This window comes from Schistocerca cancellata, chromosome 3 (assembly GCF_023864275.1).
Source record: "Schistocerca cancellata isolate TAMUIC-IGC-003103 chromosome 3, iqSchCanc2.1, whole genome shotgun sequence".
Lineage (NCBI taxonomy): Eukaryota > Metazoa > Arthropoda > Insecta > Orthoptera > Acrididae > Schistocerca > Schistocerca cancellata.
In genome coordinates, this window is record NC_064628.1 from 868,220,552 (window position 1) to 868,356,024 (window position 135,473).

Below are 135,473 nucleotides of genomic sequence, written 5' to 3' on the forward strand. Positions count from 1 at the left end.
CTTTTAATTTCTTATTTTGCTATATGGCTATCTGTCAGACTTTTGATGCTGTTAGGTAAGTGACCAAAGACTTTTGTGGCAGCATAATTTAGCCTCTTCTGAGCGAAAGTTAGATTTAACCATGAGTAGTGAAGATCATCCTCTCTCCTAGTGTTGTGGCCATGTACACTGATATTACTTTTGAATTCATTCGGATTGTTAATAACAAATTTCATAAGTGAATATATATATTGTGAGGCTACAGTGAAGATTCCTAGCTTCTTAAGTAAGTGTCTGCAGGATGATCTTGGATCAGCTCCAGCAATTATTCTTATTACACACTTTTGCGTAATGAACACTCTTTTACTCAATGAAGAGTTACCCTAGAATATGATGCCCTACGAAAGCAGAGAATGAAAATAGGCGTGGTAAGCTACTTTACTGAGATGTATATCGCCAAAATTTTCAATGACCCGAACCCAAACGATTAAGCAGATCTTCAGTGTGTTTTTTCCCATTCAACCCCTCATCAATGCATTTACCTAGAAATTTTGAATATTCTACCTTAGCTACCCATTTCTGATCCAAGTCTATATTTATTAATGGTGTCATCCCATTTACTGTGTGGAACTGTATATACTTTGTTTTGTCAAAGTTTAATGAGAACCCATTTGCCGAGAACCAGTTAATGATTTTCTGAAAAACATCGTTTACAATTTCACGAGTTAGTTCTTGTCTGTTGGGTGTGATAGCTATACTTGTATCATCGGCAAAAAGTACCAGCTTTGCATTTTCGTGAATACAGAATGGTAATTCATTAATATACATTAAGAACAGCAGAAGACCCAAGACCGAACCTTGCAGCACCCCATTCTTGATTATTCCCCAGTTTGAGAAATCACCAGTTTTTTGCATATTATGTGAACTGCTTATTTCAACTTTCTGCACTCTTCCAGTTACGTGTGATTTAAACCATTTGAGCATTGTCCCCTTCATACCACAGTACTTGAGCTTATTTAGAAGTATTCCATGCTTTATACAATCAAAAGCCTTTGAGAGATCACAAAAAATCCCAACGAGTGACTTCCGGTTACTCAGAGCATTTAATGTTTCATTAGTGAAAATATATATAGCATATATATATATATATATATATATATATATATATATATATATATAGCAGTATGTAGCAGTATATATAACAGTTTGTTTGCATCAAATTGCAGGTAGAGTGTTGCTCTACGCTATGTCCAGAAAGGTTACTCATATAACCTCTGGAACATGATTCGCTGGCTGTTGATTATCATGAAAGTCGTAGACATTAAGAACTACTGTTCCCTTTCTGCCGAGTAGAGAGTGTCAGTATTACTTGTTCACAAAGGGCGGAAACAAAAATATCACCCTAAGCTATTGTAATTGAAGATGAGTGTTCAGAAAAACCCAGAATCTGCCAATCAATCCTTAGTACTGTGTTTCGACTTTATGCACGACCTTTCTCTGCCGAATTCAAGATGTATTTTACCTACGACAGGCGTCAGTGTCCCCTTCTTTATACGCAACATACAGACCGGCTATGTGACACTGTATGTTTACCATGAAATAATTGTCACTGGAACTCCTGATGAAGACTGTAGCTTTTTGTTGGACTACATTCAACAAAATAATAAATTCCAAGATGTTCAGCACCTAAAATTGTTCAGTGACACATGTCCTGGAGAAAATAAAAATCACGCGCTGGTTCGGTTTCTGCTTAATATGGTTGATAACCATATATTGAAAACTGTAGCATGCTATTTCCCTATACGAGGACATTCCATACTGCCCACCGGCAGGGCCTCTGGTGTTATTAAACTGCTAATCGGGAGTAGTGACGGAACACAAAAGTGGAAGAATACTTGAGCTTTTGAGTGTGTCTGGAAGTTTCTCCATGGAAGTGGTGAATTCAGTTGATATTCTAACTATCACGAATTGGTGTCTCAGGCACTATAAATAGATGTGTTTGTCAGATGAGCACATTGAGGAGTCTGGTTCACCCTGCTTCTGTTTGCCACAAACGAGAACACTTCTGTGTTTCTTACTGGGCGAAGCGGACAGGGTGGAAAGGCCAAATAAGCACTGTGCTTACGGGGCTGCGGATAGAAATGCTCACACTGCTAGAGTTGCCAGACGTACCGGTTTCGGATTTAAAAAAAATGAGGATCCAGAAAATTGCTTTTGGGACGCCAGTTTAGTCGCGGTTTTGTAATGCCAAAGAAGTACTCTCATACCGTCTACTTCTTACCAAATGCTGGCGTGGATTTGTGTTTTAACTGTCATTGTTAGGCAAAATAATGATTTTTGTTTCACTGTTGCACCTGCCAGCGTCTATGAAGGACCTTTATTGCACTTAACGCTTCTTTCTATTATTAACTCTTGTCTTTGGATTCAGTTCAGCTAAGACGTTGCAGCTAAATGGATCTCTGTCCGAGGCTTATTGTGCTTAGTTCATATTTGCTTGTGTGTGAAGTGAGCTCCAAATGCCAAAGCGAAAGAGTTCCTTTCAAGACAAATATACAGAAGAATGCTCTCATCAAACGGGGAAGACATGACTATGAAGCGGAATGTGGAATATATAAATGATATGTTTCCACTTCACATGAAGGAAGGCAGATATTACATACCATTTAGGCAGCCAAAAGCATAAATCAAACAAGCGCCCTGCTAGCACTTCAAAAAAAGTAGACAGATTTTTTATCTCAAACTCATCAAAACACCTGACACTGTCAAATAAATATGCAAATATGCGACGACCTTTCACTGGCCCGCTGTTATTCAATAGCTACAGGTGCGAGTAATCACAAGGCTGAAAAAATTTTTCTACTCGTATTACTTGTTCAATATTTTACACCTCAGAATGGCATTCAAATGAAATTGCTTAAACTAGTTTCGCTGCCAAATGAAACCGCCTCTACAGTAAGTACGTACTGCATTACTGCATCAGAGGAAAATGAAATTGATAAGAGTAAGTGAATTGCATTTTGCGCTGGCAGTGCTAACGCTAATTTTGGAGGAGTCCCACGAGCAGGTACAAACAATGTACACTCCTGGAAATAGAAATAAGAACACCGTGAATTCATTGTCCCAGGAAGGGGAAACTTTATTGACACATTCCTGGGGTCAGATACATCACATGATCACACTGACAGAACCACAGGCACATAGACACAGGCAACAGAGCATGCACAATGTCGGCACTAGTACAGTGTATATCCACCTTTCGCAGCAATGCAGGCTGCTATTCTCCCATGGAGACGATCGTAGAGATGCTGCATGTAGTCCTGTGGAACGGCTTGCCATGCCATTTCCACCTGGCGCCTCAGTTGGACCAGCGTTCGTGTGGGCGTGCAGACCGCGTGAGACGACGCTTCATCCAGTCCCAAACATGCTCAATGGGGGACAGATCCGGAGATCTTGCTGGCCAGGGTAGTTGACTTACACCTTCTAGAGCACGTTGGGTGGCACGGGATACATGCGGACGTGCATTGTCCTGTTGGAACAGCAAGTTCCCTTGCCGGTCTAGGAATGGTAGAACGATGGGTTCGATGACGGTTTGGATGTACCGTGCACAATTCAGTGTCCCCTCGACGATCACCAGTGGTGTACGGCCAGTGTAGTAGATTGCTCCCCACACCATGATGCCGGGTGTTGGCCCTGTGTGCCTCGGTCGTATGCAGTCCTGATTGTGGCGCTCACCTGCACGGCGCCAAACACGCATACGACCATCATTGGCACCAAGGCAGAAGCGACTCTCATCGCTGAAGACGACACGTCTCCATTCGTCCCTCCATTCACGCCTGTCGCGACACCACTGGAGGCGGGCTGCACGATGTTGGGGCGTGAGCGGAAGACGGCCTAACGGTGTGCGGGACCGTAGCCCAGCTTCATGGAGACGGTTGCGAATGGTCCTCGCCTTTACCCCAGGAGCAACAGTGTCCCTAATTTGCTGGGAAGTGGCGGTGCAGTCCCCTACGGCACTGCGTAGGATCCTACGGTCTTGGCGTGCATCCGTGCGTCGCTGCGGTCCGGTCCCAGGTCGACGGGCACGTGCACCTTCCGCCGACCACTGGCGACAACATCGATGTACTGTGGAGACCTCACGCCCCACGTGTTGAGCAATTCGGCGGTACGTCCACCCGGCCTCCCACATGCCCACTATACGCCCTCGCTCAAAGTCCGTCAACTGCACATACGGTTCACGTCCACGCTGTCGCGGCATGCTACCAGTGTTAAAGACTGCGATGGAGCTCCGTATGCCACGGCAAACTGGCTGACACTGACGGCGGCGGTGCACAAATGCTGCGCATCTAGCGCCATTCGACGGCCAACACCGCGGTTCCTGGTGTGTCCGCTGTGCCGTGCGTGTGATCATTGCTTGTACAGCCCTCTCGCAGTGTCCGGAGCAAGTATGGTGGGTCTGACACACTGGTGTCAATGTGTTCTTTTTTCCATTTCCAGGAGTGTATTCTCTAGACTGAAAAGTGAAGTAAACGAAACTGTTTTAGGAGTTGGCTGCCCTGCTCACATGCTGCCAAGACAGCTGCTGACGTGGCGAGTGTTGAGTAGAAACCTTTATAAATCAAACTTTTCAATTACTTCTCCATATACACAGTGCGAACGGAGCGTCTAAAGGAGTTTTGTGAATTTGTGCACATAGAGTGTCATGCATTGTTGTCACATAAAAATACAAGGTGGTTATCTTTGCTGCTGTAGGGAGAGTAATGAAGTTGTATGATGCTCTTAAGCATTCTTACTTGTAGAAGAAAAGGCACCTACATTTCTGACAAGCCTCTTACAGAATCCGTTAACAGAAACATATCTGTGGTTCCAGCATAGTTAGTTGGGCATGTTTCAGAGACAAATACTTAAACTTGAGAAAACAGACAGCAGTGCTATAGAAGAAGCTGCGATTTTGGAAAATACTAGTAGAATCATAGAACGTCGTAAAGAAGAAAGTTTTATTCCACTCAAAGTGACATCTCTCTTGCAAAATAGCGAGAGGTTGCATTAACTAGTGAAATTCAAAAATTTCATGTTGTTGTAGAACAGTTTTATGAAATGTGTGCACCTCATTTAGAAAAATCTTCAACAAATTTCAAAGACTTTACCATTTTTAAATGGAGGTTGCTGGATGCAGAACCTGAGTGGAGCAATGTCACAAGGACAATAACATTTGTCCAAGATAGAGGATTGTCAGTAGATCATAGTTAAATGTTTGATCAGTTTTCTTTACTCAAGCAGTTCACTGAACCAGAAATCAAGAAAAGTAGCGATAACTGGGATAGTAAATCATGTCAGGAGAAACTGACCTATTTCTTTCGACAGATTGTATCCAGAGAACAGTGTTCTCAGTTGCTGAATCTGTGTGAATTCGTCCTCAGTATTCCAGGGCACAATGCAAAGTGGGAGGAGTTATTTTCTCTCATGAATGTGCAGTGGTCTGAGGAACGAAACAGACTACGAGTACCAAAGTCAAAGCAATAAGTAAATGTGTTTTTAATTATCAAATGAGTTGCTCTAAGTTTTGTGAATACATCACACAGCGCCAAAATCTTCTGTCCATAGCTCAGAATTCAGATAAATGTGAGGTGTGGGATAAAAAAATTATGTGAACTTTGCACTGCAACATACAGTGCTTCAGTAGACTGTTTTGTATCTCGTATTAATGTTTCAAAATAAAAAATTGTTGTGTTACCAGCACTTATGTTGTAAAATAATGTTACCATTTGATTGCTGCCCCCGCCCCTTGGGTTTTATTAAATTAATTACAGTATAAAGTGTTCATTTATTTATTTATTTTACTAAATCAATTGAATACAATAGTAATTTGCACAAGTATTTCACTTTTTTAACGTTAACCCTTTCAGACCCTTTGGCTACAATTGTGTACATTAACTTTCACTGTGTCTTAGCTGTAGCAGTAGTATCTTTTCCCAATGGAAACTTGAGATACACGTTTGTGCATGTTCAACCTTTTCATCATGCTCAAGAGCTGCCAACTGTTGGGCATCACTATGAAAATACCAGCAAGTGAATGTAGCTCATGCAGCAGCTCATGACCACCAGAATACATGGAGGTGGTTGGGTCGCTGTATTCTACTGTGTAACTGAATATTGTTGTTGTTATTTTGTATGGCAATTATTGAACGGTCTTTTTATTATTTAATACAATAGAGAATATTTCGTAATTAGCTATTTTAGTAAATAAAATGAAGCAAATTGTATAAAGTATGTTTTGGAAGCAGGCACCTACTTTTGTATAAATCTTTCACCTAAAATCATTACAAAATCGCCTAATACCATTACCACATAATGAAAAAAATTTCTTTCTCCAGAAAAAAGTTGGGCCTGAAAGGGTTAAGAAAAGTGTCTCGAAATGTTCCGGTTTATGATTCACAAATTATGGGCTTTTTAGTTAATTTTAGAGAAACGCCCCGGTTTGCTAACAACAAATTCTGGCATGCCTACACGCTGCTCAATGTTTGTACGTTCGGCGGTTTCAAAATCGTCGAATGCCAGATCCATGCACATTACTGCCATCCACAGGTAGCTACGAGAGGCAGCTTCACGTGAGGTTGCGTTTTCCACTGGCACGTTCTCGTAATGGTAGATGTGCGTTTAAGGCCTACTTCGAAACCCAATGTATTCATTTTGCGTAGCAGGTGTGAGAGGATGAAGGACGCGGTCGACAACCCACAGCGGATACACCAGGGCTTGAAGAGGAGGGGTTAGCACAGCTGGAATACACACCCTCAAGAAGCTCTCACCGTGTTGCATGTGAAATGGATGTAAACCATTCCACAATTTGGTTCGTGTGGCATGAAGATGATTTGGCTTCCTACCGCCTTCAGAAGCTTCACGCCCTTAACAGAGACGTTTTTCCAAATAGAATTCTCCCAGTGGTTTTTGTAAAAGTATGACATTCGACCTGACTTTGTGGAATGTGTACTTTTTATGGATAAGGCATTCTTTACTGAAGAGGGTATGTACAACAACTACAATCAACACGTGTGGGAAAATCCGCACGCCGCCTTGGTTCGTTGTCACCAAAATCGCTTCTCTGTAAGTATTTGGGCCGTCTTGGTAGGCGTTAGCTTGATTGGTCCAAACATGTTTCCCCAGCAATTGAATACCAACAGATATTTAATATTTTTGCGAGAAACCCTTCCAGTGTTGTTGGAACATGTTCCACTCAATGTGCGACAGCAGATGCGGTACCAATCCGATAGTGTATCTGCAAACTTCGCACATGCAGTGCGAATGTACACACAGCAAAAAACGTTTTGCATCGCCTCATTTCCGAGAGTTCCGTACGTTTTACAGAAAACTGGACCAGAGATAAACATAAACATCATTTCCGCCTTTTTATTGCTCTTGAAAACCACACATTGCATAATCTACCACCATATAGCGAGACCTTCAGAGGTGGTGGTCCAGGTTGCTGTACACATTGGTACCTCTAATACCCAGTAGCACATCGTCTTGCTTTGATGCATGCCTGCATTCGTCGTGGCATTCTGTCCACAAATTGATCAAGGCACTGTTGGTCCAGATTCTCCCTCTCCTCAACGGCGATTCGGCGTAGATCCCTCAGAGCGGTTGCTGGGTCCCGTCGTCCATAAAGAGCCCCTGTTAATCTATTCCAGGCGTGTTCGATAAGGTTCATATCTGGAGAACATGCTGGCCGCTCTAGTCTAGTGATGTCGTTATCCTGAATGAAGTCATTCGCAAGACGTGCAGGATAGCGGCGCGAATGTCGTCAATGAAGACGAATTCCCCGCCAGTATGCGGCCCATATGGTTGCACTATCGGTCGTTCACGTATGGTACAGCCATTACGGCACCTTCCATGACCACCAGTGGCTGGTGGCGAGGGCAGATACGACAATTCATTCTCGTGCTGCAAGCACGATGCAACCTGTGGGAACAGCGGCTCTTTCGCCTTGGAACACAGAATCACCACTGGGGAACAAGAATTCTGCCAAATGCTGAACCTGATAGGCCAAAATTCTCAAATACTTGGCATTAATGCGATCTTTCAGAGTACCAGTGGGGTCAAGGGAACTGCTCTACATGGCTACCCAAATCGATTCCCCACCATGTCTCACTCTTGAGACGTAAGCTCGGCCAGAAGTGGGAAACATTTGAAAAGAGACTCATCCGACCAAATTAATTTCTTCCACTGCTCCATAGACTAGGTTTTAGGGTTTAGAAACCCGGTTTTCCTGATACAAGCATTTGCATGACTGGTGAGTGGATTTGGAATTCGAATCACCATGCAGTACCCTGATCTTGGAGCTCTGTTGGCTGTCACTTGTGTCGTAAGTCTGTACGCGAGATTTCCACACTCCTAAACCACCCTAGGTCCACTGTTTCCCATGTGATAGTGATGTGGAAACGTGAAGGAACACGTACAGCACAAAAGCGTACAGGCCGACCTCGTCTGTTGACTGACAGAGACCGCCGACAGTTGAAGAGGGTCGTAATGTGTGATATGGAGACATCTATCCAGACCATCTCACAGGAATTCCAAAGTGAATTACGATCCACTGCAAGTACTATGACAGTTAGGCGGGAGGTAAGAAAACTTGGATTTCCTGATCGAGCGGCTGTTCATTAGCCACACATCACGCTGTTCAAAGAGATTTCGGGATTGCAGCCGGTCGTTGTAAACTTCATTCCACGATATTTCGGCTGGACAACTGCCAACCATCTTCAGGTGAGCCGAACGAGGATTGACGTTCTCCGCTTCGTCTTATATAGCGCGCTGATGGCACTGCCGCGCATGCGTTGAAGTCGCGGAGACAGAGGGACCACACCGCCCAGAGGCGGCGCCTTCCCTGGCGGAACTGCGAGACTCAGCTGCGGTGGGTGTTGTCCTTGCCCGCAGCTGTCCAAGCCTTCTGGCGTCTTCTTCTCGAACAAATTTCGGAGATGACGGGATTCCACGCGTTATTCAGCTGGTAACCACTATCACATTAATAGATTTTCCGCAATGAATATTTCAACGGATTCTTTATTAATGGAGTCCCAAATGGTTGTTGCTGTGGCCAAAATCGACATTTTGTCATACTACACTCCTGGAAATTGAAATAAGAACAGCGTGAATTCATTGTCCCAGGAAGGGGAAACTTTATTGACACATTCCTGGGGTCAGATACATCACATGATCACACTGACAGAACCACAGGCACATAGACACAGGCAACAGAGCATGCACAATGTCGGCACTAGTACAGTGTATATCCACCTTTCGCAGCAATGCAGGCTGCTATTCTCCCATGGAGACGATCGTAGAGATGCTGGATGTAGTCCTGTGGAACGGCTTGCCATGCCATTTCCACCTGGCGCCTCAGTTGGACCAGCGTTCGTGCTGGACGTGCAGACCGCGTGAGACGACGCTTCATCCAGTCCCAAACATGCTCAATGGGGGACAGATCCGGAGATCTTGCTGGCCAGGGTAGTTGCCTTACACCTTCTAGAGCACGTTGGGTGGCACGGGATACATGCGGACGTGCATTGTCCTGTTGGAACAGCAAGTTCCCTTGCCGGTCTAGGAATGGTAGAACGATGGGTTCGATGACGGTTTGGATGTACCGTGCACTATTCAGTGTCCCCTCGACGATCACCAGTGGTGTACAGCCAGTGTAGGAGATCGCTCCCCACAACATGATGCCGGGTGTTGGCCCTGTGTGCCTCGGTCGTATGCAGTCCTGATTGTGGCGCTCACCTGCACGGCGCCAAACACGCATACGACCATCATTGTCACCAAGGCAGAAGCGACTCTCATCGCTGAAGACGACACGTCTCCATTCGTCCCTCCATTCACGCCTGTCGCGACACCACTGGAGGCGGGCTGCACGATGTTGGGGCGTGAGCGGAAGACGGCCTAACGGTGTGCGGGACCGTAGCCCAGCTTCATGGAGACGGTTGCGAATGGTCCTCGCCGATACCCCAGGAGCAACAGTGTCCCTAATTTGCTGGGAAGTGGCGGTGCGGTCCCCTACGGCACTGCGTAGGATCCTACGGTCTTGGCGTGCATCCGTGCGTCGCTGCGGTCCGGTCCCAGGTCGACGGGCACGTGCACCTTCCGCCGACGACTGGCGACAACATCGATGTACTGTGGAGACCTCACGCCCCACGTGTTGAGCAATTCGGCGGTACGTCCACCCGGCCTCCCGCATGCCCACTATACGCCCTCGCTCAAAGTCCGTCAACTGCACATACGGTTCACGTCCACGCTGTCGCGGCATGCTACCAGTGTTAAAGACTGCGATGGAGCTCCGTATGCCACGGCAAACTGGCTGACACTGACGGCGGCGGTGCACAAATGCTGCGCAGCTAGCGCCATTCGACGGCCAACACCGCGGTTCCTGGTGTGTCCGCTGTGCCGTGCGTGTGATCATCGCTTGTACAGCCCTCTCGCAGTGTCCGGAGCAAGTATGGTGGGTCTGACACACCGGTGTCAATGTGTTCTTTTTTCCATTTCCAGGAGTGTATATGTCATATGAGAAAACTATAACGCTGGTATCGTCTGCAGAAAGTACCAATTCTGCCTGAAGAATATAAAGTTTAAGGTGATTCACATATGTAAGAAATAGGAGCGTGTTCAAAACTGAACACTGTGAGTGATCCCTTAATAATTTCTCCCCATGCATCAACATTTTCTTATCTTCCAACATTATCTGAACAACTGTTTGAATAATTTATTGCACATATTAGTCATTGTTTAGTATTATGATGCCCACTTGAAATACTGGCCAAAACCCCGAAATATCATTTTGCAACATGTCGTGGGCTACAGCCAACAATTTTATGGAAACTGACTTCAGCCTCAAAAGACTGTGCATTTGAAAGAATAACCTTTGTGACTGAGTTTAACCTCAAACACCGTTTCGCATTGTAGGAAACGATTCCCACAAAGGGAATTGTCTAGTGAGTGGCAACCATTTAGAGTAATTCTTATTACTGTATAAGTCATCACTCGAATCAGGTATACTTTATTCATGATAATGTGATGTGTACAAAATGGCATGTAGAACAGTCCTTATTGGACGAGCCGCTCGTAAACGATCTCCTTGATCTTGCTGTTGTCGGCCATCCAGACAGACCCTGACTTGCCCTCCCGGATGGCAGTCATCAAGCCTTCAGCGATGAAGTCAGGCCTGTAAAGACAACACACACACATCATTTACATTGTTGCAAAAGAACATAGCGCAATAAGCAACAAAATCTGTAATTACAACCTCCACATGAAGTTAAGTGCTAGCTGGGAATTACCTGTGGAATTATTTTATTGCTGTAGAGTGTATGCTTCAGAAGTGAGAGTGCAGTAATCAGCAATAGACGAAGGTTAACAATGTGCTACCGCCAAGTGCAGTATAATTACATATAATGGACAAAGACGACCAACAATCACAGCACAGCACCTGGCTTACTACTGCTTATAACAATTTATTTCGTATCTTATGTATATAATGTCTAGCGTGAGTTTCTGGTTAGCGTCCATCAGGCTACATTTAGAGATGGGAAACTCACTATCTTCCTGTGCACCACAAATTAACAGGACATGATGTTACTACACACGTATCTCGATGTCGCTTAGTTTTAAAAAACCTAACTGGGGTGGACTAATGAAGTAAACTGGATAAAATACAAATACCAAAAAAAGTTTTGCATCACCTCGGTTCCGAGAGTTCCGGAACCGGTTCACAAAATTGGAATAGAGATCAACATAAACATCATTTCCTCCATTTTATTGCTCATGAAAACCACACATTGCGTTTTGTACCACCAAACAGCGAGTCCAGATTGTTGTACACACCGGTACCTTCTGCATTGATGTATGCCTGTATTCGTCGTTGCATGCTTCCCATAAGTTCATCAAGGCACTGTTGGTCCAGATTGTCCCACTCCACAATGGCGATTCGGCGTAGATTCCTCAGAGTGGTTGGTAGGTCAAGTCGTCCATAAACAGCCCTTTTCAATCTACCTCAGGCATGTTCGATGGGATTCATGTCCGGAGAACATGCTGGCCACTCTAGTCGAGCGATGTCGTTATCCTGAAGGAAGTCATTCACAAGATGTGCACTATGGAGGCGCGAATTGTCGTCCATAAAGACGAATTCCTCGCCAGTATGCTGCCGATACGGTTGCACTATCGGTCGAAGGATGGCATTCACATATCGTACATCCGTTTCGGCGCCTTCCATGACCATCAGCGGCGTACGTCGGTCCCATACTATGCCACCCCAAAACAGCAGGGAATCTCCACCTTGCAGCACTCGCTGGACAGTGTGCCTAAGGTGTTCAGCCTGCCCACGTTGCCTCCAAACGCGTCTCCGACGATTGTCTGGTTGAAGGCATGTGCGACACTCATCGGTGAAGAGAACGTGACGCCAATCCTGAGCGGTCCATTCAGCATGTTGGTGGGCCCATCTGTATCGCGCTGCACGGTGTCGTGGTGGCAAAGATGCACCTCGCCATGGACGTCGGGAGTGAAGCTGCGTATCATCACGAGCCGTGTATCTCCGTCGTGGTGGAATGACTGGAACTGATCGGCTGTCGGTCCGTCTAATAGGCGCTGCTCATGCATGGTTGTTTACATCTTTGGGCAGTTTTAGTGACGTCTCTGAACGTCAAAGGGACTGTCACTGTGATACAATATCCAAAGTCAACGTCTGTCTTCATGAGTTCTTGAGAGTGGGGGTGATACAAAACTTTTTTAGATGTGTGTATGTTAGTTCGTGTTTTAGTGCAAATCACAAAAGGTAATAGTCCATGTAATGAAACCAATCCTCCAAGGAAGTTAATCATTATTTACTTTTACTATTTTACTTCCAAGGTAGCAATAATCCTAAATGTGTGTGCACTGTGGTCCCCAGTTATGATGTTAGATTTATCGCCATTAATGTCCCTGTTACTCCTCATTGTTTTAGTCTTTCTTTAGTTTGCTCTCAATCCATATTCTGTGCTCAGTAGACTTTTCATCCCAATCAACAGGTCCTAAGTCTTCCACACTTCCAGCGAATCTTATTGGTGGTCTCCCATGAAATGGTCCTGACTTTCCTTTCCATCATTGCTTCATCAACACAGAGGTTGAAGAGTAAGGGAGAGAAGGCAAACCATTTCTTAGTTGGTCTTCTTATTGTCCCCCTTCACTCTTGTACATGTTATACAGGGTGTTCGTAAAGTCTCATAGTTGTTGTTGTTGTTGTCTTCAGTCCAAAGACTGGTTTGATGCAGCTCTCCATGATACTCTATCCTGAGGAAGCCATTTCATCTTTGAGTAACTATCGCAACCTACATCCGCCTGAATCTGCTTACTGTATTCATCCCATGGTCTCCCTCTGCGATTTTTACCCACCACCCCCTCCTCCACTTCCCTCCAGTACGTAATTGGTGATCTCTTGATGCCTCAGAATGTGTACTACAAACCGATCGCTTCTTTTAGTCAGGTTCTCTCACAAATTTCTCTTCTCCCCAATCGTATTCAGTACCTCCTCATTTGTTATATTATGGATACATCTAATCGTCAGTATTCTTCTGTAGCACCATATTACAGAAGCTTCTGATCTCTTTTTGTCTAAACTGTTTATCGTCCATGTTTCTCTTCCATACGTGTCTACACTCCATACAAATATTTTCAGAAAGGACCTTCTGGCACTTAAATCTATTCTTCATGTTAACTAATTTTTCTTCTTCATAAACGCTTTTCATGGCATTGCCAGTTTACATTTTATATCCTCCCTACTTCACCCATCATCCGCTATTTTGCTTCCCAAACAGCAAAACTCATCTATTACTTTAAGTGTCTCATTTCCTAATCTAGTTCCCACAGCATCACCTGATTTAATTCAACCACATTCTATTATCCTCGTTTTGCTTTTGTTGGTGTTCATCTCATATCCTCTTTTCAACACACTGTCCATTCCATTCAACTGCTATTCCAAGTCCTTTGCTGTCTCCGACAGAATTATAACGTCATCGGCAAACCTCAAAATTTTCATTTCCTCTCCCTGGACTTTAATTCCCGCTCAAAATTTTTCCTTTGTTTCCTTTACTGCTTGCTCAATATACAGATTGAATAACATCGGGGATAGGCTAGACTCTTGTCTCACTTCCTGCTCAACCACTGCTTCCCTTTTGTGCCCATTGACTCTTATAACTGCCATCTGGACCGAGCGAGGTGGCGCAGTGGCTAGCACACTGGACTCGCATTCGGGAGGACGACGGTTCAATCCCACGTCCGGCCAACCTGATTTACGTTTTCCGTGATTTCCCTAAATCGCTCCAGGCAAATACCGGGATGGTTCCTTGGAAAGGGCACGGCCGACCTCCTTCTGGATCCTTCGCTAATCCGATGAGACCGATGACCTCGCTGTCTGGTCTCCTTCCCCAAACACCCCAACCCCCCCCCCCCCCAAACCTGAACTGCCATCTGGTTTCTGTACAAACTGTAACTAATCTTCTGCTCCCATTATTTTACCGCAGCAAGCCTTAGAATTTGAAAGAGAGTGTTCTAGTCGACATTGTCAAAGGCTTTCTCTAAGTACACAAATGCTGTAAACGTGGGTTTGCCTTTCCATAACCTATCTTCTACGAGAAGAAACTTGTTCCTAAATTTGTCCGTATTCCAAGCCGATCTTCCCCAAGTTCGGCTTCCACCAGATTTTCCATTCTTCTGTAAGGAATTCGTGTTAGTGTTTTGCTCAAAAATGGCTCTGAGCACTATGGGACTAAACATCTGCGGTCATCAGTCCCCTAGAACTACTTAAACCTAACTAACCTAAGGACATCACACAACACCCAGTCATCACGAGGCAGAGAAAATCCCTGACCCCGCCGGAAATCGAACCCGTGAACCCGGGCGTGGGAAGCGAGAACTTTACCGCACGACAACGAGCTGCGGACTACTGTTTTGCAGCCGAAGCTTATTAAACTGATAGTTTGGTAATCTTCACACCTGTCAGCAAACTGCTTTCTTTGGAATTGGGATCATTATATGCTTTAAGAGGTCTGAGGGTATGTCGACTGCCTCATATATCTTGCTCACGGATGTAAGAGTTTTGTCATGGCTGGCTCTCCCTAGGCTATCAATAATTGTAATGGAATGCTGTCTACTACTGGGGCCTTGTTTCGACTTAAGTCGTTCAGTGCTTTGTCAAATTCTTCACGCAGTATCATATCTCTCTTCTCATCTTCCTCTACGTTCTCTTCCATTTCCAAAATATTGCCCTCAAGTACACCTCCCTTGTATAGACCCTCTATATACTCATTCCACCTTTCTGTTTCCCCTTCTTTGCTTAGGACTGGTTTCCTATCTGAGCTCTTAATGTTTCTCTTTTCTCCAAAGGCTCCTTAATTTTCATGTAGGCAGTATACATGCTTCGTCATCCTTACATTTGGCCTCTAGCCACTCCTACTTAGCCATTTTGTACTTCTGGTCGATTTCATTTTTGAGATGTTTGTATTCCCTTTCGCTCACTTCATTTATTACATTTTTATATTTTCTCCTTTCATCGATTAAATTCAATATCTCTTCCGTTACCCAAGGATTTCAACTAGCTCTTGTCTTTTTACCTACTTGATCCTCTGCTGCCTTCACTATTTCATTTCTCAAAGCTACGTACCCATTCTTCTTCTAGTCTATTCCTTTCCTTTGTTCTTGTCAGTCATACATTCAAAACCATCTAAAACCTTTTTTCTTTCAGTTTATCCATGTCCTATCTCGTTAAATTTCTGCGTCTTTGCAGTTTCTTCAGTTTTACTGGTGAGAATCCACATCTGCCCGAGACGTCTTACAATTTAAAATCTGGTTCCTAAATCTCTGACTAACCATTGTATAATCAATCTGAAATCTTCCGCTGTCTCTAGGTCTCTTCCATGTATACAACCTTCCCTCATGATTCTTAACGAAAGGGTTACCTATGATTAAATTAGCTCTGTGCAAAATTCTACCAGGCGGCTTCCTCTTTCATTCCTTTCCCTCAGTCCATATTCACCTAATACTTTTCCTTCTCTCCCTTTTCCTACTGTCGAATTCCAGTACCCAATGACTATTAAATTTTTAGCTCCCTTAACAACCTGAATAATTTCTTTTATTTCATCATACATTTTCCTCAATCTCCTCCTCATCTGCGGAGCTAGTTGGCATATAAACTTGTACTACTGTGGTTGGTATGGTCTTCCTGTCTACAATAATGCCTGCACTATGCTGTTCATAACAGATTATCCGTGTTCCTGGGTTACCCCTATTTGATTTTGTATTTATAACCCTGTTTTCATCTGACCAGAAATACTATTCCTCCTGCCACTGAACTTCACTAATTCCCACTATATCTAACCTATCCATTTCCCTTCTTGAGTTTTGTAATCTATCTGCCAGATTAAGTGACCTGACATTCCACGCTCCGATCTGTGGAGCGGCAGTTTTGTTTCTCCTGATAACGACGTTCTCCTGAGTAATCTCCACTCGTAGATCCGAATGGGGTACTACTTTACCGAAGAATATGTCATCATCATATAACCATACTGTAGAGCTGCATGCCGTTGGGAAAAATTAGAGCTGTGGTTTCCCTTTCCTTTCAGCCATTCGCAGTACTAGCACAGCAAGGCCGGTTTGGTTGATGTTACAAGGCCAAATCAGTCAGTCATACAGACTGTCGCCCCTGCTATTACTGAAAAGGCTGCTTCTGCTCTTCGGGAACCACACGTTTGTCTGGCCTCTCAACAGGTACCCCTCTATTGTGGTTGCACCTACGGTGCAGTTATCTGTATCGCTGAGGCATGTAAGCCTCCCCACCAACGGCAGGATCCATGGCTCCTGGGGGGTGGGGGTGGGGGTGGAACTCCCATTGCCATTTAAAAAAAAATCATAACTTGGAAACTATTAGAGACAGAGAAACGTGATTTGCTTTAAAACGCTTAGGAGCTATCAAAAGTGTTCTCCTGTGCAATTTCTTGCGGATGTGAATTGGACTGCATCAAATAGGCGACAGACTAGGATAAGGTCATCTGGTGCGCCGAATCCATGTCTGTGAGTACGATACTACATAATTATCAACACCAGCATGGGAAGACACCATGGGCAGAAACAAGCATAATGAGATGGTTCGAGAACTTAAGACAGGTGTTGAACGCGATTTGTGGAAAGGACGATCAGTTGTAGGTAAAGTATTACAAAAGTAGTTACTTACAAAATCCAAATGCTCCAAGTGTAGGAGGCAAACGCTCGTTCTCTGCGGTACGCTATAGCGTGTTCCAGGCTGGTCCCTACAGAGGCAGACAATGAGTACCTGGAAAAGTGCCTGTTCCCAAATGAAGCAATGTGTCACATTTCTAAACATTTGAATCGTCACAGCGTTAAGATTTGGGGCTCTGGAAACGCAAGTAACTCACGTGAACAGATTGGTTAGTGTTTGGTGTGTCCTAATTCATCATAGGTTAGGCCATTTTTTTCACAGGTATCGGCATTCTCCAATGGTTCTCTCTGCCAAAGGTCGATGAGCTGCGGCCATGTATCGTCTTCCCGAATGATGGCGCAACCCCGCATTGGAGATCCAAGGTGGGGGTATGCTGAGTGACGCGTTTCCTGACAGCCACCTGGTCGTGATGGTCCCATCGCATATCCTCTGCGCCCTCCAGATGTGACAGTACAGACTTCTTTTCGTGGGATTACGTCAAGCCTCGCGTGTACACAACACTTGTCAGTGACACGGCTACTCTTCCTGCACGAATCAATGAAGCAATCACAACTGTTGACGCCGCAGTACTGACTTGTACATTGCAGGGCTCTCATGTCACCTTAATGCTCTGTGAGTGACACACAGTGAGTGACACACAGTGAAATTCTAGCATAACAAAAACTTTAACAACTGTTAAGCGTTTTGCAATAACCCAGGACGCAATACCTATAATACACTACTGGCCATTAAAATTCCTACATCAATAAGAAATGCAGATGATAAACGGGTACTCACTGAACAAATATATTATACTAGAACTGACATATGATTACATTTTCATGCAATTTGAGTGCGTAGATCCTGAGAAATCAGTACCCAGAACAACCACCTCTCGCCGTAATAACGGCCTTGATACGCCTGGGCATTTAGTCAGAGCGTGGATGGCGTGTACAGGTACACAGGTGCAGCTTCAACACGATACCACAGTTTATCAAGAGTAGTGACTGGCGTATTGCGACGAGCCAGTTGCTCGGCCACCATTGACCAGACGTTTTCAATTGGTGAGCGATCTGGAGAATGTGCTGGCCAGGGCAGCCGTCGAACATTTTCTGAATCCACAAAGGCCCGTACAGGACCTGCAACATGCGGTCGTGCATTATCCTGCTGAAATGTAGGGTTTCGCAGGGATCGAATGAAGGGTAGAACCACAGGTCGTAACACATCTGAAATTTAACATCCACCGTTCAAAGTGCCGTCAATGCGAACCAGAGGTGACCGAGACGTGTAACCAATGACACCCCATATCATCACGCCGGGTGATACGCCAGTATGGCGATGACGAATACACGCTTCCAATGTGCGTTCACCGCGATGTCGCCAAACACGGATGTGACCATCATGATTCTGTAAACAGAAGCTACATTCATCCGAAAAAATTACGTTTTGCCATTCGTGCACCCAGGTTCGTCGTTGAGCACACCATCGCAGGCGCTCCTGTCTGTGATGCAGCGTCAAGGGTATCAACAGTTACGGTCTCCGAGCTGATAGTCCATCCGCTGCAAACGTCGTTAGCTGTTCGTGCAGATGGTTGTCGTCTTGCAAACGTCCCCATCTTTTGACTCAGGGATCGTGACCTGTCTGCACGGTCCGTTACAGCCATGCGGATAAGATGCCTGTCATTTCGACTGCTAGTGATAACTGAACCCATCGATTCCATATTCTGCTAACAGTCATTGGATCTCGACCAGCACGAGCAGCAATGTCGCGATACCATAAACCGCAATCGTGATAGGCTACAATTCCATCTTTATCAAAGTCGGAAACGTGATGGTACGCATTTCTCCTCCTTACACGAGGCATCACAACAACGTTTCTCACCAGGCAACGCCAGTCATCTGCTGTTTGTGTGTGAGAAATCGGTTGGAAACTTTCCTCATGTCAGCACGTTGAAGGTGTCGCCACCGGCGCCAACCTTGTGTGAAAGGGCTGGAAAGCTAATCATTTGTATATCACAGCAACTTCTTCCTGTCGGTTAAATTTCGCGTCTGTAGCACGTCATCTTGGTGGTGTAGCAATCTTAATGGCTAGTAGTGTAATTTCCAAGTTATGCTGCTTTCAGTGAGACGTTTGTTTCTTGACTTCTAGTCTATTTACCGTTATCAATCGTTACGTCAGAACTTCCACTCTGGTGGATGTATCTTCCTTAAGGACGCAGCTATGTAACAAATCCTCAGCTTTTTCCTATCCGTCTGTGTATTATTCGAGTCAGCAACTTGGATCCATGAGATGTTATGCTGATTGTGCGATAGTTGTCGCATTATCCGGTCTCGCTAGCAGTCAGTTTTTGTTGATATTCTTCCAACAGTAAACTGGATGCAAACGAGTATTGCAGTTTGTGCGCAGAATTTATGAGACTGCAACCAAACGAATATTCAAGTTGGTATGTAGAATCTATTAGTCTGGAGACAAGGAAAACTTAAAAAGAGAAATTTCTTAAAATTTAACATAAATTGAAGTGTTTGGAAAACTTTCCCTGGAAGTTTTCGTTTAAAAAGCAGTTTTATAAGCAAGCGGAACGTGGACGATAAACAGTACTGACAAGACGAGAACAGAAGGCTGAGAAATGCAGTGTTCCAGAGGAATGCTTAAAGTTAGAAAGGCACAGCGCATATCCAGTGCAGAAGTACTGAATTGAATCGGTGAGTAAATGAAATGTGTGGTACGACTGGACGGAACGGAAGAGACGATGATGGTGATGGTGTGGTAGTGTGGTCACACGATGGCAAGGTATTTAGCGCCCATGCTATAATTTAAAGAGAGAACTTTCGATATAGGTCGAAAAATAATGAAACCAGAAATTGTAGATAAGACCATAAATAACGTCCTAAAAATTTGCACACACACACACACATTCACACAAAGCGCACACCCTCACACACACCCACTTACACACAAAACAACAAAAATCACGGTATCAGATACAATAAAAAGAGAAAAATGTAGTGGAAAGAATAGGGAAGAGCCAGCCACTCTGCAACAGGTTAAAATTTCGAGCCAGAAAGGTTATCAACCAAAACATCTTTCTCATTACCACAAAATAAAATATACTCAGTTAAATGTGCCGTACAGTGAATAATATTGGGGGCTCTCTTGCTAGTGTAAAAAGCCATGCATTAGAGGACGTTCCGAATTGCCCAGTTCAGAGGTGGGCAGTGACCGACGTGAGGAACGCAATGGCTAGACCGTTGGCTTCAAGAACCGCGGCTTATTGTTCGCCTCTGACAGGCACTACTGCTCCCACAACTGCATGGATCTCCGATCACCACCAAACGGACAGCTTGCTGGGGAATGGGGCACTGTGTAATATCACATTCGCTGCAGGCGTCCTTAGCGGTTTTTTCTGCGTATTCATTTCCCTGAATTTCCATGTACCCCGGTGCTCAGCACTATTACATCTTACCCTGCCGCTGTACGACGTACTGTTGGTCATGTATGAGATGGGGCATTTTCTCTGCTGGGTACACGTGTTACAGCTATTGTAGAACACTAAGGGAATAGGAGTAGATGAGAAATTGGTTGCCCTGAAAAAGCTTCATCAGCTATAGCGCCTTCACCGCCACGTGAACCTCTGTGGAAAGTACAGTATAGTTACGGGGAAGGCGTTTCTTGAAGACTCGAATGGGAAATATGACCAAACAGCCAAGGGAGTTCCTTTGTTGGGAACCTACTGTGTACACAACTTTAAAACCGTGATGTCTATCTAAAAAAAGGAAAAGATATTAAAACTTAAAATCTGGAGTGTAACCTTTGGCTCTGAGCACTATGGGACTTAACATCTGAGGTTATCAGTCCCCTAGAACTTAGAACTACGTAAACCTAACCAACCTAAGTACATTGCACACATCCATGCTCGAGGCAGGATTCGAAGCTGCTACCGTAGCGGTCGCGCGGTTCCGGACTGAAGCGCCTAGAACCGCTCGGCCACACTGGCCGGCTGTAGTCCTTCTTAAAATGCGTCAAGTCTTAAATAATTCTGGGCCTGTGTAGGAGCCAAGGTGCAGACCTGCTCCAGTCTTGGAGTAAAACGTTAAAATCAGCAACACACATCTCCAAAAGGCAGTCATCCACGTGAATCCCATAGGGCCTCATTGCTCGGTGTCCAGCACGAAGGAGCCTTTTCATCAGTAACCGAGCAACGGTGTGGTATTCAGGTTTGTATGCCGTGGACAGTGTTTTATAGCCTGTCGCACCATGAGGGGTCATCGCCTGATGTGAAATGGAGGAATGGGTGGAGGTGAACAACTGTTAGAGGGAGACCGAAGCTTGAGTACAATTAACAGAAACACGTGGATATTGGTTGCAGTTGTTACTCACAGATGAAAAATCTTACTCGGTGTAAAGTAGCTTGGTGAGCTGCATCAAACCCGCAGGACTGGAGACCATATCAACAAGTACTTTGTACACGCTAATGTATGTTTAAGGGCAAAATCAGACTTTCTACCAATGTAACATGGCGCTACCTTCGGGTAAGTACTACAAACGCCGACAAAATTGAATAACGAAGTGGTACGTACGTGCAGAGGGTACCCAAGGAGGCCATGGCGTCGAGCAGCGGCTGCTTGGCGTAGTCGTGCAGGCAGTAGAGGTGGACGTTTCTCGCCAGCGGTGTGTCTGTGGGTCCCGGGCACAGCGCCACCATCCTCACGCCCGTCTGATTCACGTGCAGCTCGTCCTGGAACACAACACTATATGTCACATGCACACTGTCAGTGGTGATACAACTTCCAGAATTGTGGATCAAGTTGCACACGAAACATGCAATCTCACGAGTTGACGTACAGGGGGGTGGGCAAAAGTAGGGGAACTCCAAAGACACGACATATTACCACACCCATTACAGTGCATAAAAACTGTTGGCATTCAAAATAGCAACCAGTCGTCCCGGAATAGATAAGCACAGGTCGTGTGCAGCTTTCAAGGGAATCTTATACCAGACGTGGATAGTCATCACGCATGCTTCTGTCCGAAGGAGATCACAAAGGCTGAACAATATTGAGATCTGGTGGCCAGGAAGGATGCCACAATTCATACTCATGCTCACAAAACCAGTCCTAAACAATGCGAGCTGTTTGAACAGTGGCTTTGCCGTCTTCGAATACGCTACCACCACTATTCACGGTACAAACGCCAAGACTGCCCGTCCAGGCAAGCACAATGTTGTGCTTGTGGCAAGAAAGGTCACGTACAGTCCGTATGTTTGCAACAGAAGAAACATAAGAATTCTGCCCGGTCACGAAAATCTAGTCACAAGGTCCATCTCATCAATGTAGTGTATTCAAAGCCTGCTGCAGGCACTAGCAAAACTAGCAAGCAAACAGTTCCTTCAGTGCTACGCCAGTCCAACAAACATCTCGTTCATTTGCATCTTAAGAGAGAAAAACCTAGAAATTTCAGTTGAACATGGGTTCCTCTGTTGCAGTGCTGAATCGTCACACATATGAACTGCTAGGCTTCTCATGCCTGCCTAGAAGAACCACGCAACTGACAGCTTATAATGGACAAGACTTTCCCATTCTCGGAAAATGTGCTTTGCCTGCCACGTATCGCTCGCATACGCGACAGTGACTTTCACTGTGGTACAATCACGCGATTGTGAGAACATATTTGGCCTCTATTCGTTTGATTTGCTTGGCTTTAACATTCAGGACAATGTGTTGTCAGTGTCTGCATTCAGTGCAAAAGACAGTGTAGCTAGCTTGCTGAAAGACATCCTGGAACTCTTTTCTGAAGATTTAGGCAAATCTAACGATTTTGTTGCAAATATTACGCTGACAGAAAATGCTCAGCCGAAATTTTGCCGAGCAACAACTGTTCCCATTGCATTACGGGACAAAGTGGCTGCTGAATTTAAAGAATTGCAAGATAGCGCAGTTATTGCGCCCATATCAGCTAGTCAGTGGGCAAGGCCACTGGTTTTGCTCCTCAAATATTCAGGTCGCACTCGGCCCTGTGTTGACTTTAAGTCTACAGTCAACTCATAAACTGTAATTGATACTTATCCATTGCCACACACAGAGGCTCTTATGGACAAATTAGGCGCCGGACGCTACTTTTCAAAGACTGATTTGCGCGAGGCGTATCTTCAAATACCGCCCGATGAAGAATCTCAAAAAGTGTGTGGCTTGTTCAAATATTTGCGTTGGCCTTTTGGCAGTGCTTCCGCACCCACCATTTTCCAACCGTATTTGGAACAACTAACTGCACAACTGCCAAACTATTCCTACTATTTAGACGATATTGTCATAGCAGGTTGTACACGTGAAGAACACATTGCAAATCTGAGTGTTAGTTTCGTGTGTTATCTAATGCGGGACTAAACTGTAGACTGGCCAAGTGTGATGTTTTCAAAACTGAGTTGCAGTATTTTGGTCATGTCATAAACAGTCAAGGTGTACATCCTCTTGAGTCACATTTGTTAGCCATACGAGACCAGAGGTTCCTCTCAATGTCATAGAATTGCAGTCAGTTATAGGGAGAATGAACTATTATATTCGACTCATACCGAATGCTGCACAAATCGCGGCTCCATTGCATCGCTTGCGTCTAAAGAACTTCCCCTTTGTTTGGGCGGATGAGTGACAAAAAGCTTTTCAAAAAACTTAAAGATGCATTGCTCAGTGATCGTTGCTTCGTTCACTTTGATCCTGACAAATCAGTTGCGTTGCAAGTTGAAGTTTCTTCTTACCGAATCGGTGTAGTGCTTTCGCACAGATTTGGTGATAAAGACAGGCCTATTCTTCCGCATCGAAGGTGTTGTCCAAAGCTCAGTGTAACTATTCACAAACAGAGAAAGAGGCATTGGCTATTGTGTATGGTGCCATCAAATTCCACCACTATTTGTATGGCAGAAATTCTGCTTAGTAACGGATCAAAAGCCGTTGCAGTCCTAGTTTCATCCGATGAAGGCGGTTCCTGTACGAACTGCCCAAAAATTGCAAAGATGCATTTGTTGTTGTCTCAATACCAGTACGAGATTATGTATCGCCCGACAGCTGAACGTGGTTAAGCGGACGGACTTTCACGTCTTCCGATTGGCCCTGATAACCGACTTTGACGCTTCTGCTGTATCTTGTTGTCATATCGATGCTCACGATTCTGAATTGCTTCAATCTTTTCCTCTACTATAGTAAAATTGCACAGGCCACGGAATCTGATACAGATTTGAACATTTTTTAAAATACATCCGCACATCTTATCGTCGCTCATTGTATAGCACAAAAGACTCTGCAGTGCCCCGATACTTTGCAAGTCAGCATAGTCTCGCTATACGGCAAGTAGTGATTCTTGTTCAAAATGACACTGGACAGTCACCTGTGTTGATCCCCAAAGCTTTGAAAAATAAGTGTTGCAGTTACTTTGTAATATATTGATTATTCCTTGCTACTGCAGTGTTATCTTGAAGTTGTGAAAAAGGAGCACAGGCGCTCCAAGGCGCGGAAGCAGAGACGATGCTGAGGGCAGACGAAACTAGGAGAGATATTGTTACATGAAGTAAACCGTAAGGGGAGAGCCTTGCGAAAATGCAGACGCCCCCAGACGCTGTCCCAGGGCGCTAGTTGCTCTTCAAGGAATTAAAATGTAACTTCATATGTCGTCTAGACGCTGTGATAGGTTGCCACCGTAACGAACAGGCACGTACTAGCGTATAAAGCCACCTTGATACCAGCCCTGAGCAACGTCAGCAGGTTCACAAGGGTTAGAAAGAGAGCGAAAACGCCAAAAAACGGGGAGCCCGAGGGGAGGGGCGGGGCTAAATGACGTATAATAATAATGTTGCAAGCGTTATTTGGCAGAGCAGATACGTTTAGCTTTCAGCTGAACAATGTTGATACCAAATAAGGACTTAGTTAGTGCAACTGCATTAACATCCCCGCCTTAGGAGCAATAGAGGGGACGTAACTAAACCGTGATTGGCAGGCTCCAGCAAGAGACCTGCGGGATTGGCTGGGTGGCTTTAAGTGGGAAAAGCAGTGCCCCCACGTGACTCTTTAAAGCTACTAGATTCCGCAGTTCTCAGTCAGACAATCTGGGCGCCGAATCCGCGTCCGTCGACTCCAGCCTCGGTCCAGCTCCGCGTAAGTCTGCTCTCTCATTTGGAGTGCCTCAGTGAACACTGTCACATTCAGTATGTTTTATTTTGCAACCAAGTTGTTGCCTTAAGATGCTGCTAGTTTTTGCTTCTACATCTACATCTACATCTATACTCCGCAAGCCACCCAACGGTGTGTGGCGGAGGGCACTTTACGTGCCACTGTCATTACCTCCCTTTCCTGTTCCAGTCGCGTATGGTTCGCGGGAAGAACGACTGTCTGAAAGCCTCTGTGCGCGCTCTAATCTCTCTAATTTTACATTCGTGATCTCCTCGGGAGGTATAAGTAGGGGGAAGCAATATATTCGATACCTCATCCAGAAACGCACCCTCTCGAAACCTGGCGAGCAAGCTACACCGCGAAGCAGAGCGCCTCTCTTGCAGAGTCCGCCACTTGAGTTTGTTAAACATCTGCGTAACGCTATCACGGTTACCAAATAACCCTGTGACGAAACGCGCCGCTCTTCTTTGAATCTTCTCTATCTCCTCCGTCAACCCGATCTGGTACGGATCCCACACTGATGAGCAATACTCAAGTATAGGTCGAACGAGTGTTTTGTAAGCCACCTCCTTTGTTGATGGACTACATTTTCTAAGGACTCTCCCAATGAATCTCAACCTGGTACCCGCCTTACCAACAATTAATTTTATATGATCATTCCACTTCAAATCGTTCCGCACGCATACTCCCAGATATTTTACAGAAGTAACTGCTACCAGTGTTTGTTCCGCTATCATATAATCATACAATAAAGGATCCTTCTTTCTATGTATTCGCAATACATTACATTTGTCTATGTTAAGGGTCAGTTGCCACTCCCTGCACCAAGTGCCTATCCGCTGCAGATCTTCCTGCATTTCGCTACAATTTTCTAATGCTGCAACTTCTCTGTATACTACAGCATCATCCGCGAAAAGCCGCATGGAACTTCCGACACTATCTACTAGGTCATTTATATATATTGTGAAAAGCAATGGTCCCATAACACTCCCCTGTGGCACACCAGAGGTTACTTTAACGTCTGTAGACGTCTCTCCGTTGATAACAACATGCTGCGTTCTGTTTGCTAAAAACTCTTCAATCCAGCCACACAGCTGGTCTGATATTCCGTAGGCTCTTACTTTGTTTAACAGGCGACAGTGCGGAACTGTATCGAACGCCTTCCGGAAGTCAAGAAAAATAGCATCTACCTGGGAGCCTGTATCTAATATTTTCTGGGTCTCATGAACAAATAAAGCGAGTTGGGTCTCACACGATCGCTGTTTCCGGAATCCATGTTGATTCCTACATAGTAGATTCTGAGTTTCCAAAAACGACATGATATTCGAGCAAAAAACATGTTCTAAAATTCTACAACAGATCGACGTCAGAGATATAGGTCTATAGTTTTGCGCATCTGCTCGACGACCCTTCTTGAAGACTGGGACTACCTGTGCTCTTTTCCAATCATTTGGAACCTTCCGTTCCTCTAGAGACTTGCGGTACACGGCTGTTAGAAGGGGGGCAAGTTCTTTCGCGTACTCTGTGTAGAATCGAATTGGTATCCCGTCAGGTCCAGTGGACTTTCCTCTGTTGAGTGATTCCAGTTGCTTTTCTATTCCTTGGACATTTATTTCGATGTCAGCCATTTTTTCGTTTGTGCGAGGATTTAGAGAAGGAACTGCAGTGCGGTCTTCCTCTGTGAAACAGCTTTGGAAAAAGGTGTTTAGTATTTCAGCTTTACGCTTGTCATCCTCTGTTTCAATGCCATCATCATCCCGGAGTGTCTGGATATGCTGTTTCGAGCCACTTACTCATTTAACGTAAGACCAGAACTTCCTAGGATTTTCTGTCAAGTCGGTACATAGAATTTTACTTTCGAATTCACCGAACGCTTCACGCATAGCCCTCCTTACGCTAACTTTGACATCGTTTAGCTTCTGTTTGTCTGAGAGGTTTTGGCTGCGTTTAAACTTGCAGTGAAGCTCTCTTTGCTTTCGCAGTAGTTTCCTAACTTTGTTGTTGTACCACGGTGGGTTTTTCCCGTCCCTCACAGTTTTACTCGGCACGTACCTGTCTAAAACGCATTTTACGATTGCCTTGAACTTTTTCCATAAACACTCAACATTGTCAGTGTCGGAACAGAAATTTTCGTTTTGATCTGTTAGGTAGTCTGAAATCTGCCTTCTATTACTCTTGCTAAACAGATAAACCTTCCGCCCTTTTTTTATATTCCTATTAACTTCCAAATTCAGGGATGCTGCAACGGCCTTATGATCACTAATTCCCTGTTCTGCACTTACAGAGTCGAAAAGTTCGGGTCTGTTTGTTACCAGTAGGTCCAAGATGTTATCTCCACGAGTCGGTTCTCTGTTTAATTGCTCGAGGTAATTTTCGGATAGTGCACTCAGTATAATGTCACTCGATGCTCTGTCCCTACCACCCGTCCTAAACATCTGAGTGTCCCAGTCTATATCTGGTAAATTGAAATCTCCACCTAAGACTATAACATGCTGAGAAAATTTATGTGAAATGTATTCCAAATTTTCTCTCAGTTGTTCTGCCACTAATGCTGCTGAGTCGGGGGGTCGGTAAAAGGAGCCAATTATTAACCTAGCTCGGTTGTTGAGTGTAACCTCCACCCATAATAATTCACAGGAACTATCCACTTCTACTTCACTACAGGATAAACTACTACTAACAGCGACGAACACTCCACCACCGGTTGCATGCAATCTATCCTTTCTAAACACCGTCTGTACCTTTGTAAAAATTTCGGCAGAATTTATCTCTGGCTTCAGCCAGCTTTCTGTACCTATAACGATTTCAGCTTCAGTGCTTTCTATCAGCGCTTGAAGTTCCGGTACTTTACCAACGCAGCTTCGACAGTTTACAACTACAATACCGATTGCTGCTTGGTCCCCGCATGTTCTGACTTTGCCCCGCACCCGTTGAGGCTGTTGCCCTTTCTGTACTTGCCCGAGGCCATCTAACCTAAAAAACCGCCCAGCCCACGCCACACAACCCCTGCTACCCGTGTAGCCGCTTGTTGCGTGTAGTGGACTCCTGACCTATCCAGCGGAACCCGAAACCCCACCACCCTATGGCGCAAGTCGAGGAATCTGCAGCCCACAAGGTCGCAGAACCGTCTCAGCCTCTGATTCAGACCCTCCACTCGGCTCTGTACCAAAGGTCCGCAGTCAGTCCTGTCGACGATGCTGCAGATGGTGAGCTCTGCTTTCATCCCGTTAGCGAGACTGGCAGTCTTCACCAAATCAGATAGCCGCCGGAAGCCAGAGAGGATTTCCTCCGATCCATAGCGACACACATCATTGGTGCCGACATGAGCGACCACCTGCAGATGGGTGCACCCTGTACCCTTCATGGCATCCGGAAGGACCCTTTCCACATCTGGAATGACTCCCCCCGGTATGCACACGGAGTGCACTTTGGTCTTCTTCCCCTCCCTTGCTGCCATATCCCTAAGGGGCCCCATTACGCGCCTGACGTTGGAGCTCCCAACTACCAGTAAGCCCACCCTCTGCGACCGCCCGGATCTTGCAGACTGAGGGGCAACATCTGGAACAGGACAGGCAGCCATGTCAGGCCGAAGATCAGTATCAGCCTGAGTATCAGCCAGAGACAGAGCCTGAAACCGGTTCGTCAGACAAACTGGAGAGGCCTTCCGTTCAGCCCTCCGGAATGTCTTTCGCCCCCTGCCACACCTTGAGACGACCTCCCACTCTACCACAGGTGAGGGATCAGCCTCAATGCGGGCAGTATCCCGGGCAACCACAGTCGTAGCCCGATCGGGGGATGCGTGGGACGAGCTGGCCGTCCCCGACAAACTCCCATCCGGACCCCCACAGTGATGCCCATTGGCAACAGCCTCAAGCTGTGTGACCGAAGCCAACACTGCCTGAAGCTGGGAGCGAAGGGATGCCAACTCAGCCTGCATCCGAACACAGCAGTTGCAGTCCCTATCCATGCTAAAAACTTGTGCAAAGAACGTCTGAACTAATCTACACAGAGCGCAAACAAATCGACACAAAATTTAAACGGTTATTAAAATACGAGATTGCCTAGTAAATGCAGTAACTTGTGCACTGCTGACACACTGCTCGGCGGCGGAAGGAGACTACGCGAATTTACACTATTCAGGTACTAAAACGCGATGCTACAACTCTCAAATACTATAATACGCCCGAAATTTATGAATTTAACAATGCAAGTACCAAAAACACGCAAATAAATTAAGAATTAAACTATGTAACAAATGAGTGAGCTAGGAGTATACGAGTTGCTGCTGCAGCTGCTTATCCAACGGCGGCAGGGAGCACACTGACTGTGACCAACCGACACTGGCCGTTCAAAACAAAAACATAAGACAGACGACTACGCGAATTTACACTATTCAGGTACTAAAACGCGATGCTACAACTCTCAAATACTATAATACGCACGAGATTTATGAATTTAACAATGCAAGTACCAAAAACACGCAAATAAATTAAGAATTAAACTATGTAACAAATGAGTGAGCTAGGAGTAAACGAGTTGCTGCTGCAGCTGCTTATCCAACGGCGGCAGGGAGCACACTTCTGTGGGCAGCATTCACTCCTGGTACTTCTGCACTGGATTCTGTTGTAACAGTGTTATTCGTGCTTTTTCTAACCTTAGAACTAGCCTCCAGTGTATTAGTTAGTCCTGTCTGGAGTAAACAATTATTTCAAAACCCTGTTTGTCCAGGAGCCTCCACAACGAGTTACCTAACAAGTATCACCACCTGCATTTCTAGTAAATGCCTGTACCAGTGTTGGCTCAGATAGAAGAAAACAATCAAACGCCTTCACTGTAAATTGTCCTTCTGACTTCTACTCTGTACCGCTCGGGAGCTCAGACTGACCAGTAACCCCTTTTCTCCCTCTCCCACCTATGTCAGGACACGACAACTTCAGCAACTGTGTCCACTGGAGGATTGTTCGTACGAAACTGTTAGCGCGTCGACACTGTACCTGGGAGGGTATGGATACCCTCAGATGACGCAAAGTGCCACGCATGTGCGGAAAATCAGTCCGCTCCGACGCAAAAATTCTCTGCTCGGCCTAAGGCGCAATCACCATGGCGATGTGTGCACATAGACTTTGTGGGTCCTTCTTGGAACATTCGTTGGTTGATTGTGGTACACGCTCATAGCAGGTTTCCTTTTGGTGCGCCAATGAACCCGACAACGTCACGTAGCACAGTTCAGGCGTTGTCAATGTTTTGCCTCGAAGGTTTGCCTGAAGACATAATGTCGGACAACGGCTCTCAGGTCACGTCAAATTAATTTGAAACATTCTGTGAATGCAATGGCATACAGAATCTAAGAAGTGCACCGTTCCATCCATAGTTGAGCCGTGGTAAAATTTGCTGTTTTGAAGAGCTCGCCGTAGCGTTTAGTGTAAAACAGTCGCCCTCCGTTTCTGGCGGTGGCGCCGATGTGGCAATCGCAGCTTTAGTGTGTGTGAAAGGTGTGAAAGGGGAAAGGTTGCCTGTTCAGGTGCATTTAAGGGGCGCTATGAGCTCAGCAAGGGCGCCAGCAGCGTGGGACTTTGACCCCAGTTCTCGTCCCACCGGTCTTCGTCCGTCTTCGTCCATCTTCGTCTGTCCCCTGTTTTCCTCTGTCGTCCTGTCCTGTCTTTGTTCCTCATTGTCATCATATCAAACCCCACCACCGCTACCGCTACCACTACCACCAGCACCGCAATAGTCTATACTTCTCCCTCCACCGCCACCATCACCATTACATGGTGTGCCCAGTCACCCCCCCCTCACTCCATCCCTCTTCTTCTCACTCTCCCTTCGCCCTCGCTCTTCGTCGCCCCCTCCCCAGCTTCTTCCTCCTGCACCTCCACTTCTGATCCTTTCCCTCCACTCCCTCAGCTCCGAGTAGGGTGGTGGCCCTGAGGGCCACTGCCCATGGCCAGCTCTCACCCTCTCCTTCACCATCGCCGTCATCTATGTCATCGCCGTCGCCATCGCCATCGCCATCCCCATCTCCGGCGCCGGCTCCAGCGTCCACGCCAGGACCTGCCACTTCCCGCAACCTCCCTGTTGCTCCTGTCCCGCATGTCTCCTCTCACCCTTCCGTCGCCCTCAAACGCCCTAGTGGCACCACTGCCTCCTCTGCTTCCAAAAAGGCCCCGCCCCATCCTCCTCCCCCCCCCCCAGGATGCCATGGATGTCTCCCCGCATTGCCCTGCTCTCTCCGCCTCCTCCTCCTCCTCCTCCTCCCCCTCCTCCTACAGATACCTCCTCTCTCGTCCCTCCTCGAGGCCCAGTACCTCTCCCGCCAACACTTTCATGGAGCCCCATCTCCCTCCTCAATCCACAAAGAGACTGTTCTCATCTCCTTCCCTAGCCCCACCCTTCATACTGACATCCTTTCCCGCATCCCCATCACCCGGTTTGGCCCCAATGCCTCTCTCACCCCTGCTCCTTCCCTGTCCCCTACCCGCCAACGCCAACCCCGTGTCGCCCGCCGGCCCTCACCACCGTGATCACTCGGCTTAGTCCGACGATCACGGAGAAGGTGTTGGCGGAGCTCAAGGCGCATCCCTCGCTGGAGGTCCGAGCGGTCCGCCGTATTTTCAACTCCGATGGTCCCACCCGACTTATGCGGGTTTTTTTTGGAAGACGCCCCCTCCATTGACCACCTCCTGAAGTCGACCCCTCTCGTTCCCCTCCTCAGTCCCTCCACTGCCAGAGGTGTCTGCATTACAACGCACACACAACATCTGAGTGCCGCGAGGCCCCCACCTGCCTGCACTCTAAGAAAGCGCATTTCCTCCGGCAGTGCCCCAACTTCCAGTCTCCTCCCTCCTGTAACACCTGTAATCTCCCCCATCCCACGTACTCCCAAAAATGTAAAGCCTGACTCCCTCCCACCAGTCCTGAACTCACCGTCCCTGTCCGCCCCCTGGATGCGTCCACCCCACCTGCCAATTCCCTTCGCCCCCCCATCCCCCACCACCACTTAGGACATCATCAGGTTCCTCACCATAGCTCTCCAAAATGTCCACTCTTTCCAGGGCCCTCACACCCTCCAGCAGATATCCCTTGCCGCCCGTTCTTCCACCTTAAAATGTATGCCACCTACTCCCACAACCAGGCCCATTTTACCTTCTCCCGTCTCGACACCCTCGCCTAAATCCCTGTCATGGGGCGACAGCACCGTATCCTGTTCAACAACATCTATTCCCTTCCCGCCAATGAGAACCTCTTCATGCCCACTCTCGCCACCCACCATGTGGATGCCTTCCTCCTCAATGAAACCTTTCTTCAGCCCCACCACACACTACACACCTCGCCCTACCTCCTTCACCGCTCCGATAACCCCTACCCGATAGCACGCGGCAGAGTTGCCATTGGTCACCACCGCCAGATTCCAGTTCGGCTCCAGCCTCTTCTTCCTAACCCCACCGAACACCTCATCCTTAGTCTCTTCTTCCCTGGCCTTACCATCACCTGCACCACCATCTATGTCCGCTCTAACACCCCTATTCCTTTTGATTTCCTCTCCCACATTGACCATACCTTCTCCTCCTACGTGATTGCCGCCGACCTCAACATCTATAGTCGTTCCGCCACCCAGTTACAGCAGTGGCATTGGTTCCTCTCCTCCCTCCAAGGCGACCTCGTCCCCATTCCCCAGCACTCCCGCCCGAATCCAACTCCACTCCTGATGTCATCCGCTCCTCCCCTAACCTCCTTGGTCGCATGACGGTGGATGTCCTGGACCCCATTGGTAGTGACCATCTCCCTGTCCTCCTCACCGTTTCAGACGGTCGTCGCCCATGCCCCAAACCCTGTCATGAACCTCCCACAAAGTACGTCCATGATTATTCCAGTGCCAACTGGATACCCTATCTGCCCATGTCGATGGCCACCCCTTCACCTACCACCACCCTGATGGTACTACCCATGCCGCCTCCTTTCTTCAGCAGACCTTGTCTGAGGCTGTGGAGGCCCACGTCCCTTCTGTCGTCATCCAACCCCAGCGTCCTACCTTACCCCCACAGGCCGTCCTCTTCCTCTGTGAATCCCGCCGTCTCTACCGTGCCTTCCTCCGCACGCGTGACCCAGACACACTACGACACCACCAGCAACTCCAGAGACACATCCGTAACTTGCTCGCGGCTAAGAAACGCTGGGACTGGCGACAGACATGCACCCGTTTAAACGCTACACTTCCTATAAACTCGTCCAAGTTCTGGTCAGCCTTCCGCCGCCTTACCGGATCTAAACCCTCCCCCCCCCCCTACTATCCTCTCCTTCATGATAACCAACCCTTCTCAGACAACCTCAGTAACTCAGTAAGGCCAATCACTTTGCCTCCTACCTCTCCGATGTGTTTACCATCCCCGACGATCCCCAGTTCGATTACTCCCTCTTCCCATACGTCCGCGATTGAACTGACACCTCTGTCCCTCCCCTTGCACCTGGTTTCCAGTACTTGGACAACATTGCACACACCGAACTCAATACCCCTATCACTACACAGGATCTCATCGCTACACTCCGCACAAAGCACAACACCGCTCCTGGTCACGATCATGTCACCTATCGCCTCCTTCGTGAAGCTCCTGCCTCTTTCCTCTCCACCCTGGCCAGACTCTACAATGTAGTCCTGTCCACCGGCTACTACCCCGACCTGTGGAAAACCTCCCATGTCCTGATGTTCCTTAAACCTGGTAAACCGCCGTCCGCTGTCTCCTCCTACCGTCCCATCAGCGTTACCTCGGTCTTCAGCAAGGTTCTGGAATCCATCCTCACCCGACGCTTTCACCAGCATCTCTGCCAGCACCGCCTCCTTCCCGTTACCCAGTGTGGCTTTCGGCCGTCCTTCTCTTGCGATGCCCTTCTCCTTCATCTCACCCATCTCCTCTCCAAACAGCTTAATTCCCGTCCCTCTGCTATCTTCCTCTCCCTTGACCTTGAACGAGCAAGCCTATGACCGCGTGTGGCATTCCGTTCTCCTCTTCAAGCTCCAAACCTTCGCCTTTCCTATTAACTACATCCGTCTGATCGGCTCCTTTCTTTCCCACCGTCCTTCCTACATCACCATCCACAACACGGATTCCTACACCTTTTTCCCCTCCGCCGGTGTGCCCCAAGGTTCCGTCCTCTCTTCTGTACCTTTTGTATACGGTGAACATGCCGCCGCCTTCACCCCCCCATCCACCTTCTCCAGTACGCCGATGACACCGCCTTCCTTGCCCTTGCGCCCACCCTGCAGCGCACCCATCACCTTCTCCAATCCCATTTTGACCGATTGGCCCCTTGGTGCAACCAGTGGCTGCTTAAGGTCAATCCTTCCAAAACCCAGGCGATTATTGTAGGCAAAATGACCTCTTCCTTCCGCCTCCTCGATTTCTACATCACCATCTATGGCCGTCCTATCGTCCTCACCCCAACCCTTAAGTACCTTGGTGTCACCCTCGACGTCGCCTCTCCTGGACCTCCCAACTTCGACTCTGTCTCCTCAAGCTCCTTTCCGGCCGTACATGGGGTCTGGACCCCTCCACCATCCTCCATACCTATAAATGCCTCATTCGCCCTATTCTTTGCTACGCTCACCGTGCCTGGATCTCTGCTCACTCTACCTTTTACAAATCCCTTCAGATCCTAGAATACCATGCTCTTCGCCTCGCCTATCGCAACCGTCTCCCCTCCCCCACGCGGATCCTGTATGACCTTATTCCGTTCCCCCACCTCCTCCTTTTCCTCGAACGCATATGGATCCTCTACACCTCCCATAAACTCGATCCTCCTCACCAGCTGGTCTCTCCCATCCTCTCCCGCCCCCGTCTGCTTCCGTGCCTATATTTTCACGTCCTGCCTGCTCTCCATCTCTCCTCTCTCCATACCCTCTCCCAAGGTGGCTTCCGCCAGCTGCCCCTCCCTGATGATGCCCTCCTCCCATCTACCCCTCCTACCAACTTTGATCCTCCCTCCCTGTGCTTGTTCCTATGGGCACCCTCTCTCCCTTCTCTCCTCCTTCCCTCCCGCCTCCCTTTCTTCCCACTCCTCCCCTGGGCTTCCCCTACGCCCATACCTCCTTTCCTCCTACCATCTGCTCTGCCATTGGCATCCTTGCTCTACCCTCTCCATCCCCCTCCGCCTTCTTCCCCTCTTGGCAGGTCCCCAGATTCACACGTTACATGGACATTCGCGCGCCAGACATCATCGCCATGAGTTTCTCGTGTGTGTGCCATGGTGTTTGTGTTTAGTGTTCGCCGTCACGCTCCTACGTTCACCTGTGCCATCGAATTCGTCAATGTTTGTGCGCCGTGCCGACAGTTTTTAGTGTGTTTCTCATCGAGTGTGAACGGCTTCGTGTTTTTTGTATTCTATGTCTACTGTTTTTTGCCCACCACTTTGTTCAGTCTTTATGTGTCTTCTTTATATTTTTCTCATTGTAAAGCGTAGGATTCTGCTGCCATCCCACCTGATGTACTGGTGTTCAAATCACAATAAAGGGAAAAAAACTCGGCAAGGGGTCAGTCTGAGTCGGCGAGTCTGCTCAGTTGGTCAGCCGGGTCAGTGTCTGTCGTCCAGAATGCTAGTATGTGTTAGGCCGCCAGTCTGCTCGAGTTGCTCAGACAACGGTCATTGGCGGTAGGATCGATCGGTTGGTCGGTCGCGCCCTGAGACACAAGATGACTTGTCTGACTTGAGCGTCGGCGCATGTGAGGTAGCCGTATAGCGAGGGGTAGTGGCTTCGCGGCTGACACGAGAGCAACAGGAGTCAACCCTCGACACCGGTCTGGCCGGTGCGAGGTGCGACGCCGTGAGACGGGAGATCGGCGCGTCTTCCTGCGTCCGTTGAAGCGGCTGGCAGCGGACGGTTCGGGAGAGCGTTTTGGAGGTGCTGCGCCAGGTCTTCGCGACATCGCAGTTTATTAGAAGTGATTCGTGATATGTTGTTTCATTTCGTTGTTAAACTCTACTTTTTTTCTTGGTCAGTCTCTCGTCCCCAGCTTGCTCGTCTGTCTCTCGTCTGCATTTGTTAGGCAGTTAGTGTCTGTCTGTCGGTCTACCGTACGTTAATAGCTGCCTCTGTCATGTTTGTCGGATTCGATGTTAACGAATTTATTGCTTGAAGGGTAACGGCCGAATTCCTGAAATATGTTTTTATCTTGCCTATCATATTGCGAGGAGGTATATGTGTAATGTAGAGCATGTTGGTACATTTTATGTTCATGGACTTTATTTAAATGGTCATTTTAGTATATAAAGTTGCCACCCTTCCACCATAAGAGTTCTTTTAAAAACAAGTTGCACTTTCGGTGGCACCTCTTACGGGGTGCATAGTTTATGTGTTTGTGTGAGTTGCACAAATTTTTAGTTTAAAGTAATCTGGTGTGTTGCAGATTTGTACCAGTGTAGTATTGAGAGGTTGTTGTGAGCGGTTGTGAATACGACCGTGTTAAAAGGCAGCGGCAAGCTTCTCAGCCCGAAAGCTCATACTATAAAAAAAAATTGATGTTTCTGCCTCTGAATAAATTGTAACTTGATATTTACAGGGTGCTTGTTGATTAGAATTTTAAATCTGTTTAAAAAAAAGGACTTTTTGGAATAAAGTTTCCATTTATTAAAAAAAAAATTTTAATTTGTTCATCAGTTACCCATTGGCAACTACTTCTACGCTCACATAGTGTGATTAAATGTGTTAATGTTCTTGATGAATCGCTAGCAAATAAAGTAAATTCTTAGAAAAGGTTTTGAAAAGGAAATTCACGGTTCAATAGTCAAAGGGCGAAGAGATACGTTTTATGAGAACCTTCAAACAGCAGGTGGCCAACCTTCGCTCCACGCACACAAGGGATCAAGTATTGCAACTGTTACTCGTCTCTTATCGTTCGCATCCACGAGATGGACCATCGACGGCGGAATTGTTTCAGGACCGCCTCCATTGGACACTACTGCACCTGCTTCACCCTCCTCAGCAACGGGCGCCGAAGGAAGGCCGGAAGTATCGCTTCGAGCCGAATGATATTGTGTGTTTCAGGGTTTTTAGCGGCAGCAGACAGTGGGCGCGAGGCGAGATCGTCCGTCGACTTGGCGCTTGCGTGTATCTCATTTCAGGCCCAGGCGGATTGCAGCGCCGACATCACACTCAAACTCGCCACTGTCATGTGGACGGTGATCCTTCTGTATCTCTTACCCCAGATTCACGGATCCAGAGGACAGCGCTGCTACAGCAGCCGCCAGAGGGAGTCATCACGACACCGCGAGAAGACCGCATGGAGACGGAGCATTCGCCTCCTCTCGTGCTACCGTTGGAGCTGGACCCGCCCACGTCGCAGCAGCCGACGCCTTCTACATCTGGTTATGGGCCTCAGGAGGAGGACGCGTACCCATTTTGTGGTTTTTCCAGTGGTTTTCCACCAGAGCGAAGGCGGGATGGCGGGGTACGACCGGAAGTCTGACGTCCCCTGCAGTCACTGCTTCCGGTCCATCAGAGCATCCACGACTCTGCCTCTCCCGCCTTCCCCTCCCCTCCCCCCCCACCCCCCGTTATTGTGTTCCATAAAAGGTGACGGTCCGCCGCTTGGGGGGGGGGGGGGGCAATGTTACAGTGTAAAGTCAGCGCCGGCATCCCAGTCGAGAACGACAGAGGAAAGATGGCTGTGAGAAGAGGTCAGCCATTCGCATGCTGACCGACCTCCCTCCAGGACGACAACGCAGCAGCAGGGGCGCCTAGATGAAAAGGACATAAGCGCCGTTACCAACTGGTTGCAACCCACATCGATAGCAGCTTCAACGTTAGCCACTTCGTTAGCCGAAGCATCGTAGCCTGTTCATTAGAATCTCTACGTAGCTCAGTTAGAGATCAGCAGTCGTTACAGTTCAGTTGACTAGACTTTTGTTAGTAGCAGTCGCTGGGACCAGAAGTATTACTTGTGTTTGTCTATTCTGAAGAAGACTGATTCAATAAGTTTGAATGTGGCATGCTGGGTACACTCAGCAGTACTGTGAAGTTTCATAGCGGTGCCTTCGAGGTAGTTAAATTCTTGCAAAGTAAATGCCAAAAGTATTCACACTCGCAACTTGCACATATGTTGGGCATTAGAAGTGCTGCACGTACTCACCCCGTAGGAGCGCGTCATGGCACACACGGCGTGCTTAGTGCCGCAGTAGATGGCCATATTGGGGACGGGGTCGAGGCCTGACACGGACGACACGTTGACCACCAGACCACCGGCGCCGCCGTTCTGCTTGCCCATGTACTTGTACGCCAGCAGGATGCCGTGCACCACGCCCTTCTGTAGGCACACACAAAACACCACACGTGTTCAACCACACAGGGTCACTCAGGCAGTATCGGAACAACTCTACCCTAGAATCTTAGACAGGGCACCTATAAAATCATCATCGGCCATACCTGCTAATTCCCACAAAACTAATCCAAGGGCAGTCACAAATATTTGCCACTATCTGTTACTCCCAGGTATACTCGTATATCAACTGTTTTGCTCTCTTGTATGATGCTGGGTAAGTAGACTATTGCACTTGCAATAGCCTCGGCGGCTCTCCGTGTCTACCAGTTGGGGTAAACATAGCACGATGCACCTGCCCCCTCTCGCCCCACCCCCTACAACCACCAGAACACACGACGGAGTGCATTCAGACGGACGTGTGCAAAATGGCTCTGAGCACTATGGGACTTAACATCTAAAGTCATCAGTCCCCTAGAACTTAGAACTACTTAAACCTAACTAACCTAAGGACATCACACACATCCATGCCCAAGGCAGGATTCGAACCTGCGACCGTAGCGGTCGCGCAGCTCCAGACTGAAGCGCCTAGAACCGCTCGGCCACTACGGCCGGCTGGACGTGTGCAGGCGCGTTCATCCAGGCATTGTGATATTGAACTAGCTAGACATTATACAGTGTTTACAGTAGGCAACAAATTTAATAATATTTTAACATGGTGCAAAGTCGTTCACTGATGTAAAAAACGTTATTCATCCCCTAAATCACCCTTTTAAGCGTCGAATTTTCATTTTCTTTTACTTTTTAAAGTAGCATATGTTCTTCCTCGGGGATCAAGATTTCTCCATAACAAATTTCATAAAAATCGGTTCAGCATTTTAGAACTGAAAACGTGACAGATTGACTGCCGCATATACACTGACGAATAAAATTCGCAACGCCAAGGAGGAGTTCTGCGACATAAACGAAAGTCTGTCCATTCAAATTTCTGCCCAGTGGCATAACAGTGGCGCCATAGCACCACTACGAGGGCGCAAATCAGGTTCTCTTTAAATACGCTCTGTAACAGTTGTGAACGATAGTTACCTTTGGGATTGGACACGGGAGTTCATAGTAGTCACAGTCAGCCATTGCCGCCACTGTCAGCACCTCACTGAGTTTGAAGAAGTTGTGTAATAAAGCTACGAGAAGCTGACTGCTCCTTCTGCGATACTACCGAAAGACTTGGCAGGAATGTGACTATTTCACAGGTTGCTGCAGCGGTTGTCACGAGAATGTACGGTCACATAAAGACCGGGCTTCATATGGCCACGTGGCACTAACGAGAGGTAAGACCATCGTGTTCACCATATGGCTCAGACGCATCGTACTGCTTCTGCACCAGCAATTTCAAGAGCAGGTGGCACCAGAGTGACACAACGAACCGTTACAAATCGCTTACTTCTGGGACAGCGGCCTGCCAGAAGTCCTGTAGCGTACATTCCACAGATTCCACACCACCGCCATTTGCGTGGTATCTCGCGAGAGCTCATTGGAGGTCAGGGTGGAGGTCTGGTGTGTTTTCTGATGGAAGCTGGTTCTGCTTCGGTCCCAGTGATGGTCGTGTGTTGATCAGAGGCCAGTTGAGGGCCTGCAACTAATCTGCCTGCACGCTAGACACACTGGACCTACACCTGGTGTTTCTGTCTGGGCTGCGATTTCGTCTGACAGCTGGAGCACTCTTGTGGTCATCTCACACACCCTACCTGCAGATTTGTACGCCAGTCTGCTGATTCTGCCTGTTGTGTTACCATCATCAACAGCATTCGAGGGGATGCTTTCCAACAGGACAATGCTCACCCACATACCGCCGTTGTAATCCAAAATGCTCTACGGAGTGTCGACCTGTTGCCTTTGCCGATTCGATCACCAGATTTACTCCAGTGGAGCACATATCAGACATCAGTGGACGACAACCCCAGCATCGTCCACAAACAACATTTACTGTCCCTGTGTTCAACGACCAAGCGTAACAGCCATGTAACGCCATCCCACAAACTTACACCCCGCACATTTGCATGCTGGCATTCAACATTGTGGTGGTTACACCATTATTAATGTACTAGCATTTCACATTTACCGTGTCTTATGCTTCCATTAACCTGTGATCTTGCAATGTTAACCACTTAAATGTGTTACCTGGAGAAATTTATTCCCGAAATTTCACAGCTCTAAATTAACTATCTTAGACGATGTGATTTTTTTCCGTTAGTTTCTTACGTTATGTTGTCGATGTATGCATTAAACACACTGAGGGTTGTATAAGCATTATATTCATAATGTTGAATCGTATTATCTACAACATGTCGATCGATAAAAGCAGTTGACAAATATGATAAAGTTCAAGGATAACTAGTTTCTTCGAAGAGTAAAAATACCGGATCATCAAAAAGTCAGTATATATTTGAAAACTTAATAAACCACGGAATAATGTAGATAGAGAGGTAAAAATTGACACATGCTTGGAATGACATGGGGTTTTATTAGAACCACCCCCTATTGCTAGACACGTGAAAGATCTCTTGCACGCGTCGTTTGGTGATGATCGTGTGTTCAGCCGCCACTTTTGTCACGTTTGGCCTCCCAGGTCCCCAGACCTCAGTCCGTGCGATTATTGGCTTTGGGGTTACCTGAAATCGCAAGTGTATCGTGATCGACCGACATCTCTAGGGATGCTGAAAGACAACATCCGACGCCAATGCCTCACCATAACTCCGGACATGTTTTACAGTGCTGTTCACAACATTATTCCTCGACTACAGCTATTGTTGAGGAATGATGGTGGACATATTGAACATTTCCTGTAAAGAACATCATCTTTGCTTTGTCTTACTTTGTTATGCTAATTATTGCTATTCTGATCAGATGAAGCGCCATCTGTCGGACATTTTTTGAACTTTTGTATTTTTTTGGTTCTAATAAAACCCCACGTCATTCCAAGCATGTGTGTCAATTTGTACCTCTATCTACTTTATTCCGTGATTTATTCAGTTTTCAAATTTATACTGACTTTTTGATCACCCTGTATTTCCCTAATTCGTGTAAAATTCTAGAAAACATTAAACGTCTTCTGCTACACGCTTTCTAAGGTATCCTACGGTTTTAGGAGGCGTTCAAGCTATCTCCATGGCAAATTTCATAGAAATCAGTTTAGCGGCTTTGTCTTGCATTTACAAAACTTTAAAATGAGACATGTTCTTCTGTGATCCAATTTTGATTAAGCCTACAGGTTGCCTCAACCTACGCTGGCGCTACCTGTGAAAACCTCATGAAAATCGTTTCTATTGCTGCTACGTGTGCGGTGAACACACACTGTCCGAAAAACGTCTGCGGATTCCAGTTACTACAATGGTTCCTGTGATATGTGCATATGTGACTGGAATACCCTGGACGTTCTGTTGTGACGTGGCAATACAGCCAAGCCACTATGATTGGTAGCCGAAAGGCACGCGTTTAAGCTCACGCAAGCTGGCGTGAGGTCTGGAACAGTTAAGGGAATTTATAGTAGCAAATAAAGTACGTAGCTGATGGAATACTTAACTTTAATCCATAATTGGTGAACATCGGTCTGACGGTACATGCATCACAAGATAAATAGCAAATGATAATGGCGCCTTGCTAGGTCGTAGCAAATAACGTAGCTGAAGGCTATGCTAACTATCGTCTCGGCAAATGAGAGCGTAATTTGTCAGTGAACCATCTCTAGCAAAGTCGGCTGTACAACTGGCGCGAGTGCTAGGAAGTCTCTCTAGACCTGCCGTGTGGCGGCGCTCGGTCTGCAATCACTGATAGTGGCGACACGCGGGTCCGGCGTATACTAACGGACCGCGGCCGATTTAAAGGCTACCACCTGGCAAGTGTGGTGTCTGGCGGCGACACCACACGTTCCATGTACTGGGGCTTGAGGAAGAAGCAACAATTTTCAAAAATAACGACTGATGGTATACATTTCTACAGCCCCATGAAAATTCTTCCAGTAGTTTTGGAAATACGAGCGGTTTTACAATTTCATTATTAGTACAGATAACGATACAAAGTAAAGTAAAAGATACAACTAAAAGATATGCAGAAGTTTGGATATCAGGAGTGATCACTATCTTGTCATATGTCAATTAATTCAAGAGATAGAAAGGATTCAAACAAGAACTTTACGATTTGGCACGGGGTTGTTTGGTTACCGCGTAAGTGTTGTAGGACTGGACAACGCATTCTAGTGTTGTAATGCAGTAGTTCCAACGCGTGACGCAAGCGAATAGAGGGGGGGGGGGGGGTTGTAGGGTGGGGCACAGACAGCTCAGTTGACAGCAGAAACGTGCTGCCAAGTCCTTTGAAGCACGGTGTAGTTTCGTATTACTCTACATTTGATAACCCTCTTTTACTAAAGTGTGGACTGCAGATTATTGTCAGAGTTTATCGAAAGAAGGAAAAATTAAAGAAATAAATAAAGCAATAAAATAAACAAGCAGAGGCAGGCAAGAGATATTCTGGACTCTGAAACGAATGTATACTTTTGTGACATCCGTTTAGAAGCAGATGATGATACAGTTATTTCAGCTGGACCTTTCGATACCACTGTTTTTCTACCGATGTTTCTTTGAAGTTTGTATACCTTACGTTCCAAAAGGAAGTTTTCGGAACTATTCTGATACATGGCGACTATCAATCGAAATCTCATTTATCAAGTTATAATTTTCCCATTATATCTTAATAATCCATACCTTTGTATTTTCAGTTTATCTCCGAAAACATTAAATATTCTATGAAATCAGATTTCTTACTTTTGACAGTTGTCGGAAATTACTTTTGGCTACAGACAGGTCATTAAAAAACCATTGAAGAGATTACACTATCGGAAAATATTCGCGACACTGAGGAGTTTCGCGACATAAACGAAAGTTGGTAGGCGTGTTTCCACATCTGAAAGATGTCGTCCATTCAGATTTCTCGCCAGTCCCGTAAAAGAGGCTCTGGTAGCGCCACTATGAGGATGCAAATCAGGTTTGCTTCAAATACACGCGTCGTGAGCGTTTGTTACATTTAAGGCTGGGCGTGGTGAGTTCACCTTAGTCAACAATGCCTTTTAGGCGATAAAGACGCCACTACCGACATCTGACAGATTTTGAACGAGGTCGTGTAACGGGGCTACGACAAGCTGGCTTTTCCTTCTGTGATACTGCAGGAAGACTTGGCAGGAATATTGCCACTATACTTTACTCGCATCGGTGGTCACCAGAATGTATGGACGCAAAAAGACCGGGCTGTGTATGGCCATGTGGCACTACCAACAGGGAAGACCGCCGTGGCTCGCGAATGGTTCTGGCACTTACTACTGCATCTGCAGCTGCAATCTGAGCAGCGCTTGGCACCACAGTGTCACAACAGACTGTTACACATCGGTTACTTCAAGGACTGCTCCAAGCCAGGCGCACTGAAGCGTGTCTTCCACTGTCTCCGCCATTTGTGTCTTCAATGGTGTCAAGCGTGAGCTCTTTGGAGGGCAGGGTAGAGGTCTGTTGTCTTTTCTGATGAAAGCTGGTTCTGTCTACATCTACATCTAAATCTATACTCCGCGAGCCACCTTACGGTGTGTGGCGGAGGGTACTTATTGTACCACTATCTGATCCCCCCTTCCCTGTTCCATTCACGAATTGTGCGTGGGAAGAACGACTGCTTGTAAGTCTCCGTATTTGCTCTAATTTCTCGGATCTTTTCGTTGTGATCATTACGCGAGATATATGTGGGCGGTAGTAATATGTTGCCCATCTCTTCCCGGAATGTGCTCTCTCGTAATTTCGATAATAAACCTCTCCGTATTGCGTAACGCCTTTCTTGAAGTGTCCGCCACTGGAGCTTGTTCAGCATCTCCGTAACGCTCTCGCGCTGACTAAATGTCCCCATGACGAATCGCGCTGCTTTTCGCTGGATCATGTCTATCTCTTCTATTAATCCAACCTGGTAAGGGTCCCATACTGATGAGCAATACTCAAGAATCGGACGAACAAGCGTTTTGTAAGCTACTTCTTTCGTCGATGATTCACATTTTCTTAGAATTCTTCCTATGAATCTCAACCTGGCGCCTGCTTTTCCCACTATTTGTTTTATGTGATCATTCCACGTCAGATCGCTCCGGATAGTAACTCCTATTTTACGGTCGTTACCGCTTCCATTGATTTACCACCTATGGCATAATCGTACTGGAATGGATTTCTGCCCCTATGTATGCGCATTATATTACATTTATATACGTTTAGGGAAAGCTGCCAGCTGTCGCACCATGCATTAATCCTCTGCAGGTCTTCCTGGAGTACGTACGAGTCTTCTGATGTTGCTACTTTCTTGTAGACAACCGTGTCATCTGCAAATAGCCTCACGGAGCTACCGATGTTGTCAACTAAGTCATTTATGTATATTGTAAACAATAAAGGTCCTATCACGCTTCCTTGCGGTACTCCCGAAATTACCTCTACATCTGCAGATTTTGAACCGTTAAGAATGACATGTTGTGTTCTTTCTTCTAGGAAATCCTTAATCCAATCACACGGTGCCGGTGATGGCCGTGTGTTGGTAACAAGGAGGCTAGTCGAGCGCCTGCAACCAACGTGTCTGCATGCTAGACACACTGCACCTACACGTGAAGTTATGGTCTGGGATGCTATACTGTATCGCAGCAGGAGCACCCTTGTCCCATACATTCCGACTGGAAATTTGTACCTCAGTCTCCCGATTCAACCTGTTGTGCTGCCATTCATGAACAGAATTCCAAGGGGGGCTTCCAACACGCTAAGGCTCACCGACATACCACTGTTATACCCGAAAATACTCCACAGAGTGTCGATATGTTGTTCTGGCCTGCTCGATCACCAGATTTCTCTCCAGTCGAGCAGATACAGGACATCATCAGCCGACAACTCTAGCATCATCCACAAACAGCATTAATCGACCCTGTATTGACAGACCAAGTGCAATGGGCAAGGAACTCCATCCCGCAAACTGACACCCAGCACCTGTGCAACGCAGTGCGTGCTTGCATTCCAACTTCTGGCTGTTACAGTGGATATTAATGTACGAGTACTCCCACTTCACATTTGCAATGGCTTATCTCCGAATGTTGCAATGTTAATTATTTAAATACTTTACCTAGACTAATGTGTGCCAAATGTACAGCAGAAGCTGGTCACATGTTGGATATGTGGATCAGGAGAATATTTTGTATTTCATTTGTGATGTCTGTACAACAATGAGCTAAACAATGATACACTGAGCATAAATAATAACAATAACAATATTGTTTTAGTATCATTGCAGTGTATAATTAACAAATGATATTATCACAGAAAAGACAATGGCCGATACTACAAGACACCTTCTATTCTCCTTCTGATTGTAGCTCTTTTACTTTCGATGTAATTAAGAACTATAAATAAAAATAAAGAGCATTACACTGTGCTATTCATATAACATGTCTTGTGGTAAGACAAAAGTGTATTGAAATTACGGTTAACCACAACAGATGTCCACTAAAGTTAAAAAACTTAGCCTGACCGATACTGCACGATTTTCCCCTAACACGAAAAAGAAAAATTATTCACGAATATTATGGTTCTGTCTTCATGCGTTAGGAGCGCAGCTTTAGCGTCACGTGACTAGGCAGCCCTAGAGCATAAGTATGTGAATCAGCCTCGTGGATCACGAAAGGTTGACCATGGTTGGTATAGTGTATCTTTATCTAAGAGAAACAGAGATACTATGCGACAATACACTCCTAGCTAAATATCATGACCACCGTCTAGTAGCGTTGCAGGCATGTGAAAATGGTTCAAGTGGCTCTGAGCACTATGCGACTTAACTTCTGAGGTCATCAGTCGCCTAGAACTTAGAACTAATTAAACCTAACTAACCTAAGGACATCACACACATCCATTCCCGAGGCAGGATTCGAACCTGCAACAGTAGCGGTCACGCGGTTCCAGACTGAAGCGCCTAGAACCGCACGGCCACACCGGCCGGCTGCAGGCATCTGAAGCGGCCACAAAATTCCCCTTAACTGAACCCGATGGAACATATCTGGGACATTATCAGTCACCTACTCCGCGCTCATAAAACACCAGCCTGCAGTTTATGGGATTTGTGTGACCTGTGAATAGACATCACATGCGACTTACGTCTGGAGACTTGCTGAGGGCATGTAGAAAGTGTGCCATGCCAAATAGCTACTGTATTGCGATCCAAAGGTGGACCAGCATACTGTTAAACAGGTAGTGATAATGCTTTGACTTGTTTGTTCAAATACAATAAAATGTGGCTGTAAAGAAATGAAACAGTCAAAAACGTTTTTCACATGTTCCTTAATGACTGCGTTCCTTACGTGTGGTCACATAGTGTAGAAATCACACTCTGTACTGTCCACCACTTCTGCGTAGTGGTCCTTCTCCAGTGTCTCCCACTTACCACGTTGATGTCGATTTCCTTCTCCCAAACCGAATCTCTCATGATGCCTGCATTGTTGACCACAATGTCCAGACGGCTGAATGTGGATTTGGCTGCCTTGAAGGCCTCTGCAACAACAATAAACGGACACCATTAATAAAAGTCTCGACATGTTGGCATACAACGAAACAGATGTTGGCTTACTGCAAGAGGAAGTTAAGTGCAGATTCAATCAATTTTGGGTTGTTGATCCATTCCATATCAGAAAATGAGTATGTTTCTTTCTGAAAAAACTAGTGAAGTACAATTTTCACTCTAAGAAGTTAAACAGACGTGACAGAAATCTGTTAAGTGCATAGTTGAACACACTAAACAGAAAAAAATATTTAGGTTCACTTAAACGATTTTCCCCGCACGTTGCCGATAGGCTTTATAAAATTATTTGAACAACAACAATCCATATCGTGAACTTAATGGATACCAGCAGAAAAAGATACACTCTACAACGGAAATAAATTTTATAAGCAACCTGCAGTAAACTAGTGTTCCTTAGCCTCAGCTACCAGAAAAATTATCTAAAATTGATGTGCAATAATATTATAATAGGTAAACAGATGGATATTAATATTATTGCTCGTAATTTGAAAGATATCTAGGATAAAGATTATTAGCAGGCATTCGTAAATCTGTGTTTCGTATTCTTAACAGTCAGCAACAATGCAGGTGATCCAAAGTTGCCACGTAATAATGTCTGTTACTTGAACAATATTACATCAGTATCATTGTCGATTACTATAGTTTACGTGCACGAATGGCAGAACGCCCACTGGGCCAGAAGCTGCTGTGAGTGCAGCGAGTGCAGTAGCATCAAGCCAGTAGCTCACACTGTGTTTAACGGCGAAAAATGTTTTCAAGAGGCGCCCTGCATGCGTCATTGGCCAAGAGAATGATACCCACAAAGGTCAAAATTGGTGGTAATCAACAAAATGTCACTCTAAACATGAACTGAATTCTCACGATACTTTGATATTTTAAATATGCGTAAAATACTTTTATTTCATATTTTCGTTTCAAGAAAGTGGTTGCGAATATTCAGATGTATCAATGAAAAGCAAAGCATATTACACAAGCAGAGTATACGATTAAGTCCCCCTACAACAGCAGAAAACAAATCAAAGCAGAAATTGTATCTACTGAGTATGGGGGGGGGGGGGGCGGGGGGAGAGGGGGGGCAGGGATGGGATGCTTTTAGTCGAATGATAGGCATAGTGCAGAAGAATATCATTTTGATTCTGACTTCTCCGTCAAGGATCCTGACTATGAACCAAGTTGCAATGATACAGATCTCATGAGTAAACAAATTAATGCCGTAAAAGAGAGTAACAGCGCTAAACGTTTGAAAAAAGTTATCCCAAAAGATGGAAGAAAATATAATTAAAACTCAACTTTAAAAACCAGTGCCAATTAACTGCATGAAAGACGTAGATACAAAGGCAACAAAAGTTTTTCAGACGAAATGTGGTTCTCCCTTTGTAGAAGCTTCTGCGACTGAGATTATACATGGCAGACGATTTTATCCTTGGTGATACAATGAGTGTTCCTCTGGCAAGAAGTGAAATAGTAGTCAGCCACTGAAACAACGTAAGGATTCTATTGTATAGTACTTAAATAAAAATAATAAGAAAGTCAGAGTCTGCAAGAAGTCTTTTTTTTTAAACTTTATGTATGTCAGCTGATGTGATTGGTACTGCACCTAAAGGGAAAGGTGAGAGAGGACTTTTGATAGGAAGTGATAAGAAAGGCAAAACCAGGTGTTGCACAGACAGCTAAAGAACACATAGAAACAGTTTCTGCAATGGAATCTCACTAGTCAAGGAAATCCACAAATAATTGGACTTAGACCCCAAACTAAGTATGTCTAAAACGCATAGTATGTTCAAGGAACAATACAAATATTTCAAGCCATTCAATGAAATAACTTACAGAAGAATATTCTGTCTGAACTATATTCTCAGATTCTACTAACGTAAAAAGTATTGCTGTCACAAGTGGGTGAGTGAGGAGTAATGAAGAAAAGCAGGCAATGGAGACATAGCATAATGATCATATTGCAGGAAAAAATGAATGTGTCGCGTACAAGTTGCTGTTAAACGAAAATGTAAAGTAGGCAATACATATATTTCACAATTTATTTACAATCTATCTTTCAAATCAAATGAAGTCAGTTCGATGCACTACAGTATGAAAATTTGTACATACAGTCTCACAATGTATGAATTTCGTGAGCCAGACGATGCATTCTGCTATGCTTGGATTGAGGTAAACGATCTATAATTTCTATAAACCTTCTGCTTCCACCGTTAAAACAGAAATAATAGCAGTCAGAGAAAAAAATTAACTGACAAAAGTGAAATGTTTTTGATACCAAAAATACAAACCAGGAGTGTTCGAGTACAATGAGAATCATTCATTAGATCATAAATTATTAGATTAGAACTCATTAGATCACAAGTTATATATAATTATTGACTAACAAGGTCTTCATCGTAAGATTATGCCAGCAAGTGGCACGAAAAAGAAGTGACTAACACACTTATGCAAAAGGGAGTCACTCCTGAGGAATATCAGTCTTCATAAAAGTCTCTTCCTACTGCATCAGCACACATTGACAGAGTTCCTGGACGTAGTATAGAAGACATGACCCAGATTTCTAAAGTTTTCTGTTAATTACTTAGCAATAATAATCCATTAACTAGCCAGTTATGCATTAAGCTTTTCTAGACATCATCATTAATTAATTACTGCAGTGTAACAGTTAATTAGAGGAAACATTTATTTGTGAATTAATAAAGAAATTAAAAATTCATTACTTTACTCATCTTGAGTTTTAAGGGATGATCTGTAATAATTACTTGAAAGAAGGTGAACTTCTTACCGAAGACAGCTTGTAAACAACCTTTGTTGTTCATTACCGGTTTCGGTAATCATGGTTACCATCTTCAGATCTCGATAAAAGGTTATTTCGTGTCTCCTGTACCAGCTGTACAAATACTGTTTCTAAACCATCGCCAGGTATGTGAGGGACGAGCTGCAAGATGCAGCGGCAAGTCAAGTTCACAATATACAGAGTAATTCGCAGAAAGCTCGTGTCTCATACCACATACTTCACTACAGCCCTTCTGGCGAGTCTAGCGGTGCCCAGCCTGCGATGAAATCCACAATAGCATGTGGTATGGGACACGAGCATTTGGCGAGTAACTTTGTTTATTGTGGTTTTAACCTAGATTAGCCGATGCATCCTTCATCTCGTGCCTCACACACCTAACAATGTTTTAGAAGGAGTACTTGTGTAGCATGTTGACTGGAATATTCTCTTTGATATTCTAGAGGGTTAAAATATATTGAGCGAAAGGCTATTTACAAATTGTACATGAACCAGACGGCAGTTATAGAGGGGCATGAAAGGGTAGCAGTGGTTGTGAAGGCACTGAGACAGCATTGTAGCCTATCCCCTATGTTAACAAGCAGTAAAGAAAACCAAAGTAAAATCTGGAGAAGGAATTAAAGTCCAGGGAGAAGAAATAAAAACATTGTAATTCTGTCAGAGACAGCAAAGGACTTGGAAGGGAATGGATAGTGTCTTGAAAGGAAAATATAAGATGAAGATCAAGAAAGGTAAAAAAGGGTAACAGAATGTAGTCTAAGTGAATCAGGTGATGCTGAGAAATTAGATTAAGAAACGAGACACTTAAAGTAGTAGATGAGTTTGGCTATTTTGGCAGAAAAATAACTATTCATGTCCGAAGTAGATAGGATATGAAATGTAGACTGGCAATGGAAAGAAAAGCCTTTCTGAAGAAGAGAAATTTGTTAACATGGAATATAGATTTAGGTATCAGGAAGTCTTTTCTGAAAATATTTGTATGGAATGTATCCATCTATGGAAGTGAGACATGTACGATAAACCGTTTAGAAAAAGAGAGAATAGAAGCTTTTGAAATGTGCTAAAGAAGAATGCTGATGATTAGATAGGCAGACCACATTAACTAATGAGGAGTCACTGAACAGAATTAGGGAGAAAAGAAATTTGTGGCACAATCTGACTAGGAGAAGGGACAGGTTGACAGGACACATACTGAGACATCAAAGGATCACCAACTTAGTTGTGGAGGGAAGTGTGGGGGATAAAAATCGTAGAGAGAGACCAAGAGATGAATAGAATAAGCAGACTGAGAAGGATTAGTTCGCAGTAGCTATTTGGAGATGAAAAGAATTTCACAGGATAGAGTAGCTTGGAGAGGTGCATCAAACCAGTCATAGGACCGAAAATCACAAAAACAACAACTTGTACAACTGGTATAGGAGACATGTAATCACCTGCTATCTAGATTTCAAGATTGTAACCATGCTCATCGAAACATATAATCAACAATGAAGGTTATTTACAAGCGTTCTTGGCTAAGAAATTCATCTTCTCTCAAGTAAATAAAAATTCTTTTTTCTCAAAACTTGCTAAATAGTGATTAACGGGTTCTTTCAGAAAGCCCATGCACACTTTATTTTATTTTTTCTGTGGCCCACTTTAAATGATGTCTTCAGACGGCAGTACAACATCGCAATACTCAAAATTAGCGCTTCCGCTCCCGGGGCATCAGTACAGGATTCGGCGACACGTCTCCTTCCCCCATCAGGACTTAATTGTTTTACTGACATGTGAGTATTTCATATTGGTTGTTATAGAGAGTAGATCATTAGAACAGGTACTTTTTTAATCATAATGTCGATTGTATACTGTTGTTGTTGTTGTTGTTGTGGTCTTCAGTCCTGAGACTGGTTTGATGCAGCTCTCCATGCTAATCTAGCCTGTGCAAGCTCCTTCATCTCCCAGTACCTACTGCATCCTACATCCTTCTGAATCTGCTTAGTGTATTCATCTCTTGGTCTCCCTATACGATTTTTACCCTCCACGCTGTCCTCCAATGCTAAATTTGTGATCCCTTGATGCCTCAGGACATGTCCTACCAGCCGATCCCTTCTTCTAGTCAAGTTGTGCCACAAACTTCTCTTCTCCCCAATCCTATTCAATACCTCCTCATTAGTTACGTGATCTACCCACCTAATCTTCAACATTCTTCTGTAGCACCACATTTCGAAAGCTTCTATTCTCTTCTTGTCCAAACTATTTATTGTCCATGTTTCACTTCCATACATGGCTACACTCCATACAAATACTTTCAGAAACGACTTCCTGACACTTAAATCTATACTCGATGTTAACAAATTTCTCTTCTTCAGAAACGCCTTTCTTGCCATTGCCAGTCTACATTTTATATCCTCTCTACTTCGACCATCATCAGTTATTTTGCTACCCAAATAGCAAAACTCCTTTACTACTTTAAGTGTCTCATTTCCTAATCTAATTCCCTCAGCATCACGCGACTTAATTCGACTACATACCATTATCCTTGTTTTGTTTTTGTTGATGTTCATCTTATATCCTCCTTTCAAGACACTGTCGATTCCATTCAACTGCTCTTCCAAGTCCTTTGCTGTCTCTGACAGAATTACAATGTCATCGGCGAACCTCAAAGTTTTTATTTCTTCTCCATGGATTTTAATATCTACTTCGAAATTTTCTTTTGTTTCCTTTACTGCTTGCTCAATATACAGATTGAATAACATCGGGGAGAGGCTACAACCCTGTCTCACTCCCTTCCCAACCACTGCTTCCCTTTCATGCCCTCGACTCTTATAACTGCCATCTGGTTTCTGTACAGATTGTAAATAGCCTTTCGCTCCCTATATTTTACCCCTGTCACCTTTAGAATTTGAAGGAGAGTATTTCAGTCAACATCGTCAAAAGCTCTCTCTAAGTCTAAAAATGCTAGAAACGTAGGTTTGCCTTTCCTTAATCTTTCTTCTAAGATAAGTCGTAAGGTCAGCATTGCCTCACGTGTTCCAACATTTCTACGGAATCCAAACTGATCTTCCCCGAGGTCGGCTTCTATCAGTTTTTCCATTCGTCTGTAAATAATTCGTGTTACTATTTTGCAGCTGTGACTTATTAAACTGATAGTTCGGTAATTTTCACATCTGTCAACACCTGCTTTCTTTGGGATTGGAATTATTATATTCTTCTTGAAGTCTGAGGGTATTTCGCCTGTCTCGTACATCTTGCTCACCAGATGGTAGAGTTTTGTCAGGACTGGCTCTCCCAAGGTCGTCAGTAGTTCTAATGGAAAGTTGTCTACTCCCGGGGCCTTGTTTCGACTCAGGTCTTTCAGTGCTCTGTCAAACTCTTCACGCAATATCGTATCCCCCATTTCATCTTCATCTACATCCTCTTCCATTTCCAAAATATTGTCCTCAAGTACATCGCCCTTGCACAGACCCTATATATACTCCTTCCACCTTTCTGCTTTTCCCTCTTTGCTTAGGACTGGGTTTCCATCTGAGTTCTTGATATTCATACAAGTGGCTCTCTTTTCTCCAAATGTCTCTTTAATTTTCCTGTAGGCTGTATCTATCTTACCCTATGTATACTATGTGACGAAAAGTATCCGGACACCTGGCTGCAAATGACTTACAAGTTCGTGGCACTCTCCAGCGGTAAAGCTAGAATTCTATACTATGTTGGTCCACCCTTAGCCTTAATGACAGCTTCCACTCTCGCAGGCTTACGTTCAATCAGGTGCTGAAAGGTTTCTTGGGGAATGGCAGCCCATTCTTCACGGATTCTGCACTGAGGTGTCGATGTCGGTCGGTGAGGCCTGGCACGAAGTCGGCGTTCCAAAACATCCCAAAGGTGTTGTATAAGATGCACGTCAGGGCTCTGTGCAGGCCAGTACATTACAGGTACGTTACTGTCGTGTAACCACTCCGCCACAGGCCATGCATTATGAACAGGTGCTCGATCATGTTGAAAGATGCAGTGGCCATCTCCAAACTGCTCTTCAACAGTGGGAAGCAAGAAGGTGCTTAAAACATCAATGTAGGCCTGTGTTGTGATCCATGCAAAACAACAACGTCCATGCAAAACAACAACACCACCACCTCCGAATTTTACGGTTGGCACTACACACGCTGGCAGATGACGTTCACTGGGCATTTGCCCTGTCCATACCCTACCATCGGATCGCCATATTGTGTAACCCGATTCGTCACTCCACACAGCGTTTTTCCACCGTTCAATCGTCCAATGTTTACGCTCCTTACACCAAGCGAGGCGTCGTTTGGCATTTACCGGCGTGATGTGTGGCTTATGAGCAGCCGCTCGACCATGAAATCCAAGTTTTCTCACCTCCCGCCTAACTGTCAGAGTACTTGCAGTGGATCCTGATGCAGTTTGGAATGCGCGTGTGATGGTCTGGATAGATGTATGCCTATTACACATTACGACCCTCTTCAACTGTCGGCGGTCTCTGTCTGTCAACAGACGACGTCGGCCTGCACGCTTTTGCACTGTGCGTGTCGCTTCACGTTTCCCCTTCACTATCACATTTGAAACAGTGTACCTAGGGATGTTGAGGAGCGTGGAAATTTCGCGTACAGACGTGTGACACAAGTGACACCTAAGCACCTGACGACATTCGAAGTCCGTGAGTTCCGCTGAGCGCCCCATTCTGCCCTCTCGCGATGTCTGACGACTACTGAGGTGTCTGACGTGAAGTGGCCGGCAGTAGGTGGCAGCACAATGCACCTAATATGAAACACATATGGTTTTGGGGGTGTCAGGATACTGTTGATCACATAGTATGCGTTTCCTGTCTTGTAGAAGTCCGACTGAAGATCTGATTTGAAATCACGAAACCACTCGTTTGCCTGTAAAAGTTCATATGCGGCCGAAAGCATTTTATTTTGGTAACATGTAATTTTATGTATGTGACGACAGATGCGGCGGCGTATTGTGGTTTTAGAGGGGGTAGTAATGGTAGCAACGGTAGTAGCAGTGGGGGAGACTGCTGCGTTCACCTTGCACAGGCCTACTCGTGTAGTGTCTTCAGGGCTGCATTGGATGCTGAATTCATTTTCATGGATGAGAATGTGAGACCGCATCGTACTGCCCGTATGGAGGAGATCTCGGAAGGAGAGGCTAATGGGCGAATGGCTTGTCCTGCCCGTTCCCTCGGCCTAATCACACGGAACAGGTGTGGGATGCGCATTGGAGACCCACTGCAGGACCTCCACATCCACCAGCGAGCAGTCAGCAGTTGCCAGCCGCGCTGGTGGAACAAGAATCCAACGCCCTACCACAAGAACTCCTGACGAACCTCGTCACTCGCACAGGAGGACGTTGCATTGTCGTCCGTACAGATCACACATTCTGCTAAGTCTTGAAAAGAGGGTATAAGATGAACATCAACAAAAGCAAAACGAGGATAATGGAATGTAGTCGAATTAAGTCGGGTGATACTGAGGGAATTAGATTAGGAAATGAGGCACTTAAAGTAGTAAAGGAGTTTTGCTGTTTGGGGAGCAAAGTAACTGACGATGGTCGAAGTAGAGAGGATATAAAATGTAGACTGGTAATGGCAGGGAAAGCGTTTCTGAAAAAGAAAAATTTGTTAACATCGAGTATAGATTTAAATGTCAGGAAGTCATTTCTGAAAGTATTTGTATGGAGTGTAGCCATGTATGGAAGTGAAACGTGGACGGTAGTTTAGACAAGAAGAGAATAGAAGGTTTCGAAATGTGGTGCTACAGAAGAATGCTGAAGATTAGATGGGTAGATCACATAACTAATGAGGAGGTATTGAATAGAATTGGGGAGAAGAGGAGTTTGTGGCACAACTTGACTAGAAGAAGGGATCGGTTGGTAGGACATGTTCTGAGACATCGAGGGATCACCAATTTAGTATTGGAGGGCAGCGTAGAGGGTAAAAATCGTAGAGGGAGACCAAGAGATGAATACACTAAGCAGATTCAGAAGGATGTATGTTGCAGTAAGTACTGTGAGATGAAGAAGCTTGCACAGGATAGGGTAGCATGGAGAGCTGCATCAAACCAGTCTCAGGACTGAAGACAACAACAACAACAACAGGGACCATCTTGAATCATAGTGACTTCAATGAAATTATTGTCTTTGAACAAAAGTGTCAGTGTCCCCCGTCGCATTTCTTACTTCCTTCAGTTACCTTCTCTGTTGTACTGTAGCAATTCTTTCTATCTATGAGTGGTCGAAATTCATCAAGCTACGTTATTCGGCAGTGACACATCAAGCGGAAGTTACTTTCGTCATTAAGATCTGCACACCAGTGTGTGCCATGCGCCGTAAGGTAGACAACGTCACCTGCACCCGGGTCGGAAAATAGTTTTGGCAACCTACATCATTCGCGCTTTTTGAGTTGGGTTGCCTATCTTAAGGTTCCAAAAATATTTTCCAGGCCAGTTTTATTTTGGCCGCCCTGTACAAAGCAGAGGGCAGCGGAGTGTGTCTGAAGTGGCTCGACGCAGTATCCTCTTGTATTGGCACGCTGGAGGTAAGCGACTGTCAGTCCTCATCCTCTATGGTCCCATTTTTCAGTGGCAGAGTAAGTATCTTTTTCGTGCCGTAAACCGTAAGGTAGCTGCCAATTTAATGAACTGTTTGATATTAAGGAGGACTTTGGGTGTCGCTGATAGACTGTTTTACTACCGTAATTATTGTATCAACAGTATCCCGACTTTGTATCAGACTTCCCGCTTGTCCTTATTCATCACACTGTTGAAAAACAAGCATTTATAAAACATGAAACGCAATTTTCCAACAAACTGGGGATGAGGTTGCGTTGGGTTTGGCATTGATCACGACATCAGTAAGCGACAGTAAGTAGAAGCACACGACGTGATAAAAGAGTGGTTATATAGGAATTGGATTGGGAGATCACACAGGTAATGGTTTACGCATGGGTAGCTAGGAGTAATCGAAAGAATTACACTGGTTTACCTAGCATGTCACTCTTGAAAAACAATTAGAGTGCAGACAAATCTTATTTAGCAGCGAAACTGGAAGATAGGACACTTTACTATGCTAGTGTTATGGAGAGTGAGCAGAAGAATCAATAACATGATGAGCCTTGGAGGCCTCCTGGAAGACATCTCCAGTGGTTCCAGAGAGGGGGCGCTACCTTCCAGCGAGCTGCTGTTGGTGACGTCCGCTTTGACGAAGACGACCTTCCCCTTTCCGAACTGCGTCTCCAGTTCCTCCAAGGCCTTCTTCCCTGCCGCCTCGTCAGCGTCCGACGCCACGATCTGGAAAAGAAAGCTCGTTACCAGCGCGAAGGAGAACTGATCGGAACTCTAATTTGGATTTCCTGCTGCTCGCAAGCAGTCGGCTCAGACATTAGGCTATGTGAACACGGCCCCACACCTGGCTAACTTTCATTGTTACTGATCTGCATCCACATCTACATGTACATACGAGGGTTAAACTTTAGTAGGGCTAACTATTTATTAACAACTGACACGAAATACATGCAGTTGTAGTGTATAACCTGTTGCGATGGACGTAGAAGTCGTGGAATACCCTTAGCACCGCCATTTGTCTTGGTAGTTGGAGCGGAGCGGTCTGTTACATGGCGAATCCCTGTAACAGTTCTGAAGCGAATGCCTTGATGAGTTTCGTTCAGTTTAGGAATCAGGTTGCAGTCACAAGGGCTTAAGTGCGGGGAGTTTGGCTGATGGTACAGTACTTCCCAACCTCATGGACCGAACAAATCAGCCAGAACTTAGGTCGTAGACGGCCGAGCATCGCCCTGCACAAGGCTGGGCGGCTTCTCTCTCTAAGCTCTTCATTTTTGGAACACCGCCTGCTGCCAATTAACAGAAAGAAGCAGCGACACTTTCTCCAAGCGCCGCACTTCATTTTATATTGGAATGCTCGGACTCATATAGTAGAAGTTGTGACCGAATTTTTCGATCGATGGCGGCGGGAAGTGCTGCACACCCGCCACACTCGCCACACATAACCCGTTGTGAGTTCAACTTTATTCCTAAATTGAAGAACGAACTTCATGAAATTCGCTTCAGAACTGTTTCAGAGATTCGTCAGGCAACAGACCGCTCCATTCGAGTATCAACATAGCTGGCGCTGCTAAGGGTCTCCCACGACTCCCACATCGCTGGCAATGGGGTATACCCAGTGCTGGTGTGTGTGTGTGTGTGTGTGTGTGTGTGTGTGTGTGTTGGGGCTTATGGGCGCTCAACATCGAGGTCATCAGCGCCCTGACACACATTAAAAGGAACGAATGTGGACAGACCTAAGAAAACTAAAGCACACACTCAAAGAAAGCAGGAAAAGAAGGAAAATGCTACATAAGAAAGTAAAACCTAAGGAAAGGGGAAACATAGCAACAAAAATGTCACAGGAAATTGTTATTGGCTGGCCACTTACATAAAATATGGGCGAGCTTGCCACACAGTGAGCAAATTAAAATCCTCTCCCAAAAATCTTTGTAAAAACATTTGACAAGGCACAGAACTTTAAAACTTTAACCACATTCGTCCGAGTGTTGCCTAAAAGAGATGGCAGGTCCGCTGGCAAGGCAGCCGCGACCCGCTGGTCAGAAAATAAAACGCAATCCAATAAAACGTGGCGCACAGTGACCTGGACGCCACAAGCACCACACATTGGAGGGTCCTCTCGCCGGAGAAGGAAGCCATGCGTCATAGGGCTGTGGCCTATTCGAAGCCGAGTGAGGAGAACCTCGTCCCGTCGATGGGGCTGAAAGGAAGTACACCACACACGCGTTGTGGGCTTGACTATACGGAGCTTATTGTCAGTCACTTCCTGCCACTCATCCTCCCACCGACACATGACCCGTGAGCTCAACAGCGAGGTGAGTGCGTGCGAGGGGATAGCACACTGAGATACTTGTGGATCGAGACACGCCTTCTTGGCTGCGAGATCTGCCCTTTCATTCCCAGCAATGCCGACATGCCCCGGAACCCAGCAAAAAGCTACAACCTTCCCCAGTCGCTGTAGTCGGAGGAGGGCATCCTGGATGGTCTGGATAATTTTGTCTGACGGATACAAATGTTGCAATGAGTGAAGGGCACTGAGTGAATCGGAACAGACAAGAAATTTAGGAGAGGAAGAATGTCTCATGTGCTCCAGTGCCCGCAAGATCGCAGACAATTCTGCATCAAAGACAGTAAAAGTCTGAGGCAGTCGGACCTTGAGGACACGATATGGAAAAACAACTGAGCAACCAACAGAATCCCCTTGTTTCGACCCATCCGTAAAAACAGCTACATAGTCGTGGAGCTCAGATAAAATGGCAGAAAATGCTGCATTAAAAACGGTGGCAGGAGTGCAATCTCTCTTGTACTGCAATAAATCTAAAATCACTCTGGGCCTCTTCAGTAACCAGGGTGGCAGGCGGTTAAAACCTTGGATTTGGGGTTTTACAGACTCCACACCGAGGGACTCTAGTACACGTTGCACACGGATCCCAAACGGCAACGTAGCCCGGGGACGGCGGGAAAAAAGGCGGTACAGAGGTGGATGGGCAACAAGACGGTGAGCAGGCGAGCTGGGAGCTCCAAGAAACTTACAAGCCTGGCGCACCAGCAGGAGCTGGACTGTGATGAAGGACAGTAAGACCTTGAAACACGTACCCATTTTGTGTAAGTTGTAAATAAATATATGCCGCTATTAATGTTCCAACACACGCACTTGCTCTGAAGACTTCTGTGAAGTGAATGGCAGAGGGTGTTTGCCATAGTATCAGTTATTAGGGCTTCTTTTCATTCCATTGAGGTATGGAGCGCTGAAAGAACGAGCGCAGGGGACGCCTCGGAGCTACAATTAGTCCCGTCTTGTCCTCGCGGTCACCACGCCCGCGATGCGTTGGGCGTTGTAGCATTTGTGTGGCTTCATCACTTAAAGCTGGCTCTTGAAACTTTGTGAGTAGGCTCCCACGGGACAGGTTGCGTCTATCTTCAGGTGTCCGCCGGTTCAGTTTCTTCAGCATCTGTGTGTCGACCTCTCATGAGTAAAGCAAACCTATGGCCATTCGTGCTACACTACTGGCCATTAAAATTGCTACACCACGAAGATGACGTGCTACAGACGAGAAATTTAAACGACGGGAAGAAGATGCTGTGATATGCAAATGATTAGCTTTTCAGAGCATTCACACAAGGTTGGCGCCGGTGGCGACACCTACAACGGGCTGACATGAGAAAAGTTTCCAACAATTCCTCATACACAAACAGCAGTTGACCGGCGTTGCCTGGTGAAACGTTGTTGTGTTGCCTCGTGTAAGGAGGAGAAATATGTACCATCCCGTTTCCGACTATGATAAAGGTCGGAATGTAACCTATCGAGATTGCGGTTTATCGTATCGCCACATTGCTGCTCGCGTTGGTCGAGATCCAGTGACTGTTAGCAGAATATGGAATCGGTAATACGGAACGCCGTGCTAGATCCCAACGCCCTCGTATCACTAGCAGTCGAGATGACAGGCATCTTATCCGCATGGCTGTAACGGATCGTGCAGCCACGTCTCGATCCCTGGGTCAACAGATGGGGACGTTTGCAAGGCAACGACCATCTGGACGAACAGTTCGACGACGTTTGCAGCAGCATGGACTATCAGCTTGGAGACCATGGCTGCGGTTACACTTGACGCTGCATCACAGACAGGAGCGCTTGCGATGGTGTTCTCAACGACGAACCTGGGTGAATTCAGGTTCTGTTTACAGCATCATGATGGTCGCATCCGTGTTTGACGACAGCGCGGTGGACACACATTGGAAGCGTGTGTTCGTCATCACCATACTGGCGTATCATTCCGCGTGATGGTATGGGGTGCCATTGGTTACACGTCTCGGTCACCTCTTGTTCGCATTGACGGCACTTTGAACAGTGGACCTTACATTTCAGTTGTGTTACGACCCGTGGCTCTACCCTTCATTCGATCGCTGCGAAACGCTACATTTCAGCAGGATAATGCACTACCGCATGTTGCAGGTCCTGTACGGGCGTTTCTGGATACAGAAAATGTTCGACTGCTGCCCTGGCCAGCACGTTCTCCAGATCTACCACCAATGGAAAACGTCTGGTCAATGGTGGCCGACCAATTGGCTCGTCACAATACGCCAGTCACAACTCTGGTACCGTGTTGAAGCTGCATAGGCAGCTGTACCTGTACACACCATCCAAGCTCTGTTTGACTCAATGCCCAGGCGTATCAAGGCCGTTATTACGGCCAGAGGTGGTTGTTGTGGGTACTGATTTCTCAGGGTCTTTGCACCCCAACTGCGTGAAAATGTAATCACATGTCAGTTTGTCCAATGAATACCCATTTATCATCTGCATTTCTTCTTGGTGTTGCAATTTTAATGGCCAGTAGCGTACTTCTTTGCCTGCAGCACTTCAAAATAAGGGCGCCGCCAGTTACGTCCCCGCATTTCCTACAGCCGCCACCGCGGCGCGAGGGTGCTGCCACGGATGATTACGCCGCTGCCAATGAGGTGCACGCATCCCCTCTCCGGAGCTCCAGCGGCTGATCGAACATTCATGCACAGAGCCCCTATTTGTGTGTTTGCCATTTCAACAACATTTGCAGACTCATTTTGGCCAGGGCTCGACATCTTTTGAATAGACATTGCACTCAAGAACAACAGATTTATAAATCTTGCGTGTCTGTATATATTTCAATATTCAAATCTATCAATAGGAAATCAAGCTACAACTAAAGCAACAAATAATAATTTTTTTCATAATGCGGGGTAACAGTCTTAATATATTTCTTCAATGTCAGTACCGCCATTAGACTGTTGTTTATTTACAGTGTTACATTTACACTTACACAATCATGATTTCGGCTTCAAAGTCCCATTATCAGGCGTTGTAATTGTTATAAATTGCCTAAGATTGCATACTGTCGTATTAAAATACACTATTAGATTGTTCAAATGGCTCTGAGCACTATGGGACTCAACTGCTGTGGTCGTAAGTCCCCTAGAACTTAGAACTACTTAAACCTAACTAACCTAAGGACATCACACACATCCATGCCCGAGGCAGGATTCGAACCTGCGACCGTAGGGGTCGTGCGGTTCCAGACTGTAGCGCCTTTAACCGCTCGGCCACTCCGGCCGCCACACAATTAGACACATACTCTAAGAGTAGATATTTCTGGCTATGTTTCATCACTGAGTATACCATCTTGTCTCCACATGGTGACCTGGAGGTGTGCTGAGAGAATCCAACACTTAACAGCAAGCGCTCATGCAAAGCAGGAAATTCGGGATCGAGTCTCGATTAGACAAAAATTTTCAATTCCATGACGTATTCATTGATCTATTAAGCTTTTTCATTCATTTTGAAATTAATTTGCACTAGAGGCAAAAGAACAATGCCGTTTGGAGAACGATGGTGATTTTAGATCTATTTACACGAATCCATATTCCTTCATTCTTTGCTCAGTCTAAGGTTCTAAAAATGTTCGTCTAGTACTGCTGAGAATAGTCATGGTGCCATGAAATCTCCTTGCCTAACTCATGTTTCAATTTTGAATTCCTCGCTGTCCTGGTGAAGTCTAGTGCGAGCTGTAGAAGCGAGATATATATTTTTGCAAATGAATTTCTCAGGTATGCCGCCAGACAACACTCTGCAGGTCGTGCAGTATTTCACCGAAAAAACGGTGTCATACCATGACGTGGTGGTAGTTGCTGCCGTCACTGCTGTAGGATCAGACTGGTGGTACTGAGGGTCACAAGTAGAGATCCGACAAGAGCCGAGAAGCACTCACAGCTGGATGACGGAAGCGATAGTGGAGTCCCCTTCCGGGAGCCGAAGACAGGCCTTCTGCACGTGCGCACGTGCTGCTGTGGTTTGAAGCTGAATCGACTTTCTGCTATGCAGTGCGACGCGTCAGAAATCGGAAGTTCCTGTTTCTCCCGTTTTAATTTAATGGCGCTCCATGTTGGAGCCCAGGCTAAGCTTAAATGAAATCTCGCATACCTGTTGATAATAATGTCTGCAGTACCGAGATATGTGGCCTCCTTGATAACACAATGCCTGAGGATAAAACTTCAGTCGTCACCTCTTTTCTTCCACATACCACTAGACTATGATCAATGCCTTGTTTGTCCAGGCTCATAAATACAGCATTCTTTTTATTCTGACTCAAAATTGTTCTCAGAGTCTTGTATTACCAGAGCAGTAACATACATTCAGCCATCCGTTGTATAACTATTTTCCTGTGCTGACATAAGCTGTCGCCAGCACACCAGGCGGCAAAGAGTTTGCGAGAAGATCGATGGTAGGCTCAAGCAACGCACCTGTCAGGAGAGAGGCCAAAGACAGATTCGCAAGAAACTCGCCGCCAACGGCCTCACAGCCACCAGTATTTAGATCGCCGCTGCAGACCGCAAGGTCCAGTTGGTCATCGAGTGACTCACCAAGTCGAGTCACCAGTAGCAGTCCAGTCTCAGACAGTCAATCAGAGTCCCGGTCTCAGGCAGCACATAGCGAGCAGATTAGTGTGCACAGCAGAAGTGTACTTCACCAGCAGTGAGGCTATTATGGAAGAACTTGTACCACAACACCTCGACTATCTCAAGTTAAGTAGCTTCCTGTTTCAGTTAATAAAGAACCCCGTTAACACATGCATGCATTTGTGTTATAGGAAGACGATATTGGCCACCAAACAACATCCTCTCCTTGCTTCCCGTGGTACAGCCCTACAGTGACAACCAGACGACACAAAAACTGGCGACAAGTGTAATTCAGTGCCGAAGATTTTGCTTGCTTCTGTTGAGTTTTAGCTTGCAGGTGTGCTCGTTTCTAATTGCTGATTTCTTGTCGTGTTCTTGCATGTATTCCAGGAGGGGAGCTACAGAACTAATGAATTTTCTCTTTTCAGAGGATTTGCTTGCTTTTTGCTATAACGTATTTGTGTAAACTGTAAACCACGGCGGGCAATGCGATGGATCGAACACAAATTTTTCAGTTTCAGAGCCAACAAATCGTTACCTTTCTGAGGACGGTGCAACAACTACTGGCTGCACAAGTCGTGTCGGCCGCACAACAGACAAACCGACCAACTCACCAAGTGCGGCCGACCAGCATACCACCGTGGCAGCAATTAACGACACGGAAGAGCAATGGCTCGAGTACCTGATACAGTTTCAAGCACATTGTGAAGTTCATCGAGTTCAAGGTACTGTAAAGCTACAATACTTTCTCTCGATTGGGAAGTCCCCAGTGTTCAAGTTAATACAGAAACAGTTTCAAACTGCTTCTTCCGACGAACTCAAATATAAAGAAGTAATCGCTGAATTAACCAAGTACTATGACCAGCAAGTCCAAGTAGCTGCAGCCATATACCAGTTCTTTCGCTTGCAGAAAAAGCCGGAACAGTCGTACCGTCAGTGTTACACTAAACTAACGAGCATGACTAGGAAGTATAAATCTAAGTCTAGATGTGGCAACTTTTACAGTGACTTAATGATTCGTGGTGCAATAACATTCAATGTTCCAGATAGCAGAGTACGGCAACAGATTTTGAAATACTCTCTTCCATAACTTCCCCAAGTGGCACCTCTGGATCATGGGGTCCCTGGTTCGATTCCCGGCGTGGTTGGGGATTTCCTCTGCCCGACACTGCGTCTTTGTCTTGTCCTTCTCATTTCATCACAACAGCGTTTAGATTGGATTGTGAAAGAAATGGATTGTAAGAATTGGGACTTTGTGCAGATGCTGATAACCGCGAGTTGAGCGCCCCACAAATCAAACATCATCATCACTTCCCCAAGTCTTGAATATCTTAGAGAAATATGATTCGGGTGCCATAGCGGCCGATAACTTTGACCAGGCCCTGATTTGCGCTGTGTTTTCTAAACCTGCAACAGATTCTCATAAAAGTAAGATTAAGGTTGTGCCTGCTTCTCGCCATAGTGCTGTGTCATTACGAATTGCTGACCACCATGTGAGACACAGTGTAAGTAGGCTGTTTAGGTTTTCTTATTGGTAACGCCACGTAGCGCTCTGTATGAAAATCACTGCCAGTGCTGTGTGCATTCTGTGGATAGTTTGCATTGTTGTCTGCCATTATAGTGTTTGGCAGCTGTATGTTAACAGCGCATAGCGTTGCGTAGTTGGAGGTGAGCCGCCAGCAGTGGTGGATGTGGGGAGAGAAATGGCGGAGTTTTGAAATTTGTAAGACTGGATGTCATGAACTGCTATATGTATTATGACTTTTGAAAACTATTAAGGTAAATACATTGTTTGTTCTCTATCAAAATCTTTCATTTGATAACTATGCCTATCTGTAGTTAGTGCCTTCAGTAGCTTGAATCTTTTATTTAGCTGGCAGTAGTGGCGCTCGCTGTATTGCAGTAGTTCGAGTAACGAAGATTTTTGTGAGGTAAGTGATTTGTGAAAGGTATAGGTTAATGTTAGTCAGGGCCATTCTTTTGTAGGGATTATTAAAAGTCAGATTGCGTTGCGCTAAAAATATTGTGTGTCAGTTTAAGCACAGTCTTGTATAATTATTGAAAGGGGACGTTTCATATGTCGACCCTTAGCCAAGGATACCTCACTGGAATCTTCAGATTTTTTCTTGTAGTTTGTGTAATTAGTGTGGCTTTTGTTTACTGCTAGCGCGTAATTGTGGAGAGAATCTCCTTTGTAGTTGCAGTCTTTCACTGTTGTACAGTAAAACAGTTGTGGCATGCATGTAGATTTGCACCAAGTATTTCGCAGCTGCGCTTGCAATTAACTAGATATTATTTTCAGCGCTATGTTAATGTGTTCTCTTATTTTTGCTCTTCAAATTGTGCTTTTCTGAGTTATCGTGTGAAATATTGTGACAAAAATGGCGTGTGACAAACGTAACACTAGGCTCCAAAGTAAACGAGAAATAATAGTGATGACGAGCGTAGCTTACCAACACCACTGTGTAATGAATTAACAGACATTCAAAGTAGTAATTTGATAACTGTGCATAGGGAAATGGAGCGGGCGTCAAATAATGGTGTAGACAGTGAAACAGGTATTGAACAGGGAAGCATTATCGATCGATCGGTCGACAACAGCTCGCCCCAGGAATTGGGAATGACAGAACATAATATTGCAAATACTGTAGACTCAGGTTTTGGGTTCTCACCGTTTTCTCAAATGAGTCAAGACACATTTTTCACTTGTCAAAATGTGAATGTTGCCGGTGCAAATTCACTGCCGAAAAGTACTCAGGAACATGTTTCAGACACCAGTGCATTGTTATTACAATTAATGCAACAAATGGAACGAAATCTTCAAAAGTTAGACACAATGGAACAAAATCTTCGGAAGTTAGGCATCACGCTTGAACAAACACGTGAAGATTTAACTACTGAGTTACATAACGTTGAATCGAAATGTCAAAAGTCTGTAATGACGTAAAAACACAAATTTGTGAGCATTTTCAACCTATTTTTTCGCGGCGTGAAAATGCATTACAGAATCACGAAGCGGCCATAAAATAACTGCAAACTATTGTTCATGAAAATCATGAGACCTTGCAAGCTAAAATTGACTCAGTTGCATCTACCAATTCGGTTCCGCAACTTGCAAAAACTCATGAAAACTTAAAAGACACAGTAGATACTCTGAAAATTGGTTCAGAAAGACACATGGAGGAAATTAGTTCATTATCAGAGAAAGTAGTCGAACTTTCGGATCAGCTAAATAAATTATCTACAAAGGTAGATGATGAGCTGAATGACACAAGACCTGTAGCCTTCACTGACACTGAAGAGTATGAGCAAATTATAAAAATTCAAACAAAATCAAAATAAAATCAATACACAGTGCAAAAGACAAATCCGGGAAGTACAAGATCAGTTGGCACAAGTAATACAAGAATTACATATTTCAGAGGACACTCGCACTCCAATACGGGAAGAGGGACTTAGAAATACGGAAAAGCCACAAAATAATAACACAGGGCGTTTCGGAAATTATGAAAGAAATTGGCAATGTGCACCGAATTTTGATATGCAACCGCCGACACGACGTAACAATGACCGATATGTGACTCGCCGACACGATGATTTTGACTATAAGCTGTTCTTTACTACACGTAAATTCAAAATATTTAAGAATTCTGGCAACGACATTCATCCACAAGCGTGGCTCCATCAATTCTCTCGTTGTTTTCCTCCCAACTGGTCATTAGAGAACAGATTAGAATTTATGTGTGGCTACTTAGAGAATGAACCAGCTGTAAGAATGCGATCGATCATTCACGATTGCCACAGCGAAGGATAATTTTATCATGCCTTCCTCTCAGCATATTGGTCTCAAGCTGCACAAGACCGAGTAAAACATAGCATCATAATGATGAAACATTTCGAACAATCTGAATTCTCCAGTCTTGTCAAATATTTTGAAGACATGTTACATAATATCTTTCAAACCCATACAGCCCCTCAGAACTCATCCGCATTTGCTTAATAAAATTGCCTGAACATTTACGACATATTATTTTGGCAGGACGTTGCTAAGACGACATTGAAACTTTGCAGGGACTCTTACAAGAATTAGAAATTGACACTGACAATCGCGGGACGTGAAAACAGGAGCACAATAACAGGTCACATCCCTCACAATTCCGCGATGACAGAAATAATAACTGGACATGACAAGGCTATTCTTACAACGTAAATCGTGACCAAAACCGACACCACCCGTATGACAACCGTTGACAGAGTAAAAATAATTACAGAGAAAGATCGCATTTCCATAGTAATGACTATCACAGAGACTACCATAGAAACAGACAATATGGGAACCAAAAGAATTATTATTACGGAATACAGAATTACTTCAGATGCAACGGTCAACCGTGCAGTGATAATTCAGGGAGAAATCTCCAGCACTTAACCGACAAGAAAGAACCTACAGGAACTACCGACATGACGACAGATGATATAATCATAATGACAGACCTGAATTTCATCAGAACTGGCGGGATTCAAACAGAGCGGGGCACTCTCGACAAGGTGAATTTGTAGTAGTTAGATCTCCAAATCCCAATAACGACGTGCGCCAACAAAGAGACAGACAATGACTTGCACCGCAGGCAGCCACGTGCGCCGGCTGGCTCAGAGAAAAATAACATAGACGCCAACCTTGAGAAAAATTTTAGCTTTCCTTACCGACGTATACCACATGATAATTGCGTTGAAGTTGAAACTCTGCGTACTAGGAAGAGTAAAAGTTTACACCACATTTCACATGTAAAACCGCTTATTGAGAGATAATCTGCTTTTTAACTTAGTCTTTGCCATAAAATTTTTCACTTCACATTTCTAGTATGCTTTGTCAGACTTAAGAAACTGTTAACATGCAACAATGTTTGAAGTTAAATATCCAGTCAAAAACCAAGAGAACATATTTAAACAGAAATTACGAATGCATTGTTATAGTGAACAGACGACACAGTGTTATTGTGTGTGTACATTCTTGCTTGTTAGTTGCACGATTACGTAACGACTATAAGGCTGACATACTTAGAACATGTACCGGTATTGCTAATGAGATTTTAATGCAACATTTTGGTTTATTTGAAAATACATGCTGGATTTAAAGTACTTTCTTAGAGATACTGGATGACACAGTGGTTAGTTTATTTGACAGTTACATGATTATATCATGATGCTACTAATATGTGACACAATTTACATTGTTGCTTTTGCGGTGTATCTGTTTTATATTTGCACAGTTTTTATGTATTATTCTGGAAAGTAAAACATGTTTTATTAGTAACTTTTGTGGTATAGCTACAATGAGACTGCCTTTTCCGTAGCACAACAATACGTTACAGCACAGTACTTTATTCATCACGGCAATAAGTGTAATAACTAAGATATCTATACGCAAAGCATTTCACTTTTGTTTATCATGAGGTAAGTACTTTGACTTCAGCAGAACTTTGCTTACAGAGGACAATGACTACGACACTTTCACAGAGATTATCTTACAACAAGAGCACAGTTTAGCGCTACAGGACACGCATTTGAGTGATTAATTTTGTACTTAAGACATTTACTTTTAAAGATTTTTGAATTACAAAGAAAGTTTTCCATGATACATTTCATTCCATTGCTGTAATCTGTAACATCTGAGGGTATAATTACATTAATCCTCAGGGGGGTACATGCTTACTTTGTGTACCATGTGTTTGGCAAGCACAAGGAGCCCTAGCTAATATGGTATTTGTTTATACAACTTTACACATCGGTACCATATTTCTCTAACACTGAATTACACAGATATCTGATTATTTAACAGAGAAACAACTTTTTTTTACTATGTCAGTGACACATGTTTACGCAATAACGCAGTTAGATAATTTCACACTTATGAAATTGTATTTTGTCTGCACTGTGTGAACTGTTCATATTTTTTTGGAACCATTGTGATACTATGAGAGCTTTGAATGTCGTATTTGGTAAGGGAGCATGATTTTAAAGTACGTTGGAGGTAGATGACACTACTGAAATGAGCAGAGGATTTTTTTAGGTTTTGACATAATAGCTGAAAGCTACGACGTTTTTGAGATTCGACTGAGGTGTTATGATGTTATTTTTATGACGACGATGTGTATTATGCTGTTGAGGTATGTTTATGATAAATAAGATGATGCTACCATAAATGAGGAATTTGATTATGCTACGTATTTATTTTGCTGAAATATTGAAGAAGTGTCGATGAATACATATATGAATAATGAGTAGTGGTTAGGGTCTCTGATTTGTGGAAAAGGATGTCGGAAACCAAGAATCGTACTTTAAGAGTTATGAAATGTGTGTAAATGCGTGAATGTATCACAATTCCGACGAAAACTTTTTGAACACTGTTATATTCATAGGATTTTGTTTCTACACATTTGCAACGCAAATTCTCGACCTGTGAATTTTTTTATATGAGACTGTCACTGTAATGCGAACTAGTGTCGTAAATATTTCAGTAAGAAAGTTAAGTAATGAGTTGTGGGCACCCAGCTGCGCGACAGTCGCCTGGGAAGAAGCCATTAGTGTGTGCCTTTCAGAGCCACAGGTGGAGAAAAAAGGAGACCATTAACCTCACTATTGACATTCCTTTGTAGAAGGCATCGCAAATACGACACGCTCAAACTTGAAAACATATGATTACACTGTGGAGCTCTTAATTTATGATATTTACTAAAATGCCTAATGAAATGATGAGAAACATTTTACATCTATTGTCTTACTAGTTGAGAGAATTTGTTTTGCCATTGGAGACGCCATTTCCCTAGAGAATGACGCTTCATATCTTGCTTTATATATATATATATTGCTCATTTTCTTTAATATCAAGTTTCTAGCTGCACTGCAGCATTGGTTAATATAAAATTTAATAGATGTACTAATATCACTATTTTCTGTCTACAGACCCAGTAAAGAATACTTTCATGATATACTTTCTTAGAAAAGAGAGCACAAATAGACATTTCCTTTCACATGAATTGCATAAATAATTTTTTTATTGACTTGGTAACTTTCTTGCAGAGTAAGTTTTTGTGATGCATCACTCTAGTGTTAAGATGTGACATAGGTATTAAACATGGCCATCTTTAGTGTAATATTTTTTCTGCTTGAGCCATGTCATGTTTAGATATAAGTTATTGCATTTGCTGCTGCTGTTTGCCAGGCATAGTGCTACTAAATTTCACTTTACATTACTCTGTTAAGCCAGTTTTACTACTGATTTATTTTTCTTGTTTGCTGCTCATTGCCTTATATTAGTTGTAATATTGCTGCTTGCTTTGCCAATTTGCATTTTTTTTGTCATTGCTGTTTGTGTTAATTGTTTTGTGCTGGTGCATTGCCTCATCCCTTAGTTTAGCATCTGAGCTCAGTAGATTTAAGTTAGCTTAAGATAGGGTAGGCCATATAAGAGAACAAGTTGTGATGAATTGGAAGAAATTCATTGAGAAGCTATGAGAAAATGGTTTGGCCATAAAGAATTTTGAAAGAGGATATGAACAAAAAAGTAGGGTTTAGGGACAACAGGTTTAGGTATGATTTTCTTGGAAATAAATGATGAGGTAAGATAATGTAAAATAAATAATGAGGTAAGGAATGTGTGGACATATAAATACAGAAAGCATGCTTGGATAGAATTTTTTTGGTGGAAACAAATGTTGAAATAAGATGAAAGATATATGGAATGAAGTTTTGGGGTGGACTGCAGTACCAAATGTCACACTGAAAACAAACCCTGCCCTGTTTTTTTTGTGTTATTCCACTATGTGAATTTGTGTTTTTCCTGACTTAATGTGTTTAGCTAATAAGAGTTATGTTGTAGAATTTTTCTGATAATATGTTATTTTCTTTGTAAAGATGTTTAGACATTATTTATTCTGTTATGTTTTAATGCTAATGTGTGAAGATGATCTTTCAAAAGCTATTCTGATCTTTTATGTATGTACTCATGTCATAATTCCTGTAACACTGATGTACGAGGGCCGTTCAGAAAGTAACCTCTGGTTGATTTAAAAAAATACACCAAGTTAAATAAAAATATTTTAATATATACATCTTACAACTACATCTTTGCACTATTTTTCTACATAGTCTCCATAGCGATTGAGGCACTTATCGTATCTCTTCACAAGCTTTGAAATTCCTTCTGCATAAAAATCACCCGCTTGTGCCTGGAGCCAGCCTGTGACCGCATCTTTGAGCTCTTCGTCGTCATCAAACCGCTGTGACCCGAGCCATTTCTTCAAATGCATGAAGAGGTGATAATCACTTGGCGCCAGGTCTGGGCTGTAAGGTGGATGGTTGATAACGTTCCACTTGAAGGACTCAAGAAGGGCCGTTGTTCTGCGAGCAGAGTGAGGACAGGCGTAATCCAGGTTTCGTCACTGGTCACGATTCTGTTTAACAATGGTTCTCCTTCGTCCTCATAACGTGACAGAAAGTCTAATGCAGAGGCCATTCTTTGAGTTTTGTGGTGGTCGGTAAGAATTTTGGGCACCCATCGTGCACAGAACTTACGGTAACCCAATCTTGCTGTCACTATCTCGTACAAGAGAGTCTTAGAAATCTGTGGAAAACCAGTAGACAACTCCGACATTGAGAAACGTCGATTTTCACGAACTTTTGCATCAACTGTCTGAACGAGTTCATCAGTCACCAATGATGGTCTACCACTCCTCTCTTCATCATGAACGTTTTCTCGTCCACTTTTAAATAAACGTACCCATTCACGGACAACTCCTTCACTCATAGCTCTTGGTCCGTACACGGCACAAAGCTCACGATGAATAGCTGCTGCAGAATATCCTTTGGCTGTAAAAAACCTTATGACAGCACGCACTTCACATTTGGCGGGGTTTTCTATTGCAGCACACATTTCAAACTGCCACAAAAACTAAACTAGCGCAGGTACGACGTTCACTCGACCACGGCTTGATGCCGACTGACCTGTTGAGTGCGTGAACGCACAGATGGCGTCGCTACTCCCCTCACAACCCGCACTGTGACCGATCGGAGGTTACTTTCTGAACCGCCCTCGTATATGTTATTTCGATTCTTTTGTAAAGCTTGTACTACAAATGTTATCTGTATTGTTATGTTCTTTAATGATGTATTTTGTACCTTTGTAATTGTATTCTTATGTTATAAAGTTGTAATTGACACTAGTTCATCATATTATTAACTTGTAAGCATTCATTTCACTGCACACATTTCTGTTGGTCATAATAATGCACAATATGTGAGAAGTAGGGACTGTTAGTGTTTGCACATGTGTTAATAATGCAGCAAGGGACTGGATAACAGCATTGCTGGTTCTAAGGAAATTTCAAAAAAAAATTTTTTTGTGAGTGCACAAGTAGTGGTTCATGGACTTGCTATATTGTCCACAAGACTCTTCAATGGTGATTGTGCACCTGCACAGTCGCAACAGATGGCTGCAGGCCGTCTCTACAAGGACTACAGTGGGTCTGCATCTTTGATGGCCCGCCAATACCATTATTTCTACAAGGACTACAGTGGGTCTGCATCTTTGATGGTCCACCAATACCATTATTTCTACAAGGACTGCAGTGGGTCTGCACCTCTGGTGGCCCACCAATACCGTAATCTCTACCAGGACTACAGAGGGTCTGTTCTGCGATGACCTACCTACCAATATTCTTCAAAACGTCGAATGACTCTGCTGTGGGTTTGCTCTGTTGTGGCCCATTACCTGTCAGCATGTCAAGAGTCAGCACTGTCTTTCCGTTGGAAGGACAACACTACTTCACCTTTGAAAAATTAATGAATTACTGTGATGAAACCTCTTACATTATTTGATTTTCAAACAGCTGAGCAGAACTGAACGTACTCAGACATTTCGCTCTTTCCCTATTCTGATCAACACTAAACTGACACAATATTTTTAGCGCAACGCAATCTGACTTTCAAAAATCCCTACAAAAGAATGGCCCTGACTAACATTAACCGATACCTTTCACAAATCACTTACCCTACTAAGTCCGCCCCAGTAGCTGAGTGGTCAGCGTGACAGACTGTTAATCCTAAGGGCCCGGGTTCGATTCCCGGCTGGGTCGGAAATTTTCTCTGCCCAGGGACTGGGTGTTGTGTTGTCCTAATCATCATCATTTCCTCCCCATCGACGCGCAGGTCGCCGAAGTGGCGTCAAACTAAAGACCTGCACCAGGCGAACGGTCTACCCGACGGGAGGCTCTAGCCACACGACATTTCCATTTTACCTCACAAAAATCTTGGTTTGGGTTTGAAATTTGTAAGACTGGATGTCATTAACTGCTATATATATTATGACTTTTGAAAACTATTAAGGTAAATACATTGTTTGTTCTCTATCAAAATCTTTCATTTGATAACTATGCCTATCTGTAGTTAGTGCCTTCAGTAGTTTGAATCTTTTATTTAGCTGACAGTAGTGGCGCTCGCTGTATTGCAGTAGTTCGAGTAACGAAGATTTTTGTGAGGTAAGTGATTTGTGAAAGGTTTAGGTTAATGTTAGTCAGGGCAATTCTTTTGTAGGGATTATTAAAAGTCAGATTGCGTTGCGCTAAAAATGTTGCGTCAGTTTAGTGTTGATCAGAATAGGGAAAGAGCGAAATGTCTGAGTACGTTCAGTTCTGCTCAGCTGTTTGAAAATCAAATAATGTAAGAGGTTTCATCACAGTAATTCATTAATTTTTCAAAGGGGACGTTTCAACAGGTGCTTCAGCAACTTTGCTTAATCGTGCCACTACTAAAAGTTAGGTCCACCACGCATTTCTAAATCTAGCAAACACCTCACCGATTACAACGGACAGGAAATAGCAGTTCCTGGACAGTGTAGATTGCCTGCCAGTTATAAATCTCACACTAGGACAGTGAATATTACTAGGTTGAAATCCAGAGACAGTGAGAACATTTTCGGTTTAGATGCCGTTGATTTGGACTTAGCATCCACGAGGATGTACTTTCCATATGGGCTTTTGCACCGAAAGACAGTGTCGCTAGCTTGACTAAAGAATTTCCTTAAGTATTTTCAGACGGAATGGGAAATGCTAATAACTTCGTAGCGCATGTTACATTGAAAGGCAATACACAGACTACGTTTTCTCGGGCCCACCCCGTTCCAATTCCTTTAAGAGTCAAACTGAAAGAGTTGCAAGATAATGGTGTAATTGGTTCCATTCAAGATAGACAGTGGGCAAGTTCTCTCGCTTCGTTGCCTGAGCCTTTTGGTCACATTCGCATTTGTGTTGACTTCAAGTCTACAGTCAACTCACAGGACAGACTTATCCGTTACCTCGCCCTCAGGAACCCATGGATAGGCTTGGTGCAGGACGTTACTTTTCTAAGATAGATTTGCGTGATGCCTACTTGCGAATTCTATTGGATGACATCGCAAAAGTGTTTGTTGCAAATACACACTTAGGACTGTTCAAGTATTTGCGTTTGCCCTTCGTCAGTGCTCCCGCACCCACCACTTTTCAACGTTGCTTGGAACAGTTGACTGCAAAAGTACCGTTTTGTTCGCACTTCCTTGACGATATTGTCATCTCAGTTCGTACACCAGAGGAACACATTGCCAATTTGTACACTCTTTCCCAAGTGTTGTCAGAAGCAGGACTCAAGTGTCGTCTCAAAAAGTGTGACTGTTTTCGAACTGAACTATGGTATTTAGGTCAAGTCATAAACAGTCAACGTGTGCACCCCCTATAATCTCACTTGACTGCGATTCGTGAACTGCCTGTTCCTCGTAATATGTCTGCAGTCAGTACTACGCAAGATGACGTACTACATTCGGTTCATACGGACAGCCGCTTAAACCGCGGGTCCATTGTATCGCTTGCGTCGGAAAAATGTGTCTTTTGTGTTTACTACAGATTGTCAACAGGCATTTCAGAAACTCAAAAAAGCTTTGCTTAGTGACAGATGATTAGCGCATTTTGACCCTGCCAAGCCAGTAGTTTTTCAAGTCGACGCTTGTTTCTAAGGAATTAGCCCTGTGCTTTCGCTCAGAATTGGATCACAAGACAGACCCATTGCTTTTACTTCAAAGTTGTTAACTCAAACTCAATGCAATTATTGTCAAATGGAAAAAGAAGCTCTCGCTATATTGTGTGGTGTGACAAAATACAACCACTATCTGTACAGTCGCAAGTTCCATTTAGTGACATATCACAAGCCTTTGCAGTCCATCTTTCATCCATCAAAGCCGGTTCCTAGAAGCACTGCTCAAAACTTGCAACGTTGGGCTTTTTTGGTTTCGCAGTATCAGTGTGAAACTGTGTGCAGACCTACGGCAGGGTATGGCAATGCAGTCGCCCTATCTCGCCTCCGATGGGCCCAGACTTTGATTTTGAAGCATCTGCCGCATCTTGCTACCAAATCGACGTGCAGGACTCTCAATTGTTGGTAAAAATTGCACATGTCACAGAAGCAGACCCTGATCTGAAGATTTTACTGCATTACATTCGCACGCCTTGACCTCGTTCATTGAACAATATCCAGAACTCAGTTCACGCCGATATTTTGCATGTCAGCGTAAGCTTTCAGTTCGACAGGGTGTGATTCTAATTGAAAATGGCACTGGACAATCGCATGTGCTTATTTCCAAAGTGATGCAAAAGCATGTGTTATCATTGATGCACCAAGGACATTGGGGAATTGTTCGCACAAAATAGTTAGCGCGACGGCATTGTACTTAGCAGGGCATGGACGCCCTCATTGAAAAGATGACGTTACAGTGTCGCGCATGCGCGGAGAACCAATCCGTTCCGCCACAGACATTCTCAGCTCGGCCTGAGACTCAAACGTCATGGCAACGAGTGTACATTCACTTTTCAGGGCCATTTTGGAACACTCGTTTACTCGTAGTGGTAGCCTCTTTCAGCAAGTTTTCATTTGCGGTACCTATGAACGCTACCACATCACATAGCACCATTCAAGCATTGTCCTCAGTATTTTGCATAGAAGGGTTGCCAGAAATACTTGTGTTAGACAACGGACCGCAGCTCACTTTACGTGACTTTGACCAGTTTTGTGAACGCAACGGTATTCATCATCTAACAAGTACTCCGTTTCACCCGCAGTCCAACAGAGAACGCTCCGTACGCACGTTCAAGCGTTCAGACGGCCAAGCTTTGAACCACCCACACACGCAAACTGGCACTGCAATTCTTTCTCGCCTCCTATCGACCCAACCACGAGACGACCATCACGGGCGGAACTTCTGCTTCGGAGCCGTCATCGGACGCTGCTACACTAGACACATCCACCTCACCATCCGACGCCGACAATATGATCCACAAGTATCGCTTTCGCCGCGCGATGTTGTTCTCTTCAGGGTTTATGACAACCGTGAGCGCTGGGAAAGAGGCGTGATCCAGGAACGCAATTGCACTTCTATGTATTTGATTGCAGATCCCGATGGTTTGCAGCGCCGCCACCAGAACAAATTCGCGCATCTAATTTGCTCTGTGATTCTGCAGATTTTCTTCCCCCAGATTCACGACCTCACGGGACCGCGCGGCCTTCGCAGCCGCCTGCTGCTGCCACCAGGACACCCAAAGAGGAGCAGATGGACGATGCGCCCTCGCCGTCGCCGATGGACCTGGACCAGTCATCGCCGTCATCGCCCCAGGAAACACCCTCAGGCCTGAACGTGAGCCCTGTACGTAGTTTTTTGGAGGATGTTCTGTTGGCTCGCAAGCCAGATGGCGGGGTGCGGTCGGGTGAACGTCGTCCTCCAAAGCCACGGCTCCAGGCTCATCTCTATGTCCCTCGTCCTGCCTGCCTGCCTCCATGTTATCGTTCGCAGCATCACTACAGGACAATGGTGCGTCGTTTTGGGGTTGGGGTGGGGGGGGGGGGGAGGAATGTGCTGGCATAAGCTGTCGCCAGCACAACAGGTGGCAAAAAGATTGCTATAAGATGGGTAGGAAGCGCAAGCAACGCGCCTTTCAGGAGAGAGGCCAAAGACCGACTCGCAAGAAACGCGCCGCCAATGCCCTGTCAGCGGTCACTATTTACACTCCTGGAAATTGAAATAAGAACACCGTGAATTCATTGTCCCAGGAAGGGGAAACTTTATTGACACATTCCTGGGGTCAGATACATCACATGATCACACTGACAGAACCACAGGCACATAGACACAGGCAACAGAGCATGCACAATGTCGGCACTAGTACAGTGTATATCCACCTTTCGCAGCAATGCAGGCTGTTATTCTCCCATGGAGACGATCGTAGAGATGCTGGATGTAGTCCTGTGGTACGGCTTGCCATGTCATTTCCACCTGGCGCCTCAGTTGGACCAGCGTTCGTGCTGGACGTGCAAACCGCGTGAGACGACGCTTCATCCAGTCCCAAACATGCTCAATGGGGGACAGATCCGGAGATCTTGCTGGCCAGGGTAGTTGACTTACACCTTCTAGAGCACGTTGGGTGGCACGGGATACATGCGGACGTGCATTGCCGGTCTAGGAATGGTAGAACGATGATTTCGATGACGGTTTGGATGTACCGTGCACTATTCAGTGTCCCCTCGACGATCACCAGTGGTGTACAGCCAGTGTAGGAGATCGCTCCCCACACCATGATGCCGGGTGTTGGCCCTGTGTGCCTCGGTCGTATGCAGTCCTGATTGTGGCGCTCACGTGCACGGCGCCAAACACGCATACGACCATCATTGGCACCAAGGCAGAAGCGACTCTCATCGCTGAAGACGACACGTCTCCATTCGTCCCTCCATTCACGCCTGTCGCGACACCACTGGAGGCGGGCTGCACGATGTTGGGGCGTGAGCGGAAGACGGCCTAACGGTGTGCGGGACCGTAGCCCAGCTTCATGGAGACGGTTGCGAATGGTCCTCGCCGATACCCCAGGAGCAACAGTGTCCCTAATTTGCTGGCAAGTGGCGGTGCGGTCCCCTACGGCACTGCGTAGGATCCTACGGTCTTGGCGTGCATCCGTGCGTCGCTGCGGTCCGGTCCCAGGTCGACGGGCGCGTGCACCTTCCGCCGACCACTGGCGACAACATCGATGTACTGTGGAGACCTCACGCCCCACGTGTTGAGCAATTCGGCGGTACGTCCACCCGGCCTCCCGCATGCCCACTATACGCCCTCGCTCAAAGTCCGTCAACTGCACATACGGTTCACGTCCACGCTGTCGCGGCATGCTACCAGTGTTAAAGACTGCGATGGAGCTCCGTATGCCACGGCAAACTGGCTGACACTGACGGCGGCGGTGCATAAATGCTGCGCAGCTAGCGCCATTCGACGGCCAACACCGCGGTTCCTGGTGTGTCCGCTGTGCCGTGCGTGTGATCATTGCTTGTACAGCCCTCTCGCAGTGTCCGGAGCAAGTATGGTGGGTCTGACACACCGGTGTCAATGTGTTCTTTTTTCCATTTCCAGGAGTGTAGATCGCCGCCACGGATCGGAGGGCTCAGTCAGTCTTCCAGTAAGTCACTGAGTCCAGTCATCAGGAGCAGTACAGTCGCAGACAGTCAATCAGAATCTCAGTCTCAGGCAACACATAGCGAGCAGATTAGTGTGCACAGCAGAAGTGTACTTCACCAGCAGTAATGCTTACGTGGAGTATTACGGAAGAGCTTGTACCACAACTACTCGACTATCTCAAGTTAAGTAGCTTCCTGTTTCAGTTAATAAAGAACCCTGTTAACACATGTATGCGTTTGTGTTATAGCAAGGGGATACTGGCCACCAAACGACATCCTCTCCTTGCTTCCCATGGTGCAACACTACAGTGACAACCATACAACACAAAAGTTCCCCATTCTCTTCCCTTTCTAGATTTACGTACAACGTCTTTTAAATGCTTTTCATGTGGGAGGGGAGACTGACAGACATATAGTCACGTCTATCCACGAACTTACAGTATTTTTCTAATTTTGGGGAACTGTCTTCCTATGGATACATTTCCACATCCGTACTCTGCAAAACACTGAAGTGCAAGACAGAGGGCGCTTACCACAGTACTATTGAGCGAGGTGGCACAGTGGTTAGCACACTGCACTCGCATTCTGGAGGACGACGGTTTAGACCCCCATCCGCATATCCAGATTTAGGTTGTCCGCGATTTCCCTATATTACTTGGGGCAAATGACGAGATGATTCCCTCGATAGGGCACGGCCAATTTCCTTTCCCATCCTTCCCTAATCCGCGCTCATGCTCTGTCTGTAACGACCTCGATATCGACGGGACGTTAAACACTAAGCTCCTCCTCCTCCTCCTCCTCCTCCTCCTCTTCCTTAGCAAGCTACTTCATGTTGAAGTTTCTTCTCGTTCTATTTACGATATGGAGCGTGGGAAGAATGGCTGCTTAGATAGCTCTGTCCTCGCGATCAGGATACGTACAGGACTGATAATACAGCTAGACTCTTCACTTAATACTGTGTCTTGAAAGTTTGAAGGTAGGCTTTCACGGAATAGCTGGCACCGGTGGTCAGCGGTTCTTCCACATTTTCTGCCTGGAAATTTTAAACCTGTGATCATACGGGCCACCTTTTTCGTATCAGCCCACTGTCCGATGTCAGTATAATTTGGTACGAGTCCCACATTTTTAGTAATATTCTAACATGGAGCACACAAACGATTTGTAAGCAGTATCCTTTGTAGACTGACTATATTTTCCCAGTTTCCTACCATCGAATATATTCTGTAAGTAATTCATGCATACAGCCAATAAGTAAATTCATTTTATTCACTCTTATTTCGTTGTTAATTGTTTCATAGTCTCCGTGCTCTTTTTCTTTACTTTTTTAGGTTTCCCGACCACAATCGGTATAAACAGAACCCTCACAGAGTCATTTTACTGGCCATCCCTCCGTCTGTATATCTGTCTGAGTCTTAAAAACCCTTTTCCTCAGGAACGGATAGTCGTTATGAATTTGAAATTCATGTCACTTAGTAATGTCTATTGGCCTTTGCTGTGTAAAAACATGAAGCTTCTAAGTCAATGCACTCGAAAGATGTGGCCATTTATGTCACACAAACTCAGTTATCGAAACCCATCTACATCTACAGATATATTACGTTAGCCACCAAGCGGTGTGTGGCAGAGGTCACAATTGGCGCCAAAGTATTTCCTCCCTTCTGTTGCACTCGCGGATCGCACGAGGGAAAAAAAACCGAATGTCTGAACGCCTCAGTACGAGCTCTTGCCTTATCTTTTTACAGCACAACAAAAGGAAATAAATCCAGAAACTGTTAATTTGTAATTATATGACACACAAAAAACTCATTTTTTATCTGTCTGTCCGTCTATTAAGACCCTTCTTCTCAGGAACGGGCTGACGTATGAAGTTGAAATTTATGTCACATACTAAGATCTGTGTCACTTGGCGGTAAGCTTCTAAGTCAACGCAATCAAAAGACTCGGCTATTTCCATACTCGATAAATCATTCATCAAAACCTGTAGGGTTTTTCCCGTTGGCCTTGAGTCATGATATTTGGGAAAAAGCGAACTCTCGCAATAGAAGCAAAAGAGTGAAATGCGAAAATTATTGATTCATAATTATATCATACGATGCAAAGATTTTTTTTGTCATTTGTTATCTGACTGCCTGTCTCTCTCCGTCTGTTAAGTCCCCTTTACCTCAGCGATGGTAGACATTATTTTGTCTTTTTCGGTACCGAAAACAGGCAAAAATCGTCGACATTCTCGGTTCCTGGGATGGATGAATTGTCTGTACACATAATCATGTTTGAACGAAATCCTTGGTGTGCCAAGTTCTTCTCGGACTTGCCTGTATTTTTTTTTTTTTATGAACGCGGTTATTTTATGTGACAAGATAAGCTGCTCCAAGCTCTCTTACTTCTAAGCAAAATTTCTGAGAGATTTTGTTTGGCCTTGGAAAAAAGCAGCAATTATAACAATAATAATAAAACTTGACAAAAGAGGTGTAAAAGGAGAAAGACGTAGAGCAGGTTCGTACAAAAGATAGAGGTAGCTTTGGCCATCCAGTGCTCAGGCTGTTAGGCGCCGTATGTGCCGAGGCTGTAAGTGAGGGATGAGCAGAAGCAGAGACTCACCTTGGCGCCTGCAGCCAGCAGCGCCCTGCTGAAGGCTCTGCCCAGGCCGCCGGCCGCCCCCGTGATCAGCGCCACCTTGCCGGAGGGGTCCATCCTGCAACACGGGACGCCGTCTCAGCAATACGCGTGTCAGCTACAGGCTCAACAAGCTACAGCATTTCAATTGATAAGCCTTCTCAGTTTGTCTTCTTTGTGATGCGACTGCAAAAGTGCTTCAGGTGATGAAGACCAGCCTCAGTAGCTCTACAGCAACGGCACACTCCAGCTGCCTGCTTTCTATCTCGTTTACTGGGATTTTCCTTTCGGTATAAATGCCATGGTGAATGGAAGTAAAGTGAATCGCAACACAGTTGTAATTGGTGATATGTCTATTGCCACACCCGGTTTCGCTGCATTAAAACAGCATCCTCAGGTGAACTGCATAAGAAAGGAAACATCCCATGAAATACACACGGCTGGCCGGTGTGGACGAGCGGTTCTAGCCGCTTCAGTCTGGAACCGCACAACCGCTACGGTCGCAGGTTCGAATCCTGCCTCGCGCATGGATGTGTGTGATGTCCTTAGGTTAGTTAGGTTTAAGTAGTTCTAAGTTCTAGGGGACTGATGACCTCCGATGTTGAGTCCCATAGTGCTCAGAGCCATTTGAACCATTTGAAATACATATGATCGAAATGCTACAAGAATCTTTTAAAAATTCTTTAAAAAAAATAAAATCCTTTATTAAGTATTTAAAGAGGCAGAGAAAAATCATATTTGAAACGTACTTGCAACAGTGACTCATTTGCGCACCAAGACGCCCCCAACGTTCGTAATCAAAAATCAAACCACTGAAGAGGAGAAGTCGTCAAAATAAATAAAGCGCTACATCGTCTGAATAATGTGATGGCACTCTACGAGAAAGAAAAAACTATTTATAAGTACGATTAGTGAAAGCGAAAGACATAAATAAGGAAACATCAAAATTGGTGCCACTAGCGATCTAAATGGCTAAACCCGCCCTCCACCAACGCTTTCTGACTCCCCCTCCTCTTCACTCAACCGAACACCGTCACGAATAAATGTGAAGACCGCAGGGCTGATTGAGGGACAAGTCGATAAGCGTATCACACGGAATCGATTAAATGGAGGACACACAAATTAAAACCGCAACATATTGACATAGTTTTTGACACGTTAACATTTATTAAAACGATTATCATACGATTTCGACCATATGTATTAAATGGGATTTTTCCCTTCCTATGTAGTTCAGTTGACGATGCTGTTTAATTCAGCGAAACCAGTTGTGACAATAAAGTATTCGCTAGTTGCAGCTGTCTTGCGGTTCATTTTACTTCCATTCATTAAACAGTTTAACGGCAGTGCCTGCCCGCATAATAAAGTTCTAGGGAAATATGTCATGCCTTCACGATGTATGTAAAATGAGTTGCAGAAGCTGGTTCAAATGGCTCTAAGCAGTACGGAACTTAACATCTGAAGTCATCAGTCCCCTAGACTTAGAACTGCTTAAACTACACTGAAGCGCCTAGAACAGCTCGGTCACAGCCGCCGGCGCAGAAAGCTGGGTAACTTTATGACTGAATTGTTTCTTTGAGACAATAGCACACTTTTGCTTTTTATTCTGTAAGTAGGCTGTTTAGGTTTTTATGTTGGTAACGCCACGTAGCGCTCTGTATAAAAATCACTGACTGTGCTGTGTGCAGTCTGTGGCTGGCTGGCATTGTTGGAATATTCGCTATTGTAGTGTTGGGCAGGTGGATGGGAACAGCGCGTAGCGTTGCGCAGTTGGAGGTCAGCCGCCAGCAGTGGTGGATGTGGGGAGAGAGATGCTACAGTTTTGAGAACGGATGATCTAGACGTGTGTCCGCCAGAAAAAGGAAATTTGTGAAGATAGATGTCATGAATTGATATATATATATATATATATATATATATATATGACGACTTTTGACCACTATTAAGGTAAATACATTGTTTGTTCTCTATCAAAATCTTTCATTTGCTAACTATGCCTAGCAGTAGTTTAGTGCCTTCAGTAGTTAGAATCTTTTATTTAGCTGTCAGTATTGGCGCTCGTTGTATTGCAGTAATTCGAGTAACGAAGATTTTTGTGAGTGAAGTGATCATGAAAGGTATAGGTTATTGTTAGTCAGGGCCATTCTTTTGTGGGGATTATTGAAAGTCAGATTGTGTCACGCTAAAAATATTGTGTGATAGTTTACTGATGATCAGAATAAGTAAAGAGAGAAATGTCTGAGTACGTTCAGTTTTACTCAGCTGTCTTTGTACTAAATAACGTAAGAGGTTTACCAGCACAATAATACACAATTTTCCAAAGGGGACGTTTCAATTCTTAAACTACAGTAGCTGACATTCCCGGCATTCGTCGTGTATTTCTATTAGAGGCGAAAACAAAAAAGTGGACTGTGTTTATAGTGTTCTATCGCACAAAATTCATTTCTATCTGTTCGTGAAACCATCTTTTAAATTATGAAATACTTTCTGTACGATGGGCGCAGCTGCTTCGCGTGTCTGTAACGTCCCTGATACGTCTCTACGGCTACATTTCTTTGTAGCTCCATAGACGGCCATTTTTTTCGTCTACAGACTGTTGCGCTTCGGAGTTGAAAACTGTCAAAAGAGCTGCCAGTGGTCTGGGATTTTCTGAAGCTCATTCGCTTGTAGGAGACTCTTAGTAGTACTGAATAAATGTATTTCAACTTCGCGCGTCACGCAGTATTTTTTCACGCATCTCGTTGCTTATTATGTCATATCTGCTAAACTCTCATAGGTGGTTCTTACCCCACAGCGGTCGTTGACACATGCGTACCAAGCTTGGATGAAATCGATCCAGTGGTTTATGAGGAGATATTAAACGTACACAAGTACATACATACATTTTTACAGCTTGGGCGGATACTCTGGTCAACATGCGACATATTGGTCAGCTGCAGTGTGTTCTCGCAGAGTATTGTCATTAGTGGCATGGAAGCTAAAAACACATTCATTGCATCTGAGCTGGCCACAAAGTCATTTTGATTGCAGGGGGAAAAACGTGTTTGTAAATTTCTTAGAAATTTTTTGCTGCTGTCGATAAATTTGAAGACATGATTAACTCAGATAGGGTGATACAAATAAGTTAATCTTACACGCCTTCTGTATGACAGTTAAATTTTACACAACTTTTCTTCAGCCACTAGAAAGCGAAAGCAGCTATTTCCGTAGATTACAGTTGCAACTTTGTGAAAGCAAACAGCAGAAACAAGTGTGACAATTGACATTGTAGAAAAAGAAGCATCATTAATAAAATTAGGGACATTTGTGGATGGTTCAGCAAAAAAGACAACGTTTTGTTACGCATTATAGCTTCGTTTCTAAATACAATTTACAAATGCTCAGAATGTTGTACTGAACGTGTTATGCTTTTTCTCTAATACCGGTCAACATGTAAGTAACAGTCTGAACTACACTGAGGCAATAAATATGGTATAGCGATAAGCACATACACTCCTGGAAATTGAAATAAGAACACCGTGAATTCATTGTCCCAGGAAGGGGAAACTTTATTGACACATTCCTGGGGTCAGATACATCACATGATCACACTAACAGAACCACAGGCACATAGACACTGGCAACAGAGCATGCACAATGTCGGCACTAGTACAGTGTATATCCACCTTTCGCAGCAATGCAGGCTGCTATTCTCCCATGGAGACGATCGTAGAGATGCTGGATGTAGTCCTGTGGAACGGCTTGCCATGCCATTTCCACCTGGCGCCTCAGTTGGACCAGCGTTCGTGCTGGACGTGCCGACCGCGTGAGACGACGCTTCATCCAGTCCCAAACATGCTCAATGGGGGACAGACCCGGAGATCTTGCTGGCCAGGGTAGTTGACTTACACCTTCTAGAGCACGTTGGGTGGCACGGGATACATGCGGACGTGCATTGTCCTGTTGGAACAGCAAGTTCCCTTGCCGGTCTAGGAATGGTAGAACGATGGGTTCGATGACGGTATGGATGTATCGTGCACTATTCAGTGTCCCCTCGACGATCACCAGTGGTGTACGGCCAGTGTAGGAGATCGCTCCCCACACCATGATGCCGGGTGTTGGCCCTGTGTGCCTCGGTCGTATGCAGTCCTGATTGTGGCGCTCACCTGCACGGCGCCAAACACGCATACGACCATCATTGGCACCAAGGCAGAAGCGACTCTCATCGCTGAAGACGACACGTCTCTATTCGTCCCTCCATTCACGCCTGTCGCGACACCACTGGAGGCGGGCTGCACGATGTTGGGGCGTGAGCGGAAGACGGCCTAACGGTGTGCGGGACCGTAGCCCAGCTTCATGGAGACGGTTGCGAATGGTCCTCGCCGATACCCCAGGAGCAACAGTGTCCCTAATTTGCTGGGAAGTGGCGGTGCGGTCCCCTACGGCACTGCGTAGGATCCTACGGTCTTGGCGTGCATCCGTGCGTCGCTGCGGTCCGGTCCCAGGTCGACGGGCACGTGCACCTTCCGCCGACCACTGGCGACAACATCGATGTACTGTGGAGACCTCACGCCCCACGTGTTGAGCAATTCGGCGGTACGTCCACCCGGCCTCCCGCATGCCCACTATACGCCCTCGCTCAAAGTCCGTCAACTGCACATACGGTTCACGTCCACGCTGTCGCGGCATGCTACCAGTGTTAAAGACTGCGATGGAGCTCCGTATGCCACGGCAAACTGGCTGACACTGACGGCGGCGGTGCACAAATGCTGCGCAGCTAGCGCCATTCGACGGCCAACACCGCGGTTCCTGATGTGTCCGCTGTGCCGTGCGTGTGATCATTGCTTGTACAGCCCTCTCGCAGTGTCCGGAGCAAGTATGGTGGGTCTGACACTCCGGTGTCAATGTGTTCTTTTTTCCATTTCCAGGAGTGTACATAAAGGGCAGCAGTATCGGGTAAACAAGTTCTAAGAGGGTACTGCACAGGCGACGTCGTCATCTGTACTCAAGTGATTCGTGTGAAGTTCAGTCCATGCCACGTCGAGTTGCTACACTACGTCGAGCAAAAGAATACACGACAGGATATTAGGAAGTATGTCATGAATTTTATTACCTTAGTGTAATTACCTTGCTTACAGAATCACTTGTTAAATGTGAGTGTTGCGACCCGGTTTGCAACAAACAGTACCAGTGAACAGATGTGTAAATATGTATGTAAAACTTAAGTTTCATTTCCTTACTAATGGTTTTTTTTTATTCTTATTATGTTTCAATGCAGTTTAGTTTTTTATTCTTATTTTTATTGAGTGAGATTAACTTATAATTTTTTGAGATTGAAGAAAATTACAAGAAAAAATCTCACCAAATTGGCAAACTTTGTGTTAAATATTTTTCTGTGCAGGGATAAAATGAAACTGGGTCAGTTTGTAACAAAATTCTAACACGCAGTCAACTCATCTTTATGACAGATGAATTTAACTAAATTTGCCCTGTCTTCTACATATACACCTACATACATACTCCGCAATCCACCATATGGTGCGTGGCGGAGGGTACCTCGTACCACAACTAGCATCTTCTCTCAGTGTTCCACTCCCAAACAGAACGAGGGAAAGATGACTGCCTATATGCCTCTGTTTGAGCCCTAATCTCTCTTATCTTATCTTTGCGGTCTTTCCGCGAAATCTAAGTTTGCAGCAGTAAAATTGTGAAAGAAGATATTGTTCTCGTGGGAGCCTGTTTGATAAATGTATTGTTCCAGTCCAACGAAGACTGTGCACTGTTCCCCTGCCTTCGTCGAACATCTGTCTGGTCTTGCGTTAAATCAGTAAACGAGTCGAAGCCCTCCGTCCAGACAGTCTATAACTGTAATTGCATGAAAACGGAGGAGGCCGAAGTTCTAACATTTTTTCTCCAGAACGGTTTTATCGAGGAAGGTCGTACTGGAATGTCAAAGTGGGAAGTATCGCAATAAGTGATCATGGGGGAAAAAAAGGAAATTGCTCAATGTAGGAAAGGCCACTGGAACTGGCGTGCAATACACTTCCGCACTTCCGCACTACCGCATGATGAACGAAATACCAGCGTCCGGAGTATCGGTCAAGGGTGTGGTTGGACTAAAGAACTTCTAGCAAACAGAAAGCAACATGTCATTCTGAATGTAGAGAAATCTTCAGACGTAAAAGTAACTTCGGGCGTACCCTAGCTGAGTGCTAGAGGATGACAAATTTTCAGAACACGTAAAAAAGACCTTGCGCGTTTTGTCACAGTTTCATTTCGTAAACTTCAAAGCATCACGGTGATTCTCAGCAACTCCAGCGGTAGACGCAGCGAGAGAGGCGTTCTGCATCACCCTCTGTTTTGCTCTTCAAGTTTCAAGAGCGTAAGTTTTTAGAAGAGAAAACCAATATACAGCTTCCCCCTGTCGTGAAGGGTTCATGAACGTAAAGGGTAAAATTAGAGAGATTGGAGCTCAGACTGAGGTTTCGCAGCAGTCGTTCTTCCCTCGAAACATTGACAATTGGAGCAGGAAAGGGGAGAAGTGTTACTGGTACATAAAGTACCCTCCGCCATACACTTAAGATGGCTTGCGGAATGTAAACGTAGATCGATAGAGAGAGTCATTTTTCTATAATGAATCACATGCACTGAACTGAAAAGAATGGATCCATAGAATCTAAGCATTGGACAAGCAATGGCATGAAACGTTTTAAGCGTAAACCGTCGAGATATGCGGAACATACGTGTACTGCTTAGTTTTGGTCAGTGAACAGAAGAAAAGACGAATGTCACGCGAGGCTTGTGTCTACATCACGATATGACGAACGGAAAACAAAGACGACGTTTTTCGAATGACCCTAATCACTGTGGGAGGGAACGCCTTCTAAGGAGGGAACGCTTCACGTCCAAACTCGTGCGGCCTACTTTGGTAAGGTGCTCGACGGACGTGGGCGGCCTCGTGGGAACAGTGTTTGAGGAACAAACTCTGTCTCTAGTGCAGCTCGGAGGCAGCGTGACATCGGGCTACAGGAATGGGTTTCTGTCCCCGAGAGGTACTTACCCGTCAGGCGTCGACGGCATTGCAAGTGTTATTGATAGGTAATCAGACATAATTTGTGCTCACCTACTTCACGTGCCCATAGCGAAAGTTGCTCCATGACCGGTGTCTAAATCTACTATATCTAACGCCAGTACAGCTTACAGCGATAGTTAGATAACTTCTCACCCAAATATAAGAAATCAACCCGAACCGACCGCTGAGCTTAATATTCATCTACAGAAAAGTGTCAGCGAATGCAGTGTGATGGCAACTGCGGAAACAAAATGCTCGTGGTACCACTGATATTGTTATAAATCCAGCAAATGCAAAACTAATTTCAAGCGTCAATCTCGTCATCACGATCAATCGTATGCGATTGGCAGCGGTGTTGACAAGCCGAACATCTCGAGGGTCATCGGATTTATTGTACATACACATGAACAAATAATGGTTGGTCATAATTAAAAGGGATTGAAAGATCCATCATGGTTTAATAGCAGCGTTAGAAAACCTAAACAACAGCACTTCACCTCAAATTCAAGAGAAGTAAAAACTGTTATGTGTCGACAGAAGTGCCGACACAGTGTTATTTAGAAGGGCCGAATAGGCACGCTATCAGCTCACCCAGAATATCGTGAAGTCTGAAACAGGATGCTCAATGAATGCTAATAAGAAAAGTACGTTGCTTTGGGAATACTTAACTTTAATCCATCCTTTTGGTATACATCGTTTATGGTGAATACAAGTAAGACTCTCTCCAGATATGGTTAACTGCGCCTTGCTAGGTCGTAGCTATGGACTTAGCTGAAGGCTATTCTAACTGTCTCTCGGCAAATGAGAGGAAGGCTTCGTACGTCTAGTCGCTAGCAATGTCGTCCGTACAACTGGGGCGAGTGCTAGTCCGTCTTTCTAGACCTGCCATGTGGTGGCGCTAGGTCTGCAAGTGCTGACAGTGGCGACACGCGGGTCCGACACGTACTAATGGACCGCGGCCGATTTAAGCTACCACCTAGCAAGTGTGGTGTCTGGCGGTGACACCACAAAAACCTAGCTGACAAACAAAAGCTGAACGAAGAGAAGCGTTCACTGATTTTGAAAGTAAGACATTGTCAACCGACCTGAGTAAAAGAGATTTTGGTCGTATGTAAAATCAGTAAATGGGTCAAAACCATCTATTCATTCTCTCAGCGACCACACCGGCACCGAAACGGAAGATAACAGAGACAAGGCCAAAATACTCAATTCCGAAGTTGTTTCACAGTGGAAGATCATAACATTGTCCCTCCTTTCAATCGTCGTACGAACGTCGAAATGGCAGATACTGAGATAACAGATCGCGGAATTGAAAAGCAGCTACAATCGCTTAGTTGTGGAAAGGCGTCAGGACCAGATGAGATACCTATAAGATTCTGTACAGATTATGCGAAAGAATTTGCTTCCCTTCTAGCAGTAATTTATCGTAGATCGCTTGAGCAACGAAAGATACCCAACGACTGGAAAGAAGCACAGGTCATTCCCGTTTTTAAGAAAGGCCGTAAGAGAGTTCCACGCAATTATAGACCTATACCGTTGAAGTCAATCTGTTGTGGCATTACGGAACATGTTTTATGACGTTTTTGGGAAATTAACATCTCCTCTTTAAAAATCAAAATGGATTCTGCAAACAGAGTTCCTGCGAAACTCAGCTCGGTCTCTTCCTCCCTGAGATCCACAGCGCAGTGGACAACGGCGCTCAGGTTGATGCCGTGTTCCTTGATTTCAGTAAGGCATCTGACACCGTCCCACATTGCTGTTTAATGAAAAAAATACGAGCTTACGGAGTATCGGAGCAGACCTGCGATTGGATTCGAGACTTTCTTGCAGATAGAACTCAACACGTCGCTCTTAACGGAACAAAATCGACAGATGTAATATCCTGAGTACCACAGGCATGTGTCATAGGACCGTTCCTGTTTACAATGTATATAAATGATCTGTGTAGAAAGCGTCGGATGCTCTTTAAGGCTATTTGCAGATGATGCAGATATCTATAGCAAAGTGACAACGCCAGAAGATAGCAAGAATTTGAAGAACGACCTGCAGAGACCTGATGAATGGTGCAGTGTCTGGCAGTTGGCCGTGAACGTAAAAAATGTAACATATTGCGCATATGTAGAAAAAGAAATCCACTGCTATACAGCTACACTATTGATGATAAATAGCTGGAGACAGCGTCTGCAGTGAAAGATTTTGGCGTAACTATCCAGAGCGACTTCAAGTGGAATGACCACATAAAACAGTGGGAAAAGCGGATAGCAGACTCAGATTCATCGGAAGAATCTTGAGGAAATGTAACTCATCCACGAAAGAAGTGGCTTATAAGGCGCTCCTTCGCCCGATTCTTGAGTATTGTTCATCTATCTGGAATCACTATCAGGTGGGACTGATAGAGGAGACAAAGAAGATCCAACGAAGATCGGCGCGTTTCCTCACGGGATCGTTTAGCTGGCGAGAGAGGGTTACGGAGATGCTAAACTAGCTCCACTGGCAGACGTTACAAGAGAGGCTTTGTGCATCACGGTGAGATTTACTATTGAAATTTCAGGATGGCACTTTTCAGGAGGAGTCGGACAACGCATTACTTCCCCCCACATACATCTCGCATATTGACCACCAGGAGAAAATTCGAAAAATTAGAGCCAATACAGAGGCTGACAGACAATCATTCTATCCACGCACTATTCGCGAGTGGAACAGGAATGGAGGGATCAGATAGTGGTACCGAAAGTACCCTCCGCCATACATCATTTGGGGCTACTAATAGTTGTCTGTATACTTTAAATCAGATACTAAATAACGTAGGTTTCTTGAAATTACTGCAGTCAATCGCCTTTCGTTTTGTCCTTTAATCTTTTATTATTCCGCTACCGGTTTCGAACTGCTTAGTTATTCATCATCAGATGGCACATACATTAATTGCCTGCAGCAGTGTGGCAGTCGTGCAGCTGTGGAAAGATGTATAAACGAAACGTGTTAACGCTAGTTAAGGCTAAAATTACTCAGATTGTGAGACAGATTTTGTTGCTTCACTTACAGTGATTATTATCTGTTGGTTGGATGTTGGTGTACACAGTATTCTGGAAAACATAATGAATGTTTTCCAGTGACGTTAACTGTACTGCACTTTACACACTTAGCCACAGGTAACACATTCCACAAGCTTTGCAAAACGTAAATAAGCCAAAGAGTACGGCTAACGTTTGGTCATAGAATTAGTGTTAGGACAGAGATTCTCTTTCTTCAGCTCTTGAAATATATTTGCTGGCGTCAGTAAGTATGTATCTACTTCTCTACTGTAAAATAACGTGTAGTAATTCGGGAAAATTGACATGTGCTATTTATAAAGTCTGTTAAACAATCAGTTTGGAAGATAATAAACTATGGTTTTAGCATTGCAATTTCGATTGACATTTCATTTTTCTTTTGTTTAACTAATATGGATAATCACTTATGAAATTAACAATGAACATGATAGCAATACTTTTATTTAAATTTTTAAATTTTTATTTTTTATTTTTTAATAAAGACCTGTTAATCTGTGTGGTCTGTGAGAGAAGGAAATTGGGTGTGTGTACTAGAAGGAGAAAGAAGTGCTGACGAGATGTGCCAATGTGGGAGAGAGAGAGGGGGGGAGTTCTTTTTTCTTTCTTTCTTTTTTCTTGAGTTATTTAGGGTTCTTTGAAATTTTGGAAGAATGGAGTATGTGCGAAGTCTGTTTGTTCATTTAAGATAGTGTGGAGAGATACATTCTTATTAGCAAAAATTTGTAATTGTTCAAGGAGATCCATTTTTATTATTTTGTGTGCCATGTGTAGGATATGGAGGTTTGTTTTGATGTTTATAACTGAATGATTGTTTTGTGCTAGGTGGGCTAAAAAACTAGAGTTATTGTTAATTTCATAAGTGATGCTCAATATTAGTTAAGCAAAAGACAAATGAAATGTCAGTCGAAACTGCGGTGTTAAAATTGTAGTTGTGTTATCTTGCAAACTGATTGTTTAATAGATTTTATTAATAGCACATACCAATTTTGCCAAATTACTACATGTTATTTTACAATAGAGAAATAGATACATAGTTACTGACACCAGTATATACTACGAGAGCTGAAGAAAGAGAATCTCTGTCCTAATACCAAATCTTTGACGTATCTTTAGCCATAGTCTTTGGTTTATTTACGTTTTGTAAAGCATGTGGAACGTGTTACCTGTGGCTGTGTGTGTAAAGTGCAGTACAATTAACACCAGCATCTAACCAACAGATACTAATCACTGTAAGTAAAGTATGTTCCATCTGAAGATAAATCGCTAAGCGGTTCGAAACCAGGAATGGAATAATAAATAAATTGAAGAACAAACCGAAAGGCGACTGGTGATTTCAAGAAACCTTTATTCATCACAGTCGCAGTATTCCTCAACCATAATGGATGTGCCTCTTATTACTGGTTCTTTTAGAAATGTGCATTCATTTGGTTGGTTCGACTGGAATGTAGTTGCCAGTGTGACTTTTACACGTATTTTTTTCCAGTGGTAGCTTGCCCAAGCGGTCTTCTCGTCGGGCCATTTTTCGCTCACTCCGCCGAGTCGGGGCATCGCGGGACCTTTCTGGTCTTCCGTGTCATGTCGTGTCCCAGCAGGTTTCGCCTTAGCTGTAGATTTACTGCCGACTTCGGATACAAGTGCCCTTTGTTGGTCTCACTGTCCTTTCCCTTCTCTCGACGCTTCTGCTTTGGAATGCCGTCAACGCCTGACGAGTAAGTACCTCTCGGGGACAGAAACCCATTCCTGTAGCCCGATGTCACGGTGCCAGTGAGCTGCACTAGATGCACAGTTTGTACCTCAAACACAGTTCCAACAAGGCCATCCACTTCGTCGAGCACCTTACCAAAGTAGGCCGCACGAGTTTGGACGTGAAGCGTTCGGTCCTTAGAAGGCAATCGACTGTGTCCACAGTGGCTAGGGTCATTCGAAAAACGTCACAATTGTTTTCTTCGTCATATCGTGATGTACACACAAGCCTCGCATGCCATTCGTCTTTTCTTCTGTTCACTGACCAAAACTAACCAGCACACGTGTGTTCCGCATATCTCGACGCTTCTGCCTTGTAGGAATCGTGTCTTGTTAATTACGTCCTTTTCTTTCTTGATACTTCTTTCATTGCAACTTGTGGGTTGTTGCATCTGGTTCTTGCTGGAGTTTATACAATGGTTCTTACAGAAAGTTTTACTTATAATCATCTAACATATGTCTAGTACTGACATTTTTTTATGCCTTTTTAAAAAGTTTTACAAGTTTCGGCGCCCTTTCATGTCAGAATTCTAAGATATAGTGAGTCTTAACTTCTACAAGAATCCTCAAATTCGTTTTTTTATTATTGTGTCATGTCGTGATGATAGCATTTTAGTATTTCATGCTGTTATACTATCTACGCTTTATCCCTTCACCTTAATCTATGCTACTATTGGTGTGGGAAAAAGAAAGTAGTTTCAACTACTTTCTTTTTCCCACCTTCCTCTCTCTTCATTCTTCTTTCTCCTGAGAATCTTATCTGCAACATAAACTTGAAATATTGTGCTAATTATTTACCAGTAATAAAATTAATCTTCAAACTTTTTGATATGGCTCACATGGTGAAGTCCTAAGGTTTTGCCTGTTTTTGGGTTCAGTAGTCCCACAGCATTATCATGAGCATTTCGGTTAATTATGACCAGTCCTTTGTATGCAACGTAAAACTTATGTATTTTGTATTTCTGTTTGCTGTAGAGATGGTGTGTTTTTGCAAATACTTTCTGGCCTACTGAGAATGTTCTTTTAATTGCTGTTCTATCTCCTCTTCCTTTTCTTTTACGGCTGCATTTCTGATGTTGGAGAGTGCTGTTGCTATGAGCTGTTTGTGCTGTCTACGTGATACAATAGGAAATCTAACATTTTGTCTGGTTATGTTCAATATTTTTAAGTACAATAATTGGAGGTAGTAATGTAGTGCTATGTGGCATTTCATTTATTACTTCTTGAAAATCTTTAAGGTATATATCCCAAGTGTTGTGTCTTTTGCCTGCATATAATCGGTATAAAGTGCCTAGGTCCTCCATAGATCGTTCTGGTGGATTTACGCTAGGTTTGTACTTAGATATGTAGATGGGTTTTATTTTGCGTTGTTTTAACGTCTTTTGCCATTGCATTGATTTGTATTGTAGGCCATTATCCGAAACTATTAATTCCACTCGACCTACTTGTCTGAGAAAATCTTGTCTAAATGCTTTACTTATAATAAGACCTGTTGCCCGTTTTAATAGTGTCAAGGTAACATATTTAGAAGTAAGTTCCAAAACGACAAATATGAAAATATATCCATTTTTCGTGCGTGGGAGGGGCCCCATCAAATCTGTTGCAGCTGTTTGTTTTAATTTTTTAGGGATTATTGGAAACATAGGTGGTTTGGTTTGGAAAGTGATGTGTTTAGCCCTCATACATTTTTTACATTTGACTAATACTGTTCTAATTCGTCTTTCCATATTAGGAAAATGGCTTGTTTGCTTTATTTTTAAAAAGCATTTCTTTAGTCCAAAGTGGCCATTACTTAAATGTGTGTACCATATGTACTTATTAATTAGTTCATCTGGGATACAAATTAACCATTCATTCGTTGCAAAATTTCGTCTAAAAATAAAACATTATTTTTTACAAGATAGTGCTGTCGAATGTCTGGAAAATCCTTACTTCTCCACTTGTGTTTGATTCCTAGTATTTCGGGATCCTTATCCCGTTTTTCCCTATGTTTTTCAATGCTGTCGTAATGCAATTTTCGAAAGGTACGTGTTTCATATGGTACATTGTAAACTGGTCTTCCGCTGCTTGCAAACCTATGTTATTGGATGCACCCTGGTCCTGATGCACACTGGTCCTGGTATGTGTGTAATAGTGAATTAAAATTCTTGTAGCATTAACATCCATCTGGCTAACCTCCCATGAGCTAGTTTGGCAGATAACAGAAATTCTAATGCTTTGCGGTCAGTGTATACTTTTGTTTTTCTTCCAAATAGGAAGTATCGAAAACCTTGGAAGCCCCATACAATGGCCAATGCTTTCAGCTCCGTGACTGAATAGTTTTTCTCGCTTTTTGTGAGCACATGACTGGCAAATGCAATTGTTCTGTATGATCTTAGCCCTGCCTGTTCGTATTCTTGGAATAAAACAACTCCTAAACCTGTTTCCGCGCTATCAGTGGCCATACAAAAATTTTGTGTTAGATCAGGATGCGCTAAAATCGGTGCTGTTGTTAGTGCGTTTTTCACTTTTAAAAATTCTTCATTGGCTTGCTGATCCCATAACCATGGCGTGGTTTTTCTAGTCAGTGCACATAGGCGTGGTGTTGCGAGAGAGTCGATTCAAATAAATTTTTATAGAATCTGGTGAGACCTAGAAATCCTCTGAGAGTTTTCTTGTTATATGGAGTACATAATTCTTTGATTGCCGTTAGTTTTTCTGGGTAGGGCATTACCCCTTTCTCTGAAATTATGTGTCCTAGAAATTTGACCTCTCGCCTTCCAAATTTGGATTTTGTTATGTTTACTGTAACCCCATGCTCTTTCATGATCTGTAAAAACTGATTTAATGTGTCGTTGTGATGTTCCCAAGAGGGTTCTGCTATAATCACATCATCAACATAACAAGTAATTTTTTGTAAAATTTCAGGACTTAGTATAGTATTAAATCCCCTAATAAACGCTGCTGATGATATGTTTAAACCAAATGGCAATCGTTTAAATTGGTAACATCTACCGAATACGATAAATGCTGTAAATTTTCTACATTCTGGGGGCAATTCTATTTGCCAGAAACTACTCCGTAAATCAATTGATGAAAATATCTTAGCACTGTGGAAGTTTTGTATCAATTCCTCTAATTTTTCTGGGCGATCTGTCCCATTGATTATGATTGTGTTGATCTGTCTGGAATCAAGCACTAACCTGATGCTCCCATCTCGTTTTTGTACAATATGGAGCGGACTGTTATGTGTGGAGGTAGCTGGTTCAATAATATCATCATCTAACATTTTAGATATCTCCTGGAATACTTTATTCCTATAGCTTAATGTGATTGTATAGGGTAGCACTCTAAATCGTTTGTGCTGTTTTACTTCAAACTTGTACTGAAAGTGCTTAATACTGCCAGTCTTAGGTAAAAATACCTCTGCTTTATCTCGTAAAATACCCTCTAATTCTGTTTTACTGTTTTCCGAAATATCTTGAACTTCTTGCAATTTTTCGTCGATTTCTTTATGGACTTCTAACATGAGTTGAGGCGATTCCCCCTTTTGTGCATACCATTCTAATTATTCGTCCTCTTTATCCCGCATCATTCTTAATTGTTTGTTTATAACTGGTATTTCTTCTAATTTTAGCTTTTGCTCAAAGAGAAGTGTGACATTCCCGAATGCTACGCTACCTTCCCCCATATCTATTATCGCTCGTCTCTCATTTAAAAAATCTACACCTAGAATTAAATCTACGGTTAGTTTAGGTATAATCACGAAGTTGGCTTCGATCTTTTGACCTTGGCACGAAAGAGTTAACCTTGTTTGTCTCGTAACTTCCGCAGCGTTGTTTCTAATAGGACCTCTTACTTTAACCTTACGTGTTTTCAGAACTGGCAATTCCTCAGTGGCATTACACTGCATGAATAAATTTTCTGAGATCGCGGTCAGTTCACTTCCGCTATCAATTACAATATTGACTGGGATATGTTTTACCGTGATCTTCACAATTGGTTGAATTTGAAAGGGTTGGTTCTGTTCTTCTTCTTCTTGCATCAACGAATCCTCCACTGAATCATACATGAGTCTTTTCAGGACTTCCCCTGTGAATTCGAACTTTCTGTCGGATAAGCTTCGACTGCTACTTCTCTCTCTTTTATTTCCTCTTCTCTATTCCTTCCTTCATTTACGCTTTCTACAAGATCCTCTACTTTTTCCTCATCTTCGTCTATCTTCTCCTTCTTCGTTGCTAATTCCACATAATCGCATCTAAATGCTCTAATTATCGCTTCATAACATCCTTCAATATACATATTGGGTTGTGTGCCCACTAGTAACTTATTTTCAAATTCCGTCGACTGCGCATTATCCTCATTGAATTCGCTCTCCCTGGTTTCCATCTCAAATAGCTCTGCAATACTCATTACTTTGTCCTTTCCTCCTACATTCGTTGTCCATGCCTCTGGTAATTCATTTTCCTCGTCAGTATTCTTCCAACTAATTTCGTCCCAACACGATATTGTTATTTTCTTGTCTTCGTTTTCATCTGGTCCCTGCGGTTTTGTTTCTTCCTTCTTCTCATGATAAGGTATTTACTTCTCTGTTCAAGGTGCTGTAATTATCCTGGGTCGGTGCGTCATTCTCTTTGGCTTGGGCGCTTAGCCGTCAATTCGAACGTTTTTCGGGGTTTGGTGGTCTTACCTCCACCTCTTCTATCTGTATTCTCTTTTCTTGTTCAGCTTGTTGATATTGGTTTCTTTGTTGATAATTTTTAGGTCTATTGGTTCTCCAATACCCGTTCTGGTTGTCATTGTTCCCTGTAATACACTCCTGGAAATGGAAAAAAGAACACATTGACACCGGTGTGTTAGACCCACCATACATGCTCCGGACACTGCGAGAGGGCTGTACAAGCAATGATCACACGCACGGCACAGCGGACACACCAGGAACCGCGGTGTTGGCCGTCGAATGGCGCTAGCTGCGCAGCATTTGTGCACCGCCGCCGTCAGTGTCAGCCAGTTTGCCGTGGCATACGGAGCTCCATCGCAGTCTTTAACACTGGTAGCATGCCGCGACAGTGTGGACGTGAACCGAATGTGCAGTTGACGGACTTTGAGCGAGGGCGTAAAGTGGGCATGCGGGAGGCCGGGTGGACGTACCGCCGAATTGCTCAACACGTGGGGCGTGAGGTCTCCACAGTACATCGATGTTGTCGCCAGTGGTCGGCGGAAGGTGCACGTGCCCGTCGACCTGGGACCGGACCGCGGCGACGCCCGGATGCACGCCAAGACCGTAGGATCCTACGCAGTGCCGTAGGGGACCGCACCGCCACTTCCCAGCAAATTAGGGACACTGTTGCTCCTGGGGTATTGGCGAGGACCATTCGCAACCGTCTCCATGAAGCTGGGCTACGGTCCCGCACACCGTTAGGCCGTCTTCCGCTCACGCCCCAACATCGTGCAGCCCGCCTCCAGTGGTGTCGCGACAGGCGTGAATGGAGGGACGAATGGAGACGTGTCGTCTTCAGCGATGAGAGTCGCTTCTGCCTTGGTGCCAATGATGGTCGTATGCGTGTTTGGCGCCGTGCAGGTGAGCGCCACAATCAGGACTGCATACGACCGAGGCACACAGGGCCAACACCCGGCATCATGGTGTGGGGAGCGATCTCCTACACTGGCCGTACACCAGTGGTGATCGTCGAGGGGACACTGAATAGTGCACGGTACATCCAAACCGTCATCGAACCCATCGTTCTACCATTCCTAGACCGGCAAGGGAACTTGCTGTTCCAACAGGACAATGCACGTCCGCATGTATCCCGTGCCATCCAACGTGCTCTAGAAGGTGTAAGTCAACTACCCTGGCCAGCAAGATCTCCGGATCTGTCCCCCATTGAGCATGTTTGGGACTGGATGAAGCGTCGTCTCACGCGGTCTGCACGTCCAGCACGAACGCTGGTCCAACTGAGGCGCCAGGTGGAAATGGCATGGCAAGCCGTTCCACAGGACTACATCCAGCATCTCTACGATCGTCTCCATGGGAGAATAGCAGCCTGCATTGCTGCGAAAGGTGGATATACACTGTACTAGTGCCGACATTGTGCATGCTCTGTTGCCTGTGTGTATGTGCCTGTGGTTCTGTCAGTGTGATCATGTGATGTATCTGACCCCAGGAATGTGTCAATAAAGTTTCCCCTTCCTGGGACAATGAATTCACGGTGTTCTTATTTCAATTTCCAGGAGTGTAGTTGTTGCCGTTCCTGGGTGAATTATAGATATTCCCGTATTCTCTTCTAAATCCATATCCGTTTCTTTGTTGAAATCTGTTGTCGTTTCTTGGTGCGAAGTTATCACGTGGTTCAAATTATTGTTTCTTCGTATTGTGTCTTGTGGATTCTACTGCTTTTTGCTTTCGTTTTCACGTGCGCTTCGTCTTTTTCTTGCGTCATCTTCCGAAAATATAAACTCTAGTTCCCTTAGAATTCCTTTAAATGTTTCGACGTCATTGCCTCCGCGACCTACTAATGATTGCTGGTATTTCAATGGTAACTTCATCGCGCATAATTTAATCAACTCTCCGCCACTGTATGGAACATCTAAGTATTGATTTTTCTTTGCCAATACTTCGAAAAATTTCACGGGACTCTTCTCTCCTGAATTTTCAAAATATGGGTTCTGTAATAATTCGTACTTCACTCTGTTCTGTGCTTCACTGGACCAATATCGTGAGAGAAACTTCTCTCTGAAATCTTCGTACGATCGGCATGTTACTGCAACATTCTGCATGGTTTCTGCGACTGTTCCTGACATGTGTGCATATATAAAGTTAAATTTGTGTGCTAGCGTCCAGTGTTCTTTTAATCCTACTCGGAATTGATCAATAAAAGTTCGTGGATGTAACGAGTTTCCTTCTCGAAAGTGTTGAAATTTTCCGACTGTGAGGAAATGATCGTTGTCGTCCTTTTCTCATAGTTCCATATTAAATTCTCGATTCTTCGCCACTTTTGTTTCTGATCATTTCTCTCGTCGTTCTTTCCGGTTGTGGTAGATTTATTGGATATTGTCCACTGTAACTTTCGCCTACCCTTGCGTGGTATCGTTGAAGTGGTACGCAATAATTTTCTTCCATCGGTTGTGAACGTGTAGCTGAATGCATTGCACTGTAATCTTCGCGACCTGGCTTTCCGTTGTCACGCATTGGTTCGGTATCTCGTCTGGCTAACCTTACCGCTTCATTGCACGATCCAAACTGTCTTGAAACATACATTTGTGGTTCCGCATGTGTTTGTGGTGCCGTTTGTTCATCAAGAATTTCAAAACGTGTTTGTTGCTGATTTCACGTATGTTACTTTCCGCCTGTGATTGGAATTGCAAATGCATGATATCTTGATTAATTGTTTGTTTTTCCGGTGCTGTTACAGATACGGATGTGGTTGCAGACTCAGTGCTTGTTCGATCCTGTTCACTACGCTCTTCAATGGTTTGCAACAACTCTGTTCGGAATTTCTGAAATTGTTGCTTTCGTTTGTGCTTGTATTTTGACTATGCGATTATCATATCTTTTCAGCGCTGCTTTTGTGTTACGTTTGTGTAACACACTGTTTTCAACAATTTCACGCGCTGTACTTGCTGGTTGTCTAGTAGTTACGTTTATCTGTTTCTCTGTTTTGATCTCGTCCTGAGTGTCATTGCGCAATATTTGTACGTCCACTTGTACCTTGTCAGTGTCTGTTCTCAATTGATTGTGACCTGTTATTAAGTTTCCTATCACTTCTCGAGATTATTTTGCCTCGTCTTCAATATGACTTAGGTGTAACTGAATTTTTTGTTTTGTTCTTTATTCTCACGCATTTGTCTCGTGGTTTCTGCAATTTGTTTCATCGTTTCTGCATTCTGAATTTTAATTTGGTTCGCAATTATTTTGTCTTATCATGGTTTCCATCATTTGTTGTAATAATTCTGCCAGATTGGTGGGTCTATTGCGTTTTCTTCCGACGTCCTACGCTCTGTATTTTCGCCCAAGTGTTGGTTTGCTACCGACTGCACTGGACTGTGCGGTGACACGTTTCTGCTCGAATTCCTTGTACTCTGTGGTGAGGGAGCTCTGATTACTTGTACTATGGCTTCTACGTATTCAAGACGCAAGTTAGAATCCTCATCGACTGTCTCTCTACTTTCCTGCTCCTCTGTCGTATGCTGACCTACGTTTTCTGTGCCTTGGCGTACATTATCCTCGTTATGGTGCCTTATCTGTCCTATTTCTCGCGGTACTGCATCGTCTGTTGCACTGTCCTCTATTCTCTGTCCATCTTCATGCTGGGTCTCTACCTCAATTCGGTCAAGGTCTCGATCTGCCATTGCTAATCTTTCCGATTCCCTTATTTTCTGTTTTAAAAGCAATTCACGCGCCCTACTTCGCGTTAACATGCGCTCATACGATCTCACGCGTTTCATAAACTTTTTGCTCATGCAACTTGACACTTCTTATACCCAAGACTGACAATCCATTCACTTACTTGTTGGGTCAGAACCAACTTGCAACGATGTATCCGCCACCCGTCCGCTTTCATTGGAGAGAAAACTTAATTCTAAAAATATTAAAATTCCTAACTTAATTATGCTATTGTCTCTGCTAGAATGTCTCACTTTCTATTGAATACTTTCTTACTATCTATCGCTGCAGCTACAGTTTTCGACTATTTATGCCTTTCAGAAAAAAATTTTGTTGCGAAAATTTTTCTACAGGATATTTTTCTGACCTAGTTAGGCATGTGGTCGACCTTCAGTCATGGTATTTTACCATCCTGACAGGGTCGTCATTCTCTAACATTCTGTGTGGTGTCTGTTCTAAGTCGTGTATCCCTACCACTTTTACGCAACGACGCGCTGAGCGTGTTTTTTAGGGAATTGACTAGTTTGAACCTGGGACCTGTTGCTGGTAAGGAGACGCCAGACCACACATGACATGTAAAGAGTTCAGTAAGACTAGCGATGATATAATCAAATATTTAATGATTTCAGCGTCAGCTCCACTGCACTCACTGTAAAAGAATCTTAATACTAACTAAATTTAGTGGAAGGGGTTCAAGGCTTTCCTATTTTTAGTTAGCTGGTAAAATAACGTCGAGTATGTAGTTAAGTTTACCATTGCATTTTTATTCTGCTCACAAAACATTATTTATAAATTGCACTATTGATAAAAGGAAATATTTTAATACAGGATGATAAAAACCAACTGTGTTCAACAAGAATGTGAACGAATATTCCCTGAATGGGTTTCCAAGTTCTACAATGGATTGAAGGATGACCTATGCCATATCACATCTATAATCTAGGTTTAAGTTTAGTTTCATAAAAGAGAAAACTATCAAAATGGTCTACAGTGACCCTCAATTATCTTTAATTACTTCATTTAAGTTGTCGTAAATTACAATGGCTGATGTGGCTTCTCAATAATTATATAACAGAAAAATCATCGTGTTTCAGATTTTTAACTTCTAATAGCAAATGTGAATACCACGAAGTTTAATTGACGATCGACACTAGTATTACATAAAAAGGGGGTGTAACAGATGAGACTTCTGCAGTGCTGAGTGAAACATTATGACTCTTAATGCGGCATCACGTGCGTTCATTACCTTGTCGGTGGTTAGTCAGCGTCAGGGGGCGGCGGGTGGCGCAGCTCCACACACCTCGCCGTCTCGAAAGCAACTCTTTCTAACTTCTCCTTACTACAGTTTACCGAAGTTGTTTAAGAAAAGCTATCTGGCTGTGTTTTCAACTGACCAATCAGGGTCTCAATGTTAACCTTTAGGTCCGCCTACAAAAATTCTGTCTATCCAATGAGAAACGTTATACTTTTCGTGGTGGAGCAATGTTTTTAATGTTTGCAACGTAACAGAGACGCGTATTGTCTCACGCTAAAACTTGCAGCTGGCGTGGCCCTTGTAGTGTTATTGTAAGATCTATACTGTTCTTCTGGAGGGCTCTATCTTTTAACATGCGCTGGGGGTGGTCTTGGCGGTCGGCTGGCGACGTGGGTGTCCGTCCCTTATCGTAGGGCCTTCTCGCTTAACACGGTTCTGCTTTCGGCTTCTATTCTCGTTTCTACCCTCGGAACTGCGTCTGTTTCACGGTGGGTAGGTATGACATCCATTTAGGAGTTCTTGTGTTAGTCTGTGGTACTCTATTGATCGTATTACTTTGGTTAATTTAATGCCAGGACTTATTCGGAGCTATGTGACATACTGCAGGATTTACTATCATGTCAGGATTTTTATGGAAGGTGTTGGATTTGCCTGACACCTTGCAAATTCTCTGTGCTTCCTAATTTAACTTTACATCCGCAGCAACGAAAACAGCACACCATGGACGAGAACGTATAAAAATTTGTGAGTTATCTCAAATAATGTTACTTTACTATAATTAATTCCGAAATTAATCAATATAGAAACAAGCAGTAGCAGCTACGGATCAACAGCGCTTGCGGTAACATCAAAAGCTGATCGCAGCAACAGCGGCAACTGTTCTCAATGGTGGCGTACCGCATCGCGCTGTGTTTAAGGCGCGGGCACTGCAGAAAAGCACTTCTCGCGTTCTCACAATACCACCACTTGCAAAGTAGGTTAGAAATCAGATTAACAATGTTGCTCACGCAGCATATGTTCGCTTTATCGGGCAACAACAAAGTTATTGACTGTGGATGGTATCGTCAGAATGGAAATAATAAAGTCTCTGTAAAAAAGTCATTAATTGTGGCACTTATCTTGAATGGATTGCCACGTAGATTTCGTCGAAGTTGTTATGGCTCATTTTGTTGATTCTAGGGTGATTCCACTTTGACTGCTAGGTCCAGATCTGTATTTTAGCAATAATAACAAATACGTTTTTCAGGAAATTCTTAATGATCAAACAATCCCAGATCAGAACAATGATATGGTAGAAACAATTTTCGACTTGGTGTTCACGAACCACATATTTATTAAACTTCTTGTAAATTCACATATACGTCTTCTTAATTGTCACATCATCAAGAAAACAGTTTTGTATCAATCTTCATATAATTAATTTCCACTTTAATCAAACACAAGACTTGACTGCTCTTTCACAAAGCGAAATAACAACATAACTTCTGCAAAGTGAAACAAAGGCTGATCTGTGCGCATTCGCACCAAAACGGCTACAAGTAAGACAAAAGAATGTGACAGTCTCACAGAAATGAATACACACAAGAACCGTATCACTGTAATATATCGATACATCGGAATATCTATACATTAATAAAACGAAATGTGTATATTGTCACAAAAATATGTCTGTTACTTCGCAGAAAAGTAGTACTATATTACTGGTATCGAGAACTGGGGTTGGAATGCCGTAATGGTCACGTACATAAAGAACCATTACAACGTGAAGACGCCCTAACTGCTAGGATATGCCTCTGAATTCTGGGCAGGCAGTCTAACAATAGCAGCAATAACAACAACGGGGGCAAAGCAGGTAGGAAACGCGAAGCGCATACTGATGTGGCAGATCGGGAAGCCCTGCCACGATTTGACGCCCACAATTCAAACAGGAGGAGGTACACACGTCAGTGGTACAGGTAGTACATTCTCTCGGCCAGTCAAATTAAGGTGTCTTGGGGAATACTGAATTAAATGACTCAATCCACTGTCCAAGACTTTAAATTTGTGTGTTAGCTTTGGAGCAGTTGACAGAAATTAGCATGTGATTTCAATTTAGTTTCAACTCCCGAGGGAGGGGAGGGAGGACGATCGGTCCCTCCTTCCGCCCCCCTTTAATCCGCTCTCGACCAGTTGAGTTTCGTCATTTGAAAATTAAAAGTTTTAAGAAGGGGCTGGGGGGGGGGGGGGGGGAGCGTTACGAATACCTGATTGCACTCAGGTGTTGAAACCACTGCTCTAGTGCAAACGCTAATTCACAGATTGTAATGAATGGTAGCGAACACCGGCGTACTGTCTGCAAATGTTCGTTCGTTGTGTTTGCGTGCATTCGTTGCGGTGCAAGGCAGGGTTTTTGGATGCTGCCGGATTAGCGATGCAGATATAGAGTGCGGAAGTCGCCCGCAACCGGTTGCGCCTCAACACGCTTGTGGGCAGCTGCAGCAGCGTCGCGCTATGTCCCCTACCTGCCGCTGTCGCTGTTAACAACAGGTGTGGGCGGCTGCGAGCTTCTGCTGCTCCAAGAGGCGACTGCCCGCGGCTCTGCCAGACCTCACGGGCGTCGCTTCTCGGGACGTCACCGCAGGAGCAAGGTCCAGGGGCGCGAGATACAGCCGCGTACCACGTCAGCTGAGTGTCCCACTGGCGGCGTCCCACGCCAGCCTCTTCGTGCGATCGCTGCGGCTCAACTTAGGCACTGTCCCACGTGATGTTCGTCGCACTGGGTGAGTTCCCCTACAACGGACGACGCTCGAATTACAACTTCCTTGAATCTACAAGATGAGCATCAATGATTAAAAAAATTTAATTCTAAAGAACTATTCCATATACAGCAGTGTAGTCTGTTACAAATGGTAAATTAGCTCATGAAGTTTTTATGCTCTGACAGAATCTGCTTTCTTTTATTTTTCTCTCTTCTTGCAGGTAGCGTAATATACAAGGATTGCCCAGAAAGCAATGCACCACTTTTTTTTTTCTCAGCCGAAAACAATGCTAAGAATACGAAATGTTACATATGTACACTACTGGCCATTACAACTGCTACACCACGAAAATGGCACGCTACAAACGTGAAATTCAACCAACAGGAAGTAGATGCTGTGATATGCAAATGATTAACTTTTCAGAGCATTCACACAAGGTTGGCACCAGTGGCGACACCTACAACGCGCTGACATGAGGAAAGTCCCCAACCGATTTCTCATACACAAACAGCAGTTGACCGGTGTTGCCTGCTGAAACATTGTTATGATGCCTCGTGTAAGGAGAAGAGTACCATCACGTTTCCGAATTTGCTAAAGGTCGGATTGCACCCTATCGCGATAGCGGTTTATCGTATCTCGGCATTGCTGCTCGCGTTGGTCGAGATCCGATGACTGTTAGCAGAATATGGAATCGGTGGGTTCAGGAGGGTAATACGGAACGCCGTGCTGGATCCCAACGGCCTCGTATCACTAGCAGTCGAGATGACAGGCGTCTTATTCGCATGGCTGTAACGGATCGTGCAGCTACGTCTCGATCCCTGAGTCAGCAGATGGGGACGTTTGCAAGACAACAACCATCTACACGAACAGTTCGACGACGTTTGCAGCAGCATGGACTATCAGCTCGGAGACCGTGGCTGCGGTTACCCTTGACGCTGCATCACAGACAGGAGCGCCTGCGATGGTGTACTCAACGACGAACCTGGGTGCACGAATGGCGAAGCGTCATTTTTTCGGATGTACCCAGGTTTTGTTTACAGCATCATGATGATCGCATCCGTGTTTGGCGACATCGCGGTGAACGCACGTTGGAAGCGTGTATTCGTCATCGCCATACTGGCGTATCACCCGGCGTGATGGTATGGGGTGCCATTGGTTACACGTCTCGGTCACCTCTTGTTCGCATTGACGGCACTTTGAACAATGGACGCTACATTTAAGATGTGTTACGCCAGTCACTACGCTTGATGAACTGTGGTATCGTGTTGAAGCTGCATGGGCAGCTGTACCTGTACACGCCATCCAAGCTCTGACTCAATGCCCAGGCGTATCAAGGCAGTTATTACGGCCAGAGCTGATTGTTCTGGGTACTGATTTCTCAGGACCTATGCACCCAAATTGCGTGCAAATGCAATCACTTGCCAGTTATAGTATAATATATTTGTCCAATGAACACCCGTTTGTCATCTGCACTTCTTCTTGGTGTAGCAATTTTAATGGCCACTAGTGTATTATTTGAAGCCTCCTAAGTGAGAGCAGCAAGTCTCCGTTACTTTCGACAGATAGCGTAGCTGCAGAACAGTTTCAAAACGGCGTCTGTAGGTGATGTACGTTACAAGCAACGTACTGTCATTGAATTTCTTACTGCAGAGAAAGAAACTGTGGGGAATATTCACGAACGCTTGTGCAAAGTCTGAGGAGTGTCTGCAGTTGACAAAAGTTTAGTTAATAACTGGGCACGGAGGGTGAGGTCATCAGAAGGCAGTTAGGTGGAGCTCCACGATTTGTAGCGGTTAGAAAGACCGCCCACGGCTGTCACACCTGACTTGTTGCAACGAGCTACGTCATTCGCTAGAACAGACGCATTACTATTGGGCAGCTGACGCTGCATCTGTCAGTCAGCACAGGGAGTAGGGAAGCAATTATCAGCGCTCTTGGATATTCAAAAGTGTGTGCAAGCTTAGGACCCGCGGTGTTTAACGGTGGATCAGAAATTGCACAGAAAAAAGATTTGTTTTGATTTGTTGCAACGTTTGAAAGCTGAGTGGGAGGCCTTCTTGTCCCGGCTTTGACATGTTATGAAACGTGGGTTCACCATTTTGAGCCCGAAACGAAACGATAGTCGATGGGTTGGCGCCATTCCCACTCCTCATAGAAGAAAAATGCAAAGCAACTGCTTCCGCCCGTTTGGTCATGATCACCGTGTTCTGGGAATGTGAAGCGGTGATTCTCATTCATGTGATGCCAAGAGGCGGTACCATTAATTCAGAAGTATATGTCAACACATTAACAAAACTCAAGGAGCGGTTCTGGCTGATTCGGCGCCACAGCAACCCAGGAGATGTTTTGCTGCAACACGATAACGATCGGACCCACAGAAATCTAGGGACTCCAACAGGGTCAGACAACGTTACCCCATCCACTCAACAGCCTGGACTTCCATTTTTTGGGCCATTAAAGGATGCCATTCGTGGAAGACATTTTGAGGACGATGAGGAGCTGATTCACACAGTGATGCACTGCCTCCGCTACCAGGGCAAGGATTGGTACCGACAGGGCATACACGAGTTTGTTTCGTGATGGAGGAAGGCCGAGAACTGGACGGAGATTACGTGGAAAAATAGGGTGTGTAGATGAAACACTAGTCTTTCGTACGTATCATCTCATTACGTTCAATACACAATTGTTGAAGAAACAAATGTGGTACATTATTTTCTAGACAACCCTCGTAGAAGTGCTATTGTCATAGCAGCTCCTAGGCAGGAGAAAGCACAGCGTGCTCTGTTACACAAATGAGCTGGGAAAACAGTTATCTGAGCGGGCAAGGGATCTCCACTCAGGCTTAACATGTGGTGTATTTGCCGCAGTAGACTAAAATCTCAAATCCGCTAGGTCAGATATTAAATCTGCATGCAAAGTTATTGAAACAACACATACATTGATGGTCCAAAACGTTATAACCACCTGCTTATTAGCTTGACTGTCCATTTTTGGAACGAAATACATCACAGATTCTGTTTATCAGGGATCCGACAGTTTGTTCTAGTTTTGTGTAGCTATGTGACGTTCAGGTCATGTAATTCGCGTAAATAACATGCCGCTGATTTGCGCAGGCAGTGATGGCGCCCGATATCGACCCAGACAGGTTCTGCAGGATTTACATCAGGCGAATTTGGTCGCCGAGACATCAACGTAAGTTCACTTGATGCTCCTCAGACCACTGTAACACGGTTTTGGCTCCGAGATACCGATGGTCGTATTGCTGAAAGATGACACCGTCGTCGGAGAAGACATAAAGCATGAAGTGATGCAGGTCGTTTATAGCTGTCACCGTGTCTTCGGTTACTACCACAGGTCCCATGCATGCGCAGGAGAATGTCTCCCATAGCATAATACTGCTCCCACCACCATGCGACCGTGGCGCGCACCACGTTTCGAACCGACGTTCACTTCGATCACCTCGTTTAGCAAAAATGTGACTCAACCAAAGGCTATGCTAACTAGCGTCTCTGCAAAGGAGATCTCCGAAGCTATAATAAGTGAACCATTCCTATTAAAGTCGGCTGTAGAACTGGCCAGTGCGCCAGCTTGTCTCGTAAGACCAGCCGAGTGGCGGCGCTTGGTCTGCTAGCGTCGACAGTGGCGACTCGCGGGTCCGATGTGTTCTGACGGACCGCGGCCGATTTGAAGTCTACAACCTAGCAAGCGTGGTGCCTTGCGGTGACACCACACAAAGTATTTCATACAATGAGGCGACTGAACACCCACAAGAATTGAAATCATTAGCCTGCGCAATTGACCACCAATGTAACGCGAATGCGTCTTGGTAAAATTGACCTTACACTCATTTCCGACATTCTACAAAGGAAATATGCTTTTATTCTTGCATTTTTTTAAAATTTTGTCTAGATAGTACATTTTTCATCACATATAAAGATCAAATAACAACTGGTCAATATGCTTTACACATGTAGAACAACCATTATAAAGCAAAAACAACATGATAAACAGAAATTTAAAGCCACGTAGTAGGAGAGAGGAGAGGGCAAATCCTGTGCGACTTTGCTAGGAGGGCAAGTTTTTCTCTATCTCTGATCAGTCATGAAATAGAAACGATGGTGAAAATAAAAAATGATTTATTTCCAACAATATTTTAAACATAGCTGCACAACAGCAACGGTTTCACGTAATAAAATTATAAACAGCCGACGAGTTGCAATGGATAAAGAAATTCTTTACCTAGGTTTCGACAAATATAAATTTGTCTTCTTCAGAAGGTAACAATTTTACATTTCTACATCTACATCTACATCTACATGACTACTCTGCAATTCACATTTGAGTGCTTGGCAGAGGGTTCATCGAACCACAATAATACTATCTCTCTACCATTCCACTCCCGAACAGCGCGCGGGAAAAATGAACACCTAAACCTTTCTGTTCGAGCTTTGATTTCTCTTATTTTATTTTGATGATCATTCCTACCTATGTAGGTTGGGCTCAACAAAATATTTTCGCATTCGGAAGAGAAAGTTGGTGACTGAAATTTCGTAAATAGATCTCGCCGCGACGAAAAACGTCTTTGCTTTAATGACTTCCATCCCAACTCGCGTATCATATCTGCCACACTCTCTCTGCTATTACGTGATAATAAAAAACGAGCTGCCCTTTTTTGCACCCTTTCGATGTCCTCCGTCAATCCCATCTGGTAAGGATCCCACACCGCGCAGCAATATTCTAACAGAGAACGAACGAGTGTAGTGTAAGCTGTCTCTTTAGTGGAATTGTTGCATCTTCTAAGCGTCCTGTCAATGAAACGCAACCTTTGGCTCGCCTTCCCCACAATATTATCAATGTGGTCTTTCCAACTGAAGTTGTTCGTGATTTTAACACCCAGGTACTTAGTTGAATTGACAACCTTGAGAATTGTACTATTTATCGAGTAATCGAATTCCAACGGGTTTCTTTTGGAATTCATATGGATCACCCAACACTTTTCGTTATTTAGCGTCAACTGCCACCTGCCACACTATATAGCAATCTTTTCTAAATCGCTTTGCAACTGATACTGGTCTTCGGATGACCATACTAGACGGTAAATTACAGCATCATCTGCGAACAACCTAAGAGAACTGCTCAGATTGTCGCCCAGGTCATTTATATAGATCAGGAACAGCAGAGGTCCCAGGACGCTTCCCTGGGGAACACCTGATATCACTTCAGTTTTACTCGATGATTTGCCGTCTATTACTACGAACTGCGACCTTCCTGACAGGAAATCACGAATCCAGTCGCACAATTGAGACGATACCCCATAGGCCCGCAGCTTGATTAGAAGCCGCTTGTGAGGAACGGTGTCAAAAGCTTTCCGGAAATCTAGAAATACGGAAGCAACTTGAGATCCCCTGTCGATAGCGGCCATTACTTCGTGCGAATAAAGAGCTAGCTGCGTTGCACAAGAACGATGTTTTCTGAAACCATGCTGATTACGTATCATTAGATCGTTCCCTTCGAGGTGATTCATAATGTCTGAATACAGTATATGCTCCAAAACCCTACTGCAAACCGACGTCAATGATATAGGTCTGTAGTTCGATGGATTACTCCTACTACCCTTCTTAAACACTGGTGCGACCTGCGCAATTTTTCAATCTGTAGGTACAGATCTATCAGTGAGCGAGCGGTTGTATATGATTGCTAAGCAGGGAGCTATTGTATCAGCGTAATCTGAAAGAAACCTAATCGGTATACAATCTGGGCCTGAAGACTTGCCCGTATCAAGCGATTTGAGTTCCTTCGCAACCCCTAAGGTATCTACTTCTAAGAAACTCATGCTAGCAGCTGTTCGTGTTTCAAATTCTGGAATATTCCATTCGTCTTCCCTGGTGAAGGAATTTCGGAAAACTGCGTTCAATAACTCCGCTTTAGCGGCACAGTCGTCGGTAACAGTACCATCGGTACATCGGTTTTTACAATTGTCGGCATAGATCCATGTGTCAAAAATAAAATATCGCCCTAGAATTAAGGTATTGTAAACACTAATGTAACATTGTTACCTTCTGAAGAAGACAAATTTATATTTGTCGAAACCTAAGTAAAGAATTTCTTTATCCATTGCAACTGGTCGGCTGTTTGTAATTTTATTATTTCCAACATTTAGCTACACTTTCCAGCTACTTCTCTACAAGTTCGACATCTGTCGTAAGGTGATAACAATTTTCCAACATCCTCGTCATAGAAGGTAGCCGCCAGTGCTTTCCGCCAATTACCTAAGCGGGTCTGCAAATCGTTGTCTGTGCCAAAATGTTGTCACCATAGCCATCAGTTATGTGAGCGAAGAGATGAAAATGGGGCGGAGCCAAGTTCGGGTTGTACGGTGTGGTGATCAAACACTTCTCATCGGAAACACTGCAGGACCATCTTCATTGCAATTGCAGTGTGCGGCCGAGAACTGTCCTGTAAGGCAATCGCATGACAGTTAAGTTATGTGGACTGCATTAAATGGGACGAAACGCATCAACAGGCACTTCACACTTGGCAGGAGACATCTCTATGTGCTCACTGTGCATTCAGAAATGAAAAGTGTGAAGTGACATGATAGACAAGCTAGAGATAATGTTCTACACATCTTTTTTTAATTTTTTTTATTTTATATGTCATGTCTCTTAGGACAAAATTGAGGAGCAAGTGTCAATGGTCATGGGACAAGTCAGTACATGAAAATATAACAAAATAGTAACAACAGATAAAGTAAAACGTATTTGAATTCAATGCAAACGACTAGCCATAAGTTTAAATAAGCATAATCAACCACATAACATTGGAATTAGCTTAACTTTTTAAGTTTTTCTGAAGTTCGTCAACAGAATAGAATGAGGGAATGGTAGGAAATTCTTCAGTTCGGACTTAAAAGTGTATGAATTACTGCTAAGATTTTTTAATTCTTTTGGCAGTTTATTGAGAATGGATGCGACCAGAACACGGCACGCCATTCTGCAAGAGAGTCAAGGAAGTGCATTCGAAATGTTGACTGGATTTCTGGCTAGTATTAACTAAGTGAAAGTACGCACGCTCAGTAAAGTGGGAGTTAATTCCAGAACAGGACTCAGCACATGGGATTTCCTCGACAGCTTACTGTCTATCTGAATGCCAAGCGTCACTGATTTTCACTGTGGTTTTTTATTTCGAGACCGATCGGAATTTGAAAACAAAAATAGCCCTCATACTAACATGGGAGTTATTTTGGAAGCCACTAATTTCGACGTAGCTCGTAATTTTCAGATGGAAATGGTATCATGTGACATACCAGATAGTTAAACAATTACACGAGAAAAACGGTGTTGTCTTTCATTTGATTTATACCTTCTCACGTTATGTTGCATTTTCTACAGAACAAGGCAAATGTTGACAACACATGTAGTCCACAGGATGTGTTGTCCAGGTCGTTGTAAGCTTGTTGTTATCGGTTTACCCATTCCTCATGGACCTTAATCAACACTTGGATCTGAATACGAGCACAAGCATCAACAACCCGCTCACTTAGCTGTGTGTGGTTTCTAATCTTCACCACACACGTAACTGATATCATATGTAATCATAGTTAGCAATATAATGGGCTCAAATCTAGGGGCTGTAGTGACTGCTCCATTGTACCTCTAGATGTGTTTCGTAATGAAGTGACGCGCCAGTGTGTTGAAATAAAGCTGGAAATATCCCACTTTTAGACTGCAGCGACTGCAGCATATCGTCTAACAGCTGCAGATAATGAGCTGTTGTTAGTTTACCCTGAACGAAAAATGGTCCAGCAGTACGAGAAGCCTTTATTCCACACCACACCATCACTATAGATGCACCAGCTACCTGCAATTAGTGCACCCGGTTGTAACGCCGGAAATGCATATCCTCCTATTTCCATCTATTGTACTATAAATTTGTTTCCTTATTTTTGTTACCTGAATATATGACGTTTCTGTGTCTTTACATATTGTAATTGTTTTACTATTTGTATATATATATTTATGCATTTATGTCGATGTATAATTGGTTTGTTTCGTAATATTATTTGTATTTTTACGCTGGGTCTGGCCTAGGGAAAACTATACTATCGAACGAATACATCGATGGGTCGTGAGGAGAACGAAAGTGTTTAGGATCTTTGGTAGCGTTAACCCTGCCGCGTGGAGCGCGGGCTGAGCAGAGAGAGTCTGGCTGGAGTAGCGAGTGGAGCAGGTGTGTTGGGTGACGCTCCCGCGAGTTGCCGCGCTTTCGGGGTTTGGCGGCATGTAATTGCGCTCCACTTGCGATGATAGGTTCTGACATGGTGTCGCGGACGGGAAGCATAAGCTGGCGCACATCAAGAGCCCGTTTCGTCTGGTGACCGTGTCGAGAAGAAGGCGCGCCAACATACAGCTTCTGCAACAGCGACGGCCGACAATGAGTGACTGTCGCCACCTCCTCGATCGACGGCTTCAAACCTTCAATCAACCAACAAGGAAGACTGGAAGCACGTAAAGTCTTAGAACTGTATGGCAGACCTCTGCTTTTCAAACTTTTAAAATTGTTGCATCACAAAATTACAGCAACTTAGCATGAATCTTTGTTGCTCATTGACCCAATTGCATTGCCAAGCAGGGTCCCTTCCTTCTCCGAAACGAACCCTAGTGTCGTTGAAATTCAAACGCCAGCATTAAAGTAATATAATTCAATTTCGCTGCTTTAATTTCGAAGTTCAGTTAAGGTATTCATAGCTGGCTACAATATTCAGATTATACAAGCACAAATTAAGGGTGCGAGTTTTGTTAGCGTATTTTAGCTTACCTGTGACTGCACCTCAGCTTGGTACGTACTACATTTTACTACTGTTAATTGTTCAGAATCATTTAATTCAAGTTCAAAGTTAAATCCCTTATTTCTAAATTGCGTAGATTCAAGTAGCTTTTGAAATGATTGTTGAGGTAGACCAAGACTAACCTATTTTACTGAATTTCGATGTGCTTCAGAAAGAAAGCTCACTATTAACTTCAGTCACTAAGTTAACTTTCGATTTTCCGGTTTTATTAATTCTTTTGCTAAATTAAGTCAGAGTGTAGCGAAATTTATTACTTCTGACAAACTTTCAGTTTTCACACTACACGTGTCAACCTTCAGTTGCCACGCTTCTAGTGCTAATTATATGTGTAATAAACTTCCTTTTTCAATTACTATAGTAATTGTCCTTAGGACTGGCGACCGTAATTTCCCCCAAATCTCAAATATCTAATTAGCGCCAATTAATTCTTAACGTGACGACCGCACATTTACTTTCTTTATTAATTTTACCCTTTTCTCAAAATTAATTTCCACCAATTTCATTTGTATTTTTCCTTTCATTTAGATGTAACCCTTTCCTCCCTCTTTACCGACAGATTAACTTCGGTGACGATTGCTTTTTTCAAATTTCCATTAGGTACACGCGGTTTAGTTTTTCACTGTCATTAAGGTAGATCAGTGAGGGGGAGGTTACACGTGGCGACCGTGACAGGACAATCTTCAGATTTGAGGTTGTTCTGCACACGAATTTTGCATTGTGCAAAACTCGTAACAAAGTACTGGTTACGAAATGGTCGATACGTAGCGAGAATATTAGTGTGAGGAATCCTAATTAGATTTGAGATTTGGCATTTATATTGAAAATTATTAAAATGAGTGAAGCCAACAATTACCAAAATTTGGTAGACTTGTATAAGGAACAATCGATCGAACAGTGGGAAACGCGCACCGCGGTACCCATTGTTCAGGGGCAGGCGGCTAGCATGAAAGACGCGACCGCCGAAACGCAGCAAAGAGCAGAAATGGAATTCCAAACTTTAGAAAATGTTTCGGAATCGGAAGTGAAATTCAAATCTGAATCCCTTGATGACGAATAGGGGGGGACAATTAAAGAGGAAGCCGCTACGGAAGTAAAACCGGTAGTTTCCGGGAATTTAACTGATTTATTGAATGTTTTGATTAACGAAATCAAGAGTCAATCGGCAGAAATTAAAGCTCTGTCTGCCAAGCAAGAAGATCAGTTTGAAAAAATTGAACGAAAGCTAGACAATCAGAACAAAGCTATTAATGTTGTTAACAACAATGTTGGAGTTGTTAACACAAAAGTTGATAAAATCAAAGAAGATATTGTTGTGATTAATACCGAAATCGGTAATCTTAATCAGGAAATGATAGGCGTTCAGGCGGAAATTGCGAGCATAAATACTCGTTTTTATTCCGAAATTAGCAGAATCGAGAAAAGTGTAGGAGAAGCAGTTGCTCCGATCATCGAGAATAAGGTGACGGAACAAATTCAATTATTGAAAAAAGAGGATCAACAGAAGGTGGAAACTTTAAAGGCTTTAGTGTCCGAGGTTGATGCTAAAGTGACGAAGCAGGCTAATACCTGCGAAGAGAAAAAAAGGGAAGTAGAAACGCTTGCGACACCCACTTGCCAAGTAATTACGAGAGTTTCGGAATTAGAAAAGAAACTTGACGAAAAACAGAGCTATGTGCCAATCTGTGCACATAGTTCGGAATTGTTGACGAAAGAGGAGCGGTTCGACCCCTTGAAAAAAGGCGGTATACACCCGACGGATTTCATTAAAAATTGTGAAAGAGTTTTACCCAGATCATGGATTAATGAGAGAAAAATTAATGCGATTATTGATGTGTTGGCTGGTGATGCCAAGCGTTGGGGCTTAAACCTCAACATTACGAACCTGACTTTTGACGAGTTTAAAAATTTGTTTCTGGCTGAATACTGGTCAGAGCAAAAACAGCAAAGTGTCTGGCGCGAATTTGTCGAATCGAGGCCTTTCGATGCGCATTCGCGTGGCTCGATGAAGGAGTTTTGTGAGGGCTGGATCCGCAAGTTGGAATATTTGCGTGATCGCCGCACGGAATCCGAAATAGTCTGGGAACTCTACAGGAAGCTTCCAGATGATGCAAAACGCTACATAGGAAGCAATTACAGGACAATCAATGATTTCCTGGAAAGAGTTGAGGACGAGGACAATTGGCGCAGTAATCGCGATAGTGTTAGAGGCCGTGGTAACAACAACGGGTACCACAGCAACCACAACAACGATAACTATGGGAATAATGCATACCGCAATCTTGGCAGCAATAACAATAGTGGTTCGGGCCGTAATGACAATCGGTACAATGCAAATAATAACAGGAATGACAGAAACCAGTATCATACTAGCGTGATACGGCTTCGCAGAATAGTAATAACGCCAGAGGGTGTGATCAGCCGCCTCAGCAGCATCCGGGGAGCGTATCTGCTGGGACGAGACAGGGAAACCATTAGCCGCTCCGGTGAGGGGGCGACCGGCCGTGGAGAAATTTTGGAGACCCAATAACAGGAGAAAACCCAGGTGTCGTCGTTATGAAAATTCCGTGTGGAATAATCAACGGCGAGAGAGTGTGCCAGTGTTAGGAGAAAGGAGTCCGCCCACAAGTAGTAGATCAGCTGTATACACGGCAGTAGGAAGTACATTCACTGTCAGTGAGAACAATTTAAGTAGTGTTCCGGAAATCGATTATAAAGTGGCAGCTGTAACACCCACAGCGGAACTGGAGACTGAATTTAAGAATTATTCGCAATTGTTGAGAGAAGATCAGATGTCGGATAACACGTTCGTCATTGAGCGAGGGGATGCAGAGAGGGATGAGGTCTGGTTAAGGAAGTTCGGTTGCTTATACGACGAACTAAGAGATTATGGGGGCCTGTACGGGAGAAGCGTTTATGGGGAGCGCGGGCAGGATTTGCCGCGTCTCGTCCCACAGGAAGATAGTATTTGTGAAGTGATAGAAAGTTCTGGCCCTAACCGGCAGACTTTACTAGAAATAGTTGATGTTAATGGGGAGCACGAGCAAGGTTCGTCGTGTTTCGTCCCGCAGGAGTTGGATGTTGAAGCAGTAACGGAAAGTTCTGGCCCTAACCGGCAGACTTTACCGAAAGTTATAGTGGTAGAAGTAGCCGACCCATCCGACGCAAAACCCTAGTTTAAACATTGCGAAAGTATTAAGGAGAAAGATTACGAGAATTTTAGTGTCAGCCGGACACGACTGGTAGAAAAGCACGTAGATTACAGCGTGTATGAGGTTAGGGCTGACGTTATACGGTCGGACGATAGCAGTGTGGGTTGCGCAGGTCCAGAGGAAGTAATTGCAGATACTACTGGGCACATTCCTCCAGGTAGATTGGCAGATGAGATCAATCTGGCCAAAGATGAATCAACGAAGGTGACAATTAGTAAATTGATAGCAAAGCAACACTCAATAGTTGACGAGTTACAGGAAAAGGTTTCGGTATTGGAGACGAAGCTACAGACTAAGCCTCAGGACAAACGTGTTGAAATTAAAACTGTATGTGAACAGAGGCTGAAAAAGCCGCCAGATAAGCCGAATTTAGGATCAAAGCCGGATAGTTTTTTCTGGAATGACCTGGATATAGACGAGGATTTACTGTGGGAAAATAAAGAAACAGTCGAGGACAAGTGTAGACAGATAGTAGTGTCTGTTAATATGCATGACCTACAACTAAACGTGTTGATTGACACCGGTGCAGAATTGAGTGTTGTAGTTGGGAAAATATTTGAGTTACTGAAAGACAGACCTGGCATCGTAGTTATGCCAGTAACAGGAGTGAAAATTATCGGTGCTACTGGGAAGGCCAGTAAACCGGTCACAAAACAGATTTTTCTCAACTTCGAGATATGTGGGGCACGATTTGAACAAGAGTTTGTCGGCGTGCCAGACTTAGCCACGGAAGTAATTATCGGGTTAGATTGGCTATTAGAGTACCGTGCAGTGATTAATTGCGAAAGCAAAACTTTGACATGTACGTCACAAGATAAAGCAATAGTAGTTAGTTTTGACGAGGCAGGAGATGGTGTGCATGGGCAATACCAGCCTATACACATTGTTAACTGGCCGGATGACATTGACGTAGGAATGAATTTGAACTGCCATAACGTGAGGAATCTCGGCACTGACAAAAGTGTAGAAAGTGAATTCGAAGAGATAATCAAATTCCCTCCACGGATTGACATTAGTATTGGTGTGAAAAAAGATCGTTTGCGAGAAGTAATGAAGCTAAAAGCCGATGCTCGCATACGTCGTCATGACGCTAAAGTGCGTTTTGCTAAGTTTGCAATCGGAGACTTAATACTTGTAAAAGCTCATGAGAAATCGAAAGAGATAGACAATGAAATCTCTAAATTTGTTTATAATGAACCATATAAAGTCATTGGCATACCTCACACAAATGCTTATTGCTTAGAGTATCCAAGCTCTGGAAAACTTTCAGGTATACGGAACATTGTAGACCTGAAATTGTACCAACCAAGGATTGATTAATACCACAGAAAGGGTAATTTGTACAGTATGTAAATATAGTGTAAGATTTAAGGATGTGCCATGTTGCGATGCTTTTGCCTGACCTATAGCTCATTAAAGAAGTTGTAATAAATAAGTAATTCATTTTGATTACATGATTTAATCAATTGAAAAATCCAAGTTGCTAGTTTAAGTTTTCAGCTGAGTCACAGTCGATTAAGGAATGTAAATATGATTTTGTAACTAGCTGTAAGATTTCATGAATGTGTGTTTTACTAGTCATTGCCGATGTACTTAGACGCTGTTTTAAGTTTCAGGCTAGTACATGCGTGTGATGATAGACAGTGTTGAGTTATCCACTGTGATAGTATTAAGTGACTCCTTGAGATTACTCGGGAGTGAGTTTTTCGTAAAGAATTCAGTGAAACGCACGTTCTGGAAATGCCGTTACACAGGCGAGTGAGATCAAGCGTGCCGCACAGGCGGGCGCAACAATACTGGCGAGGCGGAGCCGCTGTCGGCTCTTGTGCCGCTGTCGGCATTCTATGTACTTGCGAGTACGGAAGGTGGAGTTGTTTTTCTTCCCGGACAGCTGATGTGAAAGAATTCTGCTGTCAATAGTTATGTTTTTGTCGATTTGCTGAATATTATTTTCTTGTTTACCGTTAAGTGGACTCTCATGGCAAGAGTATTAATTATGAAAAGGTTATATAAAATGTGTATTCTATGTAATTAATTATTAATTTGCGTATTTTGATCTACCTGTTTTTATGACCATGTACACTGATAAATTTTGTAAAAAGTATTCCGTTTCTTGATACTAATATGAATTTTTCTGATTTTAGAATAGCTAAACCACTTTATATGTTTTCTATGAATTTTAATAAACTGTCAACCTGTTTTCTTTTGTGTAAGATGACTGAGTGGAATAAGGTTAGGAGTGTCTCCACTCAATTATTATGGTCTAAAAATTGATTCATGGTTAATTAGGGAATGCTAAATTTTGTTGATGCTTTGAGCACATGCATTTCCGCAGTTTCTTTTTTGGGACATTTTCTGAGTCTGTTTAGGTTACATGAACATCCTCAGACAATGTGGGGCACATGTAACGCTGGAAATGCATATCCTCCTATTTCCATCTATTGTACTATAAATTTGTTTTCTTATTTTTGTTACCTGAATATATGACATTTCTGTGTCTTAACATATTGTAATTGTTTTACTATTTGTATATATATATATATATTTATGCATGTATGTCGATGTATAATTGGTTTGTTTCGTAAATATTATTTGTATTTTTACGCTGGGTCTGGCCTAGGGAAAACTATACTATCGAACGAATACATCGATAGGTCGTGTGGAGAACGAAAGTGTTTAGGATCTTTGGTAGTGTTAACTCTGCCGCGTGGAGCGCGCGCTGAGCAGAGAGTCTGGCGGGAGGAGGGCAGTGGAGCAGGTGTGTTGGGTGACGCTCCCGCGAGTTGCCGCGCTTTCGGGGTTTGGCGGCATGTAATTGCGCTCCACTTGCGATGATAGGTTCTGACATGGTGTCGCGGACGGGAAGCATTAGCTGGCGCACATCAAGAGCCCGTTTCGTCTGGTGACCGTGTCGAGAAGAAGGCGCGCCAACATACAGCTTCTGCAACAGCGACGGCCGACAATGAGTGACTGTCACCACCTCCTCGATCGACGGCTTCAAACCTTCAATCAACCAACAAGGAAGACTGGAAGCACGTAAAGTTTTAGAACTGTATGGCAGACCTCAGCTTTTCAAACTTTTAAAATTGTTGCATCACAAAATTACAGCAACTTAGTATGGATCTTTGTTGCTCATTGACCCAATTGCATTGCCAAGCAGGGTCCCTTCCTTTTGCGAAATGAACCCTAGTGTCGTTGAAATTCAAACGCCAGCATTAAAGTAATATAATTCAATTTCGCTGCTTTAATTTCGAAGTTCAGTTAAGGTATTCATAGCTGGCTACAATATTCAGATTACACAAGCACAAATTAAGGGTGCGAGTTTTGTTAGCGTATTTTAGCTTACCTGTGACTGCACCTCAGCTTGGTACGTACTACATTTTACTACTGTTAATTGTTCAGAATCATTTAATTCAAGTTCAAAGTTAAATCCCTTATTTCTAAATTGCGTAGATTCAAGTAGCTTTTGAAATGATTGTTGAGGTAGTCCAAGACTAACCTATTTTACTGAATTTCGATGTGCTTCAGAAAGAAAGCTCACTATTAACTTCAGTCACTAAGTTAACTTTCGATTTTCCGGTTTTATTAATTCTTTTGCTAAATTAAGTCAGAGTGTAGCGAAATTTATTACTTCTGACAAACTTTCAGTTTTCACACTACACGTGTCAACCTTCAGTTGCCACGCTTCTAGTGCTAATTATATGTGTAATAAACTTCCTTTTTCAATTACTATAGTAATTGTCCTTAGGACTGGCGACCGTAATTTCCCCCAAATCTCAAATATCTAATTAGCGCCAATTAATTCTTAACATGACGACCGCACAATTACTTTCTTTATTAATTTTACCCTTTTCTCAAAATTAATTTCCACCAATTTCATTTGCATTTTTCCTTTCATTTAGATGTAACCCTTTCCTCCCTCTGTACCGACAGATTAACTTCGGTGACGATTGCTTTTTCCAAATTTCCATTAGGTACACGCGGTTTAGTTTTTCACTGTCATTAAGGTCGATCAGTGAGAGGGAGGTTACACAGCGAGAGCTGACTTCTGACGAACATCAGTGGTTCCCCTTTACATTGCTCAGTAACGTTAATGGGAGCACGCATCAAAAGAGTGAGGAAGGGATTCAATGAAGTTCTAGAAGATAGCGACAGGGATATAGCGACATGCCAACTGCAGCCCCATGGCCGGCTGCAATGAGCATGCAGCACGTGCCACCCCTATGAAGCTGGTCACACAAATATCTGATTGTGTTTAAATCGGAGGAGTTGGGTGTCCAGGGGAAATGCTTCCACACTTAGCCCGGACGCCAGTGATCATGCCTTTTGGATGTCAGATAAATCACAGTGCGTTACGACAACGACTCGTATGAACTTTTTACCACGTCGCCCGGGCAGACTTTATACACTACTGGCCATTAAAATTGCTACACCAAGAAGAAATGCAGACGATAAACAGGTATTCATTGGACAAATATATTATACTAGAACTGACATGTGATTACATTTTCACGCAATTTTGGTGCATACATCCTGAGAAATCAGTACCCAGAGCAACCACCTCTGCCTGTAATAACGGCCTTGATAAGCCTGGGCATCGATTCCAACAGAGCTTGGATGGCGTGTACAGGTACAGCTGCCCATGTAGCTTCAACACGGTACCACAGTTGTGACTGGCGTATTAACCAGACGTTTTCAATTAGTGAGAGGTCTGGAGAATGTGCTGCCCAGGCCAGCAGTCGAACATTTTCTGTATCCAGAAAGGCCCGTACAGGACCTGCAACTTGCGGTCGTGCTGAAATGTAGGGTTTCGCAGGGATCGAATGAAGCATTGAGCCACGGGTCGTAACACATCTGAAATGTAGCGTCCACTGTTCAAAGTGCCGTCAATGCGAACAAGAGGTGACCGAGACGTGTAACCAATGGCACCCCATAACCATCACGCCGGGCGATGACGAATACACGCTTCCAATGTGCATTCACCGCGATGTCGCCAAACACGGATGCGACCATCATGATGCTGTAATCAGAACCTGGATTCATCCGAAAAAATGACGTTGTGCCATTCGTGCACCCAGGTTCGTCGCTGAGTACACCATTGCAGGCGCTCCTGTCTGTGATGCAGCGTCAAGGGTAACCGCAGCCATGGTCTCCGAGCTGATAGTCCATGCTGCTGCAAACGTCGTCGAACTGTTCGTGCAGATGGTTGTTGTCTTGCAAACGTTCCTATCTGTTGACTCAGAGATCACATAGATAATGTTGTGGGGTAAGCAAACCGAAGACTGTGATTTATTGGCAAAAAACTTAGAAAATATAACAGGTTTAGTAAAGAGATAGCTTCGTCTGCCCGCCCTCTTCTGGAGTATTTCTGTGCAGTGTAGGATCAGCATTAGATAGGACTGACGGAGGACATCTAAAAAGGTCAAAGAAGGCAGCTCGTTTTGTATTATCCAGAAATAGACGAGATAGTGTCACGGATATGATAGACGATTAGGATGGCATTAAAACAAAGGTGTTTTTCGCTACGGCAGTGCCTTCCCACGAAATTTCAGTTACCAACTTTCTCCTCAGAGCATGAAAATATCTCGTAGGCGTCCACCTACATAGGGAGAAACGATTATCATAATAAGATAGACCTGAGAAGTTGCACTGAATGATTTAAGTGTTCGTTTTTCCCGTGCGCTGTTCGAGAGTAGAACGGTAGAGAGTTAGCTTAAAGGTGGTTCGATGAACACTCTGCCAGACGTGTAATTGTGAATTGCAAAGTGATCATGTAGAAGTAGTACCATCTGAATAGAACTCATTTTAAGACATAAAGGATTTAAAGACATTAACTGCCAGCAGGATTTGATTTATATCAATTTTACATGTTGGAAACTTGTGCTGGACCAGGATTCGAACCCAGGTCTTCCGCGTACTAAGTAGAGGCGCTCACCACTATGGCATCCAGTCACAGTGGTCATCACAACCGCAGGGACTACGCTAGTATTCCTCCCATCACACCCACGTTCACAGCTTATACCACACACTACTAATGGCATGTCCGAAAGAACAGACACGAATTAAGGTGACGGTGGCCATTCAGCCCTTCAGAGAAGATGTACACCAAGCATGAACTGTTCCGAGAATCAGCGAGATGCTGCGGGTAATGAGGCTAATTAGCAGGGTCACTATATCAGTAGTGCGTGGAACAAGTTGAGAATTAGGGTCAGACGGAAGGCGTGCTAGGGTAGACAAGACGATTGTAGAGATCACTGTGTCCGAAAGACATAGTGGTCAGTAAATCTGTCTAGTTAGCCGGAGATCCGAGTTCGAACTCTGGTCTGGCACAAATTTTCAACCCAGGCCCATTGATATACATCGATGCCCACTGTCAGCCAATGTCTTTAATTCCTTTGTGTCTTGCTTCACAGTGTCTGCAGGATCAAATGAACTGATATTACTGCAGTGAAAGTTTCATGAACTTAAGGAACCCTCATTGGAACTATTTCAAACAATCTGTCGACATCGGTAATTTAGTTCAGTGTAACAGCTACATTTTCTCCTGTTTGTATGCATGTATGGATGTGGTCTCAGGCTTTTTGAAGTTAAGAGATGGTCTGTCGGGTTGCCACATTCGTCATTAGCTAATTGTCCAGCGACATCAAGCAGTTTGGAGTCGAAGGAGGTAGTACATTTACATTTACGTGGATACTCTGCAAATGACATTTAAGTGCCTGGCAGAGGGTTCATCGAACTACCTCCACAATTCTCTATTATTCCACTCTCGTGTAGCGCGCGGAAAGAATGAACACCTATATCTTTCCGTACAGGCTCTGATTTTCCTTATTTTATCGTGGTAATCGTTCCGTCCTACGTAGGTCGGTGTCAACAAAATATTTTCACATTCGGAGGAGAAAGTTGATGATTGGAATTTCGTGAGAACATTTCGTCGCAACGAAAAACGCCTGTAATCATTCCCAGCCCAAATCCTGTATCATTTCTGTGACACTCTCTCCCATATTTCGCGATAATACACGACGTGCTGCCTTTCTTTGAACTTTTTCGATGTACTCAGTCAGTCCTATCTGGTAAGGATCCCACACCACGCAGCAGTATTCTAAAAGAGGACGGACAAGCGTAGTGTAGGCAGTCTCCTTAGTAGGTCTGTTACATTTTCTAAGTGTCCTGCCAATAAAACGCAGCCTTTGGGTAGCCTTCCCCACAACATTTTCTATGCGTTCTTTCCAATTTAAATTGTTCGTAATTGTAAATCCTAGATATTTAGTTGAGTTTACGGCTTCTAGATTAGACTGGTTTAAGTTTAACGAGTTTGTTTTAGTACCAATGTGGATGACCTCTCACTTTTCGTTATTTAGGCTCAACTGTCACAAAAATTATAATCGATAATTAGTTTCGAGAAGTAAACAATTATTTGGTTAGCCGTTCCCAACGCCTGCGTCGTGTTTTGCATTTTCGCGGGAAGCACATTATGAAGGTAACACCGTCGCGCTGAAAAGGTGTGCGGAATGAAGGAGCCAAGAGGATCGATAACATTCCACGTGGTGGGCAGCGGCGTAAGTAAACCACCGATGGACAGAGGACGACCGAAACATTGACAGTCTTGCGACAGCCGCAGACGCGATCGTAGACACCAGAACAAGGTCGTATAAAAATGCTAATACTATTAAAGTTTTGAACCAACATTGTTTACAGAAACGATAGTGTTCATTTACGAGAGACATTAAATAAATAATACAACACTTTTTTCTCGGCCAATTTCAGAAACTTGTCGTGGGACATGGTAGAATATTCCTACTTCAGCCACTATAGTTCCGATTAGTAGCGGCGATATACATAGTTTACAAAAGGGGGGTCTGTAACAGAGATGAGTTCCAAGCAAGAGCTGTGATTGAGCTTCTCTTGGCGGGAAACAAGAGCTTCGCAGATATTCATGGGCACTTAAAGAATGTCTACGGAGGTACGGCAGTGAACAAAAGCACGTCGAGTTGTTGGGCGAAGCGTCTGTGATCGTCGCCACAGAGTCGCGCAAATGTATCCGATCTCCCCTCGCCGGCCGGACGCACGCAGTTGTGACTCGTGCAACGTTGGAACGTGCGGACACTCTCACTCGAGGTGACGGACGGGTCTCAGTCAGACACCTCGCTGCTCAACTGGGCGTCGCTGTTGGCAGTGCTGGCACACTCGCCCACCAGTTGGAGTACCCAAAGGTGTGTGCCCGCCGGGTTCTTCGTCGCCTAACGGTAGACCATGAAGTGCAGCGCAGGACAATTCGTGCGGAACTTCTTGCTCGTTGCGAGGCTGACCGTGACAATTTTTTGTCGATCACCGTCACACGAGATAAAACATTAGTTCATCTCTTGAAAAGGGAAACAAAACAGCAATCCATGGAGTGGCGCCACACCGCCTGTCCTCAGAAGAAAAAGTTCAGAGCAGCAACTTCAGCCGTTATAGTCATGGCTACGGTCTTCTCGGACTATCAGGGGGTTACTGTGTTTGATGTCCTCCACCATGGTGCAACGATCAGCTCTGAAATGTATTGCGATACCCTCAGAAAACTGAACAAACAGCTTGAGCAGGTTTGTCGCCACAAAAATGCAAACAAATTTTTTCCTCCATGGCAACGTAAGACCTCACTCAAGAGAAGGTCACAAAACTTCGTTGCACTGTTCTTCCTGATCCAGCCTACAGCCCGGATCTCGCACCTACCGACTTCCGTCTGTGTAGTGCAATGAAGGATGCTCTCTGCGGGCAGCAGTACGTGGGTGATGGGGAGGTTACTGATGCAGCAAGGCGTTGGTTCAGACGTCGATCAGCAGAGTGCCATTGTGCGGGCACACAGACCCTTCCAGTAAGGTGCCGTAGGGCCACCACAGCCAGCTGACGTAATGTTGAAAAATATTTTTTGTAACTCAAAGAGTGGGGACTAATATTATCTGCTGGAATCCTGATGAAAAATACGGTTTTGTAGCTCAAAGAGTGGGGACTAATATGATCTGCTGAAATCCTGATGAAAAATAGGGTTTTGTAGCTCAAAGGGTGGGGACTAATATGATCTGCTGGAGTCCTGATGAAAAATAGGGTTTTGTAGCTCAAAGGGTGGGGACTAATATGATCTGCTGGAATCCTGAATAAAACTTACATCCTTTCAGAAAAAATTGTTGTATTACTTATTAAACGCTCCTCGATAGATCTCCGCACTGCTCATAACTATGCACGTGATAAGTGGAATGAGTGACGGAATTTCGGTGCAATAACAGAAAGTTAATCAAATTCGAAGCGCGATAAGCCATGAAAGAGCAGTCGGGACAGAGCTTTACAACATGAAAGTTGCATATTTATTCGCCACTACCGCTATGTTTGAACTACAAGATGTAGATAGTGCATGTCTAACAAAATTTGAAACTTTCGTTTGTTTGCATCAAATGGTAGGTGGAGTGTAGCTCTACGCTATGTCCACAAAGGTCACACATATACTCTCTGGAACATGATTCGCTGGCTGTTGATTATCATGAAAGACGGAAAATGGGCATATTAAGAACTACTGTTCCCTTTCCGTGGAGTGTAGAGTGTCAGTATTACTTGTTCATAAAGGGCGGACACGAAAATATTACCCTAAGCCACTGTAATTGAAAATGAGTGTTCAGAAAAACCCAGAATCTGCCAATCATCTCTTAGTACTGTATTTCGACTTTATCCACATCCTTTCTCTGTCAAACATTAAATTCAAGATGTATTTTACCTAAGACAGATGTCAGTGCCCCCTTCTTTATACGCAATAAATACCGGTCATGTGACACTGTATGTTTACCATGAACAAATTGTCACTATAACTCCTAAATTGTACCTTTTTGTTGGACTACATTCAAGAAAATAATGAAGACCAATATGTACAGCATCTAAAATTGTTCAGTGACGCATGTCCTCAAGAAAATAAAAACCTCGCGCTGGTTCGGTTTCTCCTTAATATGACTGATAACCATCAATTGAAAACTGTAGCATCCTATTTTCCTATACGAGGACATTCCATACTGCCCTCTGGCAGGGTACCTGGTATTATTAAACTGCTAATCGTGAGTAGTGACAGAACATACAAGTGGAAGACTACTTGAGCTTTTGAAAAAGAGCAGTGTGTCTGGACTCTTCTCCATGCAAATGGTGGATTCAGCTGATATTCTAGCTTTCAAGAAATGGTGGCTCAGTCACTATAAATAGATGTGTCTGTCAGATGAGACAGCAGAAAGAGGCAGTCCTAAGGAAAATCAAACTACTTTTCAGTTGCCCAAGTTGAAACATATGGAATAGAAATAAGATATGAGAGGAAAGACTGTTGCTTTGTGTTTATTGATGGACTAGCCAAGCACACATTTTCTCTTAAATGCTGCAACATCCCTGCGAGTCTATCTTATGAGAAAGCATGCTTCACTTGCAGTGTTCCAATAATGAGAAAAACTAAAGGATCTTCAAAAATGTGCTCAACACAATACTACAGAATACAACGAGTTTTACGAGACACTTTTCAGATGGTCCACAACATACACAGAAGAAGAGGGCAAGCTGAATGACAAGAAAAACTCCTCATAATTACTGTATTCTTGCATTTTTCTGGAGATTTTGAATAGTTTTGCTTTCTAACCAATTCTATAAGGTGAAGTAATATTATACAAGGTTTTTTTTTCTGGTAGCAAGTCTGCAGGGCAACGACTTCAATATATTTTGACTTCAAATTATAAGAGGCATCGGGTTGAAGTTTTATGACTTCATATTGCAAACTTGTACGCGACACAGTTGCAGATATTCCAGATGGGCCACTACGGGTTTTCCACCTCTTACTGGGACGTGAACGCATTGTTTTTGGCTGTGCGAATGCCTGTTTGACAGGTGTTGCATAGAGGACAGCACCTGTGCACATTGCGGAGTCTGGTTCACCCTGCTTCTGTTTTCCACAAAAAGGGACACTCCTGTGTTTTTTGCTGTGTGGAGTGGACAGGAAATGGAGCGCCGTTCTTGGGAGGAAAGGGCAAATAAGCACTGTGCTTACGACGATGCGGATAGAAATGCTCACGCTAGGGGTTGCCGGACGTTTCGATTTCGGATTAAAAAAGTAAGGGTTCCGAAAATTGCTTTCGGGACGCCAGTTTAGTCGCGGTTTTGCAATGCCAAAGAAGTAACCTCATACCGTCTACTTCTTCCCAAATGCTGGAGTGGATTTGTGTTTTAACTGTCATTGATAGGCAAAAATAATGGTTTTTATTTCATTGTTGCACCTGCCAGCGGCTATGAAGGACCTTTATTACACTTAACGCCTCTTTATATTATTAACTCTTGTCTTTGGATTCAGTTCAGCTGAATCTCCTCCGAGGCTTATTAGTTCACATTTGCATGTGTGAAGTGGGCTTCAAATGCCAAAGCGAAAGAGTTCCTTTCAAGACAAATATACAGAAGAATGCTCTTTCATCAAACGGGGAAGACATGACTATGAAGCGGAATGTGGAATATACCTGTATAAATGCTACGTTTCCACTTCACATGAAGGAAGGGCAGATATTACGTACCATTTAGGCAGCCAAAAGCATAAATCAAACTGTAGTGTGTGCTCTGCTAGCACTTAAAAAAAAATAGACAGCTTTTTTATTTCAAACTCATCAAAACATCTGACACTGTCAAACAAATATGCGACGACTTTTCACTGGCCCGCTGTTATTCAGACTGAAAAAATATTTCTACACGTATTACTTGTTCAATATTTTACACCTCAGAATGGCATTCAAATGAAATTGCTTAAACTAGTTTCGCTGCCAAATGAAACTGCCTGTACAGTAAGTACGTACTGCACTACCGCATTAGAGGAAAATAAAACTGATAAGAGTAAGTGAATTGCATTTTGCGGTGACAGTGCTAACACTAATTTTGCAGGAGTGCGACGCGCAGGTACAAACAGTGTATTCTCTACACTGAAAAGTGAAGTAAACGAAACTGTTTTAGGAGTTGGCTGCCCCGTTCACGTACTACATAATGCTGCCAAGACAGCTGCTGACGTGACGAGTGTTGAGTAGAAACCTTTATAATCAAACTTTTCAATTACTTCTCCATATACACAGTGCGAACGGAGCGTCTAAAGGAGTTTTGTGAATTTGTGGACATAAAGTATCATGCATTGTTGTCACATAAAAATACAAGGTGGTTATCTTTGCTGCTATAGTGAGAGTAATGAAGTTGTATGCTGCTCTTAATCATTCTTACTTTTAGAAGAAAAAGCACCTAAATTTCTGACAAGCCTCTTCCAGAATCCGTCAACAATAACATATCTGTGGTCCCAGCACGGTCAGTTGAGCGTGTTTCAGAGACAAATACTCCAACAAAGCAGACAGCAGTGTTATAGAAGTAGCTGCGATTTTGGAAAATACTAGTAGAGTCACATAACGTCGTAAACAAGAAAGTTTTCTTCCACTCAAAGTGACATCTCTCTTGAAAAATACCAAGAGGCCGCATTAACTTGCGAAATTCAAAAATTTCATGTTGAGGTAGAACAGTTTCATGAAATATGTGCACCTTATTCAAAAATATGTTCAACAAATCTCAACGATTTTTTCATTTTTAAGTGGAGGTTGCTAGATGCAGTACCTGAGTGGAGGAATGTCACAAGCACAATAACATTTGTCCAAGGTAGAGGATTGTCAGTAGATCATAGGTTATTGTTTGACCAGTTTTCTTTACTCATGCAGTTCACTGAATCAGAAATCAAGAAAAATAGCGATAACTGGGACAGTAAATCATGTCAGGAGAAATGGACATATTTCTTTCGACAGATTGTATCCAGAGAACAGTGTTCTCAGTTGCTGAATCTGTGTGAATTCGTCTTCAGTATTCCAGGGCATAATGCAAAGTGGGAGGAGTTATTTTCTCTCATGAATGTGCAGTGGTCTGAGCAACGAAACAGACTACGAGTACCAAAGTCAAAGCAATAAGTAAATGTGTTTCACTTATCAAATGAGTTGCTCTAAGTTTTGTGAATACATCACACAGCGCCAAAATCTTCTGTCCTTAGCTCAGAATTCAGATAAATGTGAGGCGTAGGATAACAAATTATGTGAACTTTGCACTGCAACATACAGTGTTTCAGTAGACAATTTTGTATCTCGTATTAATGTTTCAAAATAAAAAATTATTGTGTTACCAGTACTTATGTTGTAAAATAATGTTACCATTTGATTGCTGCCCCCGCCCCCTGGGTTTTATTAAATTAATTACAGTATAAAGTGTTCATTTATTTATTTATTTTACTAAATCAATTGAATACAACAATAATTTGCACAAATATTTCACTTTTTTTAACGTTAACCCTTTCAGACCCTCTGACTACAATTGTGTACGTTAACTTTCACTGTGTCTTAGCTGTAGCAGTAGTATTTTTTCCCAATGGAAATATGAGATACACGTTTGTGCATGTTCAACCTTTTCATCATGCTCAAGAGCTGCCAACTGTTGGGCATCACTATGAAAATATCAGCAAGTGAATGTAGCTCATGCAGCAGCTCATGACCACCAGAATACATGGAGGTGGTTGGTTCGCTGTATTCCACTGTGTAACTGAATATTGTTGTTGTTATTTTGTATGGCAATTATTGAACGATCATTTTATTATTTAATACAATAGAGAATATTTCGTAATTAGCTATTTTAGTAAATAAAATGAAGCAAATTGTATAAAGTATGTTTTGGAAGCAGGCACCTACTTTTGTATAAATCTTTCACCTAAAATTATTACAAAATCGCCTAATACCATTACCACATAAAGCAAAAAATTTCTTTCTCCAGAAAAAAGTTGGGCCTGAAAGGGTTAAGAAAAGTGTCTCGAAATGTTCCGGTTTATGATTCACAAATTATGGGCATTTTAGTTAATTTTAGAGAAACGCCCCGGTTTGCTAACAACAAATTCTGGCATCCCTACACGCTGCTCAATGTTTGTACGTTCGGCGGTTTCAAAATCGTCGAATGCCAGATCCACGCACATTTACTGCCATCCACAGGTAGCTACGAAAGGCAGCTTCACGTGAGGTTGCGTTTTCCACTGGCACGTTCTCGTAATGGTAGATGTGCGATTAACGCCTACTTCGAAACTCAATGTATTCATTTTGCGTAGCAGGTGTGAGAGGATGAAGGACTCGATCGACAACCCACAGTGGATACACCAGGGCTTGAAGAGGAGGGGTTACCACAGCTGGAATACACACCCTCAAGAAGCTCTCACCGTGCTGCACGTGAAATGGATGTAAGCCATTCCACAATTTGGTTTGTGTGGCATGAAGATCATTTGGATTCCTACCGCCTTCAGAAGCTTCACGCCCTTAACAGAGACGTTTTTTCCAAATAGAATTCTCCCAGTGGTTTTTGTAAAAGTATGACATTCGACCTGACTTTGTGGACCGTGTACTTTTAATGGATAAGGCATTCTTTACTGAAGAGGGTATGTACAACAACTACAATCAACACGTGTGGGAAAATCCGCACGCCGCCTTGGTTCGTTGTCATCAAAATCGCTTCTCTGTAAGTATTTGGACCGTCTTGGTAGGCGATAGTTTGATTGGTCCAAACACTTTTCCCCAGCAATTGAATACCAACAGATATTTAATATTTTTGCTAGAAACCCTTCCAGAGTTGTTGGAACATGTTCCACTCAATGTGCGACAGTAAATGCGGTACCAACACGATGGTGCACCTGCACACTTCGCACATGCAGTGCGAAAGTACACACATGAAAAATATTTTTGCATCACATCGGTTCCGAGAGTTCAGGAAGCTGTACAGAAAACTGGACTAGAGATAAACATAAACATCATGTCCGCCTTTTTTATTGCTTATGAAAACCACACATTGAATGTTGTACCACCATACAGCGAAACCTTCAGAGGTGGTGGTCCAGATTGCTGTACAAACCGGTACCTCTAATACCCAGTAGCACGTCCTCTTGCATTGATGCATTCCTGTATTCGTCGTGGCATACTACCCATAAGTTCATCAAGGCACTGTTGGTACAGATTGTCCCACTCTGCAACGGCGATTTGGCGTAGATCCCTCAGAGTGGTCGGTGGGTTACGTCGTCCATAAAAAGCCCTTTTCAATCTATCCCAGGCATGTTCGATAGGGTTCATGTCTGAAGAACATGTTGGCCACCCTAGTTGAGCCATGTTGTTGTCCTGAATGGAGTCATTCGGAAGACGTGCAGGATGGGGGCGCGAATGTCGTCCATGAAGACGAGTTCCCCGCCAGTATGCTGCCCATATGGTTGCACTATCGGTCGGAGGATGGCGTTCACGTATGGTACAGCCATTACGCTGCCTTCCATGACTACCAGTGGCTGGTGGCCAGGGGAGATACGACAATTCATTCTCGTGCTTTCAAAACCAATCCTGGACGGTGCAAACTGTGGTAACAGGGGCTCTTTCGCCTTGGAACAATGATGAACCTGATACGTCAAAATTCTCAAATAATACTTGGCATTAATGCGATCTTGCAGAGTACCAGTGGGGTCAATGGAACTGCACTACATGGCTGCCCAAGTCATCTCTGATTCCCCCCATGTCTCACTCGAGACGTAAGCTCGACCAGAAGTTGGAAACATTTGAAACGAGACTCATCCGACCAAATTACTTTCTTTCACTGCTCCATAGACTAGGTTTTATGGTTTAGAAACCCCGTTTTCCTGTTACAATCATTTGCATGACTGATGAGTGGATTTGGAATTCGAATCGCCATGCAGTTCTCTGATCGTGGAGCTCTGTTGGCTGGCACTTGTGTCAAAAGTCTGTATGCAAGATTTTCACACTCCTAAACAACCCTAGGTCCACCGTTTCCCATGTGATAGTGACGTGGAAATGTGAAGGAACACGTTCAGCACAAAAGCGTACAGGCCGACCTCGTCTGTTGACTGACAGAGACCGCCGACAGTTGAAGAGGGTTGTAATGCGCAATAGGGAGACATCTATTCGGACATTCTCACGGGAATTCCAAAATGAATCACGATCCTCTGGAAGGACTAGGACATTTAGGCGGGAGGTGATAAAACTTGGATTTCATGATCGAGCGGCTGCTCATTAGTCACTGTTCAAAGAGATTTCGGGATTGCAGCTGGTCGTCGTAAACTTCATTCCACGATATTTCGGCTGGACAACTGCCAGCCATCTTCACGTGAGCCGAACGAGGACTGACGCTCTCCGCTCCTTCTTATATAGTGCGCTGGTGGTACTGCCGCGCATGTGTTGAAGTCGCAGAGACAGGACCACACCGCCTAGCGGCAGCCCCCTCCCTGGTGGAACTGCAAGACTCAGCTCCTGCGGGTATAGTCCTTGGCCGCAGCTATCGAAGTCTTCTGGAGTCTTCGTCTCGAACAAATTTCGGAGATGACGAGATTCCACGCGTTATTTAGTTGGTAACCACTGTCACCGTTTTTCGCAATGAATATTTCAACGGATTCTTTGTTAATGGAGTCCCAAAAGGTTGTTGCTGTGGCCAAAATCGAAGTTTTGTCATACTATATGTCATATGACAAGACTATAACGATCCATCCATAACACGGATTCCTACACCTTTTTCCCCTCCGCCGGTGTGCCCCAAGGTTCCGTCCTCTCCCCTTTTCTGTACATTTTGTATACGGCGGACATACCGCCGCCTTCACCCCCCGTTCACCTTCTCCAGTACGCCGATGATACCGTCTTCCTTGCTCTCTCCCGCACCCTGCAGCGCTCCGAGCACCTTCTCCAATCCCATCTTGACCGGTTCACCACTTGGTGCAACCAGTGGTGGCTTAAGGTCAATCCTTCCAAAACCCAGGCGATCACTGTAGGCAAAACCACCCCTTCCTTCCGCCTCCTACACTTCTATGTCACCATCCTATCGCCCTCACCCCCACCCTAAGTACCTTGCCGTCACCCTTGACCCTCGCCTCTCCTGGACCCCCATCTCCGGACAATTCAAGCCAAAGCACGCTTCCGACTCTGTCTCCTCAAGCTCCTTTCTGGCCGTACATGGGGTCTCTGGACTCCTCCACCATCCTCCACACCTATAAATCCCCGATCCGCCCTCTCCTCTGCTATGCCCACCCTACCTGGATCTCCGCCCCTCCTACGTTTTACAAATCCCTTCAAATCCTCGAACACCATGCTCTTCGCCTCGCCTATCGCATCCGTCTCCCCCCCCCCCCCCCCCACGCAGATCCTGTTCGACCTTGTCCCATTCACCCACCTCCTCCTTTTCCTCGAACGGATACGGATCCTCTACACCTCCCGTAAACTAGATCCCCCTCACCTGCTTGTCTCTCACATCCTCTTCCACCCCCTGCTGCTGCGCCTGTATTTCCATGTCCCACCTGCTCTCCATCTCTCCACTCTTCTTACCCTCTCTCAAGGTGGCTTCAGTCAGCTCCCCCTCCCTGATGATGCCCTCCTCCCCTCCATCTACCCATCCTACCCTCTCCCTTCCTTCCTCCCCCTCCTCACCCGGGCTTCCCCTACCCCCCATACCTTCATTCCTCCATCTCCACTGCCGTTGGCATCTCTGCTCTCCCTCCTCCACCACCTTCTTCCGCTCTTGGCAGGTCCCCAGAC

At 44.3% G+C, this 135,473-nt stretch overlaps 1 protein-coding gene across 1 annotated transcript; it reads right to left on the reverse strand.

Moving 5' to 3' along the window:
- Positions 1–10,998: 10,998 nt before the first annotated feature.
- LOC126175926 (15-hydroxyprostaglandin dehydrogenase [NAD(+)]-like) lies at positions 10,999–105,630 on the reverse strand. Its single transcript, XM_049923000.1, has 7 exons — positions 105,577–105,630; positions 81,600–81,693; positions 57,167–57,290; positions 47,082–47,188; positions 38,469–38,642; positions 21,775–21,932; positions 10,999–11,179 (listed from the first exon to the last, which is right to left on the reverse strand). Exons 2-7 carry the CDS (start codon positions 81,690–81,692, stop codon positions 11,062–11,064), a joined length of 774 nt encoding a protein of 257 aa, XP_049778957.1. The 5' UTR covers position 81,693; positions 105,577–105,630; the 3' UTR covers positions 10,999–11,061.
- Positions 105,631–135,473: the final 29,843 nt, after the last annotated feature.

What these genes read in the sequence shown, in the direction of transcription:
- LOC126175926 (XM_049923000.1), bottom strand. Translation starts at nt 81,692, where the DNA reads ATGGACCCCTCCGGCAAGGTGGCGCTGATCACGGGGGCGGCCGGCGGC. An exon ending in TGCTGGCTGCAGGCGCCAAG is followed by an intron (nt 57,291 to 81,599) that starts GTGAGTCTCTGC and finishes TTTCTTTTCCAG; the next exon opens with ATCGTGGCGTCGGACGCTGA. An exon ending in CAACAGCAGCTCGCTGGAAG is followed by an intron (nt 47,189 to 57,166) that starts GTAGCGCCCCCT and finishes TTGTTGTTGCAG; the next exon opens with AGGCCTTCAAGGCAGCCAAA.